The sequence below is a fragment of the Brassica rapa genome, chromosome A02 (genome assembly GCF_000309985.2).
Source record: "Brassica rapa cultivar Chiifu-401-42 chromosome A02, CAAS_Brap_v3.01, whole genome shotgun sequence".
NCBI classification, from domain to species: domain Eukaryota; kingdom Viridiplantae; phylum Streptophyta; class Magnoliopsida; order Brassicales; family Brassicaceae; genus Brassica; species Brassica rapa.
The window spans coordinates 26,936,520-27,044,468 of record NC_024796.2 but is presented as its reverse complement, the minus strand read 5'-3'; the positions used below and the strand labels follow the sequence as shown (position 1 = coordinate 27,044,468).

At 36.8% G+C, this 107,949-nt stretch overlaps 11 protein-coding genes, 2 non-coding genes and 3 pseudogenes across 31 annotated transcripts; 7 read left to right on the top strand and 9 right to left on the bottom strand.

The window, feature by feature from the left end:
• Nucleotides 1–6,228: 6,228 nt before the first annotated feature.
• Nucleotides 6,229–8,979, bottom strand: LOC117132013 (annotated as a pseudogene).
• On the top strand, nt 8,685–13,513 carry LOC103854123 (annotated as a pseudogene).
• Nucleotides 13,514–15,735: 2,222 nt separating this feature from the next.
• LOC103854124 (subtilisin-like protease SBT1.7) lies at nt 15,736–18,333 on the bottom strand. The gene has a single exon (XM_033284879.1). It carries the CDS (start codon nt 16,910–16,912, stop codon nt 15,911–15,913), a length of 1,002 nt encoding a protein of 333 aa, XP_033140770.1. The 5' UTR covers nt 16,913–18,333; the 3' UTR covers nt 15,736–15,910.
• On the bottom strand, nt 15,736–21,660 carry LOC117131888 (subtilisin-like protease SBT1.7). Its single transcript, XM_033284881.1, has one exon. It carries the CDS (start codon nt 18,326–18,328, stop codon nt 17,435–17,437), a length of 894 nt encoding a protein of 297 aa, XP_033140772.1. The 5' UTR covers nt 18,329–21,660; the 3' UTR covers nt 15,736–17,434.
• A 3,001-nt stretch (nt 21,661–24,661) lies between these two features.
• On the bottom strand, nt 24,662–25,161 carry LOC117131890 (annotated as a pseudogene).
• A 296-nt stretch (nt 25,162–25,457) lies between these two features.
• On the bottom strand, nt 25,458–26,007 carry LOC103854125 (protein RALF-like 27). Its single transcript, XM_009131031.2, has one exon. The coding sequence runs from the start codon at nt 25,950–25,952 to the stop codon at nt 25,605–25,607; it is 348 nt and encodes a 115-aa protein (XP_009129279.1). The 5' UTR covers nt 25,953–26,007; the 3' UTR covers nt 25,458–25,604.
• A 120-nt stretch (nt 26,008–26,127) lies between these two features.
• On the bottom strand, nt 26,128–35,319 carry LOC103854128 (putative methylesterase 11, chloroplastic). Of its 7 annotated transcripts, none has more exons than XM_033284871.1 (7): nt 35,198–35,319; nt 34,898–35,008; nt 34,716–34,792; nt 34,293–34,426; nt 34,030–34,075; nt 28,246–33,940; nt 26,133–27,110 (listed from the first exon to the last, which is right to left on the bottom strand). In XM_033284871.1, the coding sequence occupies exons 6-7, from the start codon at nt 28,579–28,581 to the stop codon at nt 26,313–26,315; spliced, it is 1,134 nt and encodes a 377-aa protein (XP_033140762.1). In that variant the 5' UTR covers nt 28,582–33,940; nt 34,030–34,075; nt 34,293–34,426; nt 34,716–34,792; nt 34,898–35,008; nt 35,198–35,319; the 3' UTR covers nt 26,133–26,312. The 7 variants fall into 7 exon arrangements, with proteins under 7 accessions (XP_033140765.1, XP_033140762.1, XP_033140760.1 ...); XM_033284869.1 differs by having other exon boundaries at nt 34,313–34,426; XM_033284872.1 differs by having other exon boundaries at nt 34,313–34,426; nt 34,721–34,792.
• Nucleotides 35,320–37,042: 1,723 nt separating this feature from the next.
• On the top strand, nt 37,043–47,020 carry LOC103854129 (BAHD acyltransferase At3g29680). 3 transcript variants are annotated; one of them, XR_004455320.1, is made up of 2 exons: nt 37,043–37,259; nt 37,583–37,776. XR_004455320.1 is itself a non-coding variant. In XM_009131035.3 (2 exons), the coding sequence occupies exon 2, from the start codon at nt 45,521–45,523 to the stop codon at nt 46,853–46,855; it is 1,335 nt and encodes a 444-aa protein (XP_009129283.2). In that variant the 5' UTR covers nt 37,178–37,259; nt 44,638–45,520; the 3' UTR covers nt 46,856–47,017. The 3 variants fall into 3 exon arrangements, 2 of the variants coding, with proteins under 2 accessions (XP_009129283.2, XP_033140755.1); XM_009131035.3 differs by lacking the exon at nt 37,583–37,776 and adding an exon at nt 44,638–47,017 and having other exon boundaries at nt 37,178–37,259; XM_033284864.1 differs by lacking the exons at nt 37,043–37,259; nt 37,583–37,776 and adding exons at nt 44,365–44,562; nt 44,638–47,020.
• On the top strand, nt 42,426–42,532 carry LOC117132240. The gene has a single exon (XR_004455800.1). It is a non-coding gene; the product is annotated as a small nucleolar RNA R71 (small nucleolar RNA).
• A 249-nt stretch (nt 47,021–47,269) lies between the features above and the next one.
• On the top strand, nt 47,270–54,419 carry LOC103854130 (ninja-family protein AFP3). The gene is made up of 2 exons (XM_018656353.2): nt 47,270–53,881; nt 53,994–54,419. The coding sequence occupies exons 1-2, from the start codon at nt 53,404–53,406 to the stop codon at nt 54,179–54,181; spliced, it is 666 nt and encodes a 221-aa protein (XP_018511869.1). The 5' UTR covers nt 47,270–53,403; the 3' UTR covers nt 54,182–54,419.
• A 3,248-nt stretch (nt 54,420–57,667) lies between these two features.
• Nucleotides 57,668–62,028, top strand: LOC103854132 (exocyst complex component EXO70E2). Of its 4 annotated transcripts, none has more exons than XM_033284847.1 (2): nt 57,668–59,841; nt 59,972–62,028. In XM_033284847.1, the coding sequence occupies exon 2, from the start codon at nt 59,992–59,994 to the stop codon at nt 61,930–61,932; it is 1,941 nt and encodes a 646-aa protein (XP_033140738.1). In that variant the 5' UTR covers nt 57,668–59,841; nt 59,972–59,991; the 3' UTR covers nt 61,933–62,028. The 4 variants fall into 4 exon arrangements, with proteins under 4 accessions (XP_033140738.1, XP_033140737.1, XP_009129292.1 ...); XM_033284846.1 differs by having other exon boundaries at nt 57,669–59,837; XM_009131044.3 differs by having other exon boundaries at nt 59,532–59,841; nt 59,930–62,028.
• Nucleotides 62,029–62,072: 44 nt separating this feature from the next.
• Nucleotides 62,073–66,961, bottom strand: LOC103854131 (protein RIK). 6 transcript variants are annotated; one of them, XM_033284848.1, is made up of 13 exons: nt 66,787–66,961; nt 66,479–66,629; nt 65,788–65,877; nt 65,671–65,705; nt 65,510–65,585; nt 65,094–65,210; nt 64,936–65,013; nt 64,544–64,637; nt 64,329–64,446; nt 63,726–64,230; nt 63,097–63,231; nt 62,439–62,706; nt 62,073–62,347 (listed from the first exon to the last, which is right to left on the bottom strand). In XM_033284848.1, exons 1-13 carry the CDS (start codon nt 66,864–66,866, stop codon nt 62,292–62,294), a joined length of 1,803 nt encoding a protein of 600 aa, XP_033140739.1. In that variant the 5' UTR covers nt 66,867–66,961; the 3' UTR covers nt 62,073–62,291. The 6 variants fall into 6 exon arrangements, 4 of the variants coding, with proteins under 4 accessions (XP_033140739.1, XP_033140740.1, XP_009129284.1 ...); XM_033284849.1 differs by having other exon boundaries at nt 64,550–64,637; XR_004455318.1 differs by having other exon boundaries at nt 62,080–62,347; nt 63,068–63,231.
• A 5,791-nt stretch (nt 66,962–72,752) lies between these two features.
• Nucleotides 72,753–73,358, top strand: LOC103854327 (uncharacterized protein At4g04775). The gene is made up of 2 exons (XM_009131268.2): nt 72,753–72,908; nt 72,993–73,358. Exons 1-2 carry the CDS (start codon nt 72,753–72,755, stop codon nt 73,356–73,358), a joined length of 522 nt encoding a protein of 173 aa, XP_009129516.2.
• Nucleotides 73,359–77,454: 4,096 nt separating this feature from the next.
• LOC103862075 lies at nt 77,455–82,464 on the bottom strand. 3 transcript variants are annotated; one of them, XM_033284866.1, is made up of 3 exons: nt 81,889–82,464; nt 81,606–81,656; nt 77,455–80,919 (listed from the first exon to the last, which is right to left on the bottom strand). In XM_033284866.1, the coding sequence occupies exon 3, from the start codon at nt 80,455–80,457 to the stop codon at nt 79,138–79,140; it is 1,320 nt and encodes a 439-aa protein (XP_033140757.1). In that variant the 5' UTR covers nt 80,458–80,919; nt 81,606–81,656; nt 81,889–82,464; the 3' UTR covers nt 77,455–79,137. The 3 variants fall into 3 exon arrangements, with proteins under 3 accessions (XP_033140757.1, XP_033140758.1, XP_033140756.1); XM_033284867.1 differs by having other exon boundaries at nt 77,455–80,457; XM_033284865.1 differs by having other exon boundaries at nt 81,606–82,464.
• LOC103854134 (plant-specific TFIIB-related protein 2) lies at nt 82,453–88,815 on the top strand. The gene is made up of 2 exons (XM_009131045.3): nt 82,453–83,336; nt 83,456–88,815. Exons 1-2 carry the CDS (start codon nt 82,508–82,510, stop codon nt 83,614–83,616), a joined length of 990 nt encoding a protein of 329 aa, XP_009129293.1. The 5' UTR covers nt 82,453–82,507; the 3' UTR covers nt 83,617–88,815.
• Nucleotides 88,816–90,324: 1,509 nt separating this feature from the next.
• Nucleotides 90,325–90,431, bottom strand: LOC117132217. The gene has a single exon (XR_004455777.1). It is a non-coding gene; the product is annotated as a small nucleolar RNA R71 (small nucleolar RNA).
• Between the last annotated feature and the right edge of the window lie 17,518 nt (nt 90,432–107,949).

Here is a 107,949-nt window from a genome sequence, read left to right as displayed (position 1 = left end):
GTTTGCTATATCACGCATAGCACATGCGCCAAAACAAAGCATCTGGGCCTTGGCTCAAGTGCCAACATCGGACTTGCTCGATAACATAATCAACAAGTTCAGTATGGTCTTTTCAAAACCAGTCGGCCTGCCCCCTCAACGAGAATGCGATCACCGGATCAGATTACTTCAAGGATCCAATCCAGTAGCAGTATGTCTGTACCGCTACCCTCACCTCCTTAAAGATGAAATAGAAAGGCAGTGTACAGAGATGCTTCGCAACGGGGTCATTCGTCTGAGTAGTTCTCCTTTCTCCTCTCCGGTATTGTTGGTGAAGAAAGCTGATAACACTTGGAGATTTTGCATTGATTATAGAGATATCAACAAAATTACAGTGAAAGACAAGTTTCCGATTCCGGTCGTCGATGAATTACTTGATGAATTACATGGAGCTCGATTTTTTACAAAACTCGACATAACATCAGGGTATCATCAGGTTCGCATGTTCGAAGCTGACATTGAGAAAACAGCTTTTCGCACCCATCATAGTCACTACAAATTCTTGGTAATGCCGTTTGGTCTTGTCAATGTCCCATCCACCTTTCAAAGCCTAATGAATTCGGTGTTTACTGAGGTTCTTCGCAAGTTTGTCTTAGTATTCTTTGATGACATCTTGATCTATAGTAAGACTTGGACGGATCATGTACGACACGTTGAGTATGTGTTAGAGGTGTTACGAACACATCAGTTGCTGTTAAAAAGGGTCAAGTGTTCTTTTGGAACGCAGGAAGTGGGCTATTTGGGACATATTATCTCAGAGAAGGGTGTCCAAGTTGATCAAAAAAATTTGAAGTTATTACTAAATGGCCTCAACCAGCATCATGAGGCACTCTCTTAATCTCCAGTATTGGCGCTCCCAGACTTCACCAAAGAATTTGTTGTAGAATGTGACGCTTCAGGAAGTGGGATTGGTGCGGTTCTCCAGCAGGAAGGTCACCCCATCGCTTTCTTCAGCCGCACGTTAGCAGCTCGCCATGTCAAGCTGGCTGCATACGAACGAGAATTGATTGGGTTAGCTAAAGCAATGATTCATTGGAGACCGTATTTGTGGGGAAGACGTTTCTCATACGTACAGATCACTACAGCCTTAAGTATTTATTGGAACAACGTCTCTCGACATCTCCACAAGTACACTGGATCAGTAAGCTACTTGGGTTTGATTTCTCAGTCGAGTATCGTTCCGGAATGACAAATAAGGTTGCTGGTGCTTTGTCTAGATGTCATGAGAACGATTCAGATGAGGATAAGGAATTACATGCCATCAATGTTTCTGAGGATGGTATTTTGGCTCGAGTTCGCAGAGAAATTCAGAACGACAATAAGCTAGGTGAACTCAGAGATAAAATCATTCGGGGCGAGGAATCAGAGATATGGGAAGCAAAGGATGGTCTTATTTTTCGCAAAGGGGTAGTTTATATGGATTCAAATTCAGATTTAGTCCGAGATGTTATGACTGGTTTTCATAATTCTGGCCATGAGGGTAGCCAAAAAACTATGGAACGGATCCGTCGGAATTTTTATTGGAGAGGTTGGAAGAAAAGTGTTCAAGAATTTGTGAGCACTTGTCAGATATGTCAGAAGGATAAATGGGAAACGCTGCAGCCCGCGGGATTGATGCAGCCACTATCGGTTCCAACGAAGATATGGGCTGATATCTCGATGGATTTCGTCGAGGCATTGCCAAAAGTTTCAGGGAAAACAGTCATCTTAGTGGTGGTTGATCGCTTCTCAAAGTATGTGCATTCTATCGCTATAAGTCATCCTTATACTGCTGTCTCTGTGGTCCAAGATTTTTTTCGAGACATTGTCCGATTGCATGGTATCCCAGAGACAATTGTATCAGACAGAGATAAGGTTTTCGCAGCATTTTCTGGCGGGACCTCTTTCGACTTATGCGTACCAACTTGTGTTTTACAACAGCCTATCGGCTACAATCCGATGGTCAGACTGAGGTGGTCAATCGGACTCTAGAGATGTATCTCCGGTGTGTCACGGGGGATGAACCACGAAAATGGCTTACATGGCTTCCTTGGATTGAGTATTGCTATAACACATCCTATCACACTAGTCTAAAGGATACGCCATTTAGGATGGTTTATGGAAGAGAGCCACCTCGTCTTTTAGACTATACTACTGGAAGTTCGAAAGTAGAAGCTGTTGATGTTGCATTGGAAGAGAGAGATGAGTTTTTAGCATCAGCAAGAGAACGTTTACTAAACGCTCAGAACAGAATGAAAGCATCCTATGATAAACATCATCGCTCAGTCGAGTTTGGCATAGGGGAATGGGTTTTGTTGAAGTTACATCCGTACAGACAGATCACTATTCCTAAGAAAGCTTTCACAAAGCTTTCCCCAAAGTTTTATGGACCATTTGAAGTACTAGCTCGCGTGGGAACAGTTTCCTACCGTCTTCGTCTTCCAGATCGTGCTCAAATCCATGACGTTTTCCACATCTCACTACTGAAACCGCACAAAGGAGACAAGCCCGACACAAGTCATGTGTTACCACCGGTTTTACAAGGACGAGTGTTACCAGCTAAACCAGTGAAGTTTCTTCGAGCCCGTACTCATGGTGAAGTTCGTCAGGTTCTGGTGAAGTGGACTGATGAGGAAACAGAGACTGCTACTTGGGAAGATGCCCAAAAGTTAACAGAAGCATTTCCAGAAATAGAGCTTGAGGACAAGCTCCTTGTCCAGGAGAGGAGTAATGATACACGCTATGGTATCACATACAAAAGAAAGAAGATTCAAAAGTAATATTTCCTTAAAGCATTAAGAATAGAGTTTTGGTATTTTTCCTTTTAAGATACTTTAAGTAGTTTTCCTAATATTCATAGGGTTATGATTTGTATAACCCTATATAAATAGAGATCTAATTATCAATAAGAACTATCTTCAGCATTAACCTTATTCTCAAGAGAGACTAGGGTTAAAGGAAGCTTTTGCAAACAAGTTCTTTGTTTCTTACTTACAAGCTACGGCTCCGGTTACTCGAGCTCAGGCTAGGCGACAGGCTCATATCAGTTTACAACTGTTCTAAGAGAGTTCGATCGTGTATGTCGTTGGATTGCGTTGGCGTCCTTATCAAGAGTGGCTAAGATTCATGTGTCTGATAACACTGAAATCATCCGGTGATGAGCCAGACATTCTTACTACCGAGGTGTCACAGTTTGTTAGACCTATATGGCTCATGCATGGTGATTTCGCGTTTCTCACCATTGCTCTTACGGCGACTACAGTATTGTTCATTTCAACATTTTATGTCTAGTATAAGTCTCGTGAAGGTGCTTATATGTACAGAAGCGGAGCTGTGTGCTATCCACATTGGGAGTATACAGAGGCGGATGTACATGGACCAATAGGGTGTCACTTGACACACCCGTAATTTAAAAAATCAGTTATGGTTATGTGTTTTTATGAATTTAAATTTGACATTTGACATCTGATTAATGTAAGCCCAATCCTTTTGTATGGAAAATATTAAAAGTCCACTCCAGCATAAATAATCAGTACTAGATTTTGACCCGCGCTTGAAAAGCGCGGGTTTGTTTTTGTAATTAAAGATATTTTAAACAAATTTCTAAGATAATGTATAAGTTTGAGCACATTTATCCAAAAACACAGACCAATCCGTACTAAACTGAAAAACCAAAATTGAACTGAATTGCATAAATAATAGAGCAAACCATATATCTATGACTGAAAAATTGAAACCAAACCGAGAACCAAATGAGTACCTGAATTTTCAAATAAAAATTATATATTTAAAAATATTAATTACATTCAATTTTAAATAACCAAATATCATAAAAATTCTATTTATAAACCGGATAACCCGAAAACTTGAATTACCTGAATATTTTTATTTGGTTGATAAATAATTTAGTTAACCAAAAGTATAAATTATGTATATAATTATTTATTTAAAATATATATATAACTATGTTTAATATAACACATAGTATCAAAACTATTTTCAAAATAATATTATGTTTTAAAATAAGTAAATTTTGTTCTAAAACACAATTATACTGCTAACCTATTTTAAAGTATCGATATAGTGTTAATACATAACTATATGTTTTCAAAGTTTTTAGAAGTTATCACTAACCGATTTATAATTAGTTAGACTAAATATTTAACAGAACCAAAGATAAATAGCAATTTTCTGAAAATATAGCAGATGGAAAGATTGAACCGGTTTTATGTAGACCATAATCATATATATGGATTCGTATAAGAACTAGTTTGGTATTAAATAATACAACCAATTTGGAATATTAAGTTGTGACAAACATCCTTTAGTTTGTGAAAGATAGTGCTGAAGTGTTCATATATATAACATGGTTAATGAGATCAGTTTAGTTAATAAGGTTGGTATAAAATAATGGTTGATCTCTGTAAAAGATGCAATTTTTTTTACAATGGATATTGTATTATGTTTATAGTCTTCAAAGATATTTACTATTAAATAAATCACAAGTAATCATTATAAATATAGGGTGGACATTATTTAATAATAACACAAAATAATTATGATGAAATAATGTGTATATAGTAAATGTATATGTAGAGAATTAGGTTAGTATCATTTTTTATGACTAATTTGTCTTTAGTGAAGAATAATGAAGTAAGTTAGTAGTATGAGAAATAATAGAAATTCTAGTTAAATGAAATGGTCCAACTATGACTTGTTTTAAGTAGATTTTTAGGACTCCTTCCCTTTTAATAGTATTGATTTCTTTAGCACAAATTTGAAAAATAGAAAAAAACAACTTGTTGATCAAAAGAAAAAAAAAACAGGCTTAAATAAATAATCTACTAATAATAGCAATCCCAATTAATTCTAAAGGTTGTGAGTCCACTTATGTTGAAAGGTTGTGTCTTTTGAAAAAGAAGTGTAAAGGGTTGTGTCTTTTCTAAAAGTTCTATGTTGGAAGGTTGTGTCTTTTCCAATTAATTTATAAGGTTGTGAATCCACTTATGTTGAAAGGTTGTGTCTTTTGAAAAAGTAGTGTAAAAGGTTGTGTCTTTTCTAAAAGTTCTATGTTGTAAGGTTGTGTCTTTTCCAATTAATTTCTAAGGTTGTGAACTTCAATTATGTTGAAAGGTTGTGTCTTTTGAAAAATATGTGTAGAGGGTTGTGTCTTTTCTAAAAGTTATATGTTGTAAGGTTGCGTCCTTCTAAAAATAGTCTAAAAGTTGTGACTATTCACTAGTATCTTTTAAAAAGTGAGAAGTTGTGAGTATTAGAAGAATGCGACTATTCATATTGAAGGGTTGTGACTATTCAAATAAGCTTTAAAAAATCTATAAATAGTCTCTCCCATGCATTTTTCAAATCAAATTTTCACTAATCTACTAATAATAAAATGGTGAAAAAATAATGTCAAAGTTGTAACTTTTCATCTAAACAAGGTGTCTTTTCATCTCAAAGTGGGATTGCTTTAAAAAATATTGGTTTTATTTAAGTAATGTGTTAGTTTATATAATAAGTGTTGGTATTTTATAAGAACTCTCCCAAAAATTTAAAAAAAAAATATTATAAATGAGACGGGTCATATTAACGTAAATCAACATATATTTATTACAATATTCAATTTTCTGAATATTCATTTTCAATAAATAAAGCAGGTAGATAAATATACAAAATAACAATTACCAACATATAAATTATAATTGTTTAAAATTATAAATTAATAATTTTAATATTATGTCTTAAATAGGAAAAAAAATTATATATCATGCAAAAAAAAATTGCATTTTGTTCAAAAAGTGGTTGAAGATAACTATTATGTGAAAATGTATGAAAAAACTTAAAAAAGATGAAGACACAATTGTATGCAATATGTGTTTTGATAAAAAACTAAAGGGAACATTAAGGTTTATAAAATATATATATATATATATATATATTTGAATACTTTGTAAATCATATTTTAATCATCAAAATTAAATTTAATTATTTATATGATTTAATTGTTTTTATCAGGCATATAAAATTATAAATTATAGATTATAATATATTCTTTATAAAATGAGTTCCCGTGCGATATCGCACGGGCTCTTTGCCTAGTTACATCAAACGTAAAGCCTAATAATACTTTAAACGGAATTGGAAACGTCTCACATCCAAAACTTTCGTCATCTTCCCTAGCAACTTATAAAAAATCACACATATTTTTTCCTCTTAATTTCCATTAGTAACTTGTAACTTGTAAGTTTATATTTATATTTATAATTTGAGAAAATTACAAACAAAATTATAGTGAAAATATTTCGTGATATACAAGATCGTACAATGATTTTGTAGAACATTGTTATATTTTATAAAAAAAAAATTAATATTCAGAATTTTAGCTATGCATTAACACCGATTAAAAAAAATCATGGGTCCACCACTGGGAGTATATGCTTCCAGCCAAGGCCGATATATGTTGTTGTGTGGCACTAGTAACTGTTTTAAAAAGGGACGAGCTTATTTGGATCATTTTTCATAATGAACCTCTGTGTTTTCTACAGACGAAAATGACGGGTTATGGAAAAGAAACAAGGGTTGCGCGCAAGTGGAACCATTATGAGTCATCTTCAAGTGTATTCGAGCACATTGGTGATCTTCGCAATATTTTGTCTACATGTCTTGCATCGTGGAGTTTGTATGCTGAGAAAAGAAGCTTTTCCTAGCAACAGCTTGGTTTCAGTTATACATCCATAACCTTGAATTACGTTACTTGTGCATCAAGCAACTACTTGGGGGAGTCCTTTAGTTGTGTTTCAATGTTCATTGTCACGCCCCTGTTTTTCTACTACCATCGTCAATTGGTTTGTCTGCGTAAAATTTAGTACATTATTTTGAAAGGGAGAGAGTATAACATAAACCAATACTATACAAATAGCCTAATTATAAATAGGCAAGGTACAGCTACATCGCATTATGCTTAAAATCTTTTCATGTTAATCAAATGTCCATTCTCATCTAAGGACAGTCTTAAAAAGTAAGAATTTACTTATATGATAAAAGAAATAACTTATGTGGGGGTGTTGTTGCCCATCTTAAATGTTTGCCAAGAGTATTGCTGTTATTAGTTTTGTGAGCTTCTCGTCTTGTTGATACAGAAAGCATAAACTTATTAAACAATAAACACAATACTTAAAAAGAAAGTTTTATTTCATCAAAAAAAAGTTCTATATTCAAACAAAACTTAAAAACAATACTTAAAAAGAAAGTTTATTGTTAAATGACCGGGTGATTGTGGTCGAGTGGTAAGGAGACGGAGCTGAGACACCAACATGTTTCAGGTTCAAACCACCTGCTGCACGAAACTAAGTCACAATTATCCTGGTCACCCAACACGGATATGGGCCCATGCTTTAGGGCCCATTTGAATACTCGGAGAGAGGGTCTATCCGTGGGCTGCACCTCCCTTTGGGGATTAGTCTGGGCCTCTCCATGGGCCTGGGATACCCCCAGGTTAATCAAAAAAAAAAAAAAAAAAGTTTATTGTTAAATAAACGTTGGAGGAAGAATAGGGAGAAAGTGTGCAACGGCGGTGGGGAGCGTGCGGCTTAACAAGAGAATCTGACGTTTTCCGACCAAACTCGTACCGTACAGATCAAGAAAACGTCAGCTTCTGTACTGGCTTTATTTTCGCGGAATAAATCACATATATCTATTTTCAGGAAATAAAGGCAGTATGATTTTGCGTTCCAGTTCGGCAACCTATCTTGTCGTTTTCTTCCACGTCACCAACGTCTATCTATCTTTTTTGACAGCCGCCCATTTACATCACGTTTCTTAAACTCGAACATTTAAGAGTGATTTAGCTGAATATACATGGAAGATGCAAAAATTAGGTAAATGGCTATAATACTTTTTTAATTAGGTAAGTGGATATGAGTCATTTGTGAAAGTACAAATTGGTCCTCGTGCAAGCACTAATAACCTATACAAAATATATGTTACTGGGTAACTTCATAAATGTATATCTTTTTGTGTATAAAGTTATTGATTAACTTTATGGTAATATAATAATAAAGGGTTATAAATACAGAGTATATATATTTCTACAGATACAGAGTGATTACAGACATCCGATGAAATGATACAGAGCAGGCACCGTCGCGAGAAGCCTTGAGTTGAATCTCCAAATCTGCTTGTATCTCAGGGGGTTCTGCTGGTTCGGCTTTTTCTTAATCTTCTAACGTGTTTCTTGAATGATCCCTGCAGTAGGCGTCTCCATAGCTGTAATACCCTCCTAAAGAAAATTCACAGTCACACAACAAGAAACTTTCATTTAGTACAGTGAAGAAGATTGCATATGTCTCTTACCAGAACCAGAAACTAGCCTCAACAGCAGTACCAATGTAATTAAAGGAAGAAGTGATGGCATCTAAGCTTCTTTGCAAGGAAGGATTCTCTGTTTTCCTACCAGCTTCCTGCAACATGTTCTCAACTTTAATAAGAATGCTACACATAAGAGAATTATAATAAAGGGCTTTGTGAATCATCTCAAAACCACCTTAGTTCCTGAAGCAGCGGAAGAAGGCATGTTGTTGTGGTCCATTCTCGTGGTGGGACTTTGAGGTAAGTGTTGAGGAGGATCCTCCTTATCTAAAAGAGCCTTAGCTTTACTAGCGAGACTACCCAAAAGCCTCGTTTAGGTTCGTTTAAACTCTTCATAGACGTGAACGCTTCTTCACCACCTCTTATTCAAATTGAAAAAAAAGATCCGACATTTCAGTTCGAAGCAAAACGTTCGAACATCAGAAAGAGACAAAAAGACAAAACCTTGGGAGGAGTGGGAACAGGAGGAGAGGAGTAGGCAGAGAAGAGAGAGGAGTCTCTGTGCACTAAAGATGCTCTAATTGCCTTTGCGGCTAATGACGACGCAGCAGAAGAAGATGAAGCCGACGAAGTCGGAAACGATGAAGACGACATCCTTGCCTTTATCTCTCTCCATCTCTCGAATTTTAGATCAAATCTGAAATCTGAATTCTTCAATTCCTTTTGATTTTCGATCAACTTCTCTGACACTCATCAATGGAATCAAAGTCTTCGATTTTTGGGGTCGATCTAAGGTTTTCCTCTGTGTTGTCTTTATTTATTTATGGCAAAGAAGGGAAGAGGAAATAGATGATTGTGAGAGATATATTATAGATGTAAATGTGAGAAATAATGAACTGTCCAATGGCTAAAATATAAGGATACAATTGGAATAAGAAAAAAGTAACAGTGCAAAACAGTATCATATACCGGTTAGCTAAATAAAGATTTTTCCTTGTATATAGCATGCAATTACTCAACATTTAATATCTCAACTATATTTCTCATAAATTTCCGATAGTATCTCTCGCAACAAATATAAAAAAACCTCTATAAACTAATACTCGATAAATTAATAATTTCTATAAATTAATAAATTTCGTCGCTCACAACTTGGACCGATATAAAATATGACACCAATCAATAAAATAATAAAATAATAATATTTTTAAAATTCACATGTAAATATATAGTCTCATTAAAATCATAAATTAATAATATATCTCTATATATATTTTATATAAGTACAAACTAAACATTATATTATATTGTTGGTTTTATATTCACAATAAAAATAATTTTATTTTTCTTACTATTTTAGTATATTTTAATAATATTTAGTAAATTATATCGAAAACCACATAACAATTCTATGAAACATAACAATATACACCAAATAAGATAATAAAATAATATGAAAGTCAATTTTCTAAAATTTAAATAATTTGTATATGGTAAAATCAAGTATTTTTTATTTTATTAATAAAAAATAAAAAATAGAAAAATCTAAAAAATAAAATTTTTGTAAATTAATATCTCTATAAATTAATAAAATTTTAAAGTCCCTCTATTATTAATTTATAGAGGTTCTACTATATACTGAACAATAAGTACACTGAAATCTCTATATATTAATAATGTTGGGACTACACCAAAACTATAATTTTTTTTATTAATTTATAGAGATATTAATTTATCTATATACTAACTGAACCAAAAACTCAATTTGGAACTATAAAATTATATTATTTTATAAATATTTTTAGTGTATATTAATTTTTTTTTACAGCAAAAAGATTACAGACTCATATAGACCCTATAAACCAAGATGGTAACTCTGAATTCATGTGTATGACGAAAGACGGTTGTTGCCGAGCACTACGTGCCAAACTATCTGCCCTTGTATTCTCCATCCTAGGTACATGAACAATATCTGAGTTGACGAAACTTCTTCTCTGCAGCTTAATATCTTTCAGGTAGCTTTCAAATGCTGGTCATTCCTCTGGTTCTGAAACAATCTTCACCAATTGAGAACAATCTGTTGTAAACGTAACCTAAAACCGTCTTAAGTTTTTCATGCATTCCATTGCCCAAATTAATGTCTCCATCTCTGCATGAAACGGTAAAAGACATGCCCTTACATTCCTTGCTCCTAGTAAACCATCAAACCTGGTATTGTACTGAGCCAACATTGCCCTGAAAATAGATCGTTATCTTTCCAAGAACCATCTGTGAAACACCATCTTCCTATGGTTCCTACGTTAGGCCTAACATGTACTTCATGTGCACACCTGTTGTTACTAACATGTGCCTCAGCCCAAAGTGTTGATTCGACTTCTGCTAATCGAAGTGTTTTTCTGGGATCAATATCAAGGTTACTGAAAACTTTATTGTTCCGACTTTTCCAAATGTACCATAGTATCCATGCAAACTGATGATCCTCCATCTTTGGATTAATTCTCCAAAATAGATGGTCCATATTAGCAAAGCCAATAGGAAAAAAATTAATTTATAGTTATTGTTTAATTTATAGAGTATTAATAGAGGTTATACTGTATTTGATTTTTTTTTTTTGGCAACTACTGTATTTAGTTTTAGATTCAGTTTACTCAGTTAAACTAGATTGTAACTTGTTTGATTTACTCAGTTAAAACAAGGTTAACATTAGTCTTGCCAAGAACATGATTACATACATGGATTAGGTATGTTGTGTGTTTGCCTATTAATATTTTTTTCCCTTTTTAATGACAATTTGCTTCTTTCTATACAGTTTCGTAGACAATTTGATTAGTTTTTCCACCCGGAAAACCGGTTATGTAAAGTAGATATTATAGAAAGTTTGTGGAGGTGGTATGTCTTCTGCTATTCTAAAGTCGGACTAAACATAAAAAACTGTCCTTACCCGAACCTAACCGTTATCGTCTTTTTTTTTAATTTAATTTAAATTCAACTCAAAATGTGCGAATATTATCATAGCTTTGCTAGTTGGGTTTCGAGATTTTGTCTCTTTAACGACCCACTTTCACCACTCTCTTTTTATTCGCGTACAGCAACAAGCCTAGCAAATTGACTTTGATTGATCCCCACGCTCCTCTATACCTTTTTTTTTCACTGAAAATATATTATTAGCTCGAACCCAGTTCACAAGAAAACATACGGCCCAAAAAACCGAGCCAAACTAAAACAACAAAACAACAAGAGGCATAAAAGCCCAAGATCAAAAGAGCCCAATAGAGTCGATGACTCGATCTACAACACACAACACGTGTTGAACACGGAGCGAACGAGAAACACGTGTTGACCAAACCATCGACACCACGACTGGAGAGTCATCGCCGGAACAACTCGCCGCCGATCCACCGGACACACCGGAAACAGGACGTCGAAGAGAAGAAGCCGTCGAGATGACTGGCAATAACCAAGCCACAACTCCAAGTCTTTTGTCGCAGTAATACCATAAGTCGGTGAGCATCAATCGACCCTAGTCGAGAGCAAACCATAGCATTCAAAACACCAAAAACGCCAAAAGATCGAGTCAAGAGTTCTTGCTTCACAAATAAAGATTTCAATCAAAATCAACCGCTTCCAACCAATCGATTTTCCTGCATGTAGCTACAGACACCTTTAATGATTGAAGAAAGCCCGAAGATGCATCAGCCTTAACCAAGGAAGGAAAAAGCAATCTTTGGAGAACCGCTTGCGTGGAAGAAGCGTTGCCCAGACTAAACCGGTTTCCGGTTAAACTATTTCCTTAGAACTGCTGTATAAATAGTTTTGTCCTCGGACTTCTTGTGTTAAACATCTCTCTCAATCAACAATTACAGAGAGAAAATCACTATAAATTCCGAAATAAATCTTTATTTTAGAAAGAAAAAAATCAATGGCGGATCGTATTAAAGGTCCATGGAGTCCTGAAGAAGACGAGCAGCTTCGCAGGCTCGTGGTTAAATACGGTCCAAGAAACTGGACGGTGATTAGCAAATATATTCCCGGTAGATCGGGAAAATCATGTCGGTTACGGTGGTGCAACCAGCTTTCGCCGCAGGTCGAGCACCGCACGAGCAGTTCGGTAACCAATGGGCGACGATCGCTCGTCTTCTCAACGGTCGTACGGACAACGCCGTAAAGAATCACTGGAACTCGACGCTCAAGAGGAAATGCGGTGGTTTTGACCGCCGAAGAGATCGGTGAGCGACGGCGGCCCACCTGTTGCTAATGGGCTTTACATGAGCCCAGGAAGCCCAACTGGATCTGATGTCAGCGATTCGAGTACAATACCGGTTTTGCCCTCTGTTGGGCTTTTCAGGCCCGTTCCACGCGCGGGTGGTCCGCTTCCCACCGAAACGTCGTCGTCTTCTGGTGACCCAGCGACTTCCCTGAGCTTGTCGCTTCCTGGTGCTGACGTTAGCGAGGAGTCAACTAATATCAACACTTTAAGCCGCCGCCAAAACAAAAACGCAGAATCGTTCCTACCGTTTTCTGGTGGATTCCGAGGTGCGATTGAGGAAATGGGGAAGTCGTTTGCTGGAGACGGCGGCGAGTTTATGGTATTGGTGCAGGAGATGATTAAGGCGGAGGTGAGGAGTTACATGGCGGAGATGCAGAGAGACCGTAATGGTATTTGTGGGATAATGGAATGTTTCCGATTAAGTAAAATTGGTGTTGGGAGCAGGCCCGTCTCAATGTTTAAGAAGGCCCAGTGCATAAATAATGTAAAATAATTTCAAAAAGGGCCCTAAATTTTAAAAAAACGGGCCCTAAATTATAACTAAAACTAGGTAAAAATTTTGGGGTCCAGTGCAAATGCACCTTGGGCACACCCATAGAACCGGGCCTGGTTGGGAGAACGGCGTAGACAAGTGAGAGCTTAGAAACTGTTACAATGAATATTACAAATTCTTTTAAGAAATGTATAGAGAAAATCGAGTGAGCAATCTCAGTCCATGAACCTAGAGACGATGATAAAATTTAATAAAATACTCGAAATAAGCTTTTTTCTTTATAAGAATGTTAATGATCATCAATAAAGTATGTGAATGATTCACTAAACTGGTGCCATTTTTGTAGGAACCTTATTTTACTACCATAGCACAACTGATATTTGTAAAGAATAATAAGAACATATATTAAAATTACAATACCGAAATATCAGAGTAAAAACGAATTGCAGAGTCGAGATAGTTAATTTCTTTCCTTAAATCTTTAAACGTTCCGCAGTGTGACGGATTCATGGCGCTCAGATTCCCAGGATAAAACTGCAGCATTGTTTCTGTTTACCATCACCGAAAAACAGAATCTATCGATCCTAATTTTGTGTTGTACTCTCAGACTCAAAAAAAAAAAATAATAAACATAATTATTCATAATGGGAGATATTGTTTTTTTTTCTTTGTTGTTGTATTAAAAATCACTTGTAATGAGAAGACCAATAGCTATTATATAGCCCACAGACCAAACCATACGTTTGTCATAAACCACACCTTCAATGTAAGGTAATTAATATGGAGATTTGAGAATTATTCTCTCATTATAATATGGATGTGCATTTAAGCAGAAGTTACAAAATTAAAATCAACTTTGCATTCATTCTCTTAAATTATGTTGACCATGTCCATTATTATTAGAAAAGATATTTTCCCATTTCTATTTTAACTTTTGTCAACCACAAAGTCCAAAATAAAGACTGAGACCAACAAGACCAAAACATGGAATTTATTTATGGTCCAAATATCTTTTCTTATACAATCAAAGTGTTAAACTTTAATGTATTTTCTCCATTTTAAATAAAAGAGGAATTAAACCTCATATTTCTAATATTGATATTTTATAAATAATCCATTTTAGACATTCATTTCTCATTCAAAACCAACTCCGATTTTAACAAACAAGTACACTATTTCATAGTGTCAAACATTCGGTTATTCCAACGAACGTCTTCGTCCGAAAACTTACCGGAAAATGGTCTAAAACCATTTCGTCAAAAACGAGTTCCAACAATTTTATCTCTCTCCCAATCAACATTAAAGCCAAGACTTTGCCTTAGTCATCTTGGGCAGTCTCTTACTATTTGAACTCTGCTGCGCTAGGCATTGTGTAGTTGGAACCTACGTATTCACGAGGACTCATAGCCCTGTTGGCAAAAAAGGGTATCTATCATTTTCGTTCGAGCAAGGAACGTGCACTATTGGACATTGATAATAGGTGAAATGGGTTCAGCCCAAATGGATGAATTTATTGGATAGTGATCGGCCCATTACAACTATCTTGTGTTTAGACATTCAGTTTACATAGGCCCATTAATAAATCCAACATCTATGGGATTATGGTTCTGCTCTTATCAAAATTTGTTCAGAAAGGACTCCAGTACTCAATTGTTTTCACCATTCACATCTTTCTTTAGAATTCAGATTAACTTCCAGGTAGACTGGGCAAGCAGCGTCTTTGGCTTTGGAAGAGCAAGAGGCACTGTTTGTAATTCTCCCGTGACTAACGAGCTCTGATAGACGTCCTTGTAAGTACGTACGATCTTGGCCCAGTTTTTAGGACCATACTTTTTAAAGCCCACCAAACATTGTTTGGTCTTCAGCTGAAGAAAACAAACGGGCGTTTCTTATCAGAGGCTTTGGAATTTTTACTGGTCATTGTCATGTAACGGTCTTTGATGTTAACTGAGTACATCTTCGTAAGCACCTCTGATACTGGACCAGACATTTAGTGCCAAACTTCTTAAACCCATCAAGTATTGCTTGGTCTTCAGTTGGAGTAAATTCTTCTCTTTCTCTCCTACTATCGGTGGTCCAGCTACATCCCCCAAGGAACTAAGGTTTCCTCACAGTGAGTTTCCACCCAAGGCCAAGAGCTCTGTCATGGTCTTCATCAAAGATGGTGATTGAAAAAGTCGTTGCTATCACCATGTGGAGGATGAGAATAAGGAAGATTTGATCCACAGAGCTCACACTTAATCTTGTCGTGTGGAAATTCAAATAAGTAAAAAAATAATTAAATTTTCTACGTATATGTAAAGGGTTTATATGTGAAATAATTAAAAAAATAGATTTGTAGAAGGTAGAAAGAGATAGGAAGAAAGGGTAAAGTTTTGATTAGTTGATGTATTGTAGTTTTTTTGGTCATTTGACCTAATTTTCCTTTAAAAAATCTAGAGAGAAATAATAAGATGTTATTCTATATTGAACCCAACAATATAAAACCTATTATCTTATACCATCCTTCAAAAACCCAATAACCAACCAAATTCTAGTCATGACTATAAGTTCATATCTCAGAAAAGAACTTTTGCTTTAACCTAGTAAATCAAAATAGTTATTATACACTACCAGTTAGTGTGGATTTGTAGAGACACCCAGCTTATCCTTGTGGCCGGAGAATATTTACTTTTTTGAGATAGCAAAGAGAAAACAGATAAAGCCCAAGAACACACTGCATGCCATTTTTGCTTTGAAACAAAGAGCTATTACAAAGAAGGGCACTACAAGGTCCGTGACTTTATTCTATCCATCAAGCCCTTTAATTTTGTCTCAATTTACAACTATGTCCAGCTAATCGCTACGGGACTAGCCACCACGTGTTTCCCATCTGACCATTCGATGCTCCCGAAGCTATTAGACCTAGACGCCTTGGACGAGTTTACTGTAAACGTCACTGAATGCGATTTCTTCTCGTTTATTTCTTTGAAATTCAAAACCGCCGGTTCAACCGAAATCTTCACATCAGTAGTCTCCAAAATTACTTTAACCGAGTAAGACCCGGCTCCTCCCACGCTCGTGACAGTGCGCGTGTACTTGAACACGCTGGATCCGTCAACGTTAACGGCGAACGACGGATAGTTTAGATGAGCGACGGAGTAGGATTTACTCGGATCACAAGTGTAATTGCGTCTCGACACACTTGTGATCTGCGACGGTGTGTAATTCAACGCACAGAGGAAGCCTAAGTAATCCACCGTCGTTAGATCGAAAATAAGTCCTGGATTGATCGCCGTCGTCGGCAACACGTGTCCTACGCCATGCTCAAACGGCGTTGAAGGTTTCCCCGTCGTGACGTCGAGGATCGGTTTCCCGTCGTTGTAAGTTTTGTAAGCGGTGGTCATGAGAGCCGATCTGATCGCCGCCGGGCTCCACTCCGGATGCACGGAGTTGAGAAGCGCAGCTAAACCGCTCACGTGAGGGCAAGACATGGACGTTCCTGAGATGATGTTGAACTCCACGCGTCTAGCATCGGAAGCTAGACCGGTAGGTCCCTTGGATCCGGTCCAACCGGCGAGGATATTAACTCCCGGTGCGATTAAATCCGGTTTAATAATATCGGGTGTGATCGAATTAGGTCCTCTCGAGCTAAACGCCGCAACAACCGGACACGGCTGGACGTTAACAACGGTCCTTCGAATCAAAACCGAAGCGGTTGGATTCGGATCGGTTAAGACGTAATGCCGGATAATATCACCGGCCTTCTCTCCCACCGTGGTGGCAGGTAACAAATGAGCATCCGCCACAAGCTCCTCTCTGTTCTCCGCCGTGTTAGCGAGAATCATCCCGAGTCAGCCGGCAGCCTTCACCACCTCTCCTTTCTGAACCCTAGCGTTCACTCTTCTATCGCACATCACGATCTTCGCCTTCACTTTCTCTGGAATCAAAGTCCCGGGCCCACATAGATTCCCATTAGCCGCGTTAGTAGCATTCCCCGCGTAAACAAACGGCAGTGTTTTATCCGGAAGGGCGTCTCCTTTAAACAACGAAATGCCCGAGTAATTCTTCCCTTTTCCGAGAACCGCAACCGCTGGAAAATCGCGATCTATCGTACCCACACCAACGGTGGTGATCCACGGAGCTACATTTGATAAAGTTGACGAGCTGGGACCAGAATTACCGGCGGAGCAGGAGACTAATATCCCTCTCTCCATGGCCGCAAATGCTCCGATCGCGACGCTGTCTCTATAATAATCCGACGTGCCACCGCCGAGCGACATGGACAAAACGTCAACGATATCGTCGACAGCTTTATCGATCGCAGCTAAAATATCGAAGCTGAAAAAACCGCCTTCCCAACAAACTTTTTAAATGGCCACGCGAGCGCGTCGCGCCATCCCGCGGGCTGCCCCGCTAGCGAATCCCAAAAGGCTAGCTCCTTCCACGACGGATCCAGCTGCGGTTGACGACGTGTGGGTCCCGTGGCCGTCGTCGTCTCTAGGAGATCTTGATTCTTTTGACTCGTCCACTGGTCCCATCGTGGCTTCGTAGCCGCGGGCGAAGAATCTAGCTCCGATTAGTTTGCGGTTACACAGCGAATCCGTGAAGTTAGTAACAGCCTCGCAACCGCCTCTCCACGTGGAGGTGACCGGACCTAATCCAACGTCGGAGAAGCTTTTGCTCTCAGGCCAAACTCCGGTGTCGAGGACCCCGACGACGACGTCGCTGGAGGAGCCGGTTTCGGGGAAGAGGTCCGCGTTATGGACATCGAGGCCGAGGAAGAGTGGAGTGCGAGTGGTGTGTAGCTCGTACCGGTGCTCCGGTAGTACCAAGATGACACCTGGCAGAGTCATGAGCGAGTCGGCTTCTTCGGGAGTTAGCCGAGTGGAGAATCCGTGAATGGCATTGGCGTAAGTGTAGAGGAGCTGAGCAGATTGTGAGACGGATCTGAGGGAGGAGTCGTACCATAGAGAGTGGAGATCGAAGCCCAACGGCATCTGAGACTGCGCCATGTGAACGATGTAAGTTGCATGTTGAGCTCCATCCGACACGTGGTAGAAGCCATGATGGAGGAGGAGGAGGATAGTGAAGAAAGCAGCGGAGGAGAGAAATGAAGAATAAGACATATCTTTCGGTATCGCTCTGAATTTGGACCAAGAGTTTATTATATATAGTAAGTAGAGAGAGACAGGAGATGCTAGTGAGAACACACAAAGAGGTTTTCGATTGCTAGTAACCGCAAGCTTCTGACACTGTGTCATAACGTGCCGTTTCTCAGATCTCTTTGTATCGGTTTTATATTCCCAAACCCGAACCAGATCTCAACTCCTGCCGTAAAAGACAAATCTATAAAGCTAACTCCAAACCATTCTCAATTACAACTAACCAATGAATCCTTCTTCTAACCGGAATTAATTATCATCTGTAAACCCCTATTCTTTAAGTAAGAAAATATACAGTCTATCCGACTACATATATTAAAAGTTACTAACCATTTTGTTCCAAGCATAATTAAATTATAATTATCCGTGGATTCAATTATGACAGTTAGATGAGCAGCAACAAGTAGATATATTAATTTGCGACATGTGACCTTGATTATTCTTAATTAATCAAACCTGCCTAACACAGCTTTAATTTGTTTCCTCACTTGTAGATAACTTCCAAATAATAGGATGTGACAGATAAATCGCCTATTATTTTTATTAAACCGACTAATTATTGTCTTAGCTCCGGTTCGCTTGAATACGGTATGGTCGTGTCCACACTCCACAGTCCACTCCAGCCCAGTTAAATTCCCCTAAAGAAGGTTACGGTTTTTTTTTTTGGTCAACTAAAGAAGGTTACGTTACTACCCCATATTCAATGGATTCCATTGGGGAGTGGAGTCAACAATTTTCTCTTTACCTCGAACTAAGTGTATACAAAAGAATCTAGATACTCGTGAGTCTTTTATGTTCATATATGGACAACAGTACAATATACTCTTGTCCATATTAGTTATCAAAACGTCTTTATGTCCACAGTATTTAGAGCCAAACGTCTTTATGCAATTACTTCTACACCAAAATGTAACGGTCCGTGGATGCCATAAGAGTGCTTTGTTTCATTTGGTTTAGCAATTTACTCTTTGTTTTGCGTACATTGATTATTTGATTACGCGCATAATCATGATTTATGTTTTGAAAACGTACAGATACATAAGGAACTACTTTTCATACTAGATATGAATGGGTTTGGAGAAAGACATCATCAACTAACCAATGCTTTTGAGTTTTGACGGTCGGGATCCAAATAATGTGTGTGGCAATTATCGAGACTTTGGTTCGTATGGTACGACAAGAAGTAACGTCTCTTTACATCAGATCAGAGTTCACGAAAACCATATCTAAATAATTAAGCTACATTTGAAAATGTTCATATTGTTATTAGTTTATGTTTTATTTTTTATAAACGAGCAAATAAGAACATCAGAAAGCTGGCAGGCTGGTCTATTTTATCCGACTCTCAGTAATAATGCCACGATGAGGTATTGAATATTGTCCACGTCCCTGATTGATTTCATATAGTATTAAATTTTGGGAAAAAATAGTATGTATCAGGGTTTTAATTGGACCATGCTATTTATCTTCTTGTTTTGGAAATTGGTTAAAATTGAACTGTGTGCCTACAAAATTCACCTCATGAACATTTCTCTTCTTCTTTCAGTTATATAAGAAGTTAAAAACTAACGCAATCTATCAAAAAGTAAACTGATGATTTTAGCCTTTTAACCGTGAAAAGTTATATAGGCCGTTAATCTAAGCCATTTACATGATTAAGTTGGGCAATTATAGGCCCACGTAATCCACATTTTGTAAAATAACTGGTAGAGTATTTGGCAATTATAGGCATTTTAATCAAAACTGAAAGACCACATAGTGCATTTGTGTTGCTCTATACTAGTTTGACAAAGTACTATTTAACAAGATCATCCCATTTGCAGTATTGACCACCGGCCAATGTAGGCCTGGGCATATTTCCCGGATCCGAAGATCCGAACCGGTAATTACCCGGAAAATTGGGTTTCGGATCGGATTCGGTTATCAAAAATTACCCGGTCGGATAAGGTTTATAATTTGGTCGGGTACCGGGTCGGTTTCGGGTTATACCCGGGATCCGTACGGATATCCACTTAACCCGAGTTAGCCTAACGGTTAGTAAGTAGTAATCTAGTTACCCTACACTAGTTAATGCGCCCACGCGTCCACGCCTTAGACAAGTTCTATTTCCAAAATCCAATCTTCTCTCGATACTCGTAATCGCCGTTTCTTCTTCACGACATAGACGACCTTTGCGATTTCAGATGGTCTTAAGCTGCTTATTAAAAGAGCAGACTTGTTGGGGAGATGATTATCGGAAACAAATCTCAAATTCAGTCTCTCCCTCTTGCTTCTGAGTCATCGAGAAACATATCTCAAGTAAGAATTCTTTTTTGCATGTCGGTTTTGATCATTGAACGTGGGATTGTCTGATTGTGTTTCTGTTTAGTTCTTATGATCAATTTAGTTTTTGCATCTCGTTTTTTGATCATTGATTGTAGGATTGTCAGATTCTGTTTTTGTTTAGTTCTTGTGATCAATTTAGTTTTTGCATCTCGTTCTTTGATCACTGATTGTCAGATTGTGTTTCTTTAGTCTTTATCACTTGAAATCGATTTGTTGTGTAAAGATGGGATTGAAATCAATTTATCTTCTCTTATTGATGTTCTTTATTTTGCTCAACATCTTATTGGTGTTCTTTTATTTGTAGATGGATTCTTCACCATTGCCAGATAACAATGACTCGGAGACAGAGAATGGATTTCAAGCAACCCAAGAGGAGATAACACGGCATGATAAGAAAGGCAAAAGGAAGGTTCGTGCAGGAGGTAGTTCTCAGCCAACTACAAAAAAGCAGTCAAGCACAAGATCTGATGTCTGGGAACACTACACAAGAACAGAGGACGACCGTGACAAGTGCAGATGCAACCATTGTCAGCGTATCTTCGGCTGTGCGTCTTCGCAAGGAACTTCTAACCTTAGGAAGCATCTACTTTCATGCACGTCTCACTTGGCGTGGAAACAGAGCCAAGGTCCTGGTTCAACCGTGATTACTAATGACGGAGGTCTGACGAATGCTAGAGTTTCTGAGGCTGTGTTCAGAGAGGCGACTAATGAGCTAGTGGTGTTGGGTGAATTGCCACTCTCTTTCACTGAGAGTGTTTCTTGGAGGCACTTCTGCGATCGTGCTGGTCTCTACAAACCTCATTCAAGAAGGACTGCAACTAGGGACATTGTGTAGATGTATGTGAGAAAGAAGGAGGCTCTGAAGAATTGGTTTAAGCTCAGTAAGCAGAGGGTTTCACTTACCACATACATATGGACAGCACATGCTACAGGAGCAAGCTACATGGTGGTTACGGCTCACTTTATTGATGATACTTGGCAGCTAAGGAAGCTTATCATCGGGTTCAAGCATGTATGTGATCACAGAGGCCAGATGATTGCTAATGTTCTTCTGGAATGTTTGGCTGAGTGGGCAATACAGAAGGTGTTCACCATCACGGTTGACAACGCAACAGCAAACACATCTGTACTGAGAAAGTTTCAGAGCGAATTCATCTTGCTTGGCGACGAAGCATTGGTGATGGATGGCAACTACATGCATATGCGGTGTGCAGCTCACATTATCAACCTGGTTGTGAGAGATGGTTTGCAGGATATTGATGGAAATGTGGAAGCAATTCGTAATGCGGTGCAGTATGTGAGGTCTTCTACTCAAAGGCAGAAGTCATTTCAGCTAAGAGTTGAGTCGGGAAAGATGAGTCGAGGCAGTTTACCTTTGGACATCAAGACGATGTGGAATTTTACCTATCTCATGCTTCAGAGAGCTATCAGGTTCAAGGTGGTGTTTGATAAAATGGAACCGGAAGACAGGCTATACAATGATTACTTCAACGAAGTTGAGAATGGGAACAAAAGGATAGGACCTCCTGCGACTGTTGATTGGAATGCAGTCGAGAGGTTGGTGAAGTTCCTTATCATCTTCTACAACTCTACACTAGTTGTCTCAGCTTCGACAACAGTCTCCTCTCATAAGTGTTATGGTGAGATCGTCACTATAGAGACGAATCTGACACGGCTAAGTCAAAGTTTGGATAAGGAGTTGAAAGGCAAGGCTGATTGCATGAAGGCAAAGTTTGGGAAGTATTGGGGAGGCATGAAGAATGTCAACAAGATGGTTATTGTCGCTTCTGTCTTTGATCCGACTAAGAAAATGCAGTTTGCGAAGCTGTATTTTGAGAAGCTTCACGGCAAAGAAACACCCGAGGCTAAGGCGATGTATCAGTCAGTTCACATTGTGTTGACTGATATGTTCAAGGAGTACAGTCTTCGCTTGAGGAAAGATTCAACTCGTGGACAATCATCTCAGTCTACTCAAGCTTCGTCATCAAATGGACAAGATCAAGATCAAGATCAGGATCAAGTGTTAGGTGAAAACGTGGAAGAAGCAATGGATTTGGTCGATGATCTCTGTTATGAAAGGATGAACTTTGCATATATTGAATTGGTTGCTGAAATAGGAGTTGAAGAAGCAAGGGATGAGCTAGAGCTGTATTTGAAAGGAAAAGTAGAGAATCCTAAAAACTTTCTTGGAACCGAGTATGATGTGTTGTCTTGGTGGAAGCTTAACTGTCAGAAGTATCCAATCTTAGCAGAGATGGCCAAAGATGTACTTGCAATGCAAGTCTCCTCTCTTGCATCTGAGAGTGCTTTCAGCACCAGTGGTCGGCTTATTGATCCATTTAGGAGTTGCTTGACATACTACATGGTTGAAGTATTGATGTGCACAGAGCAATGGATGAAGGCTTATATCAATCTATGTGAGAAACGTGTTACCAATGGTCAAATGCTAGCTGAGGTTGAGCTACATGACAAGCTAGAGAAAGGTACATTCTCTTCTTTTTTAATTCTTACATTTCTTTATGTTCTCATGTTACATATTCTAAGTTGTAACACAATCTTGTAATATATGTAGAGTTTGATACTCTAAACTTGACCTAGAAGAATGTATGGAACTCGGGGAAGATGGAGATGAAGGGGAAGAAGAAGGTGGTCCGAAGAGTGAAGTTGTGTTGTTGCTTGCTTGCTTTGTTGCTCTGTTTTCTTTTAAGAACTTATGTTGGCTTTGCTTTTCTCGGTTGCTATCTTTTTTTCAAAACGGATGATATGCTTGTTTTCATTTTGGGGATTCAACTTTGGTTTGGTAACTTTGGTGATTCAAAATGGTATTTTTAGGCTTTTATTTGTTCATTGCATCAGTTTTGGATGCTTCAATTAAGTCTTCAATAGTTTGATAATGGTTGGAGTAGAGTTCTCATGAAATCATTAGTAATAGTTTGGATATTTTCGGTTCTTTTGGATTATGTTCGGTTCTAGCGGGTTTAATGGTTTGGTATATACTAAGAACCGGACCGAATCCGTTAATATTTTGGTTACTTCGGATATAACCGGATCCGAACCAGATCCGACAAGTACCGAACCGTAACCGAACTGAAATTTTAAATTATCCGAACGGTACCATTTTTCCTAGTTTCAAAATATCTGAAATCCGAAAGACCCGACCCGGATCCGAACCGGTTATCCGAATGCCCAGGCCTAGTTCTAATTTGATATGTTCACTAAGTTCTTAGGCCAAATCTCGTTGTATCTATCAACTTAGCTCGAGATGATTTAGTTCAATTGTTGAACCCATTTTCACGGTTGTCAACTATCCTAAATCAGATTTCTAATTAATTAGTCTAGAAACAAGCAGTCAGAACAATCTGTGAAGGATACTATATGATTACACTAACAATTATATATTTCAAAAGTTCATCAAAACCCTAAAAATTCCTAAACCTAACAAGTGCACTACTCAGACATGATATCACTAACCCAAATTAGACCAGATAAATAAAACTATAGGAATTCCAAGAAGACTTCCGAAGGAGTTCTTCTCTTCTCTCCCAATCTTAAAACAAGATTTAAAAGAAAATACAGTCGTCAACAATGGCTTAAAACATAATATAAGAGTTAAGATACATTCTGAGCTCTTTTGTAAATAAGAAAAACTTCTGGGACAAAATAAATATTTTTGGAAATCGATAAAAAGTCGTCGGGTTTGATCATGAGGAGTGTCGTTCTATACCCACACTTGGTGTTGTTCGACACTAGGACACAAGCTCGACATCTTCTACTCGCATGTCATACAAACCACTCTTCGACAAAATGGACATAACTTTTGATCCAATTGTCTGATTGACATCAAATCTGTGACATTAGAAATCTAACTCAAAGATCTATATGTGTCAAAATATGAGCTCAGTTGGATCATGGAAAGTCCTCTATCCATAGCTAAACTTCTGATGCATATGCACAGTTTTACATTTCAAATAATTTTAGAACCTTCAAAGTTGTCAAAAACGTATCTAAACCTGAAAATACTCTAAAATAACTCTAAACATATAATATAAACTCTAAATAGGATTTATATCATAGTCTAAAAGGTGGTAAAAACTATGGTATATCAAGTATGCATATAATTCGACAATCATTTTTTGTTACAATAGATCTACTTTTTTTATTCTTGTTATACTCTTTCTCTCTTTCCCTTGACTAAAAAATCATAAAAATACACATGGTTAAATGGAAAAAAATATATAAAAAATGATAAAAGGATGAAGGAAAAATTAAGCTGAACGTTGGCAACGGTCGTAGTAAGTGCAAGTTGTGTCTTTCTCATTAACAGCTTTGATGCAATTACCGGCGATCTTCCAAGGTAAAGCCGGCTGTCGCTGCAGAGGTTTTGGGCTTATAAATCTCCATTGTTGCAGAATCCTCCTTCTCAGCCGCCGCCATTAAGCATTCTCTGACCGTATCTCCGGGAGCACATCCATCATATCTCAACTCACTTGTGCCGTTCCATGCAGATGCAGCCGTGAGAAGAAGCAAAAGAGAGACTGTGATGAAGAAGGAGAAATCTGGTTTGTTCATGTTTAAAGCTTAAGAATGCTAGGAGGTGTGGAATTATTGAATGAGAGGAAGAAGAAAATAACCCTTTTTTCAATTATCTTTACATCCACACATTAGTTTCACTACTGTATTTTAATTATTTGATTATGTCGCAATTGTTTTGTTTGATCCCAAATCTACCATTTACTGAAATGTTTAACGTTTAAAATGTACAATCACTTCACATATTATAACAGTATGTGAATCATATAACGTCATCAAATACATTGTTTTTACTTTTGACAACTCAGAGGTCACTGTAGATTTGTATCTTTCTTCATTTCATTCTTTATATTACTTGCAAGTAGGCGTTAAGTAAGACCAAATCCAATGCATCTTATTGTTATATTAAACTCTTAAACAAGGAAAAATAGGAAGATAACAAAACACACATAATTAACAGAAGAAACAAAACAACATATACAACAAATAAAAAGGGAAAAGGAACTAAAACAAAAGTTAGCTAAGTAGCACGTTTGCATCTGTTGTAGTAAGTGCATCGTGCGTTTCTCCGGTTAGCTGTTCCAATACAGTTACCTGCGATCTTACCATTACAAGTTGGCTGCTTCTGCAGAGCTTTGTAGCTTAGTTTCCTCCTCTGTTGTTGCAGAATCCTCCGCACCACCGCCTCAACTCCCTCCTCATCCTCAACCACCGCCGTTATGCACTCTCCAACGGTGTCTCCGGAGCCACATCCACCATATCCAAACCCACTTGTCACGTTCCCTGAAGATGCCGTTGCTGAAGCAGCCGCAAGAAGAAGCAGAAGAGAGACAGTAAAGAACAAGAAGAAGAAAACTGATCTTGCCATGTCTTAAGCCAAAAAGCTAGGAGATGTGGAATGATGGAATGAGAACAAGACGATGATATTACATCTCTTTTTATATTGTCATGTACACATTAATTTACAATCTTTTATTCATTCTTGTTGGTCTAATAATTGCGGTTGGTCATTGACTCCAGTAAAGATAAACATATATTATTCATTTAAAACAACAAATTATTCTGATATTATTGATCATATGGCCAAAATAAATAACATTTTCTATAAACATTTTGTTTCTTGTGAAAGCAGAACAACAACAAGAAAGAAATACAGACATAACAGTAAGAAAAAAAAGCCAGAAACAAAATGAAACAAGAAAAAACAAAATATAATGTATGAAGACATCTATCTGTGAGAGGCTCTAATCCTGGCAATCTCAAGCAAAAATTTATGCAAAGCTTGTGGCTTAGAGAAGAAAGGAGCATGGTCAGCACCTTTTAACCGGTAAACTTTTTCAGGTGGACTACTATTGATCATGTGTTCTTGGAGAGCCAACGGTATAGCATTGTCTTCCAGCGTCTCTATGTAGTACCGTCTCACTGATCCGTAGTTACCATCTGAGAGAGAGAGTTTCTCAAGAACCGGCGCAAACGGGATTGACCTCATTGACACAGAAGCCAATGCAACATCCTTTGAAGGGCTTTGATTGAACAAAAGGTCTTTAAGAAGAGACTTGTCTAAGTCAATGGCCGTTGGAGGGTGTTCATTGCCGTTTGTGTGGATAAATATCTGAGCTTTTCTCATTAAATCGCTCTGACCTGCCTGCAGCGAGAACATGTCGAGTGTACTCTGACCATTAGTCAACATGGCTGCAGCGAGGAACACAGCTTTTGAGATCTTGGAAGGAAACAGTTCCATAGCGTAAGATATACAAGCTCCACCGAAGTCATGACCAACCAAGATCACCTTCTCTCCTGTGGGAAGCTTTTCAAGAACATCAGTAAGTGGCTTCACGTACTGTGATAAGCTTGCGATGCTGTTTATGTTGCATGAGTTGATACCGCAACCAGCCAAGTCTATGGCTGTAACTTTGAAACCATCTTCTTCTTGGAGCGCGATGGTTTTGTACCAACACCAAGCGCCGAAACCTCCTCCATGGATGAGGATAAAATGGTTTGTTTCCAAGTCATCTAGCTTTACACCCTATTCAAAGAACAGAACTAAGAAGTTAACTTACAGATAAAGAATGAAAACCAAGAAAATGTGTTAAACTGTTTGCTATTTTGCAGGTTGGTGAGGTTTATATGGCACTTAGGGTAACAGAGAAACTGAATCATCTATAAGGATTAAGGTCAGGGGCGGTCCTGAGCAAAACCAAGTGAAACATCATCCCTATTGCCCCCAAAATTTTTAAGAAATGATTTACATAGATATAGACCCGCAAATTTTTTAACTTTTTAACAATAAAATCTCTAAATAAATTGCTTATAGCCCCCAAAATCTCAGAGACGCCCTGATTAAGGTGAACAAGTTGTCAAAACAATATAATACGAACAGTCCTACATGGAAGATAGGAACAACACATGAAGAGGATAACTAAAGTTCAACAATGAGGTTTGGCTAAAACTAAAAAAGTAAGAACTGTCAACATCAAGATTCTAAAAATCTTTTGAGCTATATATTCTCATTGTCACCATAATCACACCATTATCCATAATCAATGAAACAAAAATAGAGGCACCACACCAAGGTTTTCAAGACTCTAAGAGCATCTCCAATGAAACTCTATTTTTTTCTCTATAATTTACACTAAAATAGAGTAACTCTATTATTGAGTTGAATTTGTTCCAATGGTTCACTCTATAATAGAGTAAAATATAGAGTAATCTTATTTTTTTACTCCAAATATAGAGTAAAAAAACAAGAATACTCTATATTTCACTTTATTATAGAGTAATAGAGTGAACCATTGGAGCAAATCTAACTCTATAATAGAGTTACTCTATTTTAAAGTAAAATATAGAGAAAATTATAGAGGGTCTAACATCAACCTCTAAAGTGGTTGAGCCAACAAAGTACATTAAAGAACCTATGAGAATCTAAGTCATTAAATACCAAGAAAGAAACTAATCAATGCTCATCACATATCACATTGTTCCCATATCATAGAGTAAGATACTTACTATACACAATCAATTCAAGTTCCAAACAATGTCTCTATTCAAATAGCATTAAGACAACTAGTTTTACTTTTCAAAGTTCTAGTTTTGAATTACGACACGAGTTTGAGTAATGTCTTTGACTTAGTCAATGAAAGATTATTCAAAGTCAAAAAAACCTTGTTAAGAAACTGATGAGGCTGCAACAGAGGATCCGTGGAGGATCTTGACCTTGTACTGGAGCTCCGAGGCAACTGATTCTTCTTCGAACCAGAAACAGGATAACGCTGCGATGCGGACCGATCAAACGGAAGCGATCCAGCTTCGCCGCCGTTCTGCTGTCCGAACAAAATGGCATCTTCGAACTTGTTGTCCCTCGTGGAGGAAGAAGAAGACGATCTGAGCCTGTTCCTAGGACCGGAAGCTGATCTGGGTACGGATGGTTGTCGCTTAGTGATGGGTCGTCTCTTCTTGACGGGCTTAGGCGGAGCAAACAAAGAACAGAGGTTTCCCATGAAGAAACTTGAGAGAGAGACAGAGTAAGAAAGCTTTATGGAGTTTTAAGAGAGAGAGAGAGAAGGTGACGTGTGGGTTCAGGTGAAAGTGGTGGCGAGAAGCTGGCAACTTTTGAATAGCCTTCTCATCGTGTGTAACCGTGAGTCTACAGAGGGACCATCATGCTAAAGTGGAAAGTGCATACAATTTTATAATTACTTTCTTTTTTGTTTTTTTTAATAAAGGAGTTTCTATTGAAATATATTGTTTTTTATGCCCACACTTCACATTTTTTTTTTCATTGTGGTCACTCTTTACATTCAAAAGTTTCACCTAGTATATGTGTTGGTGCATTCAAATCCTAAGGTGGAAGTGGGATGAAGTTACTTTGATGATGGCTTACTTTGCCTGTGCTCTGGGCTGAGCCTGAGAAGAAGCAACTAAATAAGTAGAATGGCTATTTAATTTGTGAGGTAGCTAGGAGCCTCTATAGAGATGATAGCAATTTTGAGTTTCTGCAACTATTGAAGCAGTTCTGAGATAGCTAGGGGCTGTTCGTTTTACCATATGTTATCTCCATCTAGATGATTCATTTGTATGATCTATTCTAAATGATCCATCCAGATTTTTGTGATTGTTTGTTTTGTCCATCGAGATAGCTCATCTAGATGATCATCTAAATGAATCTTATGTTTGTTTTTTACATTTATTTCCATCCAAATGAGTTTAGTAAACAAATTACCAAAATACTCTTGTGTTGATTTAATCATATGGCTGATATTAATTTTAACTATATTTGGAAAAAAAAACTTTAAAGTTTCAAACTAAAACAAGTATTAATAATAAACCAACTATAGCTTCGGTTTTGGCAGAAAACAATTTTTTTTATTTTGACGGAACAACGAGATTTTTCAATTTTGGCGGGAAAAAATAATTTTTGGTTTTGGCGAGAAAATACATTTTTGCGGTTTTGGCGGAAAAACAAAATTTTTCGGTTTTAGCAGGAAAACACATTTTTCGGTTTTGGCGGAGAAATGAGATTTTTTGGTTTTGGCGGGAAAATGCATTTTACGGTTTGGCAGGAAAACAAAAAATTTCGATTTTAGCGGGAAAACACATTTTTAGGTTTGTCCGGAAAATGAGACTTTCGGTTTTGGCGGAAAATATGCTTTTCGGTTTTGGCGGGAAAACATATTTTTTTTTGTTTTGGCGGAAAAATGTATTTTTGCGGTTTTCGCGGGAAATGTGTTTTTGGGGTTTTGGCGGGAAATCGCGTTTTTGTGGTTTTGGTATGAAAATACGTTTTTACGGTTTTCGGGGAAATGCATTTGGGCGGAAAACACGTTTTGCGGTTTTGGCGATAAACGCGTTTTTGCGGATTTTGGCGGAAAAAGCATTTTGGCGGAAAATGCGTTTTTGCGGGATATGTGTTATGGCGGGATAACACGTTTTTGCGATTTTGGCGGGATAAATGTTAAATGCTCAGTATATGTATATCAAATTAGTAAATTCAGTTTTGCATTCACTATATAATATTGAACATTTTATATGTACGTTCACTAATATACTATAAACCTATTGGTTCATCTATTTTTTTTTACGGGCTGTTTTACACATTAAAGTAAATAAAAACATTTTACTGTATTTTCGACACATGTAAATCCAATTAAAAGCATCGTACTCGGTTATGTTGATTTATATTAATTTGTCATACCAGTATGATCGGATTGAATATCAACAATATCATAAGAGCTGTTTTTATGACGTATTCATAAGATGAAGAACACGATATTATTTGTGTACTAAAATATAAAAGTATATTGTTAAAAGTATTATTTTTAATTTGATTTAAAGCCCACATGCAATATTCCTGCATGTTTATGAGTTACACCAAAAGCTCACACGATCTCCAACTCCAAGTTAATGAAACGCCACGTTTTGGACGCGGATACATGTCAGTTCTAAAGACTCGAATTACTGACGTGTCCGTCTACGTGGCCGGCCTACGAGGAAAGCAAACGCAACTTTATATATAAAGATATTGAGTGTAACTTTCTCGTGGCTATCCACTTAGAAAGACAAAGCACTCTTCCACATTGAGTTTCACTAAGATATAGAAAAGGACTAATAAATCACACATTTATTCCAAATATGATCAAAATTTTGTTAAAACCACCACTATATAATATACAAAAGTCATTTTAAGATAGGAGAATTAGATCCCGAGGCATATGACGCATATGAGTAAATATATGACAAGATAAGTAGACTATCATTATCACACAGCATGTGAATTCTCTCTCCCAATGCAATATGTATGCCATCATATGATAAGTACAAGTGGTTTTAAATTTTAGTAGACGATATTTGACAATGGCCTCTTTAATTTCTCCTCTCCAGCGGAGAAATAACTTATTAACTTTGCCATCTCTATCCACCACCATGTTTTAAATTCAATAGAGTTTTTTGTGTTTGACTAAATATTAATGCATGATTGTAATTACATCATCAACTTTTTATCGACAAATGCATATCAATATTATAGAGACTAGATCCTTTCTCCGCGCTACGCGCAGATAATATATTTAAATTTGTTACATTTATCATTTTATTTCTATGTAAATTTTTGTATATTAAATTATATATAACTAATTTTTAAGTTTGATTTTTTATATATTATTAGTTTGAAGTAAGTATTTCTACAATATGTAACACAATTAACTAATAAAATATAAAGAATCAAGTCCGAGATTTTGAAGTTATGTAAAAAAAACATAATTATGTATAGAACATAAATTATCTTAGTTTAAAACATCGGAATCTCATCTCGAATAAATTCACGAAAAAAGTACTTCAATAACCTAAAACTGTGTATGTTGTAAATTTAGACTTTTTAGTGTAGCTGAGCACTATCAATTATGGAAATTATATTATGATTTTATTTTTCTAAATTTTTCTTTTTTTTGTATATTTTTTGTTTTATTTTTTCTTTTTAAAATTTTATTGCCTTATTCTTTAATTGTAGAGAATTGCTATTTCTAATTTTTTTTTCATATACCTTAAAAGTCTGTTGATTTTTGATTGTTTTCTTTCTCCAATTACAATGTATAGTTTGACCGTTTTTTTTTAAGATCAAACTACTAATATCATCAGATAGAAACGCTTAATCTCCAAGAATGGAATGAGTATTTGTGCTAGAGAAAACTGATTTAGCCACTAATATAGTGAGATATTATAATATTAGATGGTATGAAAACTCTTCTATGTTGGATATAATTAAGTTGTTGTCAATTGATTATATATTTGTGATAACTGGAAATACATTTTTATGTCTTCTTTACATCATCCTTCGTTGGTTTACGGTTCGACCATTTCTAATATACTGAAAGTAACATAATATTAGATGTTAATTATCTTCTTCCAATTAGGAATGCACAGAATGAGAGAAATTCAAGGTGAGACCACTTTACAAATTTGTCCTCATATCTATATAAAGTTAGTTTATATATTTCAAAATGTAATCAGTTTTAATTAAAATCTATAATGTTTAAAAGTTATTACTTTAGAAAACTGTCATTTAATATATAAATTTAATTAATTACACAATAATTTACATAATTTAATTGGCCACACAATATCCAATAAATATAAAGTTACATTGAAATATAAAACCAATTTATATAGTGAAACAAAAAAACATTTTTAAACCATTATATTATAAAACAAAAGGAATATTCAAATTATATTGAAACATTAGAATAGTAAGAATCAGAAAAGCTGAAATCTCAACGCCGATTATTTACGTTGGCCATGCCTTAGACCATCTCCAATGTATTCCTCTATTTTTTTCTTTATAATAAAGGAATTTCATAATAGAGATGGATTTGTCTCCGATGTATTTTTCTATTTTCTATCCTAAAAAAGAATATTCTTGATATATTTTTTTCTAAGTTTACAAATAATATATTTTATTTGTGAAAGTTGAAAACCAGCCCAATTTCTTTTAGTATTTTATAAAATTATGATATTATTTACACTAAATATTTCTTTACAAACTATTATGTAAATAGAAAATATAATTATATTTATATAAATAATATATTTCATTAAAAATATATTTTCGGTTATAATTGTTTAAGTAAAAAGTTAAAGGATCATTTTGTAAAAAAAAATAGAGGAGGTGACATGTCAAAAATATAGTTTCTCATTGGACGATTATTTTTGTCTATGTGGACACTCTATCTGAGGCTTATTTCTTCCACTTTTAATTAAAATCTGTAATGTTTAAGAGTTATTACTTTAGAAAACTATCATTTAATATATTAATTTAATCAATTACACAGTAATTTACTTAATTTAATTGGCCAAACAATATCCAATTAATAAAGTTACATTGAAATATAAAAAAAAAATTATATAGTGAAACAAAAAATAAATTTCCATATCTACGAAAATTCTACATCAGAAAAGGAAGGTAGTATAATTCCTTGAATCGAGATTTTTAAACACAAACAGCCAAAATATAATCAAGGTATGAAAATGTTTTACTTAAGAATTGACTTATTGGTATATCAAATTATTAAACAAAATAATTCAAATTTTTAACATTTGAAAGATAATGAAATATATGAAGTCATAACTCAACTATTTTAATAGTAAAATTAGGGCTACGCAAAATATCCAAACCCAAAGATCCGACCTAAATCAACCCGAAAATCAGGCTTCCGAACTCGATCAGATATGTGATAAATAACCGAATGGGTCCTAAATTGATGTATCCGAAGATCCAGGACCCAATCTGGTCTAAACCAAGAATCAAATGAGTAACCGGAGATATCCAAAATTTATTTATATATATAGATATATCTATAAACATATTTGTTACAATTGTAGATATAAGTATTTTAATAATTTAATTTAAAATCATAAGTTAATTATATTAGTTAATTTCAATATTTTGTGTGTTTTCGGTTAAAATAAGATAGCGTGAATAAAAATGCTCAAAAAAGTGTATATAATGAATTTTTTTACTGTATTCGATTTGAAAATGAGTAAAATTTACTTGGACTTGTGAATATATATTATTTGCAAATCAATTTAATTGCATAAATGATTAACATCCTAAACCCTTAATAAAAGACATTCAACGCTTTGACCCTTTGCCTAGCGTGAACATATTCCTCAACCTTGTTGCAGACTCATGTCCTGTTGAGTCTTGTATGTGGTGGTAGTCTCAAAGCTTCCCTTAAGCTTCACAGGGTTTCTAATCACACCAACACGCCCTCTGTTTCTACCTCCAGTCACCATCACAACATTACCGAAATCTAACTTGATGAACTCAACAATCGTTCTCCTCCAGGTCGAGCTTAATGGTTTAGCCTGTAGAGAGGAAAAGAAACAAATCTTATTGGTACACATACATGTCAAACATTACTCTAAATTATATCAAGAGCAAGAGAGATCAAAACCTTAGCTTCTTCGTCCCTCATGGAGTGAAGACGGAAACGTCCCTCGCTATCATAGAGAAGACAGAAATTCTCAGAGAAGAAATACAAATGCACCACCAAGTTTGTCAACTTGTGTTTTTTGTTATACATAAGATTTAATATTTTTTAAAATTGTGAAAGCGATGTTGTTTAATAATATATTGCTCTATACGTAGAGAAAGTGAAGTGAATAATAAAACAACTTTCCTAAAAAAGATTCCTTATCACTAACAGTCGGGTGATACCATTTCTATGCAAAATTTACCCAAAATTTGATAAGTTCTGGGCAAGCTGATGGGTCTGATAAGCTGGTGGAAGGTCGAGGACATCAAGTCCTTTTCTACACGCCAGATCACACACAGTTTGTGTTCTATTGTGCCTGCACACAGTTACACCAAGTCGTTACAAACAGTGAAAGTCACTGACACATGGCTTTTAGAAATGGTCACTGAAACATCAAAAAATACAGGGTATTGATGCCGTTTCTGGATATGATTTGGGATGATGCTTATACCAGTCTTATAAAAAAAAATTGCTTTAAACATGAGTCCTACTTTAGTTTCCATTTGCTAATCAACTGCAATTGTTCATTATATGGTTAACTGAACAGTTTCGATGGTGCAGAGATACAAAATAAGAGAAATAAAAAAAATTTGATGAATGCTGACCTTACAGATTTTTAAGCTGAGACCAGTTGCAAATTCACTCTGAGATGGTTCCCTAGAAGTGATTGTCACTTACCCTTCTGCAGTTGAAAACACAAAAACAGTTTAGGACTATCAAATTTACACATACAGAATTAATATTCTTATGAGGGCTAATATTGATCTCACGGTAGACGGAACTGTACTTGATTCTGACTATGGTCATCGGTGGTGTCAGTGGAGCTCTGACATGATCTGAACACGGGTTATGCTTCAAAACCAACAATCGTTCTGATCTTATATCCATGCCTAACTCTCTGCTTAAATAGAAAGGTGATTATGTGAATGAAAAACAATGCTATGATTTTGCTGTTTTTTAAGAATTAAGCTAACATCAATGAAAGGGTTCAAAAAAAAAAACTAACATCAATGGATCACGCAAAAAGAATCGAAGGAACTATTTTGAGCAGAGTAAAATAATGAATATGAAGAGAGTAGACACAAACCTTGATTGTTATAATACAGGACGATGGGAGACCTTCCAGTGGAGACAAAAGACTTTCGTGCATTAAGCAGTAGGTACTTGTAAATGGTTATACTCAAAAGTGTGTTACAGGATCCGACTAAACTATCATATGAAGTAGAACAATCTGGTCGTTGTGCCATCAATACGCCTCAAGCCTCAACTTAATCACTATCAAAGTCTACATAAATCAAGTATATAGTTTGTTTTTTTTTGATCAATTAAGTATTTAGTTTCTACATTAAAACCAGAGAGGAAGGTAAAACCTGGTTACAACTTACATTAGGACGGCACTGGCTTCTTTGGATTCCGATAGTGATAAGGTGGAGCCAATAGGAATTTGAGTTTCCAGACTGTGTTTCACCTCAGTTCCATTTCGGTGAAGCCATCTCGCTGTTAGAAAATCTTGAAGGATTTAACGGTGATGAATCTGATGTAATGGAAGATCAAGAACCCAAAGAATGAGAACTTAACGATTAGGATAAACACGTAGTCTGGAGCTCATGGAGACCAGTTGCAGAAGTCTGGAAAGTTGGATGATGACTTTCTGTTATCCTTGGCTTTTGAAAATGGGAGTTTGCTGATTTCTTCTTGATCAGTGTTTGGTTGATGACAGAGATTTAGCACTGGAAATACAAACCCAGAAATCAACTCGACAGGTTGAATCATCAGTAGATTCAAAATAATAGAAACACCCAAAAAAAATAAAAAATCAGATCCAATCAATCTTTAAACTACAACTTAATTTGGTTTTGACCTAAAAACCCAATATCCAAATACACAGAGAGCTTGCATATATATTATAAAACAAATTTAGAGGGGGAGAGATGAGAGCCACCTTGATCCAGAGTTGATGACATAGAAATATAGATTCTACGTTGTAGTTCTTATTCTCCTCGCCAAAATTGGATGTGAAGAGGTAGATTATATAGTGATTGCACTAAATGATAAAGCTTTATGAGTCACAATTTTAATGTTACAGAGGAGAAGAGGTGAAACGGTTGGGATTTCTTCGAGGAAAAGGAGGAAGATGAAGTCGATGAGGAACATATGACATGGCACAATACAACTCTATGATTGGCCTGAATTATTAATCTGACGTAGACCCCCTCTCCATTGAGGATATCTGGCTTTTAGTATTGTATTGATTATCAACTCTTTGTCGACAAATTCACATCTATAACACATACACTTGTTATCTAGCTTGCAGTATTTTAATTTAATAGGCGAAGTTCCTAAAAAGTTTAGTGAAAGTTAGTGAAATACATTAATCTAAGGGGATAATATTTATTTTCTACAATTTAAGGGATAAGATCATAAGATTGTGTGAATAATGAATAAAAAGAAGTTATCTTCTAATTGAGATAAGAAATCTCTGGGTCCAACGTTTCCAACCCAAAAAATTTGATTTCTATCTTTCAAAGCCTTTCATCTCTTTATATAGCAGCTCATTCTCAACCAAGTTTGTATCTACCCCAAAACTTCTTCGATTGTGTCTTCAGACATATCCTACCTCATCACATATCTCTATCTCTCGTTTGACACGTTGTGGACGAGGTGAGAGCAAGAGACATGGGATGAGGGTAGAATATGCATATGTTTTTTTTGTTTGCTCTCAACTATATATGTTCTTATATCTACTTCTAAAACCAATCCTTTGACTGTATCCTAAGACAACTCTTTGTGCACATGATCTATCGCATATCATGGATCTACCAATTTCACTCGCTTGAGACGTTGTGTAGAGGCTCCTCTAGTTGATACCTTTGTCAGTTATCCGGTCCGTGTGTGGTACAAAACGGTCGTATTCAATTTCATCTATCCTTCGAAAACGAATTAGTCCGAGAAGTATGTGTGGTATGATCGGTTCGAAACGTAACATGTATGTTATCCGTTCTGCCTTGTTGGATATAAACCGGATAAAATAACATAAACCGGTCAGATGGTTAAATAATATCAGAGAAACAAAAAAAAAGTTGGGTTCTTCACCAAGCAGTCGAGCAACTTCTCTCCATCAATCTCCTAAGAAGAGAGCTTCTAAAAAGGTAACCACTTTCCTTTTTCCATTGCATTTGTTTCTGGGTTTTGAGGTGGTCTTCTACTTAATTGCCTGAATGTTCTCCGTTCATGAGCTTTTAGAATTTTCAAAGTATCAAAAAGTTTCGATTGGATTTAGATATAGATGTTACTAAAACTGTTGATGTTGTAATCTTCATTTTTTTTTTTTTAAATATGTTTTAGTTGTGATGTTTTTTATCAGTTTCAGTTCTTCTGCTTGTTAGAACTTGTTTTGGAGTTTGTTTTTTGAAATTGTTTCGTGCTTTTAGAAACTAGTTATGACTTAATGAGGCTCTAATGCTGTCAACAGAGACATATCTGCCTCCACCCCAGTAAAGGAGCTTTGGATCGTCGATTATGGTTAATGCCTTAGATTTGCAGAGTGATATTTCGTGTATACGCACACCAATTAACCTAATGTGCACACTACCACAATCGAATGGTATGTCGATGTAGCACTTTAGGATCGAATCCACAGAGACCAACTATTACACTTTATCTTTATAGGATCAATATCAAGCTAAAACAATATGGGGGGGTTTTAAAGTTGATTTCGTAACAAGCAAGTAATAAGATTAATTAAAGATTTTCAGATGATTAAAAATGCTAGCCTAGGGTGGTTTGGTCGGGTGTTAAACAAGTGTGAGCCAAACAATTATTCAAGTTTAATTAAGAGCAAGTCTAGAACTCGGATCACTCAAGTAGAACAGCCCACTGTCGTGGAACTGCTCCCTATGCTGATCGATCTTGATACCTAAACTCTCGTTTGGATCAAGATGCGACAGCAAGCAATAGAGATTAAGTCCGATAGGTTCACCAAACACCCTAATATCTACTTTCGCTGATTAGAGATGCTAGGCTCATTCATAACAGATCTAGCAACCTATTACACGGTTAATGAACAGGTTAAACCTAGGATCTAACATTAAGCGGCCAGATTAATGCAAGCATTAAGAACAGTTATGAATGAAGACAATCAATGGTTTCACTTATCTATGTTTAACTCACGGATCTAAGACCCGAACACCCTAGACTAAGCAAGTTGACTACTCAGCCATGAACAGAGAAAACACAGAGATCAATTCTGAATAAGACTTCATGTAAATAAAAGAGATAGAAAGAGGGTTCAGGATAATCTTCTCTATGGTGAGAGAGATGGAGCCTTCTCCCTTTACAATCCAAAAGCACAAAAAATCTCCAATGGTTTTCTTCAGTCTAGAATAGCGTAGAATGATAAAGAGAAACAGAAAATATGATATATCAAAGCCACAGGCGGCTGGGAGAGAAAATAGGGATAATTAGGGCAAATCCCGTAATGATTGTAGTTTCCTAAAAAATCTCTGCCGCTGGAACACTCACTCGGAACAGTCACTCGGGTTGCTCCGCTATCCGGAACAGTCATCAAGACTGTTCTGCGTGAAAACCACCAAATTGCATTGTTTTCTGCCTCTTTTGTTCCAGTTGATCCATCTCCCATCCAATGCAATTCCAGACCTGTAATGACTCCAAAAGGACTAGGAAGACTCGATAAAGACTTGAAAACCAATTTAAAAGCATATATACAAGATGTATAAAACACCATATATCAATTCCCCCAGACTTAGATCCTTGTTTGTCCTCAAACAATGTCAAGTATCAAGAACAGGGAGAAAGGTTTGAAAGTGTGGGAACTCTCCTATTCTCAGCAACCATACTTTAACCACAAATCTCTGAACCATACAAGCAGTAAAACTAGGACAACACACCCTTACCGGAACCCCACTGACTGCTGTTCAAAAATCGGCTCCATACTCTTCATCTCAAACCTGAAAAAGCAACACTATCGAGACAAACTCCCTACATTCATTTAAGAGTAGCGTGAGCTTCTCATCACAGGCATCATTCAGGGTAGACGGTCTAGGTGTGGAACAGGCTATTTAATGGTGGAGTTAAAAGTGTTTAGGGGCTACCATTTCATTGAAGAGGATGCAAGATATCACACAAAATGGCAAGAGAGGATAGATCCATTGATGTCCACAACCTCTACTCGTTTTTGCTCTATATGGTGCGACTGTTCTGATGACGGAACAGGCAACTGATTGTTCTGCTTTCCACTTTCCTTTACACACTCTTCAATACTTGGTACCAACTTCTTGCTCGACCTTTCCAGTGGCTCCATGTTTCTTTTCTTTCTTCCCCTTCTCCATCACATTAATCTCGTTTTTTTTTTTTTTTTTTTTTTGAAGACTGATATGGTGATGTGACGAAGAAGGAGATAATACATGATTGTTATGAGTGTCACTGGTGGTTCTAATTTCGCGACCATTCTGGTTCTCCACCCCTGCTCTTGCGCAGTTCATTGGTTATGGAGCGGTTGCTCCCTTAATCTGCTTGTTCTCCTTTCTGACTGAATTTCTGCAGCAGTAACGAGTAGCAGGCTGCGTTGATCCTTTCCTCTCCGACCTTTTTGCACATATCTGCACATATGACACTAAAAAACAAATGGATGAAGGTGGAATAAAGGCTAAGGTGCAGGGTGGGAACTAGCTAAAGATGAGCTAGCCACTCAGGATCAGCAAGATGGATAAAAATGATAAGAAGTCCTGAGTGTGTTCTCGTTTCCCTGATCTAATGCCCATAACAAGAAGAATTTCAGTCAAGATTAGGTTCAAGTAAGGTGGAGTTAAGTCTACCCAGTGTAACCTGATCGGCTGAGAACTTCTGGAAAATCAAGTGAGATATGTCAGGGTGTTCCAGGTCCACATGTGTGTCTTTCGCCACTGCTAAGGTCACTGAATAAGATAACTAAAGCACGAGGTGGTTAGTGATCAACACGGAATAAGGTCCTAATTCCCACAAATTTTTGACTGACTCAATAAAAACTGACTCAAATTGACCCAAAAGAAAAAAAATAAAAGAAAGAAACGAGTTAGTAAACGACGAAAACCCTCCTCCAGACTTACTTCACAACGTCCCTGGTGTGAAAATAAATCAGAGAGAAGGAGAAAACAAGAATAAATATATATATATATATATATATATATATATATATATATTTTTTTTTTTTTTTGGGTCGAGATACTTACCTGAGTGGAGCAGGCGCTCCATGAAAATTATGGGTGTTCTATCGTCAGATGATCGCCTGGAACAACCGATCTTTTCAGGGGGTAGGTTGTTCCGTTTCTGCAACCCAGAATTTTTGAAGTATCTCGAATTTTTCTACTTTTTGACCTGAAACTCAATAAACTAAAACGAAAAATAAGTAAACAAAACCAAGTTATATTTACACTTACCAGTGGGTTGCCTCCCACCAAGCGCTTGGTTTAAGTCTCTAGCTTGACTTGGTGACTGGGATCAGTCGGGTTGAGCAGGAGGGCCTGTTCCAAAACAAGCTCCACAATCAGACATGTTCAGCTTCAAAACCCTGGTCAACAACCCTTTCACAGCAGCTTCCCCTTTCTCCTTCAGCTCATGTGTGAGAATAGCTCTGACTTGGAGAACGGTTTAGAGGTACTCTTGCACTTTACCTCATACTCAATGGAGTTCTCATCACACTTCAGAGGTATCAAAGTCATTGTAGGATCTCCCTTGACCCTTTTCTTCTGGACTTTCTGTTTCACCCTTGAATTCCCTCTAATTTTAGTAGGTTCAGTGCATGGATCTTCATCAGATAAAAGCCTGCTCTCACCCTTATCACCATGCTCCTTCTCTGGAACAACCTTCAGCTTTTCTACATCAAACACTGAGATGCGAGAGGCGTGTGATGAGGAAGATCTGGTGGGTACAGCCTTGTAGAAAACTTTCTTGTTGATGTTGGAGAAGCAGACTCTCTTGTTGGACATATCGATGGTTGCTCCAACAGTAGCCATGAATGTCCTTCCAAATATCAAAGGCATCTCATGATCCTTGTTCATCTCAACAATTTGAAACTCAGCAGGAACAACGCATTCCCCTACTTGAACATTAAGGCTGCGGATGGTTCCATATGGGACTGCTCTGGAAGAGTTTGCAAAAGTCAGGGTCAGCTGAGAATGCTTAACATCACCAATACCCAGATCGTCTACAATAGCCTTTGAGACGAGATTCACACAAGGACGAGATTCACACAAGAACCAGAGTCACAAAAAGCGTCCTTGAAGGTTGTTCCTGCGATGGAATATGGGAAAATAAACTTTCCAGGATCATCAACCTTAGGCAATACCTTCAGTGCTGGTGTAGACAGTGCTTTGGTATAGAGGACCTTGATCTCCTCTTGAGTCTCTCTACAGTTTTTAAAGAACTGGAGCAATGGACGAATCTGCAGAACATCTTCAAATGCAAGTTCTTTAGGAAGCCTTCTCACCATCTTGTTAAAACCAATCAGCTGCTCTTCACTAATGGGATCCATCAGATGTCTAGGTGGAATAGGATAGGGAACCTTGGGAACATAGACTCGCACAAGTGGAGTTTCAGAAGGTACGCTAGGACCAGTCACTCCAGAGCTAGCAGACTGCTCTGTGTTCTCTTATGCGCCTAGAACAGTCTCAGCAAACGGCTGCTCTATTGCATTACAGTGCTCAGTCCTAGGATTTTTATCAGTTTTTCGAGGGAGCGTCTCTTGTTGCCTCTTGACACTCTCAGCTGTTTGAGCAAGCTGAACATCGATCTTTCTTATATGGATCGCAAGATTATCATACTTGTTATTCAGCTCAGTGAACATGTTCCCCCTCCTGGTGTCAATTTCTGTGGTTACCTGATTCAACACCTTGGCTTGAACCTGCTGACCCTGCAACAGTTGTTGCATCATCATACCCAGACTATTCAGCTCATCTGGTTGACTGTTCCCGTTAGCTGAAACAGCTTGCTGATTGCTCTGCGGTTGTCGGTGGTTCTGGTTCTGAATCTGCCCGGACGTAGCTTGCTTCATGTTGAAGACGTACCCATGGTTGTTTTTCAGTAGCTGATCAAGTTTGGCAGTTAGCTCATCTATCTTCTGGGTGTCAGAACTGTTCCCTTTCTTGGAGCAATCACTCTCCTCTTTCTTATTAGCTGAGCTAGCAGCCATGTTCTCAATCAGCTTAAACGCTCCATCAGTGGTTTGAGTCATGAAGTCTCCATTGCTCGCAAAGTTTAGAGCACCTTGGTATTTCCAGTCCACTCCATCATAGAAAATGTCCAAGAGGTAATCATCATCAAATCCATGGTGAGGACATTCTCTGCGATAATCATTGAAGCGCTCCCATATGTCGCAGAAAGGCTCATCAGTGAGCTGTCTGAAGGAGGTGATCTTGTTCCTCAATGCAGCTGTTCTCGCCTTAGAGTAGAAATGGCTGAGGAATGCTGATCGGACCTGTTCCCATGAAGTGAGAGAACCAATAGGGAGAGAGTTCAACCATCGTGCAGCTTTTCCATCAAGAGAGAATGGGAATAACATGCACGTGATGTAGTCTGGGGGAACACCATTCACGCGAGTGAAACTGCAGACTTTTTCAAAGCTCTCAATATGCTCCATTGGAATTTCTGTAGAGAGACTAGAGAACACCTTTCTCTGTACTAGACCGATCAAAGCAGGCTTGATCTCGAAGTCCTGCCTGGTGCAGAGTGGAGGAACAATGGCAGAGCGCGTAGTAGGGATGTTACGCGGAAGGTTTCTCTGCCCGATTGGAATAGTCTGCGCCTGTTGTTCCTGATGCGCGAGAGCAGCATGTTCAGCAGCATCCTGCTGAGCTTGGATGGTCTGCTGCATTTGTTGCATCTGCTGCTGCATGAGTGTCATAGCTGCAGCGAGATCATCCTGATTGGCGTGATCACCCATAGTGGTGTCAGTTTGCCTTGGCTGTTGACGATTTGTTCTTTCTAACCTTGCTAGCTCCTGGTTGGTAAATGTAACTAACTCTCCTTGTGCGTTTTTCCGAGTATGTCTACTGGTCATGCACCTGGAACATTAGCTGCAACAAAAAGGATAAGGCAAGTTAGAGGTCTTAGACTAAATAAATAACTGAAAAATAAAGGTAAAAAGATGGTCCCTGGCAACGGCGCCAAATTGATATTTCGTGTATACGCACACCAATTAACCTAATGTGCAAATACCACAATCGAATGGTATGTCGATGTAGCACTTTAGGATCGAATCCACAGAGACCAACTATTACACTTTATCTTTATAGGATCAATATCAAGCTAAAACAATATGGGGGGTTTTAAAGTTGATTTCGTAACAAGCAAGTAATAAGATTAATTAAAGATTTTCAGATGATTAAAAATGCTAGCCTAGGGTGGTTTGGTCGGGTGTTAAACAAGTGTGAGCCAAACAATTATTCAAGTTTAATTAAGAGCAAGTCTATAACTCGGATCACTCAAGTAGAACAGCCCACTGTCGTGGAACTGCTCCCTATGCTGATCGATCTTGATACCTAAACTCTCGTTTGGATCAAGATGCGACAGCAAGCAATAGAGATTAAGTCCGATAGGTTCACCAAACACCCTAATATCTACTTTTGCTGATTAGGGATGCTAAGCTCATTCATAACAGATCTAGCAACCTATTACACGGTTAATGAACAGGTTAAACCTAGGATCTAACATTAAGCGACCAGATTAATGCAAGCATTAAGAACAGTTATGAATGAAGACAATCAATGGTTTCACTTATCTATGTTTAACTCACGGATCTAAGACCCGAACACCCTAGACTAAGCAAGTTGACTACTCAGCCATGAACAGAGAAAACACAGAGATCAATTCTGAATAAGACTTCATGTAAATAAAAGAGATAGAAAGAGGGTTCAGGATAATCTTCTCTATGGTGAGAGAGATGGAGCCTTCTCCCTTTACAATCCAAAAGCACAAAAAATCTCCAATGGTTTTCTTCTGTCTAGAATAGCGTAGAATGATAAAGAGAAACAGAAAATATGATATATCAAAGTCACAGGCGGCTGGGAGAGAAAATAGGGATAATTAGGGCAAATCCCGTAATGATTGTAGTTTCCTAAAAAATCTCTGCCGCTGGAACACTCACTCGGAACAGTCACTCGGGTTGCTCCGCTATCCGGAACAGTCATCAAGACTGTTCTGCGTGAAAACCACCAAATTGCATTGTTTTCTGCCTCTTTTGTTCCAGCTGATCCATCTCCCATCCAATGCAATTCCAGACCTGTAATGACTCCAAAAGGACTAGGAAGACTCGATAAAGACTTGAAAACCAATTTAAAAGCATATATACAAGATGTATAAAACACCATATATCACAGAGCTTTATCCTCCGAGCTCGAGTGCTTAAACTTTACAGGCACGCATTGAAGATAGCTCATAGAGCTCCTCCTCAGTTTAGAGGTTTGTGTTCTTGTATTCATTGCTCTTTGATGATTGATAGTAAGCTTGATTGTTAATCCGTGTTGATGGCTATAGGGGAATTGAAACAAAGTATAAGGCAAGAGATGGAAAAAAACAGTGAGTGCAAGGACAAGCAAAAGATCAGGTATCTGATTAGTGAAGGATTGGAGAGGATTAAACAACTTGATGAGATGTTGGACATGCAAGGCCATTGATATTTGATTTGTCCTTTTGTAATGTGTTGTTGTTTCTGAGATCAAACATCTTGTCTGATTATCACAAAAAAAAAAGTAAAGTAAAGTACAATGAACATGTTCGTTTTTTCCCAAATTGTTATATTATTAAAAATAGGGCCAAGCCCACAGAACATAAAAACCTAAAACAAAAGCCCAATGGAACCATGGGTTACTAGTTTTACTGCCGAAGCCCAAATGACATGAAAAATGGCCTACGGCCCACAAAAAGGAAAACCGGGCAGCTTGCCCGATACGCGAGACAAGGAGGCAGGGGATCGAGCCACGTGTAGAGATCTGGAGCATCAGTGAGACACGCGTCGCCCGCCTCGACTTGATCGCGACCGCGACCCAAAACCGCCGGGACATTCACCGACAACCATCTCTTCGCCGGAGCTCAAATACCGACAAGCCTCCGACGAAAACCTCACCGTTCTTCACCGCTCTATCTTCATGTTCGTTTGATGCTTGGATAGTTTTAATACCTGAAAAAATCAAGTGTAACAAATAAGTCTAGGTGATGATAACAATGATGTACTTTTTACTAATAAAATCTCTTACCAAACAGACCCACTTGCTAATAAGACAGCTTGTTTGAGTCCAATGTCAGAATCATATTCTGCTCCACTCGTTATAGATAATATTATTTATTTCATTTGTAACACATTGATCTCTCGTTATATCAATAATGGGGCCTATGCCTTAAGGTCTTTATTTCTTCATCAATGGCCATCAAGGTGACCAAAACCTCCCGAGTCAACCCAGCAACAAACTCGTCTCATGACTCACTTCTTCTCCCACTCACCTTCTTCGACTTACGGTGGATAAAGTTCCACCCCACCGAGAGAGTCCTCTTCTACAAACTCCACAAACACAGCTCCTACCACTCCCTAATCCTCCCAAAACTCGAGCACTCTCTCTCCACCGTCCTCCACCACTACCTCCCGCTCGTAGGCCGCCTCAGATGGGACCCACAAGATCCCAAACCACACATCCTCGTCCTCCCAAACGACTACGTCACGCTGATAGTCGCGGAGAGCGACGCTGACTTCTCCCTTCTCTCCAGGAAAGGGACACGTCCCGAGACGGAGATACGTTCTTTAGTTCCAGAGCTTCCGGCTTCTCGCGACGACTCGGTCTTCGTTCTTGCTCTGCAAGTAACACTGTTCCCGAACCAAGGCTTCTCCATCGGGGTAACAGCTCATCACTCCGCTATGGACGGTAGATCAATGTCTATGTTTGTAAGATCATGGGCTCACGTATGCAAACATGGAACCATAGGGGAGTTAACTCCATGTCTAGACCGCACCGTCATCAACGTTCCCGCTAGTCTTGACGCGAGAATCTTGGAGGTAGTGTCGTATTTTTCAGAAGACAAAACCAGCTCGAGATCACTTAAGCTGCCTCCTAGTGAGGAGATTAGTCCAGACACGGTCAGGATCACGCTCGAGTTGACTCGGGAGAACGTTGAAAAACTTAAGGAGCGAGCTAAAAACGAGTCGACTCGGTCTCACCTTCACTTGTCAACGTTTGTTGTCGCCAACGCCTATCTTTGGTCGTGTTTGGTGAAAGCGCGTGGAGGGGACGCGGATAGACCGGTTCGGTTCATGTACGCAGCTGATTTCAGGAACCGGTTGGGTAGTCCGGTTCCGGAGAGTTACTTCGGGAGCTGCGTGTTGTCGGTTGGGTGTTTCGGACACAAAGCGGGAGTTGTGTCGGGAGAAGATGGATTTGTCAATGCGGTGGAGATTATTAGTGATTCGGTTAGAGGTGTTGGTTCGCTTGATGTTGAAGCGCTTTGCGAGTTGTATATTGATGGGACGATGAGGGTTGAACCGGGTACGCAGACTGTGTCGATTGTTGGGTCGAACCGGTTTGGGTTATACCAGTCGGATTTTGGGTGGGGGAAACCTGTGGCTTGTGAGACAGTGTCTATTGACAGGAATGAGGCGTTTTCTATGTCTGAGAGGAGGGATGAGTCTGGTGGCGTGGAGATTGGTTTGTGTTTGAAGAAGTGTGAGATGGATTTGTTTATTGATCTATTTCAAAATGGTTTGTAAAATTAAAACACTTTATTTTTGGGTTTTGATAATTGGCTAGAAGCTTAAACATTTTATATCATTGCCTGCAACTGCAACCTTGCAAAGTTTGGGGCCTTGGGGTCTCACTAATTTTTATGTTTTGATAATGGTTGTTAAATGAAAAGTAGAATTGTGTGATAATAATCTTCTGTTTAGTAACATTTATAGAGCCTTAATTTCAAAGACACTGAATAAAATAGTAACCCATTACTCGATCCAACCAAATATAAAATCTGGAAGCCTAGTGGACCATAAGCAGGTGAAGTTAGGACACCTCCAATGGTTTCTAAACCAAAAAAAAAATATTAGCATTATAATTATTTATTTATGTTTATTTTATTTTTTAATTTAGTTAATCATCTATTTGAATAATATGTGTATTTTTAGTATTTCATAATTTTTTAAGAACTCATAACTAAGAACTTTTTATCTTTCTTTCTCTCAACTATGTTCTTATATCTACTTCTAAAACCAATTTTTTATTGTCTCCTAAGCCAACTCTTTGTGCATACGATTTATCCTGAGATCTATTATGATATGATAGATCCAGGGGCAGATGTAAGAAGGGAGTAGAGGGGTCAGTTGACCCCATCTCATTTTTTAAAATATATGTATTCTTGTAGATAAGTAATGTGCTGATCCCATAAAAATATTATTTCTAATCCCACAAAAATTTAAACATACCAAAAAGTAAATGATAAAATTTAATTACCTAATTTTGATCCCGGTAAGAAAAAGTTCTGGCTCCGCCACTGGATAGATCATAGATACATGATATGATATCATGGATCTACCAGTTTCACTGGCTTGAACGTTTTGTAGAGCTTCACTGGTTGAAACTTCAACTTCATGCACAACGTCTCACGCGAGTGAGAAGAGAGACGTGAGAACCGGGCAATAAGCCACGCTCTCTTTGTTTGATATTTTGTTACAGATCCCTATAATATTTTTTGGATGTTTCATAAGAGTTTGCAAGTACACATGACTAGCGTTGTTAATTACCAATAAGTATTTTGCTAGGAAGAACAAGAGTTGTTAATCAAGGGTGAATCTATCTTACATATAAAACTTGTCCTAGGATGTTTGTAAATAACATGATGGTCCTCGGGAGTTTTAAACGTTTTCACCTAAATACAACTACAAAGGTAGATCGATTTTATTTAGGTCAAGTTTAAAACTCTTAACATTTGCTAACTGTAAAACGACACTATTTGCTAAACTGTTTTGTATATCGGATTTTTTTTTTGTAACAAGAAACGGATAAATTTTGCAAATAGCCGTGATAGAATGTCATCAAAGACACCAGATATATGCAGATTAATTTATTTTCGGATATGCTTATTGATGTATCTATAATTTGTTGTTAATTGTACATGATTAATAATATTTGCTTGCTTCTGCTCTATAAAAGTAAAGCAAGAACAGCCGGATATTTGATAACAAGGTAAAGAAAAACATCAACTCGCTAGAGGTTTTTTGGGTTTATTATCTCAAAAGTCTCTTGTTTGAATTTACAGAAAAGGAGGTCAACGTTATTGATCTTTTTGAGAGTAATCTTTAAGCAGATCTCATCTTAACCTAAAATATGTCAACATAATTTTTTTTTTAAAAAAAAATTGTTTTTGCTAAAAGTTTTCCAAACTGAAGTTCCACGAAAAGGGACATGTTGTTAATGCATATTGTGGCTAGTATGTGTTCGAGTGCATGTATAACATGTATGAGCATAAAGTAAAGAACACATAGAGATTTGTTAACGGGGTTCGTTTTCTACATCCCCGGGACCACGTCCAGAAACCATTTACTAGAAAAGGCCGGAACCTACAATTGCTATATGGTATCCGGCACACACACTTGTGCCTACCACTCTTATCTAGTTTACAATGGTTAGAGCAACTACTACTCATTGTTATTATGAAGAGCATAGTTCTCTATAACTAAACCACCAACAGATCTCGCCATCTGCCTGGTGGGACGACGCCACACACCTGTGTGCCTCTCTCAAGAATACCCTGGGCGCGTGCCTTTTTTCTTTGACGGCCTCCTGGTATTTATCTGATTGCCAAAACCCTAAACCTAGGACTTTTAGCAATCTTTCCTTTTTCTTCTCTTAAGAATAAGGAAGTTCTTCCTCATCTTAAATATATAACTTAAGATGTTTATCCAACTCAATAGCCACGTCTTGGCTTGTATAAGTCGAGCCCATGTTATCCACTTCTGTATTTCAGTAGTCGCCTCACAGCTTAGCTTCCTGAATGACTTCATGTACCACTTCTTGTACTACTTCCTGTACTACCACGTCTTTTAATTTGGCATATATCATGATCACTTCTGATAGCTTCTCAAGCCAGTCAGCACTACATCTTCACATGTTAGATAATCTGCACTTCCAACAAAAAAAAAGGTTATATCCACGAGTGTTTTCACTACTACCCAGTAATTGCTTTTTGAAAATTGGTGCCAAAACTCAAGTTAGATTCTAAACTAGGAAAATGAACACTTTAAAGAAAAGATTCTGAATCTGTCAAATCTTTCTTATAGAACACAATGTGTTTTTTTTAAACAGTGAACACAATGTTTAGTGTTCAATTTATAATCCTTATTAGAATCAAATTTGAGTTATGGTACCAACTTCCACCGCCATTATATAGAAAAAAACACTCGTAGATATAACCGTTTTTGTTGGAAGCGCAGATAATCGTTTTGGAATCAAAGCTTCATGCAATTGATCAATCATGTCCTCTTTTACGTCGCCTTAATTTAGAAATAAATTCACTACCAAAACATTTTTAGAAAAAGGTATACTGAAATTTGTGGAAGTTTTATAACGATCTGAGAAAATAAAGCTGTCATTGCTAGTAAAACTTCACACACTTGTCGATTGGCACATGTTATATATATCTTATGAAAAACGTCTCTGGCAAGTAATCTGCACATGTTATATTTTGCTAGTATTCTATCATTTCGTTCATTTCTAAGTATTTTGCTAAAGAACTGTCGCCTAAGGGAGAATATAGTCTCATTATGTATGATGGATTGTCACTTGTTTGGCTTAAGTTCCCTTTAGCAAAATGTTGATTACTAATGGAGCAGAGATTGGATCATATACAGTGATACTCCCACATTCATACAACAATCAGAACAAGACAGATACATCCTTAAGTAAAAACTTTCATCTCTCCCTAATTGTTATCCCCTTCGATTCAGCTTTATATTAGTTTAGTGGTTTGGTAATGATTTGTTGAATCAGTGTCTTATACATAATCCAGATAATGGTGGTGATCTGAGACGTCACCTGGAGAAGTTAGTAGAAGCTGAAAAAGTTCAAGATTTCATCAAGAAGAACCATTTTGGACAAGAAGCTATTTCGAAACCAAGTGAATCTTGGGAGTTTTATAGAGAGGCCATTGGTATGCACATACATATACGCATTTAGAAAAGCTGGTAGAGAAGAGAGAATTGGTGCATGAGCGTAGCTGAAATGAACATAGATGTTGTTAGAGCTTCTGTTTTGGTTCATGCCTTAGATTTGCAGAGCTTTATTCTCAGAGCTCGAGTGCTTACACTTTACAGACAAGCATTGAAGATAGCTCAGAGAGCTCCTCCTCATGCTAGAGATTCGTGTTCTTGTATATTGATGGGACGATGTTGGTTCGCTTAATGTTGAAGCGCTTTGCGAGTTGTATATCGATGGGACGATGACCGTGAAACCGGGTACGCAGACCGTGTCAATTGTTGGGTCGAACCGGTTTGGTCTATACGGGTCGGAATTTGGGTGGGGAAAACCGGTTGGCTGTGAGACTGTGTTCATTGACTGTGACGAAGCGTTTTCTATGTCTGAGAGGAGGGATGAGCCTGGTGTTGTGGAAATTGAGGCCTTTGTTTGAAAAAGTGTGAGATGGATTTGTTTGTTTTTCTATTTCAAAATGGTTTGATAAATTAAACATTTTATTATTTGGCTTTTAATAATTGGTTAAAAGATTAAACATTTTCTATCATTGCCTGCAACTGTAACCTTGCAAACTTTTGATAGTGGTTATTAGTGAAAAGTAGTATTGTGTGATGATCTTCAGTTTGCACCTTAATATTAGATTTACAAAAATAAGAAGCCCACAAATATGTTTGCTCAAAAGAAAAGAAAAGAAAAAAAGAGAAGTCCACAAATATGCATATGTTTTAAATTTACTGAATTTAATTTTTTACGGGTTAAAATTCCAGTCAAAAACAGAAAATAACACACACAACTTTGATTAGGTAAAAAGTAAGTAAATTTTAACTAATATCTTCTACATCATGGATTAGCAACAAAGTATATTATTGAGTGCTGCAAGGAATTGTGAGATCATTTCTCCATTATCTGCTACTTTTTTATATATTTTTCCCTTATAGGTCCGGCCTATTATGAATAATTACCTAAAGTTAAAGATGTCTGGCGTCCCTTCAAAGTCGAACCCCCATCCTGAAACTTAAGAAAGACGCACATAATCATAAAATACGTGGAACGATTTGTCAGTATTATTGCGACAACTTGTCCTATGGACCCTATCGATCCCGGAGACCCCAGGTTCACAGTTCTGTAAGGCACCAATTTTAATCCCTCATAGGTGAATCTTCACTGATTTTTCCATGTAGGTTATTGATACGCTTGACGTTACTCGAACCCAAGAACTCACCCTTTAACAATTCTCACACAGGACAAGCTGCCACCAATTGAAATATAAATTAATTGGTGACATCTTGTCATGTGGAAGAATTATTAAAGAGTGAGGTCTTGGGTTCGAGTAATGCCAAGCGCATCAATAACTTACTGGGGGAGTCCGTGAGGATTCACATGTGAGGAGTTAGGATCGGTAACCTGCAGGACTGTGAGTCTGGAGTCCATGGGATCGGTAGAGTCTACAGGCAAAGTTGCACAAAAAATCAATTTTTATGTGACAACCCATCCCGCGGACGTTGTTTAATAGTCCTGTAGGACACCGATCCTAACTCCTCACATGTGAGTTTTTCCTGACTCTCTCATATAAATTACTGATGTGCTTAATATTCTTCGAACCTAAGACCTCACATTTTAATAATACTCTTACAGGACGAGCTCGCGGAGGTCCGAGAAAACGGGATGGATTGTCACAATTATGCCCTTAATTCTTTAGTCTAATGCGGTGCCTAAGCACCATCTTTCCCGGCCCTGTATATATTACTTTTTTTTGGTAAATTACACGTAACAAAGTATTAGAATTCAAATGTTTTTTTTGTTGACTATCATTTTCCGACAGAATATATCGCTTTCCAGAGTTTTTTTTGTCTGTGCACTTCATAATTTGGTTTGATTGCTTTGCTTTGCTTAGCTTAGCTGTTGTGATGCAATGAGAGAAAGACAAATGTGTGAATGTCTGGAACGTAAACGTGTCAAACACACAGAGGAATGACGCCAACAGATTTTGGCAAGTTGGGTTAAGAGTGGCCTGAATCTGATCTGTTGTCATTCTTAGTGATCAAATAATTTATTTTATTTAAAAGTTTTCTATTTATGTCAAAATTCTTATTTAATAAATATTAATATGAATTTCTAACTAAATAATATTCTCTCTGTTTCAAATTAATTGTTGTTATAGAGTATAATTTTTTGTTTCAAAATAAATGTCGTTTTAGAATTTTAATGTAAAATTTATTGATAATATTTTCTATTTCTTTTTTCTTTTTTTTTCTAAGAAATTTTTTTTTGCTAAGAATATTTCATTTTTCTATTGATTGAAATATAGTTATGTGTATTGATAATGATGTTTTTTATTTTGAAAATATGTAAAATTAAATATTTTTAATATGTGTCTATAAACCTAAAATGATAACTAAAATGAAACAGAAAGAGTACTATAAGTTGTAAGAGTTTTTTTTTTGGTCAAACTAGTTGTAAGAGATTTAAGTTAGAGAAATCGAAAGGGAAATGCTATTGCTCTTCCGTAAAATCACAACCAAGTAAATTCTATAAATCAACTTGTCCAAAGAGAGAAGAGAGAAAACATAATGGGAACGTGGCCAAGCAGAAGATAACTAGAAAACCGACACGTGACGACTTGAAGCTGCGACAAATCTGACAACGTGAATACAACTGAGAATATGACATGTGTATTATTTTTGTGCGACGAGTCTGGTCTTTGTTTATCGATGTGTTTGAATATTTGGGAAAGCCACGTGGGTGCTCTAAAGTCATTGACAGAAGTCTTCCATGATTCCACGTGTCGTTAAATGCACCAAATAATGGGTACTTTCGGTATATTAAGTTTCTCTCAATTAGACAAGACAGCTTGTAAGATTGTAATCTCTCTCGCTTCATCTATCTATCTAAATTCTCTCGGGCTCTTAATTTTTTGGATTTAATTGTTTTTCCCATAATTTATATTTTATAGTGTTCGTACGAGATTTTCTGGAGATTGTTATAAATTTGTGTGGGAATTTTATAAATAAAAAGAATCTTCGAAAATTGTTATTAGCTCTTAATTTTCTTGGTACTTGAATTGCTTTTTATCAAGAATATGTTGAACATGTCGGAAGCTGAGAAAAGGGCAAACGGAGAGATCTACCGGAATATTCCCCGACGAGATCTGTTGCAGAGTTTCATGTCCAAGAAACAGAAACTGTCGGTTCAAGAAGGAGAGGTAGAGATTGAGCTAGACTTAGGGCTTTCTCTCAACGGTAGGTTTGGTGTGGACCCACTTGCCAATAAGAGGCTGCTCGTGCGGTCACCTTCGATTCCTGACTTCGTGGTCAACGATGTTAGATCGGAGCTGAGTAGGACTTTCTCGTTGCCGGTGGAGACGGAAGAGTTGTTGAGGAAGAGGAAGGAGTTGCAGAGCTTGAGGAGGCTTGAGGCTAAGAGAAAGAGGTCAGAGAAGCAGAGAAACGCGAGGGATCAGAAACACAAAGCTGACAAGATCGTAGAAGAAGGATCTTCCGGAAGTGGTTCCTCTGGTTTGTCCGAACTCGACAACGCCCCTCCTCCTCCTGTTCAAGGTACCACAATAGTTTCTTGAATCTTCTAGGCTTTGTGACCTTTTAGGTTATGTTTGTGTGTCGGTCTTGTGATTCGGAGTTGTGTTATTGAGACATTTACTTGTGTTTGAAGCAACAACGAACAAGTCCAAAGAAACAAGCCCATCAAGTGCTCAATCTCTGCCGGCGGCTAGAAACATTATAGAAGACATGCCATGCGTGTCAACCACAGGCGAAGGACCCAACGGAAAAAAGATCGATGGGTTTCTTTATCGGTACATGAAAGGTCAGGAGGTGAGGATTGTGTGTGTGCCACGGTAGCTTCCTAACGCCTGCAGAGTTCGTTAAGCATGCTGGTGGACGTGACGTGACACATCCCTTAAAGCACATTGTTGTAAACCCATCTCCCTTCTTGTGACCATTATGGTCTCTCTTTGGGACAAGTATGTTTACCAAATTGTTGTATTCATTCGGAACAAATGTCACAACTCGAGGTGTATAAACATCATTTTTTTCTAAATCGTGGTTCCAGATTTTTATAGTAAAAAAAAATTATCTATACATTCGTTCTTGTTTAGTTGGTATAGGTAGGCCAACGTCGTCCCCTTTTTTTGTCACAAAGGTAGGCCAAGGTCGTCTAGTTAGTAGTTTCTTTGGGGAAATGTTAACGTACCGACCAAGTCAATGTAGAAAACCAACATAGGATTCTATGATTGAGATCAGAGAGAGGTGGCCGTTTACTGCTTTTGAGTAAATTGGAAAAGAATCAAGATTATATTTTCTATTTCGTAGGATTATACCTTTTTATTTTGTTTTTTGTGCACCTTTCGTAGGATTATACATTTGTTTCTTTTTCTGTACATTAAAGAAAGCAACAATCTTGCCTAGGCCCTATAGAATGATTTGTTTCCATTCCAAAGCATCTGCGAAATATTTGATTCTTCGTGGACCATCTTTTACTTTTTTGTATGGCTTTGAACACTAGCACTAACGTTAGTAGAGGATGTCCAGTCAAGTTTGGGACTATAATTAGAGCTTATTATGACACAGTTGGTATCTTGGTAGCTACAACCCCAAGTGTATGCTTCTTGTCCACAAGAACCAGAATAGTAATAATAAAACATTACAAACCTATGGATCCAATGTGAATCCTCTTGAAAGAGAGGGGTGCCTTCGGTTTCTTTCTTTTCATATCAAACGAGTTATCCAATTATTTTCCCAAAGAAAAAGAAAGTTAAATAAATATCTCATCTGGTTAGCAGAGGATCGTTTTTTCTACCATCGAAATAAACTAGGTTCTACATTTTGAGATAAATCATTACGTTTGTGGATCCACCACATATATGATTAAAGATTGATCATACACTTAAAGAGTATCATGTGCGATTAAGAAATTTATAGTTCTCGAAATAACAATAATTACTATGATCGGGTTTTAGCACATGCAGCAGTCGTTCAAAGTTTCGATTTAAATACGAATTTATTCTATGAAGTGATGATTTATTTAAGGCTAAGGCAGTCTCCAAAAGTATTTTTTCTTTGTGATTGTTGCTAAAGGATTTTAAAGTTGCATTGATTTGCTATTATCTTCCATTTACTTATTTACCGATTCTTATATCTCTCGATATTTTTTATTCCATGTATTAAAATTTTGAAATACTAAATATTATTTTTATAGACTTGACTTGCGAAGGTCAACCAAGTTATATTTTTACTTTTGACTAAAATACTTAAATATCATATGCGTGTGTGATAAGGTCAAGTTTCAGTAAACATTTCTTTCTCAACAAGCTTATACATATCCACAAATTCAACATATACTAAAGTTTTCATACGTTGGGTCAATCCTTAAGTTTTTAACTCACAGTAATTGCTTTCTTCTACAAACTTTCAGATTGGATACTAATTCAATTACTAATCGCTTGAATAATTGCTAAATGATTATGTTTTCTTTTTGCTTATTGTTAGGAATGCAACGCCACTATACGAAATTTAACATTAATATAAGTAATCAATTACTGCGAAACATAAAATCATATATTATCAAAAATTGAAAACTCAGCTAACTTGTTTTTTCTACTATTTATAAATCTAAAATTATTGAACTAAAGTTTTCAAAAATTCAAACCGTATTATACAAACATTAATCTTAAACTTAATGAATTTGTTACAATCTTTAATTTCTGCCCACGATACGAGTAATCATCAAATCTATACTATTAAAAGGGAAGCACTCTTTAAAAATCTACTTATAAAAGGTTGTTGGACCCTTTTTTTTTTTGTCTTCCTTATATATTATATGTTGTTCCTATTTAATCTCACTTTGTTATCAACAAAATAAATATTATTAATTGAGCTTTGGGCGTTTAATTTAAAAAATATAATTTAACTGATACAACCCATTCAGAAAATAAAATTATAAATCCAATTAACTTTTGTTACAGAAAAAAAATTAACCAAATTAACTTTAGACCCATTTTTTTACAAAATCCCAAATTATGAAGACCATTTTATACATAAATACATATAAATGTAACATTATTTAAATTGTATGGATTTCTAATAATAAAATATCTGTCACAAACTGATTTTTTTTTTTTAAAAAAATTGATAATAGTTTGATAGAAAATTAAAAAAAGGAAAAAAAATAATACTTGCTTCACTATTTTGGTAAATTGATAATTAATATATTTATAAATAAAATTAACAATATTTGTTAAAAGAAATTTCTTATACAAGTCAAATGTATATTAATATATCAAAAATTTATAAAACAAAAAGCAAATTATATTTTTCTCAGTGGGTTAATAACGATCTTTTTTATTTTCAGATACTTTTACTATATTCATTTTATTATATTTTATCTCACTATATATGAGTTACTAGATTTTACGGTTCGACCACAAGTCTGATTCGGATATGAAAACTCAATAAAAACATTGTACCGGACTAAAATAATAATAATAGAACATCTTTAAAATATTTTAGATATCTAATAATAAATATAAATTCATTTAATATTTGAGTTTATGGTCACCAAAAAAATACCCGCGTTTTTTAAGCGCGGATCAAAATTTAGTAGTTAATTATAATGCAAAACCCACAACGATCAAGTTGTGAGAGTAGCCTTGAATCCTCTTGACCATTGGACCACGAAATTAATATGTTGTTTTTCCTATATAAATATTCCGGTCCTCAAATTGTCTATTTTCATTTGAATCGGCACGATTACAATGTTGCATTATCACTCAAATACTCAATACTAAAATGCTTTCTTTAATTAAAGAACGATGTGCACAGTGCCTATGGAATGATTTGTTTCCATTCCAAAGCATCTGAGAGATATTTGGTTTTCATGGACCTTTTATTTTTCTAGTATGGATTTGGTTCGTTTGGTTGTTCAGCAGTATTGATGAACACCAGCACTAAGTTCGTTTTACAATAGTTTTTGAGTCTTGAAAAGATAAAAATATTAATATTTAGTTACATATTACGGATTATATTTTAAAAGCAACTGATATAATATATGAATGATACTTGTAAAATACTCCCTCCGTTTTTTTATATAAGTCGTTTTAGAGGAATTTTTATGTTCCAAATTATATGACGTTTTCGGTTTTCTATGTAAAATTTATTAACACTTAATGTTATATGACCAATGATAATATACCTTCTATTTTATCATTGGTTGATTTGTGGTTAGGTAAATAATTAATGATGTTTTTGTTTAGAAAATATAAAAAATTAATGATTTTTTAATTCACGTGTATAATTCTAAAACGACTTATATTAAAAAACGGAGGGAGTAACTATCTAAAAATACATTAAAATTTCTTCGAGAACAATTATTTTATCCTTTTTTTTTATTTTTCAATTGTTTTTGTTTTTTTAGTGATGAGAAACTAAACTTAATGAAAAACTACTGTTTATAAGCCTATATCAGTATCACACACTTTGTGGCCCTTTTTAATTAAGATTTATATAAGAAAATCGCTTCGAACATAAATAGTGATAATGAAACATTACATCATGTTTACCTTTATTACAATCCTCTTTATATGTGCGAAAGATTAAGTCATTAAGAATTGTATAGTTATCGAAATAGCAATAATTAGTAGGATCGTGTTCTAGCACATGCAAATGGAGTGGTTCAAATTTTCGATTGAAATACGAAACTATTAGTCCTTCTATTTCATAACAAGTATCATTTTTTATCATTTTCCTCTTGTTACAAAAAAAAATGTCGCTTTACAATTCTAATATAAATTATATTTACTTTCAGTTAAAAATTAATTAAAAACTGCATTGATTTTATAAAAAAAAATTATTTATTTCAAATACTATTGTCTAAAAAGTATACTTACATATATTTTCGCCAATTTCTTAAGCTGTATATAAAAAATCAAAGTGACACTTATTTAAAAACATATAGAATATATATATTTAGAAAAAAGAAACGAAACTGTTATATGAAGTGATGATATATATAAGGCACTTCACTAATATATTGTTTCTACAACTTTGTAATTTGTATTAATATTATAAGATTTTAAAGTTGTTTTAATTTATTATTATCTTACAATTTCTCTTCTTCTACCAATTCTTATATGTCTTGATATATTTTACTCAGTTTATTAAAAGTCTTAAATACTACACATTATTTTTATGGACTTGACTTACAAAAGTCAACCAAGATATATTTTTGCTTTTGACTAAAGTACCTGAAATATCATATGCGTGTGTGATACGGTAAAGTTTCAGTAAACTTTTATTTCTCCACAAGCTGATACATAGCCGCAACTTCAACAGGGCTCAAACTTAATAAATTTGTAACAATCTTTAATTTCTGAACACGTTATGAGTAATCAAATATATATTACTAAAACTGGAATATTTTTGATATTGTTTTAAAACATGAATAAATGAAAATTGTTATGAAATATAAATAGCAGTATTTTTATTATTTCTTTTTATTTACACATTTAATCATTGCATTTACAATAAATTAAATATTTTTTGTACTTTTTTATTTATGGATTATGCCACTGTGTTTAAAATTAATTTAAAGTAACTAATTAAATTTCTGAAGTTTATCAAACCAAATTGATATTCATATATTAACCATTTTTAATATTATGTGAATATTACTTAAATCGTCTGTATTAAATAAGTATAACATTTATCCTATATTACATCAAATTACATTAAATTATAAATTTTATAATAAAATATTATATTCTACTATATATGTAAACTACAAAACATAAAAAAATATATATGAATTTTTTTTATAAAGCTAGCATTTTATAAGTTTACATTGAATATAAGTTAAATCAAATATCCGTGGGGAAGCGCTCATCAAATCAAAATCAAGTTCTAGTATTTTATTAGAATGTGAAACCTACAACGATCAAGTTGTGAGAGTAGCCTTGAGTCCTCTTGACCCTTGGACCACGAAATTAATATGTTGTTTTTCCTATATAAATATTCCGGTCCTCAACTACTTGCCTGTTTTCATTTGAATCGGCACGATTACATGATAACACCACTAATGTTGCATTATCACTCAATACTAAATATTACTACTATTTCATAATAACGCCAGTTGTGTTTTTCTGTGCACTTGTTTTGAAGCCGAGTGTGTTTAACAAAAATTAATTACATATAATAATCCATCAGTCTATTAATTAACTAATTGTGGACAAAAATAATAACTTGATAAAAAAAACAATAATAATAGAAATAAAATAACAGCGTAGACATTGTCTTCCGTTGAATCTTCTTCTTCCTCTGTTGTGGTCTGGTCTTATTAAAGAGAGAGAGAGAAAGCAAAAACAAATATCAGTCCCAAAAACACAAACGAAGATAAGGCAATTTTTGAAGAGAGAGAGAAGACTTTCCTGGAAAGTTTAGTGTTCCCCCAAGAAAGTCTGAATATTTCAATCAGAGTTAAGGCAGCTCTCGAGCTATCTTCAAAGTGGGTTTGTTCTTCTTCCCCAAAAGATCTCTCCTTTATGAATCTTTACTAAATTCCCACTTCAAAGTCTCAACCTTTCTTCCATTTTCTAGGCTTTTTGAATGCTGTACGGTTTAAAGCTTGTTCCTTTTTAGGCCTTAAGCTTATCTGAGAGATGGGAGAGTTTGAGTTAGATAGAGAAGAGAAGTTGATTACTGCCGCGAACTATCTCGTTCATGAACTTAGATCTGGCAAGAGCCTCACTAGAAACGCTAAGAAGGCTTTAGAGAGTCTCTCATCAGAGCTGTCTCGTGTAGTGGTGGTGAACTCTGAGGATGATAATAGATACGAGGAAGATGAGATCAAGACACGACTCAACGCTGTCTGCGAGAAGATCATGACTCGCGAGGTCGACGAAACCATGATCTGGGACTTGGGTTCAGAAGCAGGGAACGAGTTTCTAGACGCTGTGAACGAGCTGAGAGTGTTGATAGACGGAGGAACAACAGAGGAGGTCTCTCTGAGGAAAGCTCACGACGTTCTCCAAACGGCAATGGCCAGGCTTGAGGACGAGTTCAAGCATCTTCTCTCGGAGAACAAGTTACCATTCGAGCTCGAACACGCTTCCTTTAGGTCTGATCATTGCATTGAAGAAGGCTCTTTCGGTGCTGCTTCCACTGAGGATTTAATCATAGGAAGCAGCAGGAGAAACTCAGAGGAGATAGTAATCGATTTGGTTAGACCTGAGGTTATATCAGATCTCAAGAACATTGCCAGCACCATGGTTGCTTCGGGGTACGACCGGGAGTGTCTCCAGGTGTGTACAACGGTTAGAAAAGAGGCTCTTGATGAGTTTCTTTACCACCACGAGGTCGAGAAGCTGAGCATTGAAGATGTGTTGAAGATGGATTGGGCTACGTTGAATACAAACATCAAGAAATGGGTTCGGGTGATGAGAAGCATCGTGCAGGTGTACTTAGTTAGCGAGAAGTCTCTGAACGATCAGATCTTCGGGGAGGAAGAGGAGGAGGAGGAGTCTGTAACGTGTTTTGTCGATACAGTGAAGGCTCCTGTGATGCAGCTGCTTAACTTCGGTGAGGCCGTGTCTCTCGGGCCGCGACAGCCCGAGAAACTCCTCAGGATTCTTGAAATGTATGAGCTGGCTTCCGAGCTATTACCTGAGATTGATGTACTCTTCTCAGGTAATCAGCTCGGCTCCTCCGTGAGGGGAGAGTACAGAGAAGTGATGAGGAGGCTCGGGGAATGCGCGAGAGCGACGTTCCTCGAGTTCAAAAGCGCTATTGCCTCTGATGTTTCCTCTCATCCTTTCCCTGGAGGAGCGGTCCACCCGCTTACTAACTACGTTATGAACTACCTCATGGCGTTGACGGACTTTAGTCAGACGCTAGACTCGCTTCTCATGGAGCATGATGATGTGGAGGATCTCTCAATACCACCGTCGCCGGATGTTATTAGTCCGGCGATGGTGGTTGAAGAAGAGTCTGCTTACGAGAACTCTTCTTCGCCGGAGAAGTTTTTGGCCATGACTAAGCATTTCTACTCTATTACATCTGTTCTTGAAGCTAATCTTGAAGAGAAAGCGAAGCTGTACAGAGATGTGTCTCTGAGGCACATCTTTCTCTTGAACAACATACATTACATGACAAGGAAAGTGCTTAAGTCCGAGCTGAAGCATATCTTTGGCGACAAGTGGAACAGAAAGCATACGTGGAAGTTTCAGCAGCAAGCGACGGAGTACGAACGCTCCACCTGGCTTCCTGTCCTGTCTTTCCTCAAGGATGATACTTCAGGTTCTGGCTCTGGTTCAGGTTCAAGAAGCTTGCGGCCGAGGGAGAGGTTTCAAGGATTCAACACTGCGTTTGAGGAAGTGTACAAGGCGCAGACCGGGTGGCTGATCTCGGACGAGAGGCTGAGAGAAGATGTGAGGACGAAGGCGTCCATGTGGGTGATTCAAGCGTACTGGACGTTTTACAGTAGACACAAGAACAATGTGAGTGAGAGGTATATCAAGTACAGTACTGATGATCTTGAGAAGCTCTTGTTGGATCTCTTTGCTGGTTCTTCTAAATCCTTGAACAATTCTTACAGAAGATGAAGTGAATCAGATGATTGAACTTTATGTTATTGGTATACACATGTTTGTATTGAATTTATTTGACCTTTGTAATATTTATATTCATCATTTCATGAATATGTTTTAGTGAAATAAAGGTTGACATTTAATAGAATTAAAAGGTATAAATTGGAAAAGGCTTCTCTATTGGTGTGTATTCGTAAAGAGGTACAACAAAAGGGGCATCACAAAATCAGCCATAGTAATAGGTTGCAAGACAAATGTAAGCTAATGTCTTATAACTTTATATCAGGACAAGGCTTCTCTATTGTTTCAAGCATAGCCTGGAATTTTGTTTTGCCAGATCAGATGGTTCCATCATACCATTACACTGTCAATGTCTAGTCTTCATCATCGTCATCATCATCCCCATACTCCATCAATTTTATTAAAGTATCTGCAACATCAGGGGGTGACTGATCAAAAATCTGATGATATGTTATGCTTAAGTTACACAAGAACAGAGTGGGTTAATTCTAGTCTTATACCTGGAACTGGATTTGGTTTCTTAATAGTGATTTGGTCCTCCTGTAATCTTGGAGCTGGAGGTTGTTTTGATGGTGTAAATCGCGGTGGTGGAGGAAGCATGGTTCTCGATGATGGAGGAGACACATCCCTCGAAGGTGGTGGTTGGATGGTCTTTGGTGGAGGAGGAGGCATCATGGATCGTTGTGAAGGCAGTGATCCCACTCCATTTGCTGTTGGCTCACGTATATTCTTTGGAGCAACTTCACCTGCCATTGCTGACTCGGACTTCTGCAATAAATGATAGGAGTATAACATCGCCATTTTACAATACAACAGTTAGATAATTGTATAGGCAGATAAATAGTGATAATGCAAATATACAAAGAGAGTAAAGCTTGTTTCAAATCCAGGACCAAGATGTACCCTAAAGCTAAACCTTCACAAGCTCATTCAGGACCTAAGTGAACTAAAATAACATCTTCAATCAGATAAGCTCTCCTTAAAGACGCAAGTTAAAGATCATTACGATGTAGCTGGTTTCAAAGACTGCCTTAGAAACACTGATTGGAGATAAAAAAAAATTAAAAGTACCATAGATATTTTATGGAGGATGAGCCTATTCTACCATAAATACAAGCCTAATGCCAACCTAAATGAAAGGTACGTAAGTGTAGATACATGGGAGCATGCACACAAGGGAGACATGTCACGACTTTCGAAGGACGTTTTAAAAGTAAAAAGGTTCTGATTCTGATCGCCAAACTGAAGCAAGGATGACTGCAAACACATGGTGCCTCCAATATTAAGAATACCCTGTGAAACATTCAAACCAATGGCCCACGGGTCCAGAATCAGCTAGTTAGCTTCTTAGAAGTTCAGAAAAATACCTGGAATAGTAAGGGAAAAAGTCAGCACAGGATAAAAACTATTACAGTACAACTGAAAGAACGCATCAGAAACCATGGACTTCCAAGATAATTGTAATTCCCCAATAAAAAGTTTTCGTAATCAGGTTTGAAACTTTTATAAACAGTAAAAATTCACACACGCAAATGCTTATGAAGATAGCTACACTTACATACTACTTAACCTTTAAACTTCCAGAAGACAAATTTTCAACAGTACCCAAAATATCTAACCATTTTCCCATTTAAAAAACTTACCTGATCATTGCTTATTGCTTACAAGTTTCAAACAACCATAAACACAGGTTCTCACAAGATAACTCAGTTATGGAAGATAACATGGGCTTCGAACCATCCGTTTCTCCCTAAAACCATTGCAATTCCAGAAAAAGTTATGTTTACCTCTTTGGATTTTGCTGGGACTTTACAATCAGCTGGTAGCTCCTGAAACTTGCGCTTCTGGGGTGGACGCCTTTCCGTTTCCTTACTTGGAATACCACTTGGCTTTGATAAGGCGGCAGATGTCAACAAAGTAGGGGGCACGGTGGAGACAACAGGAGTAACAGATTGCTTAAGGACTTGAGCAACTTGTTGCAGTGGAGTGGCTTGAGGGTATATTCCGGCATACCCACTATAACTAGTTCCACCAGCCGCAGGTTGTAAGTAACTGACTGGACTTGGTCGCAAGTGCCCACCGTTTGAGATCCCTGGAGGCTGAAACACTGGAAACTGAGGATACAGAGTTGTTGTTGCTGGAGGAACTGGAAATGGATTAACAGCATTTGGCGATGTCATCAAACCATATGATGAACTCAAATTTGGCTTTTGTGCGGTTTCAGGAATCGGAGCTCCAGCAAGCAGTTGCTGTGGTGGTGGTACAGCACCATACACCTTGCTTGAGGAAACCCTACAAATTTTTGTAAGACAACCATATAAAACTAAAAGTAAAGACGAAAAGATGATCTATGGCAACATTTGGAAGATATTTTGGAAGATAAAACGAACCTTGAAGCCCCGAATTCAACACTGATTGTATCCATAAGATTCTCAGCTAAACGTTTTGCATCGTCAATGCTTTTCGGGTTGCTACTAGACAATAACAGATGCAATGGTTGCTGTGCTTCTGCAATAATGCGTAAAAAAACAGGAAGCTGCATTACATTACATAAAGCGCACCTTTAAGATGAGACAAAGGCAAACACAAATGAGGTAAAATTAACCTTCACCATGTTGGTTCTCAAGGTTCCCTGAACCACGCCCTCTTAGTACAACGGTTGCTCCTGTTTCATTCATAATGTGATTTATATACTGATCCTGCATGTAGGAAAGCCAACCACCAACAACACAAAAAACGTTCTCTCCCGGTTGCACGGAGATGTCGGAGAGAGCTTCAACATTAGAACCTCTCGAATTCATAACAAATATAATGCAAAAGTAAAACAAAGATGAAAACCTAGAGCAATAGACAAGCACTTCTACTGATTCTTTTATACAGTTTTAAGTTATAAAATAAGGAAAGGTGCTGAGCTATTTTATATCGGACTAGAGATTCAGTTCTTTTGATGTAAATTAGAAATAACAAAGGGTAGTAGGAGAATGAAAGAAGACTGACGTTAGGCCCACGAATACGAGCAGCAACATTAGATGATGGGTCAGCTTCAAAACCCAAATAAACGCATGTGTTCAGCATCTGGAATGAAAACATAGTTCAGTTTATTGCTGGCCTTATTTCATAACTATAAAAAAGAAGTGTGACATTACACTCTCTACCTTGACCGTCGGAGAACCAACCAACCCGACCTGTGAGTTTGTTTTCTGTTTCATCATCTCCTCAATCATAGCTGCTGCACGATCAACTGCTAAAATTCGCTCTGTAGTCTCTTTTAACTGCAGTTGTGATAACAAGCGTAAGAAAACAGGCCAAATTCTCAAAGCTCAGAGGTCATATAAAACCTCACAGCTTACTGTAATACATAGGTTGCTTTAGCCATAAACGTTTTACTCTTTTGCCCATCACATGCTACATTTATCATATTAACATTTCTACCATCATTATACACCACTATTACCAATAATTTCCATAAGGAAACTTAAGCAACTTAAGTCACACAGTAAAGCACAAATCATCAGCTTATTAACCTATCCCTTTCACTAGTATTCTGTTAAGATAAAAAAGGATAACATACATGGGCAGCAGCAGATATGTGAAGATATAATGGCTTTTCACCATCAGGAGGTGCATTTGGAGGACGATACTTGCCCCTACAAGAACGAAATTCATCAATCCAAAATAGAAAAGATCACTGTATAAAAATAAAAATTCCGTGGATAAAAATGTTGGACAAACCTAGTAATCACCACAGCACCAGTAGACCTCTGAATCTGCAAGAAGAAAAAGAAGCTAAAAACACGAGAAGAGACAAATGTTATCTTATATTATGCACAGAAAGCCACAAACGCTTACTTCTTCTTGAGTTGAGCGTTTAGTAAGCTTGTGCCTAAGAGAAGCTTCAGCATCGTTGATAACGATTTCTCTAGCTATGGTTAGCTCATCCTGGATGGACATGCAACAAAAAAAAAATACAATGAATCATCATGTTAGAATTACAGGATGAAAGGATATAAAGGAAAAATAACAACAACCAACAGCTCGTTCAGTATGTATACACATGCAATAATGTTAAAGTGACAAACAGAGTGGCAATATTTGGGGTGTTTGTGGAATCTCATGCATTAACAAATAAGAAACTGTACCAACCATACGGTAAAACTACTAATAACGAGAGAAAAAACTACCAATAACCGGATACCAAATAACCAGGACACGATTCAGATAAACAACACGATAACATATCCTCTCTGCACTAGCTAATACACAGCGCAATAGCTAAACTAAGAGAAGAGTTGAGCCCCAAAAGAGAGTAAGAGTTGCAGTCCTCTAACGAATCTATAACCGGATACCAAATAACCAAAAGACATGATTCAAATAAACAAACAATAGCTAAGTTCAGAGAAGAGTTGAGCTCTAAAAGATCCAGTGTTCTATAACTCGAGTCTAGACGCGTGTCTAGGTGCCTGCCTAAACAATAATCCTCTCTACAAGACGCCTAAACAGGTTTCTTGAACATTGAAAAAACAGGGTAAGGGTGAATTACTTGAATAAGTTTTGGAAGTGGGGTTTGGAAGAATGGAGCAACAGTGTTGGTAGCAGCAGGAGGAACATTGATAGCAGCATTGCCTAATCGAGGAAGCACAACTCCAGCTGCAACAAGCTGCTCCGCGGGCTGATCCCACTTTCTCTTTCTCCTGCCACAACATTAGGATGCAAATTGGATAAAGAAGCAATCCAGGGAAGATGCAAAATCCAAATTACAATTGGCATGAGCAGAAATAAAAAAAATTGATTTTTTACGAAAAATTGCATCAGATGGTAGAGATTGGAAGGAAGGGGAAAAGAGGTAACCTTTGCCTCGTTCGAGAAGCATCGTTCGTTGTAGCCGAGTCGCTAGGAGGAACCCGAGCCTCATCGCACTTGTCTGTCATCTTCAATATAGAAAGTTGGAATCTTTACGATTTCACGGCTACGAATACGAAGAAGAATTAGTTGGAAGAAGCTACACAAATCGGACGGCGTAAACTTTTCCTTTTTTCTTTTTTGCCTTTATTACAAAAAAAAGAAGGCGAAACTTGGTGGGTCCCATTCCAAAATTTCCAGCTCCGGTTAAAACTTGGTTTAGTTTGATAGATAGCAAAGTATTGGAATTCTTTTGGGAAGAAAAAAAAAATATAAAATCCGATTCTTGAAGCATGCATGATATTTGTTAAACATGGGTTCAGGAATCTTTGAATTTTGGTGACACTAAGAAGCAAAACATAATCTTTATAAAATCATTAACACAGCAGCAAGTATCATAAAGCTATATTCGATCTGTTCTTTGCCAAATAATAGTGATCAACTGATCATGTATAATTGTGTCACATGCTAGAGGCGAAGGCTTTGTATCGTTTGGTGACAACTCGTCGTGTAGGAGTGTTGTTAAAAGGTGAAGTCTTGGATTCGAGCAACGTCAAGCGTATTAATAACCTACCGGTAAAGGTGTTTTCTCCTACGGTGAGAGGTTAGAGTCGGTGCCCTATAAGGCTGCGAGCATGGGGTCTTTAGTGGGTGGGACGAGTTGTCACAAATATTTCTATATATATGACCAACTGCAGCATCAACTGCATTTCAAATATCTTTCAATGCTTTCCACCCAAAATTCTTGGAGTTATTGGATATTCACCGTCTAATGCCAGGTTATTTGAAGGCTGACAATGATGCATGTTTTTTTTCAAATGCACTCGTATTTTGATAAGACTACAGGGTGAGTTCCATTGTAGTTTTGACATTTCAATTTATCTCATTTTCTTATGTTATGCTCACTTGCCTAAAAAAAATTATGATATGATAAACCCTCTGTCCCTCTGGCCAAGTTTCATAGCCGTAAACAGACTATTTATTAAAAGATCAGTAGTTTCCCAGAAACATGTTGTTGAAATACAAATGCCAAAGAACCTATCCAAGCCTCTACACTGTCTTCCTAAGTAATCATAAAGGTTTCTAGAAAATAAATATAGGGATGGATGTGTAAATTCCATCGGAGATTCTTAAGGTAAATCAGGAAGACAACCTTTAGTTTTCTTTGTTTAATCAGCCTCACAGACACACATTCATCGAAGATTTTTTTACTTCCTAAGACACTTTATGTCTTATGTATTACATAAAGAGACACTTCCCACTTGAGGAGCACTTTATGTGTGGTTATTGTCTTGCATACCCTCAATATTGACCACACTAAGGTAAGGCTAACCCAAGACACCTAACCATGATTATATTTTTATAATATTTTTCTACTCTTTAGTGTTCTGTCGGAAATTAGAAAACACACAGAAACCACTTTTCACTTTCCTAAATCCCTAACCCTAATTTCTCGAAAAGCTCTCTATTTCTTATCTTTCTCTGTATCGTTTCCGTCGGTGACACCAAATTCAAGGAAACTCAATGACGAAAAAGAAGGCCAAGAAGAAACCCACGGCGACACCGGAACCGGATTCACCGCAAGACGCTTCAGGTCAGCATTTGTTCCTCCTTCTTTTCATTTCAACATCCAATAATTTTTCAAAATTATGAGAGGGTCTTTGCCACCAGATCTACGCCGGTGAAACCGTGTTTTGTAATTTTGATTGTCCAAATTAGGAGACTAACTACTTGCCCTGCTCCAAATTTCAGGGTCTTTTCAACCAGATCTACGTCTCCCGCCACGATTATTTGCCACAGATCGATTCCCAACAAAGCGTCTTAACATCTACTCCTCACCGGAGATCCTCCCCTTCCTTCGTCATGTTCTTAGAGACACCAAGGAGTTCCAAATAATTCGAGAGTCTTGTTTCGGAAAGCTTTTCGACATACCAGCCCGTCAATGTCCAGTATCTGCTAAGCTCATTCACTCATTTCTCACTCGCCAGCTTGTCTGTCTACCCAAAAATACGCTTTGGTCTGTTTTTGGTGGGAACCCTCTCCGCTATGGTCTTCAAGAGTTTGGGACGGTGACTGGTCTGAATTGCGCCTCTTTCCCTGAAGGATACCACCCCGACACCGCAAAGCCAGTTGTTGCGGGGAAAGACGAAGTCTGGAAGAGACTGTTTGGGAAGAAGACGATGGTAACGATTGCCGAACTTTGTCTGATGCTTGAAGAGGATAAGAAGATGGAACATTGGAAGAAGATACGTATAGCTTTAATCATCATTGTCGACGGTGTTCTCATTGCTCACAAACAACAAGCACGCGCCACTCCTCGATATGTCAAGATGCTTAAAAACCTCAAAACTTTCTTTGCCTTTCCTTGGGGCAGAGAATCATTCGTGAAGACCATCTCATGCATGAAACCCCCCAAACCGTCTCTCAAAAACGGCAACGATCCTGTTTCTTGGCTTGTTTGAAAGCTCAAACAAGACTCTTTCAGACTTCAAAGCTTCCCTTTGACACTTCAATTGGTGGCATTTCGCGCCATCCCCCAGCTGTTATCTTTCATTCCTGCGGAACCCGACCAGCGCACACTCATGGACTTAGAAGATGGTTATCTACCACAACACAAATCCATCGATTCTATCGGTGTCCGCCGTGTTGAATTCTCCTCGGATGTAAGTCATCATATTATTATATCTTACTGCCCTTATATTGAACATAAAATGTTTAATTAACTTATGCACGCTCCACTGTCTCAGCTTGCTGTCTCACCGATTATACCTATTGAAAGCCAACCGCAGTCTGGCTGGGGAGAGTGGCCCAACGACCCCAAGGATGACTGTGTAATATACATGGAACAATTGATAGCTGATCAGTTCACTTTCAACAAAGGGATGTGGCCTGCTGGTGTCACAACCGAGCCTTTGCTTATTAAGCCTAAAGCTCGTGGTCATCGAAAGGGCATGTTTCCGACTCGGGTTAAGCAATCTCTCAAACCAAAGAAGGTCATCAAGAAGGAGACGTCCTCAAGGAAGCAAAGGCGCATCAGTTCGTACTTTACACGTTCAAGTGTCGCCAGTTTCACCAACGAACAGCTCTCGGAAATGGTGTTGAAACTTCAAAAGCAGATGAAGCAGCTGCACAAACTCTTGCAAAAAAAGAAGAAGACATCTCATCCAATGCAAAGATCATTCCATACACTTATATCCCGTAGCAAGAAACCCGCGACATCTCATAAGGCTAGACATGAAGCACCAATCCATCAGGTATTTTTTTATAGTTTTTGTTCTTCATATCGACCCATACTTTTTTAATAAACCAAAGAGTTCTTTAATGACTTCCAATGCAAATTATTATTTTAGGATGTTCCCGACACATCTCACCATCAACATCAGCCTGTTCAGGCACCACCACTCGATGATGATCATCCAACTGATCAGGTTTTGTTCAATCAAACTCTGTTTCTCATACATTGCAAACACTTTCTCTTATTATTGCTTACACAGTCTGTTTTGTTACGGTTGTAGGATGTGGATGCAATGGAGACAGATGAGCAACCATCCAGCCAGTCACCTATCATAAGTCAGTATGCAGTTCATCTACAACGTCAGGCTTCTGCAAGCCTGAACACTCCTCTTCAAACGACTCCAAACGACTCGCCCCCACGCACCCCTACTCCTTTCAGCTCCCCTGATAGTGTGGAAACCATCCACACACCAACTGTCCACGGCCTTTCCGACCACAACCACACCACCGTCCACACATCCCCTGACCACAACTCAGACTCTGAGATGATCCCTCCTGACGAGAATACCACCAACACGATTCCTGAGGACGACATCCAGACAACCCCTAACCAGCCCATCGTTCCACCTCATCCTCACAGACACCTATCAAACCGACCAGAGCCAAAATCTGTTATATATGATAAAAGTGATCACCCCAACAGCCCCGAGATTAACCACATTCTATGTCATGGTCTCAGGATATATGATCCCATCTCCCCAGACCCACCTCTTTCCAACCCACCAATATTCGACTCTACAATTGGTCCATCTTCTGCGCCAGATATTCCATTACGATTGTCACCACTGTCTTTTACACCACTTACCTCACCGGCTAAGAGTAATGATAGTGGTTTAGGTTTCCTCTCTCACACTGCCACACCCAATGCTTTTGCAGCCACAGCTTCAACCTCTCCACCAGTGATAGGACGTCCAACAATCGTACCTGCCCCAGCTGATGAGGTATCGTTTTTTCCATCTCTTTGTCCACTTCCACACTCACAATTCATCTGTGTTCATCTTGTTAATTACATGATGCTATGTAAACATTACAGTCTCAGGGTGATGATGAGGCAGTTATCGACCTCACACAGACAAAAGATCCCCCGAGGCACGTTCCATCTATGGAACAGAACCATCTGGCCAAAGAATTATTCAGTTCTCCACTTGTTCCTGCTATAGCCCTCATCAGCCCACTCCCACAGATGGAATGGGACCTGTTTGAGAAAATTCTTAAAGCAAACATTAACGTGTAAGTTTTGCAAACACTGAACCACTCTTATTACATTTTCACATTGTTCCTCATATCCCATCAATTTTTTTTGCATCGCAGATACCATACTACCCGGTTTGAATTTGAATTTTCCAACAAATCTCTTCTCCAATTAGCAGAACCAAAGCAATGGACAACAACCTATGTAAGTCCCGATCTCTGATTCATTTTTCCTGGTCTCAATGCTGTTTAAAAACTCACGGTCAGTTTTCCCACAGCAAATGGAATTGCTTGTTCACATGCTTTCCGCGCGACACTCAGACATACTACAGAGGGAACATGCAGCCTTCGCCCCACCCACTCTAGCAAAAATTATTCAGGACAACCATGTCGATTTCAGCAAGTCTAGAAAGAAAAACACTTTCGTCTGGGATGCTAATTTGGTCGACATTGTTCTCCTTCCCGGTAAGAAGTGGATGGAAGATGTCCACACAATCTACACTCCTATGCTCTGGAACGACTCTCACTGGGTGGGCTTAGCAATCAACCTAGACTTGGGGTTCGTTGAAATACTTGATCCTCTTTCTTCTTTATACGGCGTCAGGCGAGTCACGAAGTTCATGAAGCCTTTGGTCGATTCTCTTCCTTACGTTGTCAAGAAAGTCGCTATGTGTGAGCATACCCAATTCCGTGGACTGAAGCCGTTTATGTGGAAACGCATTCCAGACCTGTACACAAACACTCGCTCTGGTGACTGCGGACCTGTCAGTATGAAGTTCCTAGAGATGCACGCCCATGGTGACCCACCCCCTCAGATGAGCAGCATCACAGACCGCATTGTGGACAACATACGCAAGCAGTATGCGATGGACATCTACAAGACCATAGTCTTGCCTTCATATTATGCTGCACGGTTCACTGATGCTTAGACGATATCACCTATTTCCCTCCCTTTTTTTGTGTACTATTTGGGAGTTTTCGGATTCTGCTTCTGTTGTAACGCAGTGCTCTTCGTCATGTTTCTGTCAAAAACTTAACGCTCTCTATCACTTTCAAACTCTATCTAAACTTTCTTATGCTTACTACTTACCTTTTATTGTGTTTCTATAGCTTAGAATATGGTCACGTCAATTGTAGATGATGCATTCTTACATATTATATCCACATCCACATAAACATACTTTCACGTCGACAAACAGACCAACCGGTTAATGTAGAATATTCGATTTCCTCGAATTGATTTTGCAAGACCAACAAATATAATGAAACTTTTTTTTGTTAACCTCCTCCAAAATGCAGCCGGAACTCAAACAAAAGTTCGTTTCTATTTAATAATCTCACCTACCAAAATCCCTAGCCAGATCTGATTTCATATTCTCTATTTACGTCTTCCTCTTGTTTTTACAAAATTCTCAAACAAATACGCAAACATGAGCTCTTCCTCCTCTTCCTCACTATCCAGCACAAGGAGTCGAACTGTTGGCATCCCAACTACCTGTTGGTGTGGATCGAAGCTGACTACATTCGGGGCTCAGACGAAGGAGAATCTCTTCCGAAGGTTTTACCGTTGCAAATTAGGCGTACAGGTATGCTCCAACAACTTTTCTTAACACACTGCTGATAGTTCCTAGCGCCAATGTACTGGACTAGTCTTTTCTTGTAACTTTCAGAGGAAAACAGAGCACCACTTGTTCAAATGGGTTGACGAGGCCATTGTTGACGAGGTTAACATGGTAGATGCTAAACATAATCAGCTAAAGGAAGATGTGGACTCATTCAAGATCTACACTACACAACGTCTCGAAAAACAGGCAATACAATTCGACAAAGCCCTCATTCAGCTCAATAGTCTGATTGCTGACAAAGCTACTAGCTCAGGGACAAACGACAACTCAACTATTGCCACAAAAGATACTCTACAGCCACCCAATCAGCCCTCCGATGCAAATAACTCTCGGGCACAACTTATCAACATTGCTGTTGCAGCCATTGTAGTAGGAACAATGACATGGATTTACGCCAAGATCACTAACTAGTCACAGATCTATTTAGTTTGTTTACTCGAACAATTGTATCACCCTGCTTATGTTTTATGGACAACTCTTTCTGCATCCATTAACTCTTGTGTTTTGTAATGTAATGTTCTATCTACGCTTTAAACGTTCGAATCCTCATGCCCATTTCGCAGTTTCGTTAAGTTCATCAACTCGTTAGCCTTATCACATGTATCATCCTACTCACACTATATGAATCTTCATAAACATTTGCCCACGTCCACAGATAATTTAACTTCGCAAAAATTCGTGTGATAATTTAACTTAAAAGATGTGCAATCAAACGTGTACACGTCCACAGATAAATTAAATTCAAAAACATTCGTTCACAACTTCGTAAAGTTTGCTCCGTTAAGTTTGCTCTAAAAACGTAGAACCCAACAACAACTACAAGAACAACTACAATAAGTTGCAAAATACAGAGAAGCGCCACAATTGTTTTTCAATCTCCAAAAAGGGCCTTTTAGAACACCAAGCATGTCTTTCCAACCAACCAGCAAATGATCCACAACAAAAAAATCTTGCAAAACAAACTATTAGATGGGGTTGGCGCAGTTCGTGCGATTGTGCCCATACCCTCCACACCTACCACACCTGTTCTGCACAAGTTTCTTCTTTGGAACCTACATGATCACAACAACACCATCACCCAAACAGCAATTCAAACCAAAATATCTTTATATACAAAACGTAACCTCACCCGTATCTCTCCAGTCGATGGGATACGTGTCTTGCGACGACGTCCAGCTTGCCTTTTTGTGATTGGAGGGTACACAACCATACTGCTAACCTCTTCAGGTATGTCAACATCCTTTGGGTCTTCCTCTGGACTGATCACCCCTGCATATGTCTCCCGCCACACCGTTGTCTTGTACCAATGACCGCACAATGTATCGTAAGGCACTCCAAGCCCGTCCGCTGCCAGCATCGCATGTCCGCAAGGAATTTTGATATTATCAAAATACTTACAACTACACTTCTTCTCAGCAAGCATTACCTTATCTGATCTGCCAAATTTTCCCACTATCTGGCTCGTCCAGTTATTCACAGCATTTATGCTGCTTCCTTTAACAGTTGCCATGTTTTTTGTCATCTCTTTGTCCACTTCCACACTCACAGCCCCTCTGTGTTTCTCTGCTTTTTTCCTCCTCGCACTAAACCACCTCGTCATCATCCTCTGAATAAACTTTACCAACTCATAAATGTTCGCCCCCCTCCCTTCCAAAAGCGCTTTGTTCAGCTGCTCAGCAATATTGCTAGTCATGATGTTATACCTTTCACCGGGGAAATTAGCTCGGGACCATTTAGCAACACCAATCTTACCAAGATATACCCCGCAAGCACTGTTACTGGCACGGATCTTCGCATAGAGTTCTTTGTACTCTCTAGGCATATGGGCCATCGCTGCAGCCGTCACCATTTGCGCTAAGTGTTTGCTAGAGAACCTAGAGTTCACATTCCTAGCCAAATGAACTATGCAAGCTCCATGCTTTGCTTGAGGATAAATCTTACTCACTGCATTGGAAATACAAACAGCCATGTCAGATATTATGGCAAGCGTAGGAGAATCCCCCAAAATCCTCTCAACTTTTTGCAAAAACCATGTCCACGCATCCTCATCCTCACTGTCCACAACAGCAAATGCTAAAGGAAAGATCTGAAAATTTGCATCCTGACCGCTGGCGGTTAACAAAACACCTTTATACTTTCCACTAAGATGTGTACCATCTATCACCAAAACATGCCTTAGCTTCCTGAACCCACTGATGGAAGCACCAAATGCGAGAAACAAGTACAGGAAACGTTCATCACCATCTTCATCTACATCTGTCTCCAAATCAGCAATTGTACCAGGATTGGCAAGCTTGAGCATGTGAAGATACTCTGGCAGCTTCAAATAGGCGTCCTCATCGGACCCTCGCACACCTAATATTGCTTTGTCCTTCGCCCTATAGCACTTCATGTAAGAGGCATTTACACGGAGGTCCTCCAAAAGAAGTTTCTGCAAATCACGAGCCACTGGTGCCTTCCCCGGGTCTCCGAACTTTGCCTTGTACACTGCTGCAATAACCCGAGATGTTGCTCTCGACTTGTAGCCCTGTCTGAATTCAATGGGGCAGATATGATCAAGCTGCGCCTTCCTTATCTCATAGAAACCACAACCCCTTATTTCATGTGCTGTCACACGCCAGTCACACCTTTTATCTGGACACTCCACCACAAAAGAACCAACTTTCGTCCTTGTCTGAGTAAACTTAAACTGCTTCTTAATTGCATATATCGCGAGAGCGATCTGACAATCTTGCTTACTACCAAACACTTTCCCCACAGCTATTTGGCCGTCATTTACATCAACATCCATGTCGGGGATTTCTGCAGCGTCGTATTCGGTATCATCAAACATTGGGGGGATGTCAAACTCCTCATCATCAATATCTGAAAGCTTACGTGTTGGTTTAGCGCTCATGTTTCTACCTACACCATCCTCACTCCCACCTCCATTCCAGGGATTACAATCCTCTGGCTTCATCATGTGTGCTTCCCTTTCACCTCCGCCTTCGCCACCAACCTCAACATAGTGGTCAAAAGCACTTCCGGTATCACAAAAGTATGATCTTGGCCCTGTCTTTTTCTTCAGCCCTTCAACAATCTCATCCTCGTTGAACACAACATTAACAGCATCGGAACCACCATAGTCGCCACCTAAAAGCGGTTCCCAAAACTCCCTGTCATACCCCCTTGGCCTCACTTCTATCTCCTCCACATCTTCTTCCAAAGTTCCTTCTGTCTCGGTATCCGCAGTGTAACTACTCTCACCCACATCTTTGCTGCTTTCTCCTTCATGCCTTTCACCCATTAATTTTTCTTCTACTTTCTCGACCTCCCGTACAAAATCAACATCATCAGCAAGGTTTATGACCTTCGTCTTTGAAGCAGCAGATGGCCAGAACCCCTTCTTCGAGGAACCGTTACGGAACTTCGCAGTATCTGGTGACAAAAACTTTGCCGCTTCGGGTGACACAAACCCCATACCAGAATCATCCACAACATCAGTGTCCACAACCTTCTTTAACGCTTCAAACCGAGCAAACAGATTCATCGCACCTTTCACTTTCAAGTGTTGGCAGAAATACTTCACACCTCCATCACTAGTAACCAGCACCGGTGGGGTCCTAATCCCAGTCGCAAGCTCCATACTTGTTGGTGGCCAATAGCTCAACGTAACACCGAACTGCGCTTCATCCATTCTAAACTCACGGAGAACATTTCTTTTAAGTTCCTGGAAACCAATACCCTCGTAAACCGCCACCATACGACCCATCTGATGCTTCTCAATGACAAAATCCCATTTACCTCCATCTCCACAGACCCAGTCTCCACTTAGAACCAAACACTGCTCGTCCATGTCTCCAATCCTGTTTCGTTCAAGATTAATAATTTAACGTTACACGTTAGCAATGTTGAAGAATCCCCAGATCTATAAAGTCCCAAGATGAATGCTAAGCTCACCTTTCTCCTGCAGTGCGTTCCTCACGCCGAAAGCAACACACACAAGCATTTAATACAAAACCTACTCCTTACATACATAACAACCCCCCACCATTAGATCGAGATCCATCCAACGGCTATTATGCTTCCCTCTATCCTAGAAACCAACCTTAATAACTCCTCTAAGGAAACATATTTGGTCCCCACAATATGGACAAGATTTTATATTATAAATATGTGAACATCCGTGTCTTTTCCTTAACCAAAGCTGAGGGGTAACTCTGTCAAACAACAGTGGGAAGAAAGGGAACAATGTGTCTCTCAAGTGCTAAGTGCCTTATCTTGTCAAAAAAGAGAACAATGTGTCTTATGAGGTAACACACCGAATCACATGTACTCTATCATCTGTAAATTAACTTGATGTTTATGTAATAACTCTTTTGACTCGTATACATAAGTAGACATGGGTAATGACCATACTAGAGCTGAAAATTCGCAAAAGCTATTTTTGTGTTATTATGTAAAGAAGCTTTTTGTTGGATAAATATGTAACACCCGTATTTTCCAAAATAAAATAAACAAATAAAATTCTGAAATCTCCATTTATTACTTCTCAAAAGTCAACTCCAAAGTCGTAAATCCAATAAATAGCCATAAATCCAAATAACATAATAAATCTCGAGAATATCGATAAAAGCATAAAATCCGCAAGTTTGAAAAAGAAAGAAATAAAACTCCCAAAGCACCAATCCGATAGCAATCACTCCTGCTCGTCAGTCTCACCTGAAAGGGGGAAAGAAGGAGGGGTGAGTAACAGGGGAGTTACTCCGTGAGGTATGGGATGCTAAACCACAAACCACTGACTCAGTACATAGCACTACGACTATGTAGGCCTAGTTCTAGCATAAAACAAACACAGTGTCTAATACACCACATAAAAACATCAAATGCGCTGATAGTGCATAACTAGATCACACACCCCGCATTCTCCTTATACGGATATAAATATATAACTCTATGCGCCGCTAGTACAAGAGTCCATCCTTGTACCCCGCAATCACCTATGCGCCGCTAGTACAAACGTCTTTGTACCCCGCAATCCCTCATACAATGCGCCGCTAGCATAGACGTCCATATGCCCCGCAATCTCCATACAATGCGCCGCTAACACAAACGTCTCTGTGTCCCGCAATCTCCACACAATGCGCCGTTAGCACAACATCTTTGTGCCCCGCAATCTCATAACAGACTTATGTATATACATATATAAATAACAGTTCTTAATTCATTCAATTCAGTCAACCGTTGAATCCTCTATTATCCTATTTTCGGTTTAACAATCAATAGTAATAATAAACAAACAAGACTCTCAAACAGACTCAATTCACAGAGACGGATCATGTTTCGAAACTAAACTTTCCATAATAGTAGTACTAAACTAGCTCGGGATTTAATGGGATAGCCCTCACCTTAGCCACAGGCTGAAATGAACAACGGAAGATGCGGTCAGCTGAGGTCAACTGCAACACGAGAATCAACGACTTAAGCTCAGCTTCTCTGGAAATAAGTTTCTTAAAATGGAAACTTTCCTAAAATGAAACCTCTCCTAAAATAGAAACTTTCCTAAAATAGCAACTTTCCTAAAATGGAAACTTTCCTAAAATAGAAACTTTCCTAATATAACTTATTTCCTAAATTAGAAACTTTCTTAAAATATTCCTATAACTAGAAATAAGGAGGCAACAAACTTACTAGAAAACCCGCCGGAAGCTCGTCTAGAAATCTCACCGGAAGCTCGTCCAGAAATCTCGCCGGAAGCTCACCCGGAAATCCCACCGGAAAATTCACTAGTGACTGGTCGTCGAATAATTCAACAACAACTCGTCACATGCAAAGAAATACTTTGACTTGATGAGAATAAAGAGAAAGGATGGAGTTTCTTATATAGGAGAAGGGAAAGGAGGTAGGTTTTCTAAACATCCAATGTGGGACAAAGTAAAAAGAGAGAATTAGACTTTAATTTTTAATAAAGGCCAAACTGGCCCACCAGAAAAATCTGGCTCGTTACAATTCTTCCCCACTAAGAAGGAATTCGTCCCCGAATTCAAATCCTGAGCCAAGAAAAGGAATAAGATGTCTTCAGCATGACTTAACTTTGTTATAAAGACGCTTGTTCGCTGTAGACACTCCAAACTATGTGGTCCTCCCATATCAAATAAGGTGAAATCTCTCATACTCAGCCGCTACTGATCTTAAGCACAACTTTTTTTTTTTAAACACATGATAACCGCAAAAGACAACATGCACAAACGTAAACTACCAAGGTGAAAAGATACATACCATCAGCCGGCTCAACTCTCTCGTTGCCTCTTGCTGCAAATTCTCGTGGTGCGATAGCCTGGCGCTTAGCTGGTGATGGATTCTCTACACGTCCCCCCCTCGGGCAATCCCTGAAAATGTGACCAGGCTGGCCACAGCCATAACACTTCTTTGAAGCCGCTGCTAGTGTCGTTGGTGCTGTAACCTGTCCGGTACCAGTACCATCCACTTTTGTAAATCGACAATACTTGGCCACATGGCCTAACCGCCCACATGCAAAACACATGACGCAATCTCCAAAATGGTAGCGATGGCAGCGCTCACAACTGGGTGTTCCTGACTGATCCCCTGCCATGTTCGGTGACCCTGAAGTTCTTTCAGTCTTAGGTTGGGCCTTAGAGTACTTCTGCTCCTCTGCAATACATGCCTCCTGCACAGCAGCCTTCTCTACCAGATCCTCCAAGCTTGTGTAAGTAACCATACTGCACCTGCCGCGAAGATCAACTCGCATCCCATCTAAGAATCTCCTGATCAAGTCCTCCGCATCAAAATTATTACCAGCAAACAAGCGGAGTTGGCAAAACTCCCGCTCATACTCTCTGACACTCCTAGTACCCTGCCTCAGATGCTCAAAAGCATTCTTCTTCTGGTGCAATGCTTCTCTAGGAAAATACTTCTTGTCGAACGCAATGAGGAAATCCTCATAAGTCATATCGCCATCACGCATCGATTGCACTCCATCCCACCATACTAATGCATTCCCACGCAGATACAACTCTGCGATATTAAGGCAAAGGCGCAACGGACAATTGATAGTCTGCATACACGTAGCTAATCTATGCTTCCAATTATAAGCCTGAAAAGGGTCTACTGTTCCCCCAAAAGTCTCCAAATCCACAGTTTTCATCTGTTTCATCACCTGCATAAGCGTCTCATCAACCTCAGGAACCTGCTGAATAGGGGGCTGCTGCTGCCCCTGAACCTGAACTGGTGGAACCGGCTGAATAGGGGGCTGCTGATGCCCCTGAACCTGAACTGGCGGAACCTGCTGAGCTGCAGCCATCTGCCTAACCACTTCCTGTGCAGCTACTCTAGCAGCCTCCTGGACAGCTTGCTGAACTGCCTCATGTGCAGCCTGTCTGGCAGCATCCTGCACCATCTGCCTAAGGGCATCCTGATCAATCGGTGGAACCGGTGGCGGCACATTCTCATCTCCACCCTCTCGTGAAGCACTAGCGGACTGAGTGCGAACAACTCTCTTACGCGGCGGCATCTGAAAGGAAAAAGCACCTCAATAAACTTCTGCCGAAACCGAACACCAACGATTCTAGACACAATACCAAACAGAAAGGTGCTATTTACTTTTATTTTTAAAACTCCCATATTCCCATAAATATTTTAAAAATGTCTAAAACCGATTAAAAACCGAGTCGAAACTATGTCCCAACAAATCGCCATCCCGGGTCAGAGCCGGGACGGAACCCGCTCTGATACCAAATTGTAACACCCGTATTTTCCAAAATAAAATAAACAAATAAAATTCTGAAATCTCCATTTATTACTTCTCAAAAGTCAACTCCAAAGTCGTAAATCCAATAAATAGCCATAAATCCAAATAACATAATAAATCTCGAGAATATCGATAAAAGCATAAAATCCGCAAGTTTGAAAAAGAAAGAAATAAAACTCCCAAAGCACCAATCCGATAGCAATCACTCCTGCTCGTCAGTCTCACCTGAAAGGGGGAAAGAAGGAGGGGTGAGTAACAGGGGAGTTACTCCGTGAGGTATGGGATGCTAAACCACAAACCACTGACTCAGTACATAGCACTACGACTATGTAGGCCTAGTTCTAGCATAAAACAAACACAGTGTCTAATACACCACATAAAAACATCAAATGCGCTGATAGTGCATAACTAGATCACACACCCCGCATTCTCCTTATACGGATATAAATATATAACTCTATGCGCCGCTAGTACAAGAGTCCATCCTTGTACCCCGCAATCACCTATGCGCCGCTAGTACAAACGTCTTTGTACCCCGCAATCCCTCATACAATGCGCCGCTAGCATAGACGTCCATATGCCCCGCAATCTCCATACAATGCGCCGCTAACACAAACGTCTCTGTGTCCCGCAATCTCCACACAATGCGCCGTTAGCACAACATCTTTGTGCCCCGCAATCTCATAACAGACTTATGTATATACATATATAAATAACAGTTCTTAATTCATTCAATTCAGTCAACCGTTGAATCCTCTATTATCCTATTTTCGGTTTAACAATCAATAGTAATAATAAACAAACAAGACTCTCAAACAGACTCAATTCACAGAGACGGATCATGTTTCGAAACTAAACTTTCCATAATAGTAGTACTAAACTAGCTCGGGATTTAATGGGATAGCCCTCACCTTAGCCACAGGCTGAAATGAACAACGGAAGATGCGGTCAGCTGAGGTCAACTGCAACACGAGAATCAACGACTTAAGCTCAGCTTCTCTGGAAATAAGTTTCTTAAAATGGAAACTTTCCTAAAATGAAACCTCTCCTAAAATAGAAACTTTCCTAAAATAGCAACTTTCCTAAAATGGAAACTTTCCTAAAATAGAAACTTTCCTAATATAACTTATTTCCTAAATTAGAAACTTTCTTAAAATATTCCTATAACTAGAAATAAGGAGGCAACAAACTTACTAGAAAACCCGCCGGAAGCTCGTCTAGAAATCTCACCGGAAGCTCGTCCAGAAATCTCGCCGGAAGCTCACCCGGAAATCCCACCGGAAAATTCACTAGTGACTGGTCGTCGAATAATTCAACAACAACTCGTCACACGCAAAGAAATACTTTGACTTGATGAGAATAAAGAGAAAGGATGGAGTTTCTTATATAGGAGAAGGGAAGGGAGGTAGGTTTTCTATACATCCAATGTGGGACAAAGTAAAAAGAGAGAATTAGACTTTAATTTTTAATAAAGGCCAAACTGGCCCACCAGAAAAATCTGGGTCGTTACAAAATATTGTATATTTAAAAGAGAAATTACATGCCCAAAATCTATATTATTTTAATTTAAAAAGATGCATAATAAATAAATTTGAAGGTGTGAATCTAGAAAAAGGAAATTTTCCTTTATTAATAGTAGACTTGTAAAACCAATCATCGAAATCCTCTTAGGAAAAGGAAACTTAACTTTAGTCCATTCTCATCCGTCACCATCTCCTATAAAAACAACAACAACTTACATCAAACCTCAAGTATCAACCCATCAAAACAATCATCCCACAAGAACAAAGAAACACTTAACATCTGAGAAATAATGGACACTTGCTTGGACTGCAAGAGAGCCACTGAAACAGTGATCGACATAAGAACCGGCGACACAATCTGCACAGAGTGTAGCCTCGTCATCTCCGATCACTACATCGACGACAGCCAAGAATGGAGAACGTTCGCCAACGACGATAACAGCAGCGACCGAGACCCTAACCGCGTCGGTGCTCCTACCAACCCTCTTCTCAAATCCGGAGGTATCGGCACCATCATCGACAAAACTACCTCCAACTCCAAGAATGACTTGTGCCGCGTCGAGAATCTCGTCAGGAACTCTGAAGAGGATATGATCGTGAAAGCGTGCAAAGAAATCAAGAGAATGACGGATGATCTAGGTCTTGTTAGCAGTGTCGAGTTTAGGGCTTGCGAGATTGTGTCCAAGTTAGATGGTGACTATAGGAAGAGACTAAGCAGACAGAAACACTTTGTCGCTGTCTGCGCGGCTTCTGTTTCGACGGCTTGTCGTGAGATGAATCTCTCGAGGACGTTGAAAGAGATCTCTATGGTGGCTCACGGTGTGAGTTTGAAAGAAATAAATAGAGCTAGTATGGCTATAAGGCGTCTACTCGAGTCAGATCAAGGGGAGACGACAGATTCTTCTTCTTGTGCTGCTCCTCAGGTGATTATCAAAACAAGAGAACTTGTACGCCGGTTCTGTTCTAAACTAAACATAAAGGAAAGAGAGACAAAGGCCATTGGAGAAGCTGTTGAAGTAGCTGAGAATTACGATATCCGGAGAAACCCTAAGTCGGTTCTTGCTGCTATTATCTTCATGATATGTCAGCTGTCTCAGAACAATAGGAGACCTACTCGAGGTGATTAAAACAATTCTTCTTTAGTTCTTACTTTTTTTTTAAAAACTAGAAGTTTTAGGTAACTTGGACTGTAAGGTAGGGCGAGTTTCTGATAATTCTTGTTTTTTTTTTTTTTGCAGAAATTGCGATCGCTGCGGAAGTTGTGGAGAATACTATCAAGAGCTCTGCTAAGGATATGTACCCGTACGCATCAAAGATTATACCCGAATGGTATGCTTCTGAAGAAAAGGTCCAGAGGTTAGGAGGTATCATAGGATCTTGGGATGCTGCAAAACTTTAACACATAGGGAAAGCCTCTAGTCGCGTAAGAAGTTTTAGAATTTATCTCGTAGAAGTAGATCGCTTAGATATATGCTCTGATTAAAGATTTATGCTATCTTTTTCCATTATTTATATAACAAAAATGTATCTAGCTGCAAGTAGAGAATTAATAGGATCTATGTTTACATATATGGTTGAATAAACAACCTTTTTGAGAAGCTTAGAAGAGGTTAAATCACATTCACATGTCTCGATATTTTTTTTTTTGTATTGGTATTTTTATTAAAGCAATCTACTATTTCATATCTAGTCTAGCTTGTAATATAATAAAATCTTTGTTGTTAGCTTTAAAACACCACTAGATTTTGATCCGCGCTTTGCAAGCGCATAATATTTTATCATGAATTTTTTTACTAATATATTTTGTTAATTTGTAAGAATTTTTTGTATTTAAAATAATTTTCATTTAAATCAGTGTTTTTAAATTTGACCCGAACCCGCGGTCAAACCGAGTAATCCGGTGATTCGATATATTATAATCAGTTTAAATTTGTGTTAAGCATTTTTATGTAGATACAATATTTTTGGAACATTTTTCATAATTATTTTTGCTATTATATTTATTGTACAATTTATAACTTTATATTTTTTATATTATGGTTATTATTGACTTATTATGTTACTTAAACAGTATAACAATTATTTAGAAAATTTAAGTAAAATAATCCATTAATTTAATTTATTTATTATTGAACTTTTGTAGTATTTAAACCTGCAAAATAAGTTCTATTTATTTTTGTTGTTATATAAATTATTTGAATTTTCTCATTATTTAATTTATCAGAATAATTTGAAATAAAATTGTTAGAAATTATAAAAAAAAAGATATAATATTTTATATTATTTGAACAAAAGATTAATTATAATGTTGTTTGGACACATGGATCGTAGTAAAAAAATTAAGTATATTGTTTGAAAACATGGATATAGTAGTATAAAGAAAGGAATATTAATGATTTAATGAACTTTAACTATAAAGTTGAATGTTATATTTAATTTAAAGACTTATTCTTGGGTTCACCCTAGGGTGAATCTATATGTTCACCAACCCATATGATTGTGTTATTTCATATTCTATATTTTTATAAAAAAAAGAAACAAAATATTGTCAAGTTATATTATGTTTTTAAAATAAAATTGTAAAAAATATATATATAAAAATAGTAATACCTACAGAAAAAAATATTTAAAAGAAAAATATTTTTAAAATCGTCAGCAAAACACTAAATCATAAACCTTAAATCCTAATCCAAAACTCTAAATTCTAAACCGTAAACCTTTTGATAAACTCTAAACTTTTGGATAAATCCTAAACTCTAAATCAAAAACATTAAACACTAAAACACTCAAGGGTTTAAGGTTTAGGATTTAGGGTTTAGTGTTTTTGATTTAGGTTTTAGGATTTATCCAAGGGTTTAGGATTTAGGGTTTAAGATTTAGTATTTTGCTGATGATGTTAAAAAATATTTTTTTCTGTAATTACATTTATTTTTATTTATTTATTTATTTTTACTTTTTTTTAATTTTAAAACATAATATAATTTAAATATATTTTGTTTTCTTTTTTGAAAGATATCGAATATAAAATAACACAATCCTAGTGGTTGGTGAATCTATAGGTTCACCCTTTAGGGTGAACCCAAGAATAATTCTAATTTAATAACTTACAAAATAAATTTTAGGTCCAATACAATATTTATGTTTTAACAAGATAGATACAGTATTGTTTTTACTTGTAATTATAAAACATTTTTCATTAAGGATAGAAATTAGCAATTCTTTTAATAGTATTTATCATTATATAAATTTAAACTAGCTTACACTAAAAAGTACATAACTGCTTATACAAAATTGTCGTCATTTCAAAAATCCAATTTAACTCTTTACTACTCAAATAAAGTTTTATAACTTTAATTGAAAACTAGTTTTTGACCCGCGCGGCTGTTATTTTACTTTTTAACATATAACATTTATAGTTGTTTTTGGTTAGTACATGTTTGTATATGTTTGACTTTGTTCATAAATAATATAGATATTATATTGTTGCTTGATTTATAAATAAGTGATGTAGATCTTGTTGTTTGATCTAGACATTTTGACCATGTTTTAAAAGTATTTATAGGTTATGTTGGTTGCTTATTTGGTTTTCGATATTGACATAATCAATTAAATATATTACATAATTTTATATTAGATCAATAAGTTTTTGAATTACATTTATATGAAAATTATTTAATATATTAAGTTTTTTATAATTTATTTTAATCAAATTTATAAAATTTATAGGTTTATTTTAATTTTACCACTTTATGCTTTTTGTAATAAATATTTTTTTTACAACAATAACTAACATTCATAAATCAGGGCGAAACCACGTCATATATTATAGTAATAAATATTATTTTAATATAGAAATACTGTAATATAATTATTTTACATAAACTGATGTTCTATTTTAAAAATTTTTAAAAAATATTATACATTCTCGGTAAAGATAATTTAGATGTTATCTTTCTATTTATTTTGCCAAAAACAAAATATAAATGAATTTGACAAAGTTAGTTGGCCCATCAATTTTTTTTTTTTTTGGCGCAAAAGACCAACAAAAAAATTTATTCTTGTAACTAAAAAAGTAAATGATAGTTTTTTGTTAAGCATTGGTACTTACTTCTCCACGGGGGCAGTGAATCTTTTCTTTAATTTCTCAACAACTGAGCTTTTTATTGAGCAGAAGTAATCTTTAAACAATTAACTGAGAGATGTGTCTCTTGCATGTATATGTAATACAGAGAAGAGTTTAGCTTAACCAACTTTCAAGATGGACTTTTGTTTCTGTGTTTATGGTTGGCCTTTTACTTGCTTCTCCAATATTTGATGGACAGTCAAAAAAGATTTTAAAAAACTTTGTTTTTGTAAAAGAGAATCATGTTTTTTTTCAATGACGTATATTCTCTTTTAACAGTGCTTGGGAGAGTTCGAGTGGCTGTAAGATTACGACCTCGTAATGCAGATGAGTCGGTGGGCAGTGATAATTGTGTTGAGTTGCAACCTGACTTGTCTCCAATCAGTAAAGGATTGCGATTAATGTAATTCTTGTTAATCACAAAAGAATATTCCTTGAAGTATCTTCCTTAATAGCCATTAGTGCTGGTGCAGCTATTGTGGTTGGTGTAATGCCATCAGAGTCTTTAATCTGAGAGTGTGGGAGACAATGGTTTCAAGATTTCTGGTGGAGATGACTTCAGCTGATCTCCTAAAACAGATTCTGCAACTTGGGGAAGCTTGTTGTTCTCTGCTGAGCTTGATTACAACTATGAAGCGAATGCTCTGCTTAACAAAGATTGTGACCTTGGCCGAGGCCGATCAAAAAGTTTACGTTCTCTAACCTTGTCAAGCTGCAGGAATAATTCGAGAGAGATGTGAAGAAAATTGGGGAGCTAAGACACGGGGAGTATACAATTCACTTCAAAAGCTAAGTGTAAAATAATGTTTTAGGAATTCCACAAACACGGGGAGTATACAATTCACTTCATAAGCTAACTTATTTATGCTTTATTTTTTGAATTCTTGTTTCAGTAACTCAGAGAATTTCTGTTGGAGACTGAATTATCCCGGTATCAGTTTCTGAAGAAAAGGCTGAATAATAAACAGGTATAATTAAAACTTGAACTTCTTTTTCCATTTTCGTTCGTCTTATAATTTTTGTCTGTTAAGTTTTAACTGCTTGTATGTATTGCTTTATAAGAAGTAAAGACCAACATGACTTTGTAATATAGCGCAGTCAGTCGCTTATTAGATTATTGGTTCCTGCAAAATTCATGATGAGATTTGATTATTGGTTCGTGCACTAAATTTTGACTGTTAAGTTTGTGTATTTTGTCCAGCTAATAATATAGTATTATATTTCATTAGCTTTCATGAAAGTATACATGGTCGAAGAACTTAAAACAACTCTCGATTAAAACTGAAGAACTTTCCCCATACATCAGAAACAACATAGGTTAGTAGTTTAATTGGCCCTATGTTTGGATTTCAGCAGTAAATTCAGTTCGTGAAGAACTTTCTCCATACATCAGAAACAACAAAAGTTAGTAGTTTACTTGGCGCTATGTTTGGATTTCAGCAGTAAATTCAATTTGTGAAGAACTTTCCCCATACATCAGAAATCAACAAAGGTTACTCAACCACTTTTAAATGCTTGACAAGTTTGAGTAATGAGACACTCTTATTTGAAGACATTTTGACTCTGTTTAGTACTGCAGAAGTCGAGCTATGTGTCGACCTTATTTATAGATTCATGCTAAGATATTAGGGTATCTATCACGTAAAGCTTGTTTTTTAAAAAACTAAATCACAAATATTAGATTGTAGTTGAGATATGTGAAGGATAATAAGTAAGATATCACGTGATTTTAGGAAAATAATATTAAAGCTAATATATGTTAGTGTGATATATCATATAAGGTTGACAAAAACAATATATTTCATTTAATTTACGTATATTTGTAGTAAATTCTCTGAATATACCATATATACTGAAATGATATCTTGCATATTTACATTGTTTTATCCATTTATTCATGTGCATTTTCATCATATAGTTTAGGATTTAGCCATGTCTAGGTTGCATTTTGCATACATATGTCTCTATCAGGTAGTTGAGCACCACATGGAGTTTCTGGAGACATTTGAGTGCATTTGGAGCTCAAAAGGAGGTGATTAGAGTGAGCTTTGGACGAGCACTGCTGGAGCGACCTTTCGGAGCGACGGCATGAGGTCGCTGTGCACCACATCCCGGAGCGACTCATCCAGAGCGACACAGCAAGGTCGCTCGCGTTTTCATCACTGGGAGACGCGAGAACAAGCTCGGAGCGACCTTCCAGAGCGACGTGCTGAAGTCGCTCCCGAAGCTTGGAGCGACGTCCCAGAGCGACAGGAAGAAGTCGCTCGCGAATTCACCACCCGGAGACGCGAGAACAAGCCCGGAGCGACCTCTCGCAGCGACACAGCGAGGTCGCTCCCGAAGCTTGGAGCGACTTGTCGGAGCGACAGTCTGAGGTCGCTCCGTGTTTTGTTTCTGCTCGAACTTGTGTTTTCTCAAGGGCATTTTGGTCATTTCATTATGCACGTTTTTATTTTCTAAACCTATGTTTTATTACTCTGTAAGCCACCAGGGGGAGGATATCTTTGTTCTTAGAAAAACCACCAAAAACCTTTGGAAAGGGATCTTTTTGAATGAATTGATCAGTTTATTATTGAGAATTCTGTGTTCTTATCTATTTCCTGTGTTTCTCTACATAATTAATCTGAAATCCAATATGGGTTTAAGAGGAATCATGGAGATTAGTGAGTAATCACCTTTGGAATTCATGGGTTAGGGAGATTAAGGGTGATTAGGTTAGAGCTAGGATGTTTTAGTGTAGATCATTCATATTTCCTTGCTAGTAGAGTAATCATAATGCATCTTCTGAGTTGGCCACTCAGTTGTTGATCCTTAGGCATTTCTCACCCGAAAGGTGTTCGATGAAATGCCCGAGACAACTCTCCTAGGCTTTTAGTATACTTTGCCAAAGACATTTGTTGTTAAAGATGCTAAGATAGCTAATAGACTTGTTAGTAATGATTGCTTTCATATTATTCAACCAAAGACATTTGATGTTTGAGATATGTTAGCAAATGAGCATTCATCTAGACATAGAGCTTGCTTAGAATTGTGTCTAGGCTTAAGGTTGATAGTTTGATTGATCATTTGCCATCCTTAGTTCGATACTTGATCACCCAAGGTCTAATCCCTATACCCATGAGTTCTCTTTCCCTTTAGTCAAGAAAGTATCATTCTGTTATTGCTTTCTAGTTTTAGTCATAGTTTAAAACACTTCTAAATCATTGGTTGCACTTAGATTAAGTGAGTACTTGCATTCTCAGTGCTTTGATATCCCTCAGAACTGGTTCGACAATCTTTTATACTACAACATTTGTCTTAGGAGCCTTGAAAACTCCTAACATCAAATTGGCGCCGTTGCCAAATTCTGAGTAGATTTGAACATTGAGATTTAGTCACTTGCTTGAGACTAAGTCATTTTTATTTTCTTTTGTTACTGATTCTCTTTCTTCACCTCCCTTTAATCTACAGGTGTATGAACTTGAGGAGCAGGGGTCCATCAAACCTAGTTCCAATAGCTGCAGACATCAGAGCTTTAGAGAGAGAGTGTGCTAGAAATAGAAGAGAAGAAGAGCAACAGGCTCACTTGCAGAGATTGAGTACTGATATGGGAGACATACCTCAAAACCAACAGCGAGCAGCTCGACCCATTGGCACTTACGACCGCCCCAACATTCATGGTCATAGATTGGGAATCCGAGCACCCGCTGTGGCAGCCAACAACTTTGAGATCAAATCAGGACTCCTCAACGTGATCGAGAACAACAAGTATCATGGCTTGGCTCTAGAGGATCCATTTGATCACTTGGACAGGTTCGACAGCTACTGTGGGTTGTCAAAAACCAATGGTGTGTCCGAAGATGCCTTAAAGCTCAAGCTATTCCCTTTCTCTTTGGGGATAAGGCACGTCAGTGGGAGAAGTCTCTACCCAGTGACTCCATCACTACTTGGGATGACTGCAAGAAAGCATTCTTGGAGAAGTTCTTCTCTACTTCAAGAACTGCTAAGCTGAGAAACGAGATTTCCAGCTTTCAACAGAAGAACTTGGAAGGCTTCAGTGAAGCCTGGGAGAGATTCAAGGGCTACCAAGCTCAATGCCCACACCATGGCTTTTCTAAGGAGAGCTTGCTGAGCACATTCTACCGTGGTGCTCTTCCTAAGTACAGAGCCAGACTGGATACAGCTAGCAATGGGTTCTTCTTGGGGAGAACTGAGGAGGATGCAGAAGAACTGGTTGACAACATGGTAAAGAGTGATGCAGTCTACAGTGGAGACCACGACAGAAGCAGTAGAACTGAGGATAAGCAAACGAGGAAGGAGTTGAAAGCTCTACAGGATAAGATAGACATCCTCCTTGCTGATAAAGCTACCCAAGAGCAGCTGCACTTTGTCGGCAACCCAAGCCAAGAGACACCAGCTATTGTCCATGAAGTTGAGGGTTTGGAAGGTCAGGAAGAGCTGTGTTTCATCAACAACAATGGTAGCTGGTACAAGAAAGAACCCAACTTTCAGTACAACAACTACCAACAGAAGTCCTATTCCAACAACCAGCAGAGTGGCTATCCGCCAAGAAACAACCAGCAAGGCAGCTATCAGCCTCAGCAAAACCCCTCGTCTGGTTCCTCTGCTCCTCAAGAGAGCAGCACTGATACCTTACTGAAGCAAATCTTGGAGTCTCAGACTAGAAGTGAGAAGCAAGTTGGTTATGAGTTGAAGAACCTTCATTCCAAGATTGATGGGAGCTACAATGAGCTCAACAACAAATTCTCACACCTTGCTTCTACAGTCAGGAATTTAGAGAATCAATTTGCTTCCATGAACACTCACCAGAATCGCCAGCAAGGATCTCTACCTGGAAAGTCTGACCAAAATCCCAAGGAGGCCAAAGCTATCACCCTTAGGAGCGGTAAGCAGTTACCTCCTAGAACCCTCACCAAGGATGCTGAGAAATTATGAGAGGGGGTTGCCATCAACATAGATGATGAAGTGGTGATTGTTGATGAGAAGATCAATGACGAGATCTTGGAGAAGATAGTGGAAGCCAAAGGTAAAGGAAAGGTTGGAGAGGAGAAGAAGACAGTAAAGGATGGTGAAGTTGTTACTCCAGCAAGTGAAAGTTCTTTTGTTCCTCCTCCCTATGAACCCAAACTTCCATTCCCTGGTAGATTCAAGAAGCAGCTGCTAGAGAAATACAAAGCTCTGTTTGAGAAGCAAATGAGTGAAGCTCAGGTTGCAATGCCCATCATCGATGCTTTCATGTTGATTCCTCAATACAACAATTTCCTGAAAGATGTTGTAGCTGCAAAGAAGAAGGAGATGGAAAGCATGATGACTCTTACCCATGAGTGCAATGCCATCATCCAGAGGCTTGATGTTCCAGAGAAATTAGAGGATCCAGGAAGCTTCACACTACCTTGTGCTCTTGGACCTATGGTATTTGAGAAAAGTCTCTGCGATTTGGGAGCTAGTGTCAGCTTGATGCCTTTGTCTGTTGCAAAGAAGCTTGGATTCACTCAGTACAAGAAGTGTAGACTCTCTCTGGTGTTAGCTGATCGTTCAGTGAAGTATCCTGTGGGCATCTTAGAGGACCTCCCTGTGAAGATTGGAAGGTATGAGATACCTACAGATTTTGTGGTGCTTGAGATGGGTGAGGAGGCTCAAGATCCATTGATTCTAGGAAGGCCATTCTTAGCTACAGCAGGAGCTATTGTTAATGTGAAGGAGGGCACGATTGATCTCCATTTGGGTAAAGAGAACATCCTCCACTTTGACATCAAGAGGAAAATGAGGAAACCAACTGTGTTCGGGCAAGCCTTCTACATTGAAGAGATGGACACCCCTGCTGATGAGCACCTTGAAGAGTTACCACCTGAGGACGACGAGGAGGGAGCATCTCCCTCTACTCATTCCCTATAGAAGGTAACCCACCATACTCCCTTGTATATACCATTTCATTTTTGCATATTAGTCTTCTTTTCGGTATCTCTCTCTCTACTTGACGACACAGAGACTGTGTCACTCAAGTTTGGGGGAGGTACCAAGTATTTGATCATGTTTGCTTTGATGTTGTTTCATTGAGTCATGCATGGCATACCTATTTGCATAGATTAAAAAAAAAATCAATCATTTAGTTTGCATCATTTGCATTTTTAGGAGAGTCTAGAGCATATAGGTTGCATTCACTTGCATTGGGAGCAATGATTTGAATGCCTTGTAAAGAACACTACGTTGCACTTGACTAGCTTTTGCACCTCTCAAAAAGACTTGTATGTTTCGAGCCTTGAAAACTCTTCCTGAAACTTGTTGATTGCTGAAACTCAGTCTTTGAAGCCAACTACAACCTTATTTGAACTGAACGAACTTAATGCTTCTTGCTCATGGTCCCTTGTGTACTGAGTCATGGCTATACACACTTGAGTTGTCACATCTTTTATACCAATCTTTTTTTGACAAACTCTAGTGGTAGACCACTCCCAAAACCTTTTCCTCCTTTTAAGCTTTCATTGTTTGATGAGTGAGGCCTTTTTCGGAAAGTCTTACATGTGCATAATGTTGAGAGTATCGGGAACGACAATGCTTGATCTTCATTCTTGCTAGATTGGATACTCTATTGTCTAGCTATAGGTGGGGGTGAGTGTTGTGATTATGATTTGGGAGAAATGAAAAAGGAAAAAGAATAGACTCTTTGTGCTTAAGTGAATTGATTTTCTGGGATAAGTAGAGAACCTCTAGCTCTAGTTTTGAAAAGTCTTGGCCCCCAACCTAAAAAAAAAAAAAAAAAAAAAAAAAAATAAAAAAAAAAAAGAAATCGAAAAAAAAAAAAAAGAAAAGAAAGAAAAGGGGGCTAGCAAGGTTGTTAGGAGCTAAGAAATGTTTTGAGGTTGTAGAAAAATCCCTTGTAGATTTCAAAAAGAAAGAGTTAAAGTTCTTAAGATCTTTTGGTGAGAGATGTGAGTTGGGTTTGACATTTGGGAATGATTGTGTAATGATATGTTTGGGAAAAGGGTAGAACAATGGAGATTGAGCATTGTATGCATGAGTTGGTCCCTTTCTTAGATATATTATGTGCAATGTCAAGGCTACTTGTTTTGAGAGTAAACCACCTTAAAGATCATATGTTTTGAACCTCTTGAATCACTTGAATAAAAGCCTTCCCTTACCCAACCAAATGACTTGGACCAACTGACCATTTGCAAGAATTCACCTGATGTTTTGTGCTTAATGAATGTGAGAGTTGGTTGATTTGAATGTGTGGATGCTTGATGATGAGTGTAAGAACAAAAAGAGTTAAGATAGGCCTAGAGAAGCTAGAGTGTAATAAGAGAGTGTGCTAGTTGTGTTTCTTTTGGCTATGTGCTCCCACCTTCAACCTCTCTTCCTTGCAAGTTCTAGAAAGTTCACTTGAGGACAAGTAAAAGAACAAGTTTGGGGGAGTTGATATCTTGCATATTTACATTGTTTTATCCATTTATTCATGTGCATTTTCATCATATAGTTTAGGATTTAGCCATGTCTAGGTTGCATTTTGCATACATATGTCTCTATCAGGTAGTTGAGCACCACATGGAGTTTCTGGAGACATTTGAGTGCATTTGGAGCTCAAAAGGAGGTGATTAGAGTGAGCTTTGGACGAGCACTGCTGGAGCGACCTTTCGGAGCGACGGCATGAGGTCGCTGTGCACCACATCCCGGAGCGACTCATCCAGAGCGACACAGCAAGGTCGCTCGCGTTTTCATCACTGGGAGACGCGAGAACAAGCTCGGAGCGACCTTCCAGAGCGACGTGCTGAAGTCGCTCCCGAAGCTTGGAGCGACGTCCCAGAGCGACAGGAAGAAGTCGCTCGCGAATTCACCACCCGGAGACGCGAGAACAAGCCCGGAGCGACCTCTCGCAGCGACACAGCGAGGTCGCTCCCGAAGCTTGGAGCGACTTGTCGGAGCGACAGTCTGAGGTCGCTCCGTGTTTTGTTTCTGCTCGAACTTGTGTTTTCTCAAGGGCATTTTGGTCATTTCATTATGCACGTTTTTATTTTCTAAACCTATGTTTTATTACTCTGTAAGCCACCAGGGGGAGGATATCTTTGTTCTTAGAAAAACCACCAAAAACCTTTGGAAAGGGATCTTTTTGAATGAATTGATCAGTTTATTATTGAGAATTCTGTGTTCTTATCTATTTCCTGTGTTTCTCTACATGATTAATCTGAAATCCAATATGGGTTTAAGAGGAATCATGGAGATTAGTGAGTAATCACCTTTGGAATTCATGGGTTAGGGAGATTAAGGGTGATTAGGTTAGAGCTAGGATGTTTTAGTGTAGATCATTCATATTTCCTTGCTAGTAGAGTAATCATAATGCATCTTCTGAGTTGGCCACTCAGTTGTTGATCCTTAGGCATTTCTCACCCGAAAGGTGTTCGATGAAATGCCCGAGACAACTCTCCTAGGCTTTTAGTATACTTTGCCAAAGACATTTGTTGTTAAAGATGCTAAGATAGCTAATAGACTTGTTAGTAATGATTGCTTTCATATTATTCAACCAAAGACATTTGATGTTTGAGATATGTTAGCAAATGAGCATTCATCTAGACATAGAGCTTGCTTAGAATTGTGTCTAGGCTTAAGGTTGATAGTTTGATTGATCATTTGCCATCCTTAGTTCGATACTTGATCACCCAAGGTCTAATCCCTATACCCATGAGTTCTCTTTCCCTTTAGTCAAGAAAGTATCATTCTGTTATTGCTTTCTAGTTTTAGTCATAGTTTAAAACACTTCTAAATCATTGGTTGCACTTAGATTAAGTGAGTACTTGCATTCTCAGTGCTTTGATATCCCTCAGAACTGGTTCGACAATCTTTTATACTACAACATTTGTCTTAGGAGCCTTGAAAACTCCTAACATCAAATTGGCGCCGTTGCCAAATTCTGAGTAGATTTGAACATTGAGATTTAGTCACTTGCTTGAGACTAAGTCATTTTTATTTTCTTTTGTTACTGATTCTCTTTCTTCACCTCCCTTTAATCTACAGGTGTATGAACTTGAGGAGCAGGGGTCCATCACACCTAGTTCCAATAGCTGCAGACATCAGAAGAAAAGGCTGAATAATAAACAGGTATAATTAAAACTTGAACTTCTTTTTCCATTTTCGTTCGTCTTATAATTTTTGTCTGTTAAGTTTTAACTGCTTGTATGTATTGCTTTATAAGAAGTAAAGACCAACATGACTTTGTAATATAGCGCAGTCAGTCGCTTATTAGATTATTGGTTCCTGCAAAATTCATGATGAGATTTGATTATTGGTTCGTGCACTAAATTTTGACTGTTAAGTTTGTGTATTTTGTCCAGCTAATAATATAGTATTATATTTCATTAGCTTTCATGAAAGTATACATGGTCGAAGAACTTAAAACAACTCTCGATTAAAACTGAAGAACTTTCCCCATACATCAGAAACAACATAGGTTAGTAGTTTAATTGGCCCTATGTTTGGATTTCAGCAGTAAATTCAGTTCGTGAAGAACTTTCTCCATACATCAGAAACAACAAAAGTTAGTAGTTTACTTGGCGCTATGTTTGGATTTCAGCAGTAAATTCAATTTGTGAAGAACTTTCCCCATACATCAGAAATCAACAAAGGTTACTCAACCACTTTTAAATGCTTGACAAGTTTGAGTAATGAGACACTCTTATTTGAAGACATTTTGACTCTGTTTAGTACTGCAGAAGTCGAGCTATGTGTCGACCTTATTTATAGATTCATGCTAAGATATTAGGGTATCTATCACGTAAAGCTTGTTTTTTAAAAAACTAAATCACAAATATTAGATTGTAGTTGAGATATGTGAAGGATAATAAGTAAGATATCACGTGATTTTAGGAAAATAATATTAAAGCTAATATATGTTAGTGTGATATATCATATAAGGTTGACAAAAACAATATATTTCATTTAATTTACGTATATTTGTAGTAAATTCTCTGAATATACCATATATACTGAAACTAAAAGATTTTGGAAATATTTATAGAATATATACTTTAAATAGATCATTTGAATATTTATGTACCTAAATAAGCGTTTTCATAGATCTGCAGCATGGCACTAGGAGTACCTTCAAGCGTGGATCCGAAAGGGCGCCTCAGGTGATGCAGTTAGACGTGAATCCTAATAAGGCATGTAGAATTGTTGCCTGTAGAATCGTCTGTAATATTTCTTATAGTTTGTAATAGCATAACTATCCAGCATTAAAAAAAAAAGACCAACTGACCGAAATATTTGGTTGTGACTGATTATGTCGAGTTGAAAAAGCAAGGATCAAATTTGAGTCGCTTGTTTATAAATAAGGTAAAACGACTGTGTTTAATGCCAGTGGCAATCTCTTGTAATTTTTTAGGAAAATTCAGGATTATTTCAAATTTGTACTCCTCTTTTAATAGATTAGATAAATAACTACGCGTGCATTATTCATACTTGTTTTGTTAAAAGATGTATCTGACATTAGCCATCGTAACCTTACAAATATATAAAAATTTCTAAAATAACCTATACAATTTTTGTTAAGATTTTAGAAAGATACATTCCTATATTGCCTTTGATCACATGATTGAATTAAGTTTTAAAAATCTTTTTAAAAAGAAAAGAAATCATTAATATACAGTAAATTTAAAACAAAATTAATAATAATTAAATAAAATGAAACAGATATTTTAAAAAAGGAAATATTAATTTATGGAAAAAACACCATTGTTGACGCATCCATGAATTATTGTGAAAAATGATTTAGACTCGCCTGATGGCTACATTTTTGTGCTGACATGAAAATCTAAACTGCTAGACTAGTTTGTTATCTGCTGAAAAATGACAGACCTTTTCTTGGCAGACCTTCAATTCGTCTGCGAAATAATAGTGGACTCACATAAAGTCTACTTTTCTGGGTAGATTGTCTGATAATTGTAAAATCTACATATTATGGGCAGACTTGCTGATAATCGAAACCTTTGTGTTTTCTATATTATATTCATTTTTGAACATTAGTTGACAATCATTCTCTATACTAGATTTTTTAACCGTGCTACGCGCGGATAAGATATTATATGTATTTCTCAATTCTAAGAAAAACAATGTATAATATTGTATTATATTATTTAAAGAATATAAAATAAGACTACATAACATAAATATTTTTTTAAATTTTCATTGTAGAAATCATTATGTTGTTTGATTGTTGTACTTGATTCATATATTTACATAGTTATTTGTGATAGATGAATAACTATATTTTTATTATCAGTAAATAATATATATTTATTATATAATATAAGAAAAATAAAATTATTAATTTTAAACACAAACTTGTCTCATGTTGGGAACTCGGTTATAGACATATCATCTTTGAATGAGAAATTTTTACAGTTATCAATCCTCTTAACAGTCAAGAAACAAATCTGAATATCAAAACAATATCTCATACGATCTCTTTGTGAAATAACTGGTGTAAAGAAATTAAATTTAGGCATCAAAAAGGACTGGAAATGATGTGCATATGTGTTATCTAAGTCAGCTTTATAAAGTACTACTATTCATAGTTCATATAGCATTTAAGTCCATCATTTCTTAAACATCTTGAAATAACTGATGATAATTAATAATAAACTTTTGGCTCGCGAAAAAAATCAAATTTGTGTAATAATCGCTTAAACATTTTATTAATATTATCTAAGAAGCTTTCAATTGATATCATAGTTTAATTTTTATTAGTTTTTTGTTAATTTTAGAGTTTTTTTGTATTTAAGATTTTTTTCCATATTAAGCTTATATTTCTTTCACATAAAAATCAAATCAGTTTTACTTATTTATTATTTTTTTTTAACGAAAATACACTTTAAAAAAAAATAATTTAAAATAAAAATTATATATTAATTTGTTGTATTCTAACAATTTTATTGATTTAATTAATTTGCTTTGGTGGATAACTTAAAAAGTTTTCATATGAATCAGGGAAAGCAAGCATATGTTGTTATATTATATTTATTTGTGTATATGGAATCTATATATAATGCTAGTGTAACAAAGAAAGAACAATATTTTTTGTAACTTCAAAAAGATACATTATTACAATTTGAAATTATTCAAAATTGAATAAAATGGTAATTAAATAAATCTAATTATTTTTTTATCTTGTTTAGTTGGATTCTTATGAAAAGAAATCGATAGGTTAAACAAATGTTTCAAAATTTGTTGTGTTATTGTTTTGTCTATAAATTACAAAATTTATTGAATTAATATATTTAATTATTGCACCCTTAAATAATATTTTATTAAGATATTAGAGAACTATGTTTTGAGTTGTTTTGTCAAAATTGTACAAAAATCTATGCTTTTTAATATTTGTCACGAAAATTTATATGTTAAACTTACTTTTACAAAATTCTTAACTTTGTCACGAAAACAAAAATCTACGTTTTTCATATTTGTCAATGTTCTCACACTTTCAAAGAATATATTAGCTTAGTCACTTACTTATTTTTTTTACAAAACAAAATATCGGAGTCTTGAAAGTTGAATCCATATTATTGTAAATGTACATAAGAGTTTGTGATTACATATTTAGTGATTCTTGTATATGTGTCCAAGAAAGTTTCAATGGCTTAGTGGTATCTACCATATATTTATGTCATACTAACCCGGGTTCGATCATTTCCTTTGCATTGTTTTTTCAATTTTTACGAAAAAATAAATGAGATGACGTGGCAACTTCGGACTCTCTGATTGGACGATTTTTTGTGCCTACGTGGACACTCTAATAGGAGCTTATATCCTCCTTTTAGTATAGTATAGATTACTCTGTTTCTAATTATATAGTATTAATTTTGCAGGTAATATCATAGTTGAAAAAATGAGTGGCAATTTATATAAAAGTTGTGAGGATGAAGAAAAAAGTGGAACTCTTAACGAAAATACCGAGGATACAGAAAAAAGTGGTACTATTGAGGGAGGCAGTGAAGATAAACAGAACAGTGTTGCATTTGGATTTGGTGAAGACGAGGCACAAAGTGGTGCACCATATAGATATGGTGAAGAAGAGGTCCAAAGTGGTATGTTTGATGAAATTAGTGAAGATGGAAATTGTTTTGGTTCTACAAGTCGTAGTTCTGGATTTGATTCAAAGATGTCTTTAGATGGAGAGACTGAAGATGATGAAATGGTTGGTGACTCCATAGGTACACAAAATATTGTCCAGATTTTAGAGCGTATAACTGTGGGGCAAATATATAGCACCAAGAAGGAGTTACAACATAAGTTGCGTATGATCACGATTTTTCAAAATTTTGATTATACAACTTATAAATAAACAAAATCTTTGTTGGTGCTCAAATGCTTTGTTCCTGGTTGTTCTTGGAAGATTCGTGCATCAACAATTAAATCATATTTGAAGTTTAAAGTGAGAAAGTACATAGACATTCATAAATGTTCTGCTACAGAAAGATCTTCTCGTCATCGACAAGCTACATCAAAATGTATTGGAGAGTTGTATTTAGGAAAATTTGGGAAAATCGGTCTAGGGATTAGACCGATTCACATCATGGACGTGATGAAGGCTATTTATGGTATTGATATTGATTACTGGAAGTCATACAAAGCGTTAGTTCATGCCTGTGAGCTAGAAAGAGGTACATGGGAGAGTGGGTATGAGGATTTGCCTTTATATTTACAGAAGATTGAGGCGGCAAATCCAGGTACAATTACTAAACTTGTTTGCGACGAGAAAGATAGGTTTAAGTACTTGTTCATTGCATTTGATGCATGTATCAGAGGTTTCCAGTTTAGAAGAAACGTGACTGTAATGGATGGACCTCATTTGAAAGGAAAATTCAAAGGTGTTATGCTAGTTGCGGCTTCACAAGATGGAAATGGTGAGATATTTCCTCTTGCTTTTGGGATTGTAGATATTCTTCATGGAAGTGGTTCCTAATTCAGTAGCGTTTGGTTTACGGTGACCACCGAGAGTTGGTGATAATTTCTGATCGACACACATCCATTATTTCAAGCGGAAGCTCCTTTTTATCATCTTCACCTATGATAATAGTTGCTAAAATAGACAAATATGTAAAACAGATTTTGTCTTCTGTTGACCAAGAAAAAATATCTTCCAAGGCTCCTCTCAACCCTTTCTTGCATAGGCTTTTCCTCTTTACTTTAACTTCTTCCACAATCCTTTATGCACCTTTGTTTCAACGACATCTTCATTTTCAACAAAAGGTGCACAGTTCAAAGCAGTTATGTTTTCGAACTCTGACAAAGAGAACTGAGCCGGTGTATTTCCAAACAAGCACCACATCTCATGCTTTTTTCTTGCAAACAAGTTGGTTCACAAGAAAATGCTCGACTACCTTAGATGACTAAGTGAATTTATTTTCTACAAACCATATAATTATTCAAGAGGTGAACCACAGACAATGTTCCACACTTCTTCTCCAACAGCATTTTCCACATCTTCTAAAAACTCAGTCTTACTATGGGGGTTGATACTTTTCTTGGGCTTTGGCTCACAACCAAGTGAAAACAATCGTAATGGAAATCCTAAATCCACATTTGTTTGAATTGACATCCTGTAAAAAGAATATGAGTCTAATAGATTAAATAAAAAAACTCTACCAAAGAATATTCAACTTTAACTAAAGACTCTCAAGATAATAAAAGAAAACAATCTTGTACACATGCTCAAATATAACTATAGGAAGATTTACGACATAGTCATTGGCTGAGAGTGAAGGTAAAATTAGAGAATGATGTTGCTAACCTGGTTTTAAAACCACGCCTCGCTCACGATCTGAGATTCACGGTTACAAAGTATTTTTGTCGATAGAATTGGTGCAAGAACAGGAAGATAAGAAAAGAGATTTTGTCGATAAAATTGGTGAATTGCTAGAATTTTGTCGCTGAAATTTATTTGATTTAGAGTCAATATTCTTGTATATCCTAACCTTCCTTATTTTACAATAAATGATTAATGAGATAATTAATATTAAAATAATTATTTGATTAAAACAATATTATGCACAAGTTATAAAAGGGTAGTTTAGGAATTATGGAATTACTTTGATGATTAGTAGGTTACCTGAGTAATCTTAAATTTTATGAGTTGTTCGAACAATTTCTGTAAAAAGATAGGTTATTGTAGGTAATTTTCTCTTTATTTTATTTTTCCATCCAAAAAGGAACGAGAAGGTAATAATTTCATGTTATTTGTTGTAACTGGTTTGTTTTACATGATGTCCAATTGAATAATACATTTCGAATAGATTTATCATACAAAAAAAAAAAGATTTCTAGTTGCAGCCACTGCGAGAATCCGAAAAATGTTGAACCCAATAATGAAGTCATAAATTTAAATATATTGACTAAATATGAAATTCTGAATGACGAAATACTTTATTTATTATTAATAATCATACACACAATCACCATAGCTTGGATCACTATTAATGAACCTACCGGTATTAGCGAAATCGCATGCTTCTTCTTCACGTCCATTTTTTTGGTAATACCTATTCATCACAAACGATGCATGGCTACTAAGATTATTTGGTTCAAAGCAAGACCCACCGGGATTGATTGGCGTACAGTCAAATTTCTGACTACACACCCAATTTATATTAGATTGCATTTGTGCATCTGTGGCTGATTTAGATATCACACAAAACGCCGCATAGTTGAGGTTTCTTACTCTAGCACTTGCAAGAGAAAGGTGGTCGATCGCAATGATTGATAGAACGAGGAAGACGAGTGTTGAGAGCTGACACATAATTTTAATGATATTCTTTTTAAAAAAAAAATTCTGGATATTTATGTGAATCTAAACAATTATGCTTATTCTTATATAAAGTTGATGAGCTAGGGTTTTAAGAGTGTCCACATCATCCAAAATTTTCTAACCAATCAAATTGACAGCTCATTTATATGTAAGTCATGTCATTAAAAAATATTTACATTCTTTTGTTGTTTATTGTCTACATTAATATGACAGTCTCGTAATTGTTGAACTCATCTCCTGATTAGGAGGACGGGAACTCATCTCCAGGTTCTTAGACGTGTCTCTTTAACATAATTTTAATTTAAAAAAAAAAAAGAAAAATCCCTTATATATTAATTGAGGAACATTTGAAAAGATGTAACCTCAATTTTGTATTAATTAAAAGAGGCCCCAATGCATAAGTGGCACTCAATTAGGTAGTCAATTACATTCAATTGAAAAATAAGTAGGTCCACATTCGATTTTTATATGTTGTTAGATACATAAGTTGGTCAAACTATATGATATAATGATATGATATGATATTTTCTTTCCTTAAATAAAACCTACGGAATTACCATAAATGACTAATATATATATGACAATTAATGATTTTAATAATAAAGATTTGATAACAATGTATATCTCCTCCATCACTTTTTGTTTAATTTTATATTATTAAAATAAATTAAACAATCAAATTAGCTATAAAAATAAAATTTAGATTTTTTCGTATATGTTATATTTTGAATTTTTAAAAACGACAATAAATGACTAAAACTATTAAAATTATTATGTTAAAAATTAATGATCAATGGTTTAACATTTTTATTATAAGAAGATACACATGATTTTAAAACCATATGAGTAAAAAATATCATTTAATAATAAAATAAATATAATATATATATATATATATATATATATTAAACACTATATACCATAAGATTACATAAATATTTTAATATTAAAACTTTCAATGAATTTTCAAGAACATTTATAAATTATAAACTTATTAAAGATTTCAGATTGAAAATTTTGTTATCGATGATTTAAATATTTTGTTATAAAACGATATGAACGATCATAGAACCGTATGATTATAAATTCCTATTTAATAAATAACTATACAAAATATACTATTCCTAGAAAAATAGGTTGGTCCATCTTAACTTATATTACACTTTTTATTAAACTAACTATCGAATTGATAAATAACGTACCAAAAAATGTTTTGCACTTTCCTTAAATAAAAGCTACGAAATTACCTAATATGATTAACGTATATGTGAAAATTAATTATAATGAATAATAAATATTTGATAACAATTTTTGTTCTTAGTTCTTTTTTTAATTTTATATTATTAAAATATATTTAAAAATCACATTAAATATATAATAAAAACATTTAAAATTTTTCTTATATGTTATATTTTGAATTTTTCAAAACGTCTATAAATTATTAGAAATTTGAAGATCCCCACTCTGAAAATTTTGTGATCAATAGATTATTTTTTTTGTCATAATAAGTTACAAATGATCATAAAATTGTATTAATATGAACTTTTATTTAATATTATAAGAAGATACACATTATTTTAAAACCATATGAGTAAAAAATATCATTTAATAATAAAACATATATATATATATAGATTATACTATATACCATAAGATTACATAAATATTTTAATATTAAAACTTTCAATGAATTTTCAAAAACATTTATAATTATAAACTTATTAAAGATTTCACATTGAAAATTTTGTTATCGATGATTTAAATATTCAGTTATAAAATGATATGAATGATCATAGAACTGTATGATTAAAATTCTCATTTAATAAATGACTATATAAAATATACTATTCTTAGAAAAATAGGTTGGTCCATCTTGACTTACATTATATTTTTTATTAAACTAACTATCGAATTGATAAATAATCTACCAAATTTTTTTTGCACTTTCCTTAATTAGAAGCTACGAAATTACCTAATATGATTAACGTATATATGAAAATTAATTATTATGAATAATAAATATTTGATAACAATTTTGGTATCTTAGTTCTTTTTTTTTAATTTTATATTATTGAAAGATATTAAAAAATCACATTAAATATATAATAAAAACATTTTTATTTTTTCTTATATGTTATATTTGAATTTTTCAAAACGTCTATATATTATTAGAAATTTGAATATTCCCACTCTGAAAATTTTGTGATCAATAGATTATTTTTTTGTTATAATAAGTTACAAATGATCATAAAATATAACGCATATGAATTTTTATTTAATAAATATTCAAACTAAATAATATATATATATATATATATATATACACTAATGATTTAAAGCAACAAGATTGGCTGATCAATTTAGTCGTCCAGTTGAAATCTTTCAAAAGTATGTGAAAGACTAAAGTCAAAATAAATATGGATTTAGAATAGTAGTTATATTTTACTAACCAAATACCGAAAAAACCGAACCGAACCGAACCAACCCGATATCCGGATTGAACACCTGTAATCCAAATGAAGCCAAACTATTGTTTCATTCTCAAAAATATAATAAAAATAATAACTTAATCCCGCGCAAGGCGCGGGTCTTATCCTAGTTACAATTAACACAAGAGACATCTCCTGATTAGGAGGAGTTGGAAGAACAGTCTCTTCTCTACTTCTCCCTGTCTCTATCTCTTCCTCTCTGTGTCTCTCCCAATTGATTGTTTCTCTGAAAAAAGCAAAGAGATCGCCAACCTCTCAGAAATATAAACTTCAAAGTCATTGTTTTTATTCTCTGATTTGGTATCCCTTTCTCTGCTTGCTGTTGGTTTTGATAAAGAATGTGTTTTTCTGGTTGTTTCAGGACAGAGAAAGAGTTCGAACCAGAGACTACTTAGTGTCACCTTAAGGAAGATCATCGGAAAGATTGAATTTTTGGAGAGAATGGTGTGTTGTTTTGGGCAGAGGAGAAAGCGCGACGTGACCAACCTTCTTCTTCTTCTGGTTTCATCTCACTTTCCTTTTCTTTTTTCATTTATGCATTGTTGTCATCTGAATCTAGTTAATTCAATCAAAAAGTATCTTCCTTTTATCTCATGAACGGATCATTGTTATTAGTCTGTGTCACATGTAAAGGTGTATGCTTTATAGATAGTCTCTCTCTTTTTATACTTGATGCTTTATAGAAACTAGCAAACCCAGGACCGATCACAGGCCGCTTGGCTCCAATATTTGGAGCAGCTGGGAAGATGCTGAACCGTGGGATGGTGAAGAGAGTAGTCAGTCTCTGTCTTGTATATGAATTGATTGTGCATTACATTTCTAGCTAATCATCGGTATGGCACTCGGTTTAGCTGCTGGTGGTCTTTGGAAGATGAGACCATTGGAACAAACAGAGGAAAACCAGAGCTTTCTATGACTTGCTTGAGAGAGAGGTGAGATCAGTGTCATTGCCGCTGAAGAGTAACAAAGCTGCACAAAAACTGATTCTTCAAGACCGATTGATGATTTTGAATACTTTGCTTTCTTCTGATTTTTAATAACTCTTGAGATGATTTTGAATTTTGTAAGAAAATAAACAAATTTGTGATTGGGATTGGTTAGATCATAAACAGGCTCAAATGTGAGATGATTGATTCAGACATAATCACTCTTGTTTTGTTCAAATCTTTTTTTTTAAGAACTCATAATTAAGAAACTTGCAATAAACTGGACTAACTTATTATAATATATTCTCAATTAAATTGAAGCTCATGTCATATACTCATATGTATTGTCTGACTGTTGCTTGCAGTTGGTCAACACGTTAATCCTTGGGTTTAAAGTTTTGATCCAGTCGTATCAGTGTAGCTTCTGATACGTATCTCCTGCTCTCTAATTTCTCCGATCACGCTGAATAGGTTGATTAGGAAAGGGATCCCGCCGGTATTAAGGGAAAAGGTTTGCCTTTCTCTTTCTGATGCTGCCAAGAAAAGTCCACCGCCCTAGAGAATTATTACAGTGATTTGAGCATAGACTCGACATAGGCTTGGTATGGGATCAAACATGTATCCATCAGCATCAGCTTCTCTACATGGTAAACACAAAGACGAAAGCCTAGCTGAAGTTCCCGTTGAACAGTTGATTGAGAATGCCCATGCCTTTGCTGCTGTCTTCCCAGGTTGGTTAAGAAGAGATTTTTTTTTGTTCATGAACATGCTCTCTCTCTCTCTCTCTCTCTCTCTCTCTCTCTCTCTCTCTCTCTCTCTCTCTTCTCTCCTCTCTCTCTCTCTCTCTCTCTCTCTCTCTCTCTCCTCTCTCTCTCTCTCCTCTCTCTCTCTCTCTCATCTCTCTCCTCTCTTCTCTCTCTCTCTCTCTCTCTCTCTCTTCTCTCTCTCTCTCTCTCTTCTCTCGCTCTCTCTCTCTCTCTTCTCTCTCTCTCTTCTCTCTCTCTCTCTCTCTCCTCTCTCTCTCTCTCTCTCTCTCTCTCTCTCTCTCTCTCTCTCTCTCTCTCTCTCTCTACAGCGATGTTTTGGTTTATGTTTCAGCCAGAGAAGAAGTACGAGATTTTGAAGAAGTTGCAATAATTGAAGCATATATGTAGGATGACTGGTGATGGATGCTCTCCTGCTTTGAAGAGAGCCAATATTGGTATCGCTGTTGCTGCTGCTACAGATGCTGTACGAGGCGCTTCTGATATTGTTCTCACCAAGCCTTGACTCAGTGTTATCATCAGCGCGTTTTAACCACTCAAGCTATTTTCCAAAGAATAATGAGCTATACAGTCAGTGCTCTCTTTTAAGCTATAGTTTTTCACTGTATTCTCTCTTCTCCAATCTCACTTTGTTTTCCCATGTTGTTTTCTAACAGATTTATGCAGTCTCTATAAAAGAAATAATATTTGTGGTGTACGCATATTATAATTTACTAAAATTTTAAGATTATATAACTTGTGATGTACAATAGAACCTCTATAAATTAATAGTGCTGAAATTTTGAAATTTTATTAATTTATAAAAATATTAATTTACAAAAATTTCCTTAGTTAGACTTTTTATTTTAAGATATATTTATTCTAAGATAAGAAAAAAATGATTTTAATGTATAGACTTTAATTGTTATTTTTTGAAATTTGACATTTATATTAGTTTTATTATATTATTTGGTGTATAATATATATATATATATATATATTGCATAGAACTAAAATGTAGTTTTAGATATAATATTACTAAATCTCATCAAAAATATATTAAGTGCTAAGAAAATATAAATATAATTCTATTGTGAATATAAAATAAACAATATAATAATAAATTTTTATTTATATAAAATACATATACATATAAATTATCTTATTGTTTTATCGATTTGTGTCAAACTTTGTACCGATCCAAATTGGAACCGGTGAATTTATTAATTTATAGAAATTATTAATTTATCTAGTATTAATTTATAAAGGTTCTACTGTATATTAAGATTAACATTTAAAATTTGAGACAGTTGGGGGCTTATTGAAATAGGTTTTTGCCAAATCTTCCCTTATTGGACAAGGTATTTATAAAAAGTTTTACAAATCCCCTCTTATTGGATATAGCATTTATAAAAATCTTATTAATCACCCCTTATTGGAAAATATGGATTTCATCAATGAGATTCATCAAAAGTTATTTTGGATATTAAAAACTATCATTTACCCTTCAAATTCAATAGAATCAAATACCACCTAAAGAGATAGAATTTAAATAAAAAAAGTTATTCATCTTTTACGACAGAAGAAACTTAACTGAGATGGGAAGAGAATGAATTCAAACTGTTCTCATCATCATCGATCTGAGAATGGTTCATATG

Excerpts from the sequence above, each read along its gene's own strand:
- LOC103854132 (XM_033284847.1), top strand. The coding sequence starts at position 59,992 with ATGGGAGAGTTTGAGTTAGATAGAGAAGAGAAGTTGATTACTGCCGCG.
- LOC103862075 (XM_033284865.1), bottom strand. The coding sequence starts at position 80,457 with ATGCCGCCGCGTAAGAGAGTTGTTCGCACTCAGTCCGCTAGTGCTTCA.
- LOC103854327 (XM_009131268.2), top strand. The coding sequence starts at position 72,753 with ATGAGCTCTTCCTCCTCTTCCTCACTATCCAGCACAAGGAGTCGAACT. Across the intron at positions 72,909-72,992 it reads GTTGCAAATTAGGCGTACAG|AGGAAAACAGAGCACCACTT; the intron begins GTATGCTCCAAC and ends TGTAACTTTCAG.
- LOC103854134 (XM_009131045.3), top strand. The coding sequence starts at position 82,508 with ATGGACACTTGCTTGGACTGCAAGAGAGCCACTGAAACAGTGATCGAC. Across the intron at positions 83,337-83,455 it reads CAATAGGAGACCTACTCGAG|AAATTGCGATCGCTGCGGAA; the intron begins GTGATTAAAACA and ends TTTTTTTTGCAG.
- LOC117131888 (XM_033284881.1), bottom strand. The coding sequence starts at position 18,328 with ATGACACAGTGTCAGAAGCTTGCGGTTACTAGCAATCGAAAACCTCTT.
- LOC103854125 (XM_009131031.2), bottom strand. The coding sequence starts at position 25,952 with ATGGCAAGATCAGTTTTCTTCTTCTTGTTCTTTACTGTCTCTCTTCTG.
- LOC103854128 (XM_033284868.1), bottom strand. The coding sequence starts at position 28,581 with ATGGGAAACCTCTGTTCTTTGTTTGCTCCGCCTAAGCCCGTCAAGAAG. Across the intron at positions 27,111-28,245 it reads CTCATCAGTTTCTTAACAAG|GGTGTAAAGCTAGATGACTT; the intron begins GTTTTTTTGACT and ends TTCTTTGAATAG.
- LOC103854124 (XM_033284879.1), bottom strand. The coding sequence starts at position 16,912 with ATGATTCTCGCTAACACGGCGGAGAACAGAGAGGAGCTTGTGGCGGAT.
- LOC103854131 (XM_033284848.1), bottom strand. The coding sequence starts at position 66,866 with ATGACAGACAAGTGCGATGAGGCTCGGGTTCCTCCTAGCGACTCGGCT. Across the intron at positions 65,878-66,478 it reads CACTTCCAAAACTTATTCAA|GATGAGCTAACCATAGCTAG; the intron begins GTAATTCACCCT and ends ATGTCCATCCAG. Across the intron at positions 65,586-65,670 it reads GGTGCTGTGGTGATTACTAG|GGGCAAGTATCGTCCTCCAA; the intron begins GTTTGTCCAACA and ends TCGTTCTTGTAG.
- LOC103854129 (XM_033284864.1), top strand. The coding sequence starts at position 45,521 with ATGGCCATCAAGGTGACCAAAACCTCCCGAGTCAACCCAGCAACAAAC.
- LOC103854130 (XM_018656353.2), top strand. The coding sequence starts at position 53,404 with ATGTTGAACATGTCGGAAGCTGAGAAAAGGGCAAACGGAGAGATCTAC. Across the intron at positions 53,882-53,993 it reads CCCTCCTCCTCCTGTTCAAG|CAACAACGAACAAGTCCAAA; the intron begins GTACCACAATAG and ends TTGTGTTTGAAG.